Here is a 144,179-nt window from a genome sequence, read left to right as displayed (position 1 = left end):
TATCCAAAAACCCAAACATAGCCATCAATAGAGCTCTGGGACATAAAACCAATTAAGGAATACTAAATGAGGGCAGCCTGGATGGCTCAGAGGTTCAGTGCTGCCTTCAGCCCAGGGTGTGATCCTGAAGATCTGAGATCAAGTCCCATGTCAGGCTCCCTGCATGGAGCTTGCTTCTCCTTCTGCCTGTGTCTCTGCCTCTCTCTCATTCTCTCTCTCTCTCTCTCTCTCTTTCTCATGAATAAATAAATAAAAATATTTTTAAAAATTTTAAAAAGGAATACTAAATGACAACAGAAAGGTTTACTGAGACATTTCAGTCCAAATAAAGAGAAACAATTCCAATCCTGAAAACCCAATTCTGGCAAAGGATGAGCCTCAAAAGCTCGGTTGAATCTAATCTAAATCACAGAATGAGAAAGATTTTCTCTGGTTTCATGGAGAGAAATTATTATTTTACTTACTTCCTCCAAACTGTCGAATTTCATTCTTCAATTGCTCTTTGATTTCTATATTGATTTCCATTGGTATTGGCAGTTTATCTGTCACATCTGACACAGACATTGATCTCATCTTGGGGTCATCTGCAGAGAGAGAGAGCTGGTAATGAATCCTCTCACCAGTGCATTACTATCAGGTTTGTGAAGCAGCCCACCCTTGCTGACACCTTAAGTCATGAGACAAAGAATCCAACTGACTGTGTGGAATGCATAAGCTCTGGAGGAATAGATTTTGACAAGTAGCTATCAGGGGGGTTTGCCCACTTTCCCTCTCCTCCCTGTGGATACTGTGAAAGGTAGAAACCAGATTGAATGTGGTAGAGCTGCAATCTCATGCAATTCAACAATCCCACACAGATATCATCATGCTCCATGTCTCTAATATTTTCATTTCATAGCAGGAGGCTATACCAGATTGATGTATTGGACCTGAAAATTTAACCTCAGGAAATATAATACAACAAAGAAGCCTCTTACATTATTGGCACTACACATACACACAGAAATGTACTTGGAAAGTATAAGCAATTAAAGAATGTTTCGAGAGCCCTGGCACTCCTCATGACTTAGTGTCACATTGCTGCCGTCTACAATGTGAAAAGCTGAACGTGTCTCTTGATGTCAGGATGCTTCATATTGGTACTCCATCACCAAAAATCCCCACCAGTAAATGACTCTCCTCATCAGTCTTTTCTATCTCAGGAGATCAGTTTTTTTGTACTCCAAATGTGGCAGGTCTACATCATTTCCTCATCCTTCTATATGCAGAGCATCAAGCCAAAATTGGGGATGAACAGTGAACAGGACAGAAAAACCCTTCCCTTTTGGAAGGTATAACCGCATGTGGAAGTCAGGTGATAGATGTAAAAAGAGTAAAGGGGAAAACACAGTTTGACATTGTGTCAGGGAGTAAGTAAGCAGGGATGTGATAGAGAGCAGGAGGAGAAGCCTCCGTGAGCATGTGGTCAGGCAGGGCTCACTGATGAGGTGACCCCTGGGCAGGAGAAGCAGAGGACAGAGCCAGCCTGTGCACACACAGAGGAGGAGTCTAGCTGCTGTGAGGGCCATTCAGGGCCTCTAGGAGGGGATGAACCCAGGACGTGGAGCAAAGAACAGAGACAAAAACAACAAGAAGGACACAGAGAGGACATGTGATAGGAGGAGAGGATGGCAGGGACAAATTCTACAGGGCCTATAGACCAGGGTTGGGGGCTCATATTTGAATGACTGAATGACAGAATAATGAGACTGAATGATAGAATAATGTTACATGTGTCACAATCTGATATCTGTGTGGACATGGTCACCCTATGCAATAGGTAGGCACCTAAGGTCAAGTGCGAAAGCAGTATCGAAGCTCAGAAGCTACGGGAGCAGGTGGATGAGGCAGGAGGCAGTGTGGAATGAGGGACAATATAATGATGGGACTCAGGAATGATGACAGTATAAGAGCCTCTACAGAAAGAAGAGCAGAAGGAATAATTAGAATATTCAATAAGAAGAGGGAAACCAGTAGAGTGCGAAGTTTTGGAAGTCATGAATGCTTCCAGGAAGGGCAGAGTGAACACCTGGTCCAATGTGGCTGAGAAATTGAGGGCAGCATCAGCCAGAGCTGGTAACCTTGATGGGAAATGCTCCCATGGTGTGGAGGACCCAGAGACCAGGCTGCTGTGGGTTAGGTAGGGAAGGGGAGGAGAGGATCAGCATCCTCATCACCTTCCAAGCACATGGCTGGGCCCCCGGGGTGGGATACTCCCTCTTCTTCCTGTTTCACTGTCAGCAGCGTCATCCTCAGCATTCTCTTAAATGGAGGCGGAGTGATAGGTTTCCCGGGACGTTTCATTTGGCTTTGGGGACCGAGAGCAGGCTCCTCTGCTTTATCAGTCATCAGTTCCTGAGGAGCATCAAGAAATATGTTCCATTAATGACAAAAATGCAACCATGCCAAGGCAATATGGAGGGTCCCCATAAAGTCAAAAATAGAATGATGCTAAGATCCAGCAATTGCACTACTAGGTATTTACCCAAAGGACACAAAAATACTGATTTGAAGGAGCACCTGAGGGACGCCTGGATGACTCAGCAGTTGAGCGCCCCCTTCCGCCCAGGGCCTGATCCTGGAGTTCGGGATCGAGTCCCACATCGGACTCCCTGCATGGAGCCTGCTTCTCTCTCTTCCTAAGTCTCTGCCTCTGTGTGTGTGTGTGTGTGTGTGTGTGTGTGTGTGTGTGTGTGTCATGAATAAATAAATAAAATCTTTTAAAAAATAATGAAGGGGCACATGGTGTTTATAGCAGCATTATCTACAATAGCCAAGCTATGGTCAGAGCCCAAAAGTCCATGGACTGATAAATGGAAAAAGAAGAGGTGGTGCATATAAAATGGACTATTACTCAACCATCACAAACAATGAAATCTTACCTGTGCAACAACATGGGTGGAGCTAGACAGCATAAGTTTATACAAAGTAAGTCATGCAGAGAAATGGAAATACCAAAGGATTTCACTAATATGTGGAATGCAAGTAACAAAACAGAGGAATATGGGAGGAGAAAGGAAAGGAAAACCGGAAAACTTATTCCTAAGTACAGAGACCAAACTAAGGTTTACTGGAGGGGAGATGGGCATGGGGTCAAGTTTAATGTGTGACAGGGACTAAGGAGGACACTTGTGATGAGCACCAGGTATTGTATGAAAGTGTGTAATCACTGAATTCTACCCCAGAAACTAATATTACGCTGTCTCTTAACTAACTGGAGTTTAAATAAAAACTTAGCAAACAATGCATCCATTCCAAACCTGCATTCTATATGTGTATATACACATGCATCTATGTCATTAATATCATTTTCACAGGGACCAAGTTTTACAGTGGCCTCACAAACATTTTGTTCTCAGGAAACCCAGCCTAACTTCCATCCAGTCTATGTGGAAAATGGGGGAGGCTAATATAGAAGTGTCGTTCAAGGGCAAACACTGTACATGATGAATCAGATTGCTCCCAGAATGTGAACCCCTCAGCCAGAATTGAATATACATGACTTCCTATTTGAGGAAGTAATAAACTATTCTGTATCAACTCTTTCAGGGGAGATAATTCCATTTCCTTTCCCAATTTGACGTAAACGTGGGGATCCATGGGTGGCTCAGCGGTTTAGTGCCTGCCTTCAGCCCAGGGCGTGATCCTGGAGTCCCGAGGTTGAGTCCCGCATCGGGCTCCCTGCATGGAGCCTGCTTCTCCCTCTGCCTGTGTCTCTGCATTTCTCTCTCTCTCATGAATAAATAAATAAAATCTTTTAAAAAAACAATTTGACAAAAACACAAGATTATAATTATTTACTGAGTCTTCACAGAATGCCTCTTGTAGAGGGTGAGGGGAGAAATCTTTAATCCACCCGCTTCAAATGACAGGGTGTTCAAATATGTCAGTCTAGCAGCCATATGATGGGCACTTTTCAAACTGTTCATAGATCAGTTGGGACTTATTGGTATGACACACTAGCTGAAAGATCTCATCCAAGGATAAGATCCCCCACATTTGCCCCATCATGTTAGAATCAACTGCTGATATCAATACCTTTACTGAACCATGAACAGTTCGCATTCAGGAGGAGCACAAAAGAGGGAAATGATTTTCATGGAACTTTTCATAGCAGCCAGTTCATCTTCTAAATTCTTTCCATGTGCTGACTCACTTAAGCTTCCAGAAAGCTTGTTGGTTTGCAACACTGGACACTTCCCTGAGTGACACAGAAACTGGCCCCCTACTCAAAGAGCAGAGAGAGGATGAAGGAGGAAACCCCCCAATTCAATCCAAATCCCCCAGCTGCTATTACAGGTAGCAGCTGTAATAAGCAAGGCAATTTACATACGAGGCTTGTTCTTGCCTGGCAGGAGGAATAGATCATCCCTCCCACATGCCAGACCCTTCAAATTTATATGAAGCTCTCAACTAGGTTCAGTCACATAGGTGCACATCCAGGTGCAATCATGTCCCCTCCATGACCTCCTTGACTCTCCACACCTCAGGACTGCCTATGACAATATTCTCCATTTCCTCTGCCACAATGAGCCCTGAGTGGTCATCCAGGAGTTTCTTTAGCATGCAGGTGGCTCACCTGGTGGCCCTCTGGCTATATCAACAGCTGGATTGCTTCCTTTCCTTTGCTGGGTTTAGGAGTGGCCTCCCCTGTTCTTTGTATTATCAGGTGCCCAATCTGTAACCAGACACCACAGGAGCTGCAAAAGTCCAAGGTTGAAAAGACAAAGACATAGTTTGTATAGGAAGGTCCTCTCCGTGTGCAAGAATAGCACTTGTGGCCTGCTCCCTACATGTTCATGTGGCTGCAGCTTCAGGAACCTGACATGGTCGTGTTTCTTACACATGCTAGGCAGGGAAGGAGGCAGTGTCAGGTAAAAGGAGATGAACTGGGAGTGGGATTCACCAGAGCAGGATATTACCTGCTCCCGTCTACAACGGTGCAGGCTCCAGTCTGGGTATGGTGCATCTCAGCAGGACAGGGGGATCCTCGGGGGCATGGAACACTTTCCCCTCCCTCACAGCTGTGAGGAAACACACCCTTCCTACTGAGACATCCCTTTGCAAATTCCAGAGTATCCTGCCTCTTCCAGGACCCATGGGGCTTTGTGTCCTGAGCAGCAGAGCACAGTGATCCACTGTGAGTGTCGGACTATTCCTGTCTCCTGATTTCCATTGCTTTATGAGGCTGGGTGTCTCAGTAGGGACCTCCAGTCTGGGGTATAGGACAACAAACGGGCCCTACTGCTTGGTCATTGAAATGGATTAAAGCTCGGACGGTACTGTAGTCCACCAACCAGAACAAGGTGGATTTACTGTAGGCTATTTAACCTGCCGCTTTAATATCCCATTCTTCCCTTCCAACATCCTGCTGCCTCCATCCATGTCCCGTATGTGATCCTTAAAATATATCGTGATCTCTAAAACATGACCTGGATCACTGTCTCTTTGATAAGGATATGTGTACACAGAACTTGGTTTCTCCAATCCCCTAATGGTGAAAACCTCCTTTGCCTAATGGCGGAAAGCTTGCATTAGGCCACATGTGTTGTCAACACAAAGCATGGCATATTGAGAACCCTCACTGGGAGGGAGGGGCCCACGTAATCACTTGCTACCCCCTCTTCAGGTGAGAATTTGGGCAGATGGTCCCAGATTCCTCTGGAAGTTGCCTGGGGCACTGTTCAAAAGGCACAGGGCAGGCTGTTGCTGCATTGACCAAGTCCCTGTATTGTCCAGGCTCATTCTGCCTTGTGCTGTGGTGTGACCTCCCTGCCCACACATGCTATCTACTGGATCTATGGGAAGGGCAGGTGTTAGCACTCAACTAGGGCATCAGATTCCTCATGGCCAGGAGTCTCAGTGCCTTAGGAGTCAGAGTGTGCAAAACAGCAGTGACTCCCTGGTGGCAAACTCAAATATCTCTCCACATACCCTGACCTCACAAGGACTTATTCATGATCATCCACCGTCAGCTTCCCAGCGTCCATGACCTAGGATTCATCCCTGCATTTCAGGCCAACTGTTAGTATATTGGGCTCCAGGCCCCATGGTCAAGCAGCCATCAAACCTGATCCCCAGACCACATGGACCACACTGGGAGGTGTGCCCTGGCCTTTTTCCAGGATGGGCAGCTATGCCAGTGAACTCAGAGGGCATAGAAGCAATTCCCAAGAACTTTCCCCATCTGGGGGCTCCCAAGGCCTGGGGCTGTGCTGCTGAATTTCATTTATTGTATCAGGGGTCAGAGGGCATGGGGCATAGTGACCTATCCTCATCCATCACCAGTACCCCTCCACTTCGCTCAGGGGTCCTCCTTCTTAGTGGCTCTCAGGCTCCGTCCCAGCACTTGGACTAGAATCTGCAAGCATCTCGAGTCCCCTAACTTTGAAATCAGCACTTAAAATCTCCAACATCCCCTCCTCCTTCCCCCACCTTGTCTGCCACCCCCAAGCCCATGGAGGGGTGTACCTGTTTCACTTTTTCTACCCTCAGATTTTCTTCCACCCAGCATCCAAGCTGCAGCCTGTCTTCAGGCACCAGTGGCCATCCATCTGACACAGGAGAGGCCAGCTTGCCCCCCAGCCTGGAGCTTCCCATCTCTGTTGGGGTGACTCAGTGAAGCTCCTCCCACAAATGCTCCAGACTGCCTGGCACTGTAGGGGTATCTCTGCACAAACATGGCAGTCCTTAAGCATCTGAGGGACCTCCTCACCTCCCCACACAGACTACAGTGGCCAAGCCTGGAATTCCCCAAGGGTGCCTCCTTCTCCAGACCCATTTCTCTGGTCTCCTGACTGGCTGGACCCTGGGAGCTCCCTTGGAGCTCTAGAAATCAGACTGGCCTTGTACAGGGAGGACAAGGAGGGACCAGGGAAGGAGGCAGCCATTCCACGCGGGTCCTGGCAGGTTTAAGAAGCTAGCAATGTACATACCAGGCTCCTCTTGGGTGGCCCCAAGAGCAGATCTACAAACTGGGAGCCAGAACCATAAAAGTTTGTATAGGTGACTACACTGGGTACATCCCAGGCACCTTCCAGATAGGCCCAGCAACCCTCACTCTGAAGCTGTAATCTGGTCACAGTTCCTAGGGCAGAGTGGAACTTACATTCAGGGACAAAGGTCAGAGTGAGTGTCTTCCAATGACTTGGGGCCAGCTTGGGGTCAACAGAAGGTCACATTCTCTCAGGAACTTCTCCAACAAAGGCAGAATTCTGGTAAAAACTAGGAACAAGGTAAGGAAGGGGAGATGTGGTGGTCAGGATCAGTCAGTGAGCACAAAGATTCCCGTGATGGGTGGCTGGCCTGAGGAAAGGAGCCTTCTCCTGGATCACTAGCTGACAGCCTGCAGGATCATCCTCCTTTAGAATCCCTTTATTTGGTAGAGGACCATCTTATGAAAATGATGAGATGAGGAAGGGGCAGGTCACTTTAAGAGTGGGCAGAAGGGGGATCCCTGGGTGGCGCAGCGGTTTGGCGCCTGCCTTTGGCCCAGGGCGTGATCCTGGAGACCCGGGATTGAATCCCACGTCAGGCTCCCGGTGCATGGAGCCTGCTTCTCCCTCTGCCTGTGTCTCTGCCTCTCTCTCTCTCTCACTGTGTGCCTATCATGAATAAATAAAATAAAAAAAAATTAAAAAAAAAAGAGTGGGCAGAAGGAAGATTGGCAGACCCTGAAATCCGCAGCCTGAGGCCCCAAGTACTGTGTTCACCACATTCACAAGGAACCTGTGAAAAAGGAGTGACTAGCCGAACAGGGGGCTTGCTGCTACTTCCCTCATCCCACAATTGACATGCTTATTGACTCGGCCCTGTCTTTTGAAGTAGCAGAGTGTGAATCTATTTTTCTGAGAACTATCATCCTCTGCAAACTCCCTTAGTAATATTACTCAGTCATTAGAAACGACAATTACCCACCATTTGCTTCGATGTGGATGGAACTGGAGGGTGTTATGCTGAGAGAAATTAGCCAATCAGAAAAGGACAAACATTATATGGTCTCATTCATTTGGGGAATATAAAACTTAGTGAAAGGGAATAAAGGGAAAGGAGAGAGGATAAGTGAAAATATCAGTGAGGGTGACAAAACATGAGAGACACCTAACTCTGGGAAACGAACAAGGGGTAGTGGAAGGGGAGGTGGGTGGGGGGTTGGGGTGACTGGATGATGGGCACTGAGGGGGGCACTTGGCAGGATGAGCACTGGGTGTTATGCGAAATGTTGGCAAATTGAACTCCAATAAAAAATTTAAAAAATATTTTAACTTAAAATTTTGATTGTATTTCACCTTATAAGCAAAATTTTAATTGCATTTGAACCAGAATAGTTGAAGATCAGGGACTGTACTAAGAGATCATGTGAGGTGTGAGTAGCATAGATGGCTCATCAGTCCTCACAGCTGAGTCCAGTCGAGCCCAGGGACCACCCCTCCTTTAGTTTCTCAAGGCGCCTGCCTGGCACTCTCCATAGTAACTGCATGCAGTGGAGCAGAATGAGCCCTTTTCCCTCTCACAGGTGCTCTGCACTCTGTATTGTCACACCTGGAGTCTGGGCACCCTGGCAGAGCCTTGGTATACTGACATTCTTCACGCTAAGAATATAATAAGGACATTGCCTTTTTATGAATTGACTCCAGACTTTGGTTATGCTAAATGTGAAAAGCGGATATTTCCAAATGATACAATTCCAGCTGATTTCTAAATGGATCTTGTGTTTTCTCTTTCACTTGCCATGGTGAACACTGTTTTACATAGCTTGCTTTCAATCTCAGGAGCAGAAAACTCTCCTGTTTTGGCTAAAATGATACAAAAACCCAAGAGCTAAGTAGACATTTGCATCAAAAGAGGTTGAATCCTGTATCAATAGTATAACTAAGGGCCTGGTCCATTACCCAGATTCTCTTTGCTTTTTTGAAGACACTTGATCCCAGTTCAGGCTTCTCCTTATGATCGCTCTTCAGTTACATGCTACTTAAGTTCTTAATGCTGTCACATCATTCCCCAGCACTCCCAGTGGAAGTCCTAAGGTTTACTGTGAATGAATACTTCCCTGCCCAAGTTCATCAGCACCAATTATTTTGCTCTACATGACATCAATCAGAATGTGACAATTTCCTTAGCTCAGGCCCCAAATAGCAAATGCACATTTTGAAAGATACTATTGTCAATAGGCTTGACCATTGCCTCACAGAGTCCTGTATTCAATAATCAGAATTTAATTTCTTCTCAAGGATTCAAACATTGGCAATGGTGTCAACAAAATCAAATCCTTAATTGAATGTAGACTATGATCTCTAAACAAATTGAAATTAGCACTTCTAAGCAATACACCAAAAGGCCCTCCAAAATTTGATAACATGGTTTAAATCAATATTTATTATTGAAATCTAGGAAAACATCATGTGACATACTCTGTGGGACACACGTAATGAGGAACAGAGAGGAAAACTTATAGCTTTATATGTTTCTCTTAGAAAAGAAAAATGGCTGCAAATTATCAAGTTCTGTCCATGGAGGAAGGTGCAAAAAAGACTACAATAATTACAGAAAAGTAGAGTGAGAGCTATGTTGTGTCCTGAATGCTCATCTCTCCCCACAAGCATGTGTTGAAATCCAGACCCCGAAAGAAGTATTAGGAGGCATCAGGGAACTTGGGCAGGTCCTGAGGTCAGGACAAGGTCACGACCCTGAATGGGATTAGTGCTTCAGAAAGAAGGCTCCAAAGAGATCCCGAACCCTCCCAGCACTGAGAGGAGAGAGGGTGCCAGTTCCCCAACCAGGCAGTGGACCTTCCTAGATCACCCTGGTGCCAATACCTTGGTCCTAGCCTTCCCAGCCTCCACAGGCAGGGCCAACACGTGTCTGTCCTTGTCATTTTCTGAGTTTATGGCATGCTACTATGGCAGCCAGAACAGACTAAGACAGCTCCTCAAAGGAAAGCATAAGTTGATTATAACAAAAAGAAAAATGACCAAAAAGATGTTCAACAAAAGCAGAAGTTGTTTGCTGACACGACTAACAGCCCACACCATCCTTGGCACAATTATCAAGGACAATTTAGACATAGATAAACAACACTAGGAATCAAGAAGGAGCCCAAGCCCTGCATCCAGAAGACATTTTTGTGCAAGACAGCAAGAACACCCAGAATGATGTTATATCAAATTTGGAAACTGACATGAAACAGACGCTTTTCTAGAACAATGAAACCTACCAAATTCCACCAAGAAGAAACAGAAAATCTGTATGCTCCTGTATGTGGTGCAACTTTTAGCACCAAATGAAGAGCCTTCCTATCCCAAGGACTTCTCTGGGGAGCCCTTCAAACATTCAGGAGGGAAATAATACCAGTCTTACACAGACTCTTTCAAAAAAGAAAGTGTGTGAGTTCCCTTCTCATTTTATGAGGACAGTATAAACATGTTACCAACATCTAACAAAAACTGTGGAAGAATAGAAAACAGAGGATCCAAATCTCTCTCCTGAACATAGGCACATGACTTCTAAACAAACGATTATCAAATGAAATTAAACAGGACATTAAAAAAACAAGAATCAGTGGTTTCTGAGTCTTTTGCTGGAAGGTGACACTGGTTTCACCCTGGAGCATTCACCAGTGTAATGTGCTACATGAACAGCAGAAACCAGGAAAAAAGAGAATGACATGCTGGGCTCCTGGGTGGCTCAATTGGTTAAGTGTCTGTCTTACACTTAGGTCATGATCCCTAGGTTCTGATATGGGGAGCATTGGGCTCCCTACTCATCGGGGAGTCTGCTTGCCCATCTGCCCCACTCCCCTGCTCATGCTCCCTCTGTGTATGTGTGTGTGTTTCATTCTCCCACATGAGTGGGAGAGCAAATTCTCTCACAAATAAATAAAATCATAAAATAGAGAGAGAGAGACATGGGGCACATGGGTGGCTCAGTTTTTTAAGCATCTGACATTTGATTTCAGCTCAGTTTATGATCTCAATGTGCTAAGCTTGTGCCCCATACTGGGCTCACGCTGGATGTGAAGCCTACATGAGATTCTCTCTCTCCCTCCCCCTCTGCCACTCCACACCCTGCTTCTGTGCCCACAAGCTCTCTATCTCCCTAAAAAAGAGATAGTGACAATACAAAACAGATCAACTGAAGACGCACAAAATTATATATTTAAATATATGTAAATACAAACATATATGTTAAACCTAGATTATTTAAAAAATACAAATATCTAAATAAAATGTGATAAAAGCCCTGGAAAAATGCTTCATAAAAGATACACATGAATGGCCAATAAACTATATTAACCAGCACAAAATGCTCATTTAGAAGGTGGCTGAGATTAAATCGTGCCTGTATAGCAAGTGTTTGTGACTACATAATACAACCAGCTCTACATTGTCAGCCCCAAATTCCCACTTGATACCCAAGGTCACAGTTAAAAGGTTAGATGGAACCCCTGTAAGACTGAGATACATAAATCAAGGAAAAGTACTGCACCCCAGGCTGAGACAGAGCACCCAAGCAAGAAGAAGCCACCCCAAAATGCATTACAGCACCCTACTAAGACCTCACTGCAAAGGCTGGGAAAGACAACACCTGGGAAAATCCACCCCCTAAAGCAGAGACAGAGGCCCCTAAATGCTTCCCAGCCAGGATTGAGATGCAGTAGCCAAGGAAGAGTAGCCCTCCCCATACCTAAGGGAGATGAAGTGCCCAAGGAAACCTCCTCACCTAGGGCTGTGAGAGTGCACTCAAGGCACAGCCCCCCTTCTTGGCAAAAATGGACTTTCCAGGAAGATTCTCAGCTCCCCAGATGTCAGAGGCAGTGCCAAAAAAGAGCCCAAAGCCCCAGTGCTGACAAAGTACCCAAGGTGAATTTGTCTCCCTGCCAAGACTCAGAGGGAGCCCCCCATGGAAAGATCCCTCTAGTAGTAAAGCATCCAAGAAACAGCACCCCCACAGGAGGTGACAGAGAACTCAGGAATGTCTCCCCTGGACTCAGACACCCACTGGGGACCAGCCGAACACCAGAAAAGCCCAGGCTCATCTGGGCTGAGATAAAGCACCCAAGGAAAAGTGTCCCCTCATACTGAGCTAAGCACCAAGGAGAGTGTCTCACAGGCTGAGGTAGAAGCCCTCAGGGAGAGGAACCCAAGGGCTGAGGTAATGCACCTCTGGAAACATTCCCCTCACAGAGCTTGAATAGAGCAGCAGAGAAAGCACCCCTCACTCCCTACTTTGGACTGAGATAATCATGCAACGATGCATCCCCTCCCAGTGCTGAGAGAATTCCACAAGGAAAGGCCCTCACAGAACTCAGAGACAGCATCAAGGACAGCCTCCTCTCCAACATGGCTGAGATAACCTGCCCAAGACAGGCCATCTCCTGAGTTGAGACCAGAACCCAAGCATGGGTCTCCACAGGCTGAGGTAGATCACCCAGGAAGATACCACAACCAAGGAAGAAGCACCCCGAGGGCACAGAGAAAGCCCCCAAGAACAGAATCCACAATCCCAATGGGAAAATCCTCACCTTGTTCCAGGAGCCTGTTGAGCACCTCACACAATGGCAGCAATGCCTCTCAGGTGGAACTTTCTAGAATGTGCCCTCTGGGAGTTCCTGGAAATACGCCCCCTGGGGGGGTCTGGGAGTGCTGTGCATAAGGAGGTGTCTGTTCAGAAAGCGCTTATCTGTCATTACTGCCCCAGGGAGTGTAAGGGAACCTGTGAGCACCTCACATAATGGCAGTAAAGTGGTGGTGCCTCTCAGGTGGAACTTTCTAGAATGTGCCTTCTGGTATTTGCTGGAAATACACCCCCTAGGGGGTCTGGGAGTGTTGAGAACAGGGAGATGTCAGGGGAGAAGACTCTGATCTATTATTACTGACCCCCACGGGGGATAAGGGAAGCAGCAGTCCATGGGGCCTTGCTGGCCACACTGCTCTACAGCAGCCTGGCCCCAAGAAGCTGTGTGCAGTGGAAAGCCTGGTGCTGGAGAGACCTGGCGCCTCCCCAGGAGCCTACTGTGCCAGCTGCCCTGAACCTGGAAGCTATTCTTCCTGGTCACGTCTCAAGCGCCCCCTGCAGGCAGAACTCGGTCACACATGCCACAGGAAAAATCCTTTATATGAACCAGAACACTTTTCACATATCAGCTAAAGGGTTGATATTGTTGGGGATGTGGATGTCCAATTTTCTCAGTACTATTTATTGAAGAGACTGTATTTTTTTCCAGTTGAGAGTCTTTCCTGCTTTGTCAATATGAGTTGACCATAAAGTTGAGGGTCCACCTCTGGATTCTCTATTCTGTTCCATGGATCTATGTGTCTGTTTTTGTGCCAGTACCACACTGTTTTGATGACCACAGCTTTGCAGTACAACCTGAAACTGGCATTGTGATGCCCCCAGCTATGGTTTACTTTTCAATATTTCCCTGGCTATTCGAGGTCTTTTCTGATTCCACACAAATTTTAGGATGATTTGTTCCAACTCTCTGAAGAAAATCCATGGTATTTTGATAGGGATTACATTAAATGTGTAAATTGCCCTGGGTAACATTGACATTTTCACAATATTAATTCTGCCAATCCATGAGCATGGAATATTTTTCCATCTCTTTGTGTCTTCCTCAATTTCCTTCAGAAGTGTTCTGTAGTTTTTAGGGTATAGATCCTTTACCTTTTGGATAGGTTTATTCCTAGGTATCTTATGCTTTGGGGTGCAATTGTAAATGGGATTGACTCTTTAATTTCTCTTTCTTCAGTCTCATTATTAGTGTAGAGAAATGTCACTGACTTCTGGGCATTGATTTTCTATCCTGCCACACTGCTGAATTGCTGTATGAGTTCTAGCAATTTTTGGGGTGGAGTCTTTTGGGTTTTCTATGTATAGTAACATGTCATCTACAAAGAGGGAAAGTTTGACTTCTTTTCTGCAAATTTGAATGCCTTTTATTTCTTTTTGTTGCCTGATTGCTGAGGCTAGGACTTCTAGTACTATGTGAATAGCAGTGGTGAGAAGGGACATCCCTGTCATGTTCCTGACCTTAGGGGAAAGGCTCTCAGTGTTCCCCACTGAGAGTTTTTGTAGATGGCTTTTAAGATGCTGAGGAATGTTCCCTCTATCCCTACACTCTGAAGAGTTTTGATCAGGAATGAATGCTGTAATTTGTCAAATGCTTTCTCTGCATCTATTGAGAGCATTATATGGTTCTTGTTTTTTCTCTTGTTCATATGATCTATCACATTGATTGCTTTATGAGTGTTGAACCAGCCTTGCATCCCAGGGATAAATCCCACTTGGTCATGGTGAATAATCTTCTTAATGTACTGTTGGATCCTATTGGCTAGCATTATACCATACACAAATATGAACTCAAAATGGATGAAAGATCTAAATGCGAGACAAGAATCCATCAAAATCATAGAGGAGAACACAGGCAACACCCTCTTTGAACTTGGCCACAGTAACTTCTTGCAAGATACATCCATGAAGGCAAGAGAAACAAAAGCAAAAATGAACTATTGGGACTTTATCAAGATAAGAAGCTTTTGCACAGCAAAAGAAACAGTCAACAAAACTAAAAGACAACCTACAGAATGGGAGAAGGTATTTGCAAATGACGTATCAGATAAAGGACTAGTACCAAGATCTATAAAGAACTTATTAAACTCAACAGCAAAGAAACAAACAATCCAATCATGAAATGGGCAAAAGACATAAACAGAACTTTCACAGAGGAAGACATAGACATGGCCAACAAGCACATGAGAAAATGCTCTGCACCACTGGCCATCAGGGAAACACAAATCAACACTACAATGAGATACCACCTCACACGGGTGAGAATGGGGAAAATTCACAAGACAGGAAACAATGAATGTTGGAGAGGATGTGGAGAAAGGGGAACCCTCTTGCCCTGTTGATGGGAATGGGAACTGCTGCAGCCAGTCTGGAAAACTGTATGGAGGTTCCTCCAAGAGTTAAAAATAGATCTGCCCTACGACCCAGCAAGTGCACTGTTGGGGATTTACCCCAAAGATACAGATGCAGTGAAACCCCAGGACACTTGCACCCGATGCTTATAGCAGCAATGTCCACAATAGCCAAACTGTGGAAGGAGCCTCGGTGTCCATCGAAAGATGAAAGCATAAAGAAGATGTGGTCTAAGTATACAATGGAATATTACTCAGCCATTAGAAATGACAAATACCCACCATTTGCTTCGACGTGGATGGAACTGGAGGGTATTATGCTGAGTGAAATAAGTCAATCGGAGAAAGACAAACATTATATGGTCTCATTCATTTGGGAAATATAAAAAATAGTGAAAGAGAATAAAGTGGAGAGGAGAAAGAATGAGTGGGAAATATCAGAAAGGGAGACAGAACATGAGAGACTCCTAACTCTGGGAAATGAACAAGGCGTGATGGAAATGGAGGTGGGTGGGGGGTGGGGGTGACTTGTTGTCAGGCACTGAGAGGGACACTTGATGGATGAGCACTTGGTGTTATGCTATATGTTGGCAAATTGAACTCCAATAAAAAAAAAGAAAGAAAGAAAGAAATAACAGCTGGAAAGAAAAAAAAAAAAAAAAGGTGCCCCAGGGAACTGAGGAGAGTGCAGTGGAATGGTGCTCATCACAATAGCCCAAAGCTCACTGTTCCTCCTGGGATCTAGACATATTTATTGAGTGATCTCTCTTTCCATTCTTTCCAGCCTTGGGTTAATTTGCACAGTTCTGAAACCATTTATTCAGACAGGATTTTCCCCTGTTCTCATTACTTGTTTGCTGGAGTGGATTTTCACAGGCCCTTCCTCCACCAACCAGAAGTGATTCCTAGTATATGCTATTATGTAAATGAAGTATAAAATCCAACCATCTGGGAATTATTTATACTACTTTCTTTTTTCTTCTGGAAGGAAGCTTCTATAGGCAGTGCCTGCATATTGAGAAAACTACCTGTAACCAGGCCTCCCAGATTGCTTCTCTGGCCAGTTGATTCCATGAAATGGACATGAGGACATGGAGCAGATTTAGAGAATGTATTGGCTTTTAACTTTGAGTAACAAGTTACCTAAATTCAGTGACCAAAATGTTCCCACAAACCCAGTGAGTGAAACAATACCCTTTTCTTATTTCTTCTCTCAAGGTCCATAGCTCCAAATTTGGGATGGTCTCATCTGGAGTCTCTACCTCGGGGCTTAAAAAGCAGACATCAGAATTGTGGCCAAGAGAAGTCCTCCTTTGGAAGGCCTGAGGTGCAGTGGCCTCCAAACTCGTTCAGAATTGTTGGCACAATCCAATATCTTGCCACGTGAAAGTCTCATTCTTGGTTTCTCAACACATGTGAACTGCAAGCCACTCTCACCTCTTTGAGCCTGCCATCAAATCCCTCTCCTGGCATCTTCAAGGCAGTGAGGCCACAGAACACATTGTTCCCATGCAACAATAACCTTACCTACTTTTAAACCGCTGAGCCACCTGGGCTGGCCCTTATAAATGACGGTGGCAGAAGGGGATAAAAATAGAGAAAAAAGTGGTTGAATATTTTCCAATGAATTTGGTGGTTGATGTTTCTGCACAAAATAATTGTCCTCTCAAAAGATCCCAGGAAATGACTGAAAGTCCAAATGCTTTAGTATTTTAAAAAGTAATTGAACTCAGATAATTATAATGTTGAGGATCAGATTTCTATTGTATACTGTTGATATAGCTATGAGCTTAGCTCATTACAAAAAAAAGACTCTGTGTCATGTTTCTCTTATAAAATTAGAAATAAATGTTTCATGTTTCCAGGAAAATATGTTAAATGTGACATATTGTTGAGAACAAAGAAAGCCAAATGTGTTCTTGCCTCTTGATTGTGTACCAGATATGACTAATCCCAACCAAAATTTATAATTATTATGTATGTTCACACTAAGGATAATATCAGACATTTAATATTTTTATTGGCTTGGTTGAACTGAAAAGAAGTTGACTATAGCCTAGCAGATAAAAATTCTAATGCATTGTAAGAATCTGACATTGTCATTAAAATGCTCAGGCCAGGGACATGATCAGGGACCAACTAGAACAGGCACAGAGAAGTGTGCATGGACCCATTATGCCTGCAAAAATGATTGTGCCAAATTTGTGTCTTGATGGGCACATTTCTTGATGACAACTGACTGAGAAATATTCTTTCTGTCTGTTAGAAAACTATATTTAAATACAAATGAGACACAGTAAGGCATTAGACCAAATGCAATCAAGACACTATTGCACACAAATTACACACTACCACAAAATTTTTTTAAAGATTTATTTACTTTTTACAGAGTGTGTGTGTGCATATTATCAGGGACAAGGGGCAGAGGGAGAGAGAGAATCTCAAGCAGATTCCCTGCTGATTGCATAACCCATTGTGGGACTCCATTTCATGAACCTGAGATCATAATCTGAGCCAAACCCAAAGATCAGGTGTTCAACCAAATGAGGCACCCAGGCACCCAGAGACCTCCACAAGATTTTGAATGATATAAAATCAAATGACATAAATACATTGTACCAAATCAAATGCATATCATGAAATAGACTACAATTTCTTATCTAACTTATATAAGTGGGATGGTAATATGAACAAAGCAGAGGAAGGAAATAAGTTTCTAAGATCATAAACCATGACTGTGTATGAAGCCATTTGCTTAAAAGAAATTCTATTCCCTAGCTTACACAAATGAAAGAAAATAATTTTGAAAGTGTGTTTAAAAAAGTGTGTTTGATGACTGTGTGGCCATAACAAAGATGAGAATATATTTCTTCAGTATCCAGTGAAGGGAAGAAAAGTATAGAACTTAGAAATACACAAATCACCAGATGAGACTTTCAATTATTAAGGAGGACAATACATATCAAATAGAAATCAGGGAGTTACAAATGTACTAATTTCACATTTGAAATGGAGATATTTCAAATTATATGAAATGTCTTTAAGGCTTTGAATTTTTAATGCAAAAAAATGTTACTTTGTGTGACTATATCTGATTTACCAAAAGAAGCTTCTGATGTGATTCATAAATGTGCTGACAGTATAAGTTCTGTAGAAATTTCAATGATAATCTCAGATTAAGGCAGAGACAATATCTAGACTTTGTTACACATCAGAATCTTGTTTGGATCTCATAAAACTGACTCATGAATTTTTCCTTTGTTCACTCTTGTCCATGTGGAGCAGTAGCCTTCAGATTTATATTAAATAACACCAATCAAAGCAGCATCCTGCAAAGGAACTTTCAGTAAGCTGAAGTTAAATAAAAATCATTATATACCATCAGTTGGCAAGAAAAATTGACACACATGGCAATTTGTTCATCAAAAATGACATTGGCAAAGAAATATATTTTGAAAATATGATTAATGAGTCTGCTACCAAGAAAGCCAGAAAATAATTATAATAAATTCTATTTGGGAACAAAATATTCAAATGGAAAATAATATTGTGAGTGAAGGTGCACCTAATTTTCAATTTTATATCTTTTCAATGATGTTTTTAAAATATTTTTACTTACTTGTTTTAATTCCAATATAATTAACATGTGTAATATTAGCTTTGGGTGTACAATACAAGGATTCAACAATTCTGTACATTACTCTGTTCATCATGATGACTGGATTCTTAACCCCCGTCACCTATTTCACCCATCACTGCACCCCCTTCCCCTCTGATAACCACCACTTTGTTCTCTGTAGTCAAGAGGCTTTTGTTTGTCTTATTTTCTTTGTCGTTTGTTTTGTTACTTAAATTGTACATAGGAGTGAAATCATATGTTATTTGTCTTTCCCTGACAAATGTACAAAGAAGATGTTGTACATACTACTGAGGGTCTTACTTTAGATGGGGTGACACAGCAACACTCTGAGGAGGTGGCATTTCAGGAGAGAGGGGAAGGATGCGATGTGGGAAGCAGAGGTGAGGCAGTGGGAAGTATAGCTGCAAAGGCCCCAGAATGGGTGCAGGCTGCCAGGTACTGGAAACAGCACCTGGTGTGGCTGCACCTTAGGGATTGTGGGAAAAGAGGGGGCCCAAGAGTGCTTGGATAGATCCGTGGCTCTTCTCAACTCTCCCTTCTGTGATGTACTTGTCAGTCCTTCCTGGCTCAATGGTTCAAGATCATGGTTAAAACAGTTTAAACACAGGTCTGGACAGCCCACTGCTGCCCAGATAAAGGAATTTTGCTAGAAGGTGATCACTCTATTCCTCCTTTGATGTTCTCTGACCATTACTTTAAGAGATTATATGAACTGGGTAATGAACTCATGGAAAGTCAATTAGAAGCAGATCATCAGGTGTCAGTAGAAACCTGCTGAACACTCAAGGGCACAAGGCTGTGGAACCCTGATTCTTGTTCTTCTGAGATTATGTGCATGTTATGTAAAACTCTTTCCTTAACCATCAGGGTAAGTTGTCATGGAAGCAGGACAGGAAGATAGCACCTGGGTTAAGGTCACTCCCTCATCAAGGCTCCTCAAACCATCTCTGGGTCCTGAGACCCAATTGCTTGTCTGTCCTCCATCAGTAAGAGTTGATGCTACCACTTCCTGAGTGGGTCACCTTGCCTGTCCCCTCACAGCCTTGGCCTGAATATCCTCACAATAGAAGGACAAAATAATCTCTATTCCATAGAGCCTAAGAAGTGGAAGAGGTCTAACATTCCCAGTGTGTTCAGGGCCTGGACACAGTGGCACCCAGAAATTTGTGAGTTCATTCTGAGGGTAATGAAGAGTGATTGCTGGGCTCCTTAGTGCTGTGTGACCACTACATGGGGACGGATTCTGGGAAACCTGGTACACAAGGGAGACACTCAATGCACAGAAGAGCTCTGCCACAGGCCCACATGCTCTTGTGGGGCAGGAACATCGCCCCAAAGGAGATGTGGGCTTTAGCTTTCAGTAGACTCTCTACTGTTAATGTGAACTGGTTTTCTGAGTCAGTCCCCTTGAAAGGAGACTTTGTTGTTCTAGGTGCAGGCAATCAGAAGCCCATCCTTTCTTCTTTGATCCACCTCCTGTTGCAGAAATTGTTTGTCTAGGAGCACTCAGTTCTGTGCTGGTCTCTTCAACTGGGGACCCTCATGCTGTACTAAGATGAATGGAGTTCTTGCCATGCACTTTATGAAAATTAATAAAGGGAAACTTCACTAAGTTGGAGTCAAGAGGTCACAAGGGGGAGTTCTGAAACCCTACCATCTGTGGCCAACTGTGAATCCAAGAGGATGAGATGTACCTTGTAAGTGCATACTTCTTCAGCTACTACTTTACTATCCCAGAAGGAGGGAGAAAGATTTTCCTACTCTCCCCAGGAGCAGCCCAATGAGACACAGTAGCAGTGCAGCAGATGAGAGAAAGTCACAGCCCAGCCATGAGAAACAGTCACAGGCCAGCCATGAGAGACAATCACAGCCCAGCCAATGAGGGACAGTCACAATCCAGCCATTGAGGGACAGCACAGGTCAGCCAGTGAGAAGCTGTTCTACTTCCAATCCCAGTTTATTCCAGTGGACTTCTTGTTTACAACTGCCCCCTCTCTTATATAAAAGAGCCTTACTCTCCTTTGTTATCTGGACTTCCCTATGGTTTTGTTGTAGATTTCTGTCCTGGATTGCAGTTCTTTACCTTTCCTAAATAAACAAATTTTGCTGGCAAAATAACTGATAGTTTTATTTTAAGGTTAACGACTTTTCACTTGGCAAGGCAAAGTCCTCTCACTTTTTACTCTTTAGATCTCAATTTAGTAAGGAATCCAGTTTCCCTTTGTGAAGCTCAGGAATGGTGCTACCCCATTCTCTAGAGCACACGCCATGGAGTGAGAGACACCCGGATTTAACTCTGGCTTAAACTGCCAGCGAGCTGTTGGACCTGGAGCAAGGATATGCTCTCTGGGGTCTCAGTTTCCTCAGGGGTTGAGAGTAAATCTAACCCCTGACTCATAAGATGGCTATGAGGTTGAGATGAGCAGGATGGTAAGTATCCAAAGTCCACCTTGGCCCATTTTAGGCATTCTGTTAATGTTCTGCTCAGGCTTGGTGCTGCCTAGAGGGGACAGTCATGGCCCAGTACCTTGGAGAGGCTACAGGCTCTGCAGCAGGGAAATGTTCACAGTGGGTCATTCACTGGTTGTCCGTGATCTCTACTGGGGAACACACATACAGCAGACCCTCCTCTAGGCCAGGGATAAGTGGAGGGACAGATATGGGCCATGTGTGACAGAGTAGCTCTTCCTGGCAGTCCTCAGGGCTCAAGAACCGAGGCAGAGGCTGAGCACCCCCCCCCTCCCCGCCAATCCTGGGACCTCCTCTCAGGAAGGATGCTCCAGATCCAGGGTCAGGTGACAAATAAGGACCAATGACAGACTGTGGGCCAGGGGCATCCAGAGGCTATGTGGTCCCGAGGCAGCATTGGAGGAATATAAAGAACTTGTCTTCAAGCCAGACCTGGCTCTGAGTGTTTGGTCCAGGTCCACCCATATTTGCTCATGACCTGGGGCTATGTACCTAACCTCTCTGTGTTTCCACATCCCCTCCTGCAGACTGAGGCCCTTGACAGCATCAACCTCCCAGGCTGGGGGTGAGGATTAAAAATAATCCATTCAGTATTTGCTAGAAACCATCTAAGTGCCAGCTGCTTATTTAGGTTTGAAAGGAACTGGGCTCTCTTCCCATTGTTCTTCCATTCCAGTTAGTAAATAACAATGGTAGACAAGCAGAAGAACTGTGAGAAAATATCAGCACACTTAAAAAAAGTTGTAATTTAATAAGAGATGTGAAATGAGTGGTGTGGAGCATGTCAGATGGTGAACAACAATGTGTGACAGCAACCCTTTCCTACCATTATAAGGGACACAAAAAGCAGTGTCTTAGCTCTGGTAGTAATGTATTCCTCATTGTTCTGCTATTAGGAGAACTCTGTCAAGTAACCTTTAAATATCCTAGTTTTTAGGGGGGCCTAGGACATGAGAAAGTCCTCTGCTCCTGCACCTATGGACTCCAGGGGAGTTTCTTATGAACAGGTAGCTGGAGAACATAAGCAAATACCCTCAGCCCTGGATGACTGGTGTTCCTTCACAGTAGGTGGGCAAAACTGTATTTTTTATATTGCTACACAACAAATATTCACAAGTGGAGCAGCTTAAAACACCACACATTATTGCCTCACAGTTCTGCATATATAAAGACCCAGAAGGCTCATCTAGCATCTCTGCTGAATGACTCAAAAGCAAAAGTGAAGGCATCAGCTAGGTTCGTGTTTATCTAGAAGCTCTAGAATCATCCACTTCAATTCATTCAGGCTGTTAGCAGATCTAACTCCTGAAAGGTGAAGAAGGAGGTCCCCATTTCTTTGAGTTGGGAGGCGCTGTACAATCCTACAACTACCCCATGCCTTCTCAGGAGTGCTGCTCTATCCTCATAGTAGTCATTTCACGTTGCATGCTTCTTGTGCTTTGAGTTTCTTTGACATCTCTTCCATTCCTTGATAAGGGAAAGCTTTGAAAGGACCCCCTGAGTAGATCAGACCCACCTACATTCTCTCTGTATCTCAGTATCAACTGGCCTGGGATCTTAATTACATCAGCAAAATCCCACCAGAACAGTACTCGTACATGGTACTCATGTGTTTGATACAAGAGATGAGAATATAGAAGGACATGATTAGAACCTTGCTGTCTTAGTCTGTTCAGGCTGCTATAACAAAGTATCTTAGACTGGGTGGCTTCAACCACAAAAATCTATTTCTCACTCTTCTGGAGGCTTGGAAGTTCAAGATTAAGGTATTGTCAGGTTCAGTGTCAGGTGAGGGCTCATTTCCTGGCTTGCCACCATGATGGCTGCCACCATGGTCTGAACGTTTGTGTTCCCCACCCCCAAACTCATGTGTTGAAATCCTAATCCCCAGTGTGACAGGACTTTGAGGCAGGGGCCTGTCTTGCTGGGCTCAGTGGCTAGGAGGGACTGTCCTTGGTTGATTCTTGGAGCCAGGCAGAGATTCAAGGAGAGGGAAGGGATGGCTACTCCTCTCTACATCGATATCATGTACTTTGATATGGGGCCTTTGGCAGATCTACATGAATAAGATTTTTGCCCTTCTAAAAGAGGCTCCAGGGGTGTGTGTTCGCCTCAGTTGGGTTGAGCATCTAACTCTTGATTTCGACTCAGGTCATGATTTCTAGGTCATGGGATCAAGTCCTGCCTGGGGCTCCCTGCTCAGTGGGGAGTCTGCTTCTCTCCCTCTGCCCCTCACCCCACTTATAGTCTCTCTCTCTCTCTCTCTCATAAATAAATAAATAAATAAATAAATAAATAAATAAATAAATAAATAGATAAATCTTTAAAAAAAACCCAAAAGTTTCCAGAGAGTTCTCTCATCCCTTCAGCCATGTGAGGACACAGTGAGAAGACAGCTGTCTATGAACCAGGAAGCAAGTACTCACCACACACTGAATCTGCCATAGCTTCAGCCATGGACTTTCTGGCCTCTAGAATGGTGAGAAATACATCTCTGTCGTTTTCAAGTCACCCAGTCTACGGTGTTTTGCTACAGATGCCCTAATAGACTAAGACAGCTGCCTTCTCACTGTGTCCTCACATCATGGAGCCAGAGAGTAAGCTCTCTGGTTTCTTCTTTTAAGGACACTAACCCTATCATGAGGGCTCCACCCTCATAACCTCATCTAAACATAATTACCTCCCAAGAACCCCATTTCTAAATACCATCACATTGGGGATTAGGGCTTCAACATATGAACTGTTGTGGGGGGTGGACACAAACATTTAGTCCATAACACTTGCCTACCACACAGGCCAAATGTGGACAGCTGTTGCACTGCAGTCCCTCCTGGCACAGCCCTGAAGGACACTGGTGAAGGGTAAGCCTCCTAGAGGGAATATCTGAGCTGAGGTACAAATATATGATCTTTCACAGGCTGTGTTCATGTCATTGGCTGAATGGTCAGGCACTTTGAGGATATGTGATTGAAAATTTGTGATGAGGAGGCCTGGGAAGGAAGGTATATGGATATACCCATCTTGATAGCCCTATGATGTGAAGACAAGTGTGTCACATGGATGATCACTAAGAATATCCTTACCAATGCAAAAGTTAAATAATCTAATGAATAAAGTATCTATTATTTAGATATCAATCAACCTCATCCTATAGCATTTGTATTATCCCTAGTGAGATCAAGCACAGAGAGAGTCACCAAGGTGGCAGGGATGAAGATTATACTAGAAGGCAAAACTTCTAAGAAGCAGTATCTGCTGTATATCGGCATTCAACATAATTTGTTTTTTCTCCTACAGTCAGGATTTACAGGTCTTGAAATCAAGGAGTGGAAATGGAAGAGCTTTCTGTTAGTTTATCCCTAAATTCTTTCCACCTCTATTACTTTAGGCTTTGCTGAACCAGAGGTATTCATCCCAGAGGGGTACATCAATTCAGCTTTCACTGAAAAACACACCGGTGATACCAGTGAGATGGAATTGGAACTGTCAGCTAGCCATTTTGGCCCTTCAGCCCTCTCAATCCAGAGGTGAAGAAGGCAGTCCCATACTGGCTGGCAATCAAAGGGCATTTGGGTTCCTGCTACACAAGGAGCTAAGGGAGGATACACCCAGTACATCTGGAAAGCTTTTTACTACTCTCACATTTTGTGCTTTGAGTTTGTGGAAAATGGCAACAGTTCATTTAAGGCAGGATATCTAATGGCCCAGATGCTTCAGGAATGAAATCTTGAGTCACTCTACCAGGCAAAGCACCATGACTAGCTGAATTTCTGTCTCAGGACAAAGGAGTAAGAAGTGGACAATGCAAGGAAGCAGTTATAAATTCCAGCTACACCACATGACCTGCTACAGAAACCGGGACTGAAATATCATTCAGTTTGGTGAGTTAATAACATCCCCCTCTTCAGGTAAGACAACAAAAAAATAAAGAAACAACAAATTACTTTCATAGGAAACTCTTAGGGCTATATATAGCCCATCTTTTACTGACAAAGAACCATAAAACTAAAAGGCTCCACTGCCTTTTTGCTTATCCTTTTCTTGACTATAATTTTCTTGACTAAATTTTAGGAAGGCTTCAGAAGTATCTCATTGCAGCATACAGCACAGAAAATTCATCCTTGCTTCTCAGTGGTCTTTACAAGAACAATTATTTACTTTTCTGATCATTAACTTTCTTGAGATGGTGGCAGGATTCTATTTTTTCTAGGACCTTCTCAAGTTGCTGAATTAAGACTCCTCTTTTAAACTTGAAAGTAAAGACAAATATAAATAACTAGAAGGTATCTAATGCATCTATGATGTGTAAGAGATAGTAGTGAGTACAAGATAGAGCTTAAAATGGGAATAAAAAATGCATCCTCTTCGAAAAATACCAATAATGTCAATTGAGGGCCTGTGCCCACTCCAGAGTACGGTGAGCATGGACATTCATTAGGCTTAGAAGAATGGGTTAGGCTTAGAAGAATGGGTTATCCTATCCTATTGATAGGATAATATCAATCAAAATGCCTAGGGGAAATAGCATGAACTATGACTGTGGGCTGGGATTTGAGGAAAATAAGCCAGGAATTGTTTGTGACCCTCTTCCAGTATTGGGCATAACTGTTAGTTTAGAAAAAATTTTTTGGAGAGTTCTTTGAAAAAAAGGAAAGTGAAGAGTTCTTTTTTTACACCTACCTTTCAGCTTCCTTGATGGTATATTCAACAAACTGTTTCTTGACTGCAAGAGGTCATTGCACTTCTTCAAAGTGAAAACTCTTTCATATTCTGAAAATAGTTTTTAAAATTCAATATTTTTTTAAAACATGAAGATGGTATAAAACTCAATCTTAGTGCATCCACTCTGTCAGTAATTATTCCTCATGGGCTAGAGAGTTACATAGTATTTGTGTTTACTAAAGAAACTATTGTAAACACTAACCAAGCAAAAAGTACAATTTTAAGAGATGTATTAGGAATTTTGAGACCAATTCAAGAGAAATCACCCTAAATTCTGTAAAAACCCAACTTGGCCAAAGAATGAGTTCAAGAGGTGGGTTGAATCTATTCTAAATCATAGATTGAGAGAGACTTCCCATGGTTTTAGTAATAGCATTTCTTTCACTACTTACTTCGACCAAACTTCCGAACTTCCTTCATTAACTGATATTTTATATCATCATTAATTTTCTTTGCCATAGCAGGACTTATCTGCAATTTATTTGGCACAGAATCTGGTGAAGACCTTATTGGGCATTTGGGGTCACCTGCAGAGACACTGTGGCTTTTGGTTCCTCCTCCAAGTGAATTACTACCAGGTTTATGAATCAGGTCATCTTTAGTGAAGTCGTCACAGGGAGAACCCATTTGGTTGGGTGGAATACCAGCTCCTGACATATTCATCACCCCTGGTGCAGCAGATTTTGGCAAGAAGCCCTCAGGTGGGGTCGGATTATTTTCCATCTTCTTGTTATGGACATCGTGAGTGACAGTAGCACCTGGAAACCAAATTAAGAGATTGAGCTGTGAGGTAGGTGCATTTTGTCACCCCCACAGGGACCTCTCTGTGCTCTGAAGTTCTGAGAAAATTATTTATATCATAAATCAGGAGTAGGTATCAAGGGGAAAAGTCAGATCCCACAAATAGGGCTCTATATCGATCATACAATAAATCCTTTTTTCTCTCTTAACACCATGAATACATACAGAAATGTACTTGGATAGTACATCTAATAAACAAACATTCACAGAGCCCTGGCATTCATGATTTAATGTCTCCCCTGATACTCTCTACAAGGTGAAAAGCTGAACATCTCACTTCAAGTCAGGATGCCTGATATTGGCACTCCATCATCAAAAATCCCAGTCAGTATATGATCCTCCTCATTTGTCTTTTGTCTCAGAAACGTAATTTCCTTTCACTCCAAGTCTGATACCTGTGCTTCATATGCCCAGCCTCCTCTGGGTCAGACACTGAGCCAACCCCAGGGGATCAGCAGTGAAGGAGACAGACATAAACAATCCCTACCCTTATGGAACTTACATCCTCATGGGGAAGTCAGATGGTACGTGTAAAATGGACAAAGGAAATAACCAGTTTGACTTTGTGTCAGGGAGGAAGTAAGCAGGTATGTGACAGAGAGCAGGAAGGGAAGCCTCCATGAGTCCCTGGTCGGGCAGAGCCCTCCGAGGAGGTGACCCTTGGGCAAAGCCAGGAGCAGGAGACAGAGCCACCCTGGCACACACAGAGGAGTTCCAGCAGCATGAGGGCCATGCAGTGCCCCTAGGATGGGATGATCCAGGGCCAGGGATCAAAGGGCAGAAACAGAGACAGCAAGGAGGATATGAAGAAGACATGTGATGGCAGGAGAGGCTGGTAGGACCAGGTCTCTCAGGGTGTGTAGACCAGCGTCTGGAGCTCAGACTCTGTCCTGAGTGTGCAGAGGGGAGGGGGTGATGATGGGTTCTGGGATGGACTTGGCATGATCTGGTTTCTGTGTGAACATGGTCACTCTGGCTGAAGGGTGGTGAAGGGGTTAGACAGGGACAAGAAAGGGAGGCTGGGAAATCAGTTGAGAAGCTACTATAGTAGCTTGGGGAGAGATGATGGCAGTAGAGGGATGGGGACAAATGGGCACTACAGGAATTCTACTGGGTGTCAAGTTGCCTGGATTTGCTAAGGGATGGATGTGAGAGAAGAATAAAAGAATAACAAGAGGAATCATTAGTGAATTTAAATGTTTTGGCTTGAACTCCTGGGGAAATAATAGTACAGGAGTGTGCATGGTGTTAGGCCACTGCTCTCAATAGTCATAAGTGTGGTCTCCTGATTCTGGTTCAGTGACCTCAGGATGGTAGATTGATGTAGGCCATGGTTGGGACTTTTTACACTATGGATTTCTACAAATATAAATATTGGGGCTTCTAGACCCTTCACTGGCTCCCATACCTGTGGACAGCAGGTTGTTACACCTTTATGAAAGTTACACCAATGGAGGGCGCTATTAGCTGAGATAGAGAAGGCTGAAAGTAGAGCATTTTTGGAAAGGGGGAGAGTCAGAAGTTCATGTACAACCAGATACATTTTAGATATATAATAGAAACTGACTGGAGATGACATGTAAACAGTTGTATTTGAGATTGAAGTTCAGGAGCAAATTGTGTAAAGGTGCAAAGGTGAGAGTTCTTGTAGTGTGAGTAATACTTAAATTCTAAGGCTGCAGGAATCACCTAAGGGGGTAGTGGGTTGAAGAGAGAAGTGCCCAATATCCAGCTTTGAGCCCCTGAAATATAATATGTGGGAAAAAAAAGAGGGGAAAAATGAGAAAGGGAGAAGGAAAGGGGGTCACTGGTAAGGCGATAAGGAATCCAAGAGACTGTGGTATCTGGGAACCCAAAAAGTTTTCCATGGGCAGGAAGTGAACAAACATATCACATGCTTCTGAGAAATTAATACCAAAGTATAGCTAGCAGCTGCTAGTGACCTTGACGCTAACAGCTTCATTGGACTATCATAAGAAGCCAGACTACACTGGATTAGAGCATGAACACAATGTGAAGACAGGCAAAACATGAGCAGACCCATTCTGTTGTCAAGTTCATCATTTTCTGCCGCCTCAGGAACTGCTTATTCTAACTCTTAAAACCACTCCAAATGGTTGGAAATAACGTAGAGACTTGCCCCTCCACTTGCAAACATGCTCATATTTATCCATCCCTCAAGGGCTATAAACTTCCATTGACATGGTTGAGCCCTAGAGATGGGTCTTCCACTCTCCCTCCTGTTTGCTTAACCATAGTGATGTACTCTATCTTCTCTTAGTTGATGAGCAGCTGCTGGGCTTTCCAGGATGCTTCATTTGCTTTTGATGCCCCATTGCAAACTGAACTCCTTCAGCATTCTTTGTTTCCTGAAAAACATCAGTGAACATATTTCATTAAAGACAAAATCCAATCAATGGAAAATCACACTCTTCATATACACATACAGCCATGTGTTCGTATTATTAATATGTGTTTAAATCATTGGCCAAGGATTTATACTCACCCAACCCACACCGTGTTTTCAGAAAATGCAATCCAATTTTAATTTAACCTAAATGAAATAATAAGAAGGTAAAATGCAAGGTCTGTGTCCCAAACCAAACAGGGGACAATCATGACAACTACAAATGCTGGAGAAGGAGAGGCTGTCATCAATCAAAATTATAAACCTATGGTTATCTCTTTGGAGAAGTATGCACCATTTTGCTTCACGTTTGGTTAGGGGAGAAAAAAAAGCAAATATCTTTTTTGTCCTATTGTGCTTTAAATCTATGAACTAATACTGATTAACACTCCATTAAATGATACATGTAGATGGTAAGAGGTAGAACCAATTGAATATGTAAATCTCCCCATCCCAAACCCTATGGAGAATCAAATCTGTCATCCTTGAAGCTGGGTGGGTGTAGGGAATGCTTTTCAGAGGTAGTGGTGGATAAAACATGAAATCAAGGGTATAATTGTTTAGCTAAAAACTGTTTTCATTAAAGGATAACCCAAGAGATGCTTGGATGGCTCAGCAGTTGAGCGTCTATCTGCCTTTCGCTCAGGTCTTGATCTCGGGGTCCTGGCATCTAGTCCTACATCAGGCTTGCTACAGGAGGCTCGCTTCTCCCTCTGCCTATGTCTCTGCCTCTCTCTGTGTGCCTCTTATGAATAAATAAATAAAATATTAAAAAAATAAAGTATAAGCCAGGAATATGTCCCTGCACTCCCTGAATACAGTTGTGATAAAAATATTTTCCCAAACCATTTGCATTTCCCATAAAAGAGGAATCCAAAATGGGTGAAAACATTTTCATTGAGCATTTAGTCTCTACCAGATACTGTTCTAAATGCTTTATATTAACTCAGTCTCACACCAAGCTCTGAATTATGTGTGATTACTATTTCTGTTGTTAAAAATGAGGAAACTAAGGCACAGAAAATTAAGAAAAACTCCAACTAACTGAGGAGTTTGGGGTGCAGTGGGACACTCCAAGTCTCGTCTTGTTACAGGATATTGTAGCATGTTCTGTGCCTTTATATTGTGTTCTCTTCCATGAGGGCAGATATTATCCTCTTTCTCTTTGTGCTTCAACAGCCAAGTCATTATGTCTCTCTCACACACACTACACATAATCTCACACTAAGAGGTCCATAAGGACCATCCAATGATGGCAACATCACCTAGTAATTCAAGTTTCAAGAGGAACACTTAGGCATTTTCTCGGTAGAGCAATAATGACTTGAATAATGGAAGGAGAGGGAGTAGACTCAACACCAAAGAGCTTACTGGTGCATGGGGTAGGAAAGATTATAGACTTTGGGGCCAGAAATATGTGGATTCAAATCCTGACTCTATCTCTTATCAGCTGTGTCATTCAGGAAGAGGCATTTGACCACTGTCAGCCTTGATTTCTTCTTATTAAAGAGCAGATGGGAACACTGGTCTGCAGAACAGTTGTGAGCATTAAAATATAATCATTTAAAACACCAGCCCCTACTCAAATAAATGATAACTATGATTTCTGTCCCATTCGAATCAGGAGGCTCCCACTTTCTGTTCACATAAGAATCCTTGTATCATATTTCACCTTTTAAATAAATAGAAGTAGAGTACATGACTTACATTCATCCTTTGAAGACAAAAATAATTATACCAAAAATATTACAATTTGAGCAGAAATAGTCATAGTTATCTTACCTTCTTATCGTTTTTAAGCAGATAGCTAAAAGTATACTCTTTTAGGTTGTCCTGGATCAGTCCCCTGAAATGGAGAAGCTGTTGTCTTTAGATATTTCTCATAATTAACTATTTTTGAGAGCAGAACATTCTGATGGGAAACAGGGAAGTCAGCGGGAAAGAAATTGATGCTATACAGCTCAAATGTACAATCCTCTAGGGAGGACATGGCCAAACACTGTGTTAGCGATGTGCACCATGGCACCAAATAGAATTTAGAATCTCATTTCCAGGATATCTATCATGGTCTAGAGTCTAGAATAATCTCTCCATATCTAAGTCATTACTCAGTCCACCATCACTACTGTCTATAGGCTAAAACCACTAGGTCCAGAACAACTCCTTTATGTCTCAAGCCAGGTTAGAGAATCTCCCTTATACCACCATCCCAACTAAAAGACCACACTTGCCCTCATTTGGAAGAGCCGAGGTTCCATGGAATTCGTTTATAGTCCAGATAGCCTTTGAGGACCTTAACTTCTTTGAATAATTTGATTAAACCTACAGATTTTCTTCCTAGGATAGCCCCCTTACAAACAAAACTTGGTGTATCATTTCAAGGGTGCATCCAGCCTAAGATCTATTCAATTTAATGGACAGATAACCCCACTTAAAATCATCTAAATTGGGCAAAGAAGCATTATAAACTGACACAAATTATCCTGCATATTATCAGTTCAATTATTTTCATGTGAATAAGAAATTCCCTGCTGAACTCATAACTGTAGGCAGTGTGATATAATATCAGGGTGTGCAATCTCTGGAATCTTCTAGATCTAGATTCTGCCACTTTTCAACTAGCTAAACCTGGGGGAACTACTATAACCATAAAATGAGCATAAAATGCTGTCTACTTCATGGAAATATTTTAAGGATTACAAGAGATAAAGCATGAAGAGAGCACTGTAAGTGATAATCAACCCACGCCCTTCCCACATGCTTGAGAAAAATAAATGTGTGTACATCTGGTTAGATGAAGAGATTCAGTGAAAATGAATATTCTAAATATTAAAGTATTACAAAATAACCCATTCATGCAATAAACATGTGAGCTACACCTGATATTTTCATAAACAACAAATGTCCTAAACAAAATCTGTTTTTAGCAGATCAGTCTCCTTCTAGTTAACTGGTCTGACTACTACACACAATATAATAAACATTCCCAGATTTCAAAACTTACTACAAAGTTACAATAATCAAGACTGTTTGGTACTGGCATAAGGCTTGACATACAGGCCAAAGGAACAAACCAGAGAGTCCATAAATAAGCCCTTAATCAATGGTCAATTGGTTTGACAAGGGTGCCAAGACTATTCAATGGGAAAAGAAGAGTCTTTTCAACAAATGTTGCTAGGAGAAGTGGACATCTACATGCAAAAGAATGAAGTCAGACCCCTTCCTCACACCATATACAAAGATTACTCCAAGTTGGGAGCCTGGATAGATCAGTTGGTTGAGTATCTGCCTTTGGCTTAGATCAAGATCCCAGAACTCTGGAATCAGCCAGAGTCAGGCTCACTGCTCATCTGGGAGTCTGCTTCTCCCTCTCCCTCTGCCCCTCCCCGTCCCCCTCACCCTGCTTGTGCTCTCTCTCACACTATCTCTCTCAAATAAATAAATAAATAAATAAATAAATAAATAATAAATAAATAAATACTATCTTGAAAATAAATTACCCCAAGCGGATCATAAACCTAAATGAAAGCAAATAATAAGTGCCAACTACAAATAGGCTTTATGATCATAAAAGAAAACATCCACAACAGCATTCATTAATGTTTTAATTTATTGTCCAAGATCTAACTTGAAAAAATAAAAATAAAGGAGAAAATAAGCATAAAGAAATACAAAGAGAAAGCACAAAGTAACTTGCTAAATACAAGTCCAAATATTATCTGTAATGAAAATAAATATAAATAGGCTACACTTGCCAGTAAAGGTTGCCAGTAAGGATTTTTTTTTAATTTTTATTTATTTATGATAGTCGCACAGAGAGAGAGAGAAAGAGAGAGGCAGAGACATAGGCAGAGGGAGAAGCAGGCTCCATGCACCGGGAGCCCGATGTGGGACTCGATCCTGGGTCTCCAGGATCGCGCCCTGGGCCAAAGGCAGGCACTAAACCCCTGTGCCACCCAGGGATCCCAAGATTTTTTTAAATTCTAGTTATATGCTTTTTATTTTATTTTTTTAAAGTTTTTATTTATTTATTCATGAGAAATACAGAGAGAGAGAGAGAGAGAGGCAGAGATACAGGCAGAGGGAGAAGCACACTTCCCGCATGGAGCCCAATGAGGGACTCGATCCCAGAGCCCAGAGATCACGCCCTGAGCCGAAGACAGACAGTCAACTGCTGAGCCACCCAGGCATCTCTAGTTATATGTTCTTTAAAAGAAAAACATTTAAAATATGAGAACACAGAATGATTATTTAAAAATTTGTATTTTATACTGGGAAAATATTAACCAAAAGAAAGTTGAGGTAATTATATTAATATCAGATATAAGAGACTTTTATTTTAATTTTTATTAGATATAAGAGGCTTAAAATGCATCCTTACAGTTCAGAGGTCACTATAGAATAACCAGATTTAATTTCGCCAGAAATGTTTAACAATTGTCCATCCACTTGCATGAACCTAATAAAACAGCCTCAAAAATATATAAGCAGAACTACTGAAGGAAATTGAAAATGTCATCTTTATTGTGGAAGATTTGTAACACAATTCTCTACATTATTGTTAGTTCAAACAGACAAAAGATGAGTAAATGGGTAAATGTTAACAATGCAATTAACAAGCTTGATTTATGGCCATTTACAGAAACCTGTATCCAATAATCAGTATAAATTATTTTCAATAATATGTACAAAAATGAAAAAAAAGAATATGTACAAAAATGGACCACAGTCTCAACAATGATCAAATACATAGTTTCATGCAGTCCACACTCTCTAAGCAAAATGGAATTAAATGAGAAGTCAAAAGCAACAGGAAAATGTATTTAGAGGTTTTTAAACACTCTTTTAAACCAATACATAGAAATGGATAAGGAAAATATTACATAACAAAACTTTTTGGGTACAGTGAAGGTGGACCTCAAAGCTATAGCCTTCCTTATGTTGTTTTGTGAGAAAAAGGGGCATCTGGTGCCGCAGTCATTTAAGTGACTAACTTTGGCTCAGGTCATTATTTCAGGGCCCTAGGATCAAGCCCCGTGTCAGACTCCCTGCTGAGCTTGTCCCTCTGCTCTTTCCCATGCTCATACTCTCTCTCTCTCTCTGAAATAAATAAAATATTTTTTAAAAAGTAAAATAAAAAATTTTTAATTTTTTTAAAAAAAGCCTCACAATCAGTTATCTGTGTCCAACATTAGAAGTTGGAAGAAGGGTAGAATAAACCCAGAGAAAATAGAAAGAAGGAGCTAGTAAAGACAGAACAGAAATTAGTGAGATAGAAAAAAAAACCTGCAATAAAGAAAATCAACAAAGTCCAAAGTTTGTCCTTTGAAAACAACAAAAACAAACTTTTAATGAGATTGATGAAGAGAAAGATAATCCACCAATAAGTAATACTAGGAATGAAAAGGGTAACATAACTATGGATTCAGCAAAGATTTTTAAGGGGGGTTGGTAAATACTGTGAACTTTATATTAACTTTGACAACATAGGTGAAATAGACAAAATCACAGAAAAATATAACCACATACTATGTGAAAATAAAATCTTTTTTTTTTTTTTGAAGAGAGAAGAGAAAGTACATGCAGGAGGTGGGGAGGAGAGAGAGAGTCTTAAGCAGGCTCCACACTCAGCACAGAGCCTGACATGGAACTCTATCTCATGACCCTAAAATCACAACCTGAGTCAAAATCAAGAGCTGGGCACTTAACTGACTGTACCTCCCAGGCACTCCAAGAATCTTTTTATAAGTCCATTAGATAACCATTTGGGAAAATGAACCTTGATCTTTACATCATTCCATATGCAAAAATTTATTTCAGATGCATGAGAAATCTAGAAGAAAACTTGGGACATCATCTTCATGACTTTGGGGTAGGCATAGGTTTTAAACAGGGCACAAAAACAAATCTAAGATTGATAATTGGACTTCATTAAGAACGTCTTTTCATCAAAAGACACTATTAAGAGAGTGAAAAAGTAAACCAGAGACTCACAAAAGGCTCATATACATCCGATAAAGGAGTTGCAATCAGAACTCTTACAAATAGATAAGAAAAAGGCAACCCCCCAAAATACGGACAAAAGGCCTGAGAAGGTACTTCATAAGAATATCCCAGAGTGGCCATTAAACATATAAATAAGTATAAATCATTAATCAGCAGAGGAACATAAATTGAAGCCACAATGAGATGCCATTAAACACCCACAAGAATGGCTAAAATTTAAGACAAACTATGACCATATGTTTGCAAGAATTTGATGTAACAATTCTCATGCATTTCTGGAACCAGATACACTTGTTCTGCTGTGCCTCAGTTGGCACTTTATTACAATCATCCATTGTGACAGTTTGACAAACTGTGGTGTTATTGCATGCCATGGATTACTTTTATCCTGTTTACTACTGGCAACATGCAGAGCACTACTCTCAAGCCCAAAAGCACAACCCAGTCAAACCCAAAATCTCAGTCTAATGGTCTACCTCAGGGACCATCCTACCCACAACACCAGCTCTGTTTCTGAGTGCATCAAATCAGTAGAAAGAAACCACAGAGTAATTTGAACAGCAAAAGTTTCACATAAACTGCTTGTTATTAACTGTAACAGGCAGGAATAGAGTAACAAGAGATTGGCTGATAAGAAGTAAGGGGAATTCTTATTCTTATTCAGTCCCAGAATTGAAATAGAGCACCTGCAATGGGCTGAATGTTTGTACCTAGCTCCTAAATTCATATATGAAATCCAAATCCCAATGTGGTGGTATATGCAGGTAGGATCTTTGAGAGGTAATTGCATCATAAGGGCTCTGATTTCATGGGAGTGGGATTAGTGCTTTGATAAGAAGAGGCTTTCTTTATGCCTCTTTCTGCCATGTGAGGATACAAGTAGTCAGCTGTGTGCAAACCAGAATAGGGCCCTCACCAGAACCTGTCCATGCTGGCACCCTGATCTTGAACTTCCAGCTTCAGAACTGTTAAGAAATAAATTGCCATTGTTTCTTAAGCCACCCAGTCTGTCATCATTTGTTATAGCACCCAAGACAGTCTATCCCCCTACACTCTTCACCTGGCCATTATTGAAATATAACATTCAAGGAAAACCCCACCAACAACCCCCACCATTCCTTGGCTGAGTTAAAGTACACAAGGTGAAATTACCCAAGGACTTCGTAAGCTCCCTACAAGGAAGACTTTCCTGCCCAGAGCTGAGAAGTAGCACCAAGGAAGTATCCTGTCTGGGTTGAGATAGAGCGCATAAGGCAAAGTCCTTCCCACCAGAAGAGTCTGATCTATTATTACTGCCCCAGGGAGGTGTAAGGGAGGCTGCAGGCCATAGAGTGCTGCTGGTCACGCTGCCCTACAGCAGTTCTCCCCCACCACACCCCCAGAAGCTGAAGAACTTCAGTAACAGCTACAAGAAAAAAAAAAAAGAAGTAAAGGTAGCCATGGGTTTAGAGCCACTTCCTTAATGAAAAGCCCTTGGTTTCAAGACCTGCTTCCGTTGGTCTTGTACATGCCACTTCCATTTGAAAAGGGGCGCTTCTGTGCATACCCACTGCTGGGTGCGGGGCCTTGGTGCTGGAGAAAACTTGTGCCCCCAGGAGCCTGTTGTGCAAGGGACCCAGACCAGGAAAGGAAACTTTTCACTTGTCTCAGGCACCCTTTACAAACAAACTTCAGTAACAACTACAAGAAAAAATCTAAAGGATTCAGAATATTTCCACAGAGCAGGACAAGAGTGAATTTGGACCTTACATGCAATATAGACAGGCATTTTCTTAACACACTAAAAGAGGAATGTCACATGATCAAAGAAGGCAAAAAATGGGATAAAAAGCAACAACTATTCATGAAGAAAAAGTTAAAAGCATTTGTTTTTTTAATTTAATTTTTATTGGTGTTCAATTTGCCAACATATAGCATAACACCCATTGCTCATCCCATCAAGTGCCCCCCTCAGTGCCCATTACCCAGTCCCCACCCACCTGCCTTTCTACAACCCCTTGTTCGTTTCCCAGAGTTAGGAATCTCTCATGTTCTGTCTCCCTTTCTGATATTTCCCACTCATTTTTTCTCCTTTCCACTTTATTCCCTTTCACTATTTTTTTATATTCCCCAAATGAATGAGACCATATAATGTTTGTCCTTCTCCAATTGACTTATTTCACTCAGCATAATACCCTCCAGTTCCATCCACGTCGAAGCAAATGGTGGGTTTTTGTCGTTTCTAATGGCTGAGTAATATTCCATTGTATAGTTAAAAGCATTTGTTAAGAAGGGTATGTAAATCTATAGAAATCTTTAGCATACATTATTCATAGGTGAAAAATTAGAAGTGCTACTTGTAGGATCAGAAGTAAGGAGGATCCCTGGGTGGCTCAGCGGTTAAGCGCCTGCCTTTGGCCCGGGGCGCGATCCTGGAGTCCCAGGATCGAGTCCCACGTCAAGCTCCCTGCATGGAGCCTGCTTCTCCCTCTGCCTGTGTCTCTGCCTCTCTCTCTCTCTCTCTCTCTCTCTCTCTCTGTGTGTGTGTGTGTGTGTGTGTGTGTGTGTGTGTCTCATGCACAAATAATAAAATCTTTAAAAAAAGGATCAGAAATAAGGATGCCCATCATTATCTCTTCTATTCATACTCCCACAGGAATCCTACCTGGCACCTTAAGATGGTGAACAGGGCTATGCCCATGGAAGGAGCTCTCAGACTGCTCAGTGATAGACAAGCCCCAGGAGTGGTGCTTTTCAGGGAGTTATCAGGCATGTCAGGTAGTGACAATTGTCTGGGAATAGAGACTGCTGGGGGGTTCCAATAAGTTTGTCCCTTCAGTGGGTGACAGGTCGCTGGTGTTCAGAGCTACTGTGGATGTGACATCATTGATGTCAGGGCCACCACAGAACTCAGGAAACAACCGTGGGAATAGTGCTCATCACAACAGCCCAAAGGTCACTATCCCTCCTGGGATCTAGCCCTCTTTCTTGAGTGAACGCTCTTCCCATTCTTGTCAGCTTTGGGTTAATTTGCACAGTTCTGAAACCATTTAAATAATAACCATTATTTAGACAGGATTTACCTGTGTTCTCATTGCTTGTGTGCTGGAGTGGATTTTCACAAGCCCTTCCTCCAACAACCCAGAAGTGCCTCTTTATATATGTTATTTTTTTAATTTTTTAAAAATTTATTTAAGTAATCTCTACACCCAACACAGATCTTGAACTCACCACCTTCAGATCAAGAGTAGCATGCTCTTCTGACTGATTTATAATGCTACCTTTTTAAAAAGATTTTATTATTTATTTTTGACAGAGAGAGAGCGTGTGTGCACAAGCAGGGGGAGTTGCAAAGGGAGAGAGAGAAGCAGATTCCCTGCTGAGCCTGATGTGGGACTCCATCCCAGGACTGCAGGATCATGACCTGAGCCAAAGGCAGACACTTAACTGACTAAGCCACCCAGTCACCCCAATATATGCTGCATTTTAAATGAGGTCTAAAATCGAGTGTATAAGACTGTAAATTTTTTATTCTATTTCTCTTTTTGTTCTGGACGAAAACTAGTATAGGCAGTGCCTGCATATCAGGAAGAACCATCTATAAACCAGGTTTCATGTATTGCTTCTCTAGCCAACTGGTTTTAGTGAAATCCACATGAGCGTATGTGAATCCCCAGAGAGGGTATTTATTCATTTTTTAATTTTGTATGACAAATTACCCCTAATTTAGCAGCTTCAAAAATTATACCAGATTTAGTGGCTTGAAACAATATTTGTTCTTTCTTCTCTCATAGTCCTGTAGCTCAGAAGTCTGGATGGCTTTGACTTGGTTCTCTGCTTCAGGGATTAAAAAGCCAAAGTCAAGATTTTAGCCAAGCTGGGTTCTCATCTGGAAGGTCTGGGGTAAAATTCACCTCCAAATTCATTCGGATTATTGGCCAAATTCAAGTCCTTTGTGCTATAAGACAGATCCTGCATTCCTCATAGGCTGTTACCTAGGGCTCAGCGTCACCTCTAGAGGCCCTTTTCATGTGGCTCTGTCCATCTCCAAGTTAGCAAAGATACATCAAATTCTTCTCGTGCTTTCTAATGACCTCCGCCAGCTGCTGGTGCTACCAGCTGGAGGAAACACTGCTTAAAAGGCTCAGAGGGTAGCTTTGGTGCTCCCAGTAATCCCACTATAAAGGTCAGATGATTAGTAATTTTAGTTACAGCTGCACAGTCACTTTTGCCCTGTAATGTAACGATAGGAGAACACGAGAGGGCAACGGGCATAGGGAACATCTTAGAATTCTTCCAAGCAAGAGAAAGAAGTTAAGGTAGCCATGGGTGTAGAGCCACTTCCTTAATGATAAGCCCTTGGTTTCAAGACCTGCTTCGGTCGATCTTGTACATGCCACTTCCATTTGAAAAGGGGCACTTCTGTGCATACCCACTGCTGTGACTTGGTGGGTCAGAAAGCACCCAGGTTAGACAGACAGCTCAGGTGCCATGGGAACTCGGTGTACCCTGGTCAAGTATTCAATCCTACTAAGGCCCAGTAGTAAGCCCAGTGTTGTTCAAAAGGACCAGAATGATGTTTCATCTGTCTGGGAAATTAGTGCCAGTTCAGAGCTGGGGTCCTGTAATCACTGACAAATCTGATTATTTCTCATCCCCAATGTACAGTCACACTAGTAAAAGATTGCAGGCCCCTTTGGGTATGCATGGGAGAGAGGTAATAACAGAAACTATTAGAAAGGTCCTTCCTTAAGAAGCCTCTCCTTCATACATGAGTTTTTGGATCTTTAACCAAGTCAAGTGTGGGGTTTGATTGATTCAGGGCCCCTTGGTAAGAAGGGGAGTAAGGAGAAGTATGTCTGCATTGCAGGAGATCCTGCAGGGCACCTCTTAATATTCCCATGTCCACTTCCTATGGTCAATGGAAACTACGCCAAGCTAATTCATTCAGGACTGCTAATGATCATGAACTTTGGGAATAAAGATTTGGGTCACCCCAATAGGAACAGGACCATCACCAGGCAAGGTGCTTGGTGAGGGCAAAGGGAATGTGGAGTGGGTAATGAGAGAAGTGACCACACAGCCATCTGAAGAATCAAGAACTGCAATAATTATGAGTGTTATTTCCTTAGTTTGATATGAACAAGTTTACATACATAGTAACCAAATATTTTTAAAATTTTATTTATTTGAGAGAGAAAGAGTATGAACAGGGGAAGGGGCAGAGGGAGAAGCAGACTCCCCACTGAGCAGGGAGCCTGACGTGAGGCTCGATCCCAGGACCCCAGGATCATGACCTGAGTCAAAGGCAGATGCTTACACTACCCATGCCTCAATCAATATTTTTGGGTTTCCTCCCCCTCATCCCCTTAGCTGCTAACATAAAATGCATCAATGTGAGCTAACTTTATTTCTCAGTATTTAAGATGCAGGAAATTAAAGGCAGAGGAGGGGTGCCTGGATGGCTCAGTCCATTAAGCATCAGACTCTTGATTTCAGCTCAAGTCATGATCTCAGGGTCAGGAGATCAAACCTTGAGTCGGGCTCTGTGCTGGGCATGGAGCCTGATTGAGATTCTCTCCCTTATGCCCCCCCACCCCTCTCCCCCCACCCCACTCAAGCTCACTCTCTGTCTCTCTCTCAAAAAAAAAAAATAAAGGCAGTAGTGATTTAGGCAGCAAAAGAATAACAAAGACTTAACGGCAAAAATTGAACTTTGTACCCTCTTTAGGAAAAGGGTTAATTAACATGTTCTCAATTATAAGCAGGGACTCTTGTATAATGTTAACCAGGAATAGGGAGCATGGTTTAAAGAGATGTTGAAGGGTGCCAAGCTGAGAAGAGGGCACCCACTCTAATGTGTTCACTTGGTTAGATGGCACAAATTACAGACACTTCCACTGGCTATTTCCAATTAGAGTGTGTCACAGGGAGGTTACTAGAGATTGAAGAGCATGGCGGAAGAGAAACCACTGCCATTTTGTAGCTCACACATGGTGTTGCTCTGCTAATTCACCTGTTGGCCTAAGTCAACAGCTGGGCCTGCAATTTCTCTACCTTCTCCTAGATTCTCCCTCAGTTTTTCTATCATATGGACCAGGTGTTTGTGGTTAGCCCCATGAAGCCGGGCCCTGGATTCTGCAGATAACCTTGTCACCAAGATTAGAGGCAACAAGAAAGGCAATGTATTTGTTTGTTCTTATGGGTTTCCAGATCAAATGTGTGGGATTTAGCTCATGAATTTCCCTCCCTACCCCAGCTGAGGTGACAGCATCCTTATAGAGACTTCTTAACCGCATTCCACAATTACATAAATAAGGCCAATTTTCTGTCCCAGCATCACCAGCAGCAGCAGCAACAGCATATATATCTCCTACTTTCTCTGTGTCTCTAGTTGACCAGAGGATACCTAACTTTTATTAGGCCTCATCATACCACTGGCTTCTTGGATCTGGTAGTTTTCCCTGTGCTGGTATATTGTATATAAGAATACCTTTGAATTTCATTTTTTATAATTTCCTTGTTGTTTGGCTCAATGTTTCCAAATCCAGCATAAACAGATACCATTATTGATTGGAAGTGTCTTACTTCAGATGGCTGAAACAGAATACCATAGACACAGTGGCTTAAAAACAACAGAAATGGGGGTGCTTGGGTGGCTCAGTGGATGAGTGTCTGCCTTTGGCTCAGGACATGATCCTGGGGTCCTGGGATCAAGTCCTGCATCCCAATCCCTGAGGGGAACCTGTTTCTCCCTCTGCCTCTCTCTGTGTCTCTCATGAATAATAAATAAAATATCTTAAAAAAAAAAACCCAGAAATGTATGTCTTGCAGTTCTGGAAAGTTGAAAGTCCAAGATCTAGGGGCCAGCATGCTTAGGTTCTAGTGAGGGCCCTACACCAGGTTGCAAATTGCTCACTTCTCATATGGCAGGAAGAACAAAAGAGAGATCTCTGGGGTCTCTTCTATAAGGAAACTAATCCCATTCATGAAGGTCCCACTCCCATGACTTAAACACCCCCCAAAGGCCCCACCTTTTAATACAATCGCATTGCGGGTTAGGATTTCAACCTGAATTTGGGGGACACACAAATAAATATTCAGTCCATTGCAGTAAGTGATTTTTTTAAACTTTGTGTTTTTAAGAGCAGTTCTAGGCTCACAGCAAAACTGAGAAGATACAGAGATTTCTCATGTCTCCCTTGCCCCACACAAGCATAGCTTCCCCACTATCAAAATCCCCCTCCACAGTGGGACATGTGTTACAATTGATGGACCTACAATGGTGCATCATCATCACCTCAAGTCTATAGTTTACATAGGGGTTCGTTCTTGGTGTGGCATACTTTATGGGTTTTGGTAAATGTATAATGACATGTATCCACCATTACAGTATCAAAGTATTTTCATTGCCTTAAAAATCCTGTGTCCTGAACATGAGAGACTCCTAACTCTGGGAAACGAACAAGGAGTGGTGGAAAGGGAAGTGGGTGGGGGGTGGGGGTGACTGGGTGACGGGCACCGAGGGGGGCACTTGGCGGGATGAGCACTGGGTGTTATGCTATATGTTGGCAAATTGAACTCCAATTAAATAAATAAATAAATAAATAAATAAATAAATAAATAAATAAATAAAATAATCATTTTCTTTTTTTAAAATTTATTTTTTATTGGTGTGCTCTCTCTATATATATAAAATAAATAAATAGATCTTTATAAAAATGCTCTGTGCTTGGTCTATTCATTTCTTCTCAATCTGTCCAACCCCTCACAACCATTATCTTTTTATGGTCTCCAGCGTTTTGCCTTTTCTAGGATGACAGATAGTTGGAATCATGCAGTAAATGGCCTTTTCATATTGGCTGCTTTCACTTATTAATATGCATTTAAGATTTCTCTATGTCTTTTTCATGGCTTGATAATTCATTTTTTAAAGATTTTATTTATTTTTTCATGAGAGACACAGAGAGAGGAGCAGAGACATAGGCAGAGGGAGAAGCAGGCTTCCTGCAGGGACCCTGATGTGGGACTCAATCCCAGAACCCCGGGATCACAACCCAAGCCAAAGGCAGATGCTCAATCACTGAGCCACCCAGTTGCCCCTTGATATTTCATTTCTTTTTAGCAGTGAGTGATATTCCATTGTCTGGATGTACCCATTTATTTATCCAATCACCTACTGAAGGACAATGGTTGCTTCCAAGTTTTGGCAATTAAGAATAAAACTGCAATAAACACTTACGTGCAGGCTTTTGTGTAGCCATAAGTTTTAAAGTATTTGGGGTAAATACCAAGGAGAGTGATTGCAAGATGGTATGGCAAGAGTGTGTTTAGTTTTGTAAGAAACTGCCAAACTGTCTCCCAAGTGACTGTGTCCACCAGCAATGAGTGAGAGTTCCTGTTGCTCCACATCCTTGTCAATTTTTGGTGCTGTCAGTGTTCTGGATTTGGGCCATTCTAATAGGAGTGTAGTAGTATCTCATTGCTGTTTTAATTTGCAATTCTCTAATGACATAGGATGCGGATCATCTTTTCCTATACTAACTTACTATCTGTATATAATTTTTGGTGAGATGTCTGTCACCTCTGGCCCTTTTTTTTAGTTGGATTGTTTTGTTTTTCTGATTATTTTAAGAGACCTTTGAATATTTTCAGGAAAAATCCTTTATTACATATGTGTTTTGCAAATCTTTTCTCCAGTTTGTTGCTTGACTTCCCATTCTCAAGACATTGTCCTTCACAGGGAAGAAGCTTTTAATTTTAATGAGGTCTAACTTGTCAATTTTTCTTTCATTAATTGTGCCTTTGGTACTGTATCTAGAAAGTCTTCATCATATCCAAAGTCCTCTAGGTTTTCTCCTATGTGATCTTCTGGAAGTTTAATAGTTTTCTATTTTACATTTGGTCTATGATCCATTTTGTGTTAATTTTTGTGAAGAATCTGTGTTTAAATTCATTTTTTTGTATGTGGATGTCTACCTGTTGCAGTACCATTTGTTAAAGAGACTATTTTGGCGGGACACCTGGGTGGCTCAGTGGTTGAGTGTCTGCCTTCAGCTCAGGGCATGATTCTGGAGTCCCAGGATTGCGTCCCACATCAGGTTCCCAGCAGGAAGCCTGCTTCTCCCTCTCCCTCTGCCTATGTCTCTGCCTCTCTGTATGTGTCTCTCATGAATAAATAAAATCTTTTAAAAAAAAGAAAGGGACTATCTTGGCTCCATTGTATTGCCTTTACTCCTTTGTTGAGGATCAGTTGACTATGTTATATGGGCCTATTTCCAAGTTCTCTATTATGTTCCTTGATCTATTTATCTATCCCTTTGCCAATACCACACTGTCTTGATTATTACAGCTATGTAGTAAGTCTTGAAGTCAGGTAGGGTCAGTCCTCCAACTTTCTTCTTTTCCTTCAATATGGTGTTGCCTCTTCTGGATCTTTTGCTTCTCCATTAACATCTTAGAAGCAGTTTATCAGTATCCAGAAGAGAACTTGCTGGGATTTTGATTGGGATTGCATTGAATCTATAAGTCAAGTTGGGAAGAATTGACAACCAAAGACTGGAGTTTTAACTCTCAGGCTTGTCCACACTAAGCTACCAGCGATTTGTTGATTATAGTTCAGGTTTTTCTACCATGGCCCTCATTCTCATGGTGGCTTCCTATCATTAATCCCTGCTCCAATAAGCTATGACTCCCTGCTATTTGTCTCTCCAATGTTGGGGGCAGTTGTCAGCCCTGTGTCCGCCCCTCACTTATAGATCCAAGAAGAGTTGTTTGTTTTTCAGTCTGTTCAGCCTTTCACTTGTTGGGATGGAATGATGACTTCCAAGCTTTTTACATGCAGGACCAAAAAATTAGAAGTGAATTTTTTTTTTAATGTTATTACATCTCTCTAAAAATTAAAAATAGAATTACCATGTGATCCAGTAATTCTACTACTATTAACCCAAAGAAAACAAAAACACTAATTTAAAAAGATATATGCACTCCCATGTTTACACAGCATTATTAAAATAACCAAGATATGGAAGCAACCAAAATGTTCATCAACGGATAAAGAAAATGAAGATGTGGGTTTGTGTACATGTGTGTATGTATATATTGTATGTATATTTGTATATACATACATGCAATGGAATATTATTCAGCCATAAAAAGAATTAAATCTTGCCATTTGCAATGACATGGATGGATCTAGAGTGCATTATGCTAAGCAAAATAAGCCAGTCAGAGAAAGACAAATACCATATGATTTCACTCATATGTGGAATTTAAGAAAGAAAACAAATGAGCAAAGACAGAAAAGAAACAAACAAAACAACAGACTCTTAAATTTAGAGAAGAAACTGGTGGTTGTCAGAAGGAAGGTGGGAAGAAGGATGGGGGAAATACGTGAAGGGAAGGAGTACACTTCTCCTGATGAGCACTGAGTAATGTATGGAAGTGCTGAATCACTATATTGTACATCAGAAACTAATGTATCACTGTATGTTAATTATACTAGAATTTAAAAAATTATTACATCTCATAATTTTGTATGTCAGGAATTTGAACAGGGCTGAGATGGCACTCATTCTGCTCCATACAGCATCAAGTGGCATCAGATGGCTGCTGGACTGCCCTAGAGCATTTTGTTGTTGTTGTTGTTGTTGTTGTAAACTACACATAAAATCTACTATTTTAAAAGGGTACAATTCGATGGCATAAGGTGCATTCACAATGTTGTGCAACCATCACAGAACTGATTCTAGAAGGATCAGTTTGTACTATCCCCAAAGGAGACTATACAAGCTGTCATCCACCATTTCCTCCTCTCTTCAGCCCTTCAGAGCCAGTTTTCTACTTTCTGTCTCTATGTATTGGCCAGTTCTTGATATTTCATATAAACAGAATCATACATATATGCCTTATTTTGTTTTATCTGGCTTCTTTCACTTAGCATAATGCTTTCAGTGTCCATCCATGTTGTAGTATGTGTCAGTACTTTATCCCAAGCAATGTACAAAGGCTCCCATTTCTCTACATCCTCAATTCTTGTTCTATTTCTTTTTGATTATAACCGTCCTGGTAGATGTGAAGTGTTATATTATGGCTTTGATTTGCATGTCCCTAATGACTAATGATGTTGAGCATCTTTCCATGTGCTTGTTGGCCTTTTGTGTATGTTCTTTTTATTTTATTTTTTTCCTTTTGTGTATGTTCTTTGGAGAGAGAGAGAGAGAGAGAGAGAGAGAGAGAGAGAGAGAGAGATTGATTAAATATATATATTAATATTAAATATTTTACTTATTCATTCATGAGAGACACAGAGAGAGATGCAGAGACATAGGAAGAGGGAGAAGCAGACTCCCTGCAGGGAACCTGATGTGGGACTTGATCCCAGGACCTTGGGATCATGACCTGAGCCAAAGGCAGACGCTCAGGCACTAAGCCACCCAGGTGTCCGAGTTGTTTCTTCAAAGTTTTTTTGGTCTGTTTTTCCTTAGATTGCCTCTTTGATGTTAAGCTGAAAGAATTCTTTTTATATTATGGATACTGGACCCTTATTGGATGTATGCTTTGCTAATATTTTAAAATACTCCCATCCTACGGGTTGTCTTTTCACTCTCTTGATAGTCGTTGATACCCAAAATGCTTTTAATTTTGATGAAGTCTTTTTTAAAAGATTTTATTCATTTATTTGAGAGAGAGAGAGAGAGAGAGAGAGAGAGAGAGAGAGCACAAGTGGGAGGTGGGGAGAGGGAGAAGCAGGCTCCCCATTGAACAGGGAGCCTGATGCAGAGTTGAATCCCAGGATCCTGGGATCATGACCTGAGCCGAAGGCAGATGCTCAACCAACTGAGCCACCCAGGTGCTCCAAGTAAATGAAAACAAATTTTTTTTAAGATACTTTAATATCAATCTTTTAAAATTCATCAAGGCTTGTTTTGTGGCTTAATATATGGACAACCATGAAGCATACTTTGTGAGCACCTGAGAATATGTACTCTGCTGTTGTTGGGTAGGTGTTCTATAGGTGTCTGTTAGATCTAATTGATGTAGTGTTGTTCAAGTGCTCTATTTCCTTACTGATCCTGACTAGTCATTCTAGCCATTACTGTGCTAAGCCTAAAACCCAACCAGAGGTGAATACTTATGGTCTTCCCAGGTCTTTTCCGACTCTGAGCCCTGCCATGGACATGCACATGGTTTTCTAGATACTCAGGTCCACACTGGAGCATGTCAAAGCCCGTATTACGCAAGGTTTCTCATCCCCCAGTGTCTCCTCCCAGGAGTTGGGCCAAACAGAAGCAATTGCTCCCCTGTGTCTATCCTCTGGGAGGCCCCCAGACAGGTTCAAACAGACAAACAATTCCTTGGGACTAAGATCCACTCTCCTGCCTCCAGAACTAGGAACCCATACTTAGAATGCGAACTGACATCCTCAAGACTGGGGAGGGAGGTGGACAAGAATCTATTCAAATGCCACATCCTCAAGACTGGGGAGGGAGGTGGACAAGAATCTATTCAAATGCCACAGAACTCTCTTATCAGGTTTCAATGGCTTTTCTCCTGATTCAGTGTTCGCTTGGTTGCTGTAAATCTCTATCTTGAGGGGTCCTTCATTCTGACAGGTTTTTTTCCAGTGTTTTCAGTGTTTCTGGGGAAACACTGGGGTACACCCCCCTCCAAAGTACCCTGCTCTGCCATTTTCCCCAACATTACTGGGTTCTGTGAGTGACATTTTGAAGTTTAAATCCTTGTGTTAACATCTTTACTGACAATGTGCACTCTGTTTTCAGAAAGGAACAACAGATCACAAGAAAGGTAAAACCAGAAATTTCTCTAGTGTTAACAAGCTTGTGAAAATCAATAAAATGATTTATTTTATATATGCAAACTCAAAATCTCTTTGTACACTTAAATTTTCGCAAATTAGTACAGACATAACAATACTGCTCCATATAAACCTTTGTATAAACATTAAAGGAAATATATACATTATTTTTTTTCTTTTTGTGCTTTCAAAGCACAGAATGTACAAGTCCACCTGAAGACTTTCTGTCGTCACATGCAAGAACAAATGTCAGGGTTGGGGTTGCCTCAGGTGCACTTTGTAATGTCTCTAGACAAAATAGAAGAGAGTTGGAGGTAGATCGTTCATGACTCTCCCTGCCCCCTCCCACAGAGAAATAAGTTACCCACATAGCAGCTTTCTTACTCTTTGATTCAAACTGTCCTGAATATTGCATGGTTTAAAAGGCACAACTAGGAACTGTTGAAAACTCTGTTCGGCACAGAAGGTTACCAGCTGTATTCTGAACACTTATTCTTTCTAAACGACGTAGTGAGAGCACCAAGCAGTGCTCCACTTACAGGTGACCCCTAGTCACTCTGGAAATGCGCAGAACAAAGCTCATGTGAGGAAACCCTTATCATATCTAGTAGGGGGTAACAGTGTTTACTGAATTGAACCTGCTGAATTAAGAACATCACCTTTCCCAAATGGGAAAAGAAACAACAAAACAACAAATTAATACTTTCAAGGGAAACTCTTAGGGCAAAAGCCAGCTTTGACTTCCGGAGACTCATAAAATAAAAAAAAATAAAAATAAAAAGCTCCATGGCTTTTCCTTAGCTTCAGGAAGGCAATTCCCTTGGCTACACAGTCTAGGAAGATTTAACAACATCCCCGTCCATACGTCCCCATTCTACAGTACAGAAAACTTGCCCTTTTTCATCCTCCTTGGTCTTTGCATTAACATGATGATCTGCTGTTGATGTGATTAACGTTGTTGAGGTGGTGGTGGTGGGAGTCTATTTTTTCTAGGACCTTCTCAAGATACTGAATTAAGACTCGTCTTTTAAACCTAAAAATAAAGAGAAAGTGTATTAACCAAATATGCTTAAAGCCCACCTCACACTGTGGTGGGCCTAGAAGATTCTGTAGACTTGGAATGAAGGAGGTGGACTCAGATTATATCAATCTAAATGCCTCTGGAGACAGCCTTAACTATGAGTGAGGGCTGGGGTTGGAGAAAAGCAAGGTAGGACTTATTCCTACCCCTGTCCTGCCTCAAAAAAAAAAGAGGTCTCTTTTTTACACCCACCTTGCAGCTTCTTTGATGGTAAATTCAACAAATTGTTTCTTGACTGAAAGAGGCCCTTGCACTTCTTCAAGCAAAATGAAAATCCTTTCATACTCTAAAGATATATAAAAACAACAACTTCAGTATTAAAAAAATAAATGAAAAATAAAATTCAATCCTTATGTACCCTTAGAAATCATTCTTCATGGGTGGCAAGTCAGATATAGTTTGTATTTTAAACCCTCAAATCAAAACATCCACCCATTAGCTACTAAGGAAACTCTTATAAACACTGCACAGATGTAGTAGGCTGAGAACAGCCCCTAAAACCGTCCCCATCTTATTTTCCAGAACCTTCGAATATGTTACCATTTTTGGCAAAAGGGATTTGACTCTGCAGATGTGATTAAGTGATGGATCTTGAGATAGGGGATTATCCATGTTGATGCATCAGTGTAATCACAAATATCTGAATAAAAGGGAGGCAGTAGAGTTGGCATCAGAGAGAAAAGATATAAGGATGGGAGAAGAGGCTAAATAGGAGAGAAGGTGCTAACGCTACTGGCTCGAAGATGGAGGAAGGGGCCAGGAGCTAAGGAGTGCAGGCAGCCTGAGAAACAGGAAAGGGCAAGAAGACAACTTCTCCCTAGAGTCTCCAGAAGAAACGCTGGCCTGCCAGTGCCTTCCTTTTAGTCCACTGAAAATAATTTTAGGATTCTGACTTCCACAACTGCAAGGGGAATAGAGTCTTGAGCCCTGTAGTTTGTGGAAACTTGTTACAGCAGCAAAAGGAAACTAGTATGACACCTAAGGGGAGGCAAGAGAGAAAAGTGTATTGGGTCCTTTTAGTTAAAGCAAGAGGAATCACTTTAAATTATGCAAAAACCCAATACCTCCCAAAAATGTACCTCAAGAGATAGCATCAATCTATCCTGAATCATAGAATGCGGACCTTCCATGACATTATTGATGCATGTTCTTTCACTACTTACTTCTTCCAAACTTTCGAACTTCCTTCATTAACTGATGTTTTATATCAGCATTGATTCCTTGCGCCATGGCAGGAGTGATTTGCAATGTGTTTGGTACAGTTCCCAGAGGAGATGTCACTGAGACTTTTTGATCCTCAACAGAGACACTGCACTTTTTGCTTCCTCCTAGAAGTGTGTTAGTACCAGGTTTGGGAATCAGGCCATCTTTCCTTAGGCTAGTGAAGTCATCTGACAGAGAATCCATTTGGTTGTGGGGAATGCCATCTCCCGCCATATTCATAAGCTCTGGTGGAGCAGATTTTGACAAGAAGCCATCAGGGGAGATCTGACCATTTTCCATCTTCTCCTCATGGACCTCAGGAATGACAGTAACATCTGGAAACCAAATTAAGAAGTTGAGCTGTGAGGTAGATGCGTTATATCAACCCTACACATAGATCCTGGTGCTCCTCAGTTTGGAGGAAATTATTTGTTTCCAAGAGCAAGAAGATGTACAGGTGGAGTCTGAGACCCCCTCCAATTGAGCTCATGAAGATAATACCACAAAACCATTTCTTCTCTCCATGGCATTTGAAATACATATGGAAACCAAGTCAGACAGTACAACTAATAAGCATTCTCAGATACCTGGCATCCATGGTTCAGTGGCTGCCTGTTACAAGTTGAATAGCAGCAAGTCTCACTTGATGTCATAGTGTATGTAATTGGCATATAAAATGGGATTCTTCACTGAGCTTGGCACTAGACTCCGTGGGCCCCCTTCAACCTGCCTCCTCTCTACCTCAAAATCTCTGAGGAAACAGGTGGCCATTAGGTCCCAAGGCTCTATATGTACTCCATTACCAGAAATCTCTGTCTGCATACGATTCTCATCATTCCTTTCTGTGACAGAGAAGTGTGTGTCCTTTCACCTCAAGTCTGATACCTGTACTTCATATGCTCAGCCTCCTCGGGGCCAGGCACTGAGCCAACACCAGGGGATCAGCAGTGAAGGAGACAGACAGAAACGATCCCTAAGCTTATGGAACTTACATCCTCATGGGGAAGTCAGATGGTATGTGTAAAATGGGCAAAGGGACTAACCCATTTTGACTTTGTGTCAGGAAAGAAGTAAGCAGGGATGTGGCAGAGAGCAAGAGGGGAAGCCTCTACCAGAGTGTGGTCAGAGCCAGGAGCAGGAGACAGAGCCAGCCTGTGCACATGCAGAGAAGTTCTAGTGGCCATGAGGGCCATGCAGGACCCCTAGGATGGGACAAGCTAGGGCCAAGAGGCAAAGGACAGAGAGAGAGGCATCAAGAATGACAAGGAGAGGACAGGTGATGGCAGGAGAGGATGGCAGGGCCAGGTCCCGCAGGGCATGTAGACCAGCGTCGGGAGCTCAGACTCTCTCCTGAGTGCACAGAGGGCAGGGGGTGATTATGGGTTCCAGGATGGACGTGGCATGATCTGGTTTCTGTGTGGACATGGTCACTCTGGCTGCAGGGCAGTGAAGCGGCTAGACAGGGTCAAGAAAGGGAAGCTGGGAAATCAGATGAGAAGCTACTATATAGTAGCTTCCAGCCACATGGTGGCAGCAGAGACTAGAGGGATGGGGACAAATGGGCACTACAGGAATTCTGGGTGTCAAATTGCCTGGAATTGCTAAAGGATGGAAGTGAGAGAAGAATTAAGAGAAATCATGTTGACTCCAAAGGTTTTCATCTGAACCCCTGGGGAAACAGCAGTGCCAGGGCTAGGCAGGGATCGGTGCCCAACTGCTCATGAGGGTGGACCGTGCCCTACTCTTCCCAATCTGCCTCAGTGACCTCATGTTGATGGCCTGACATCAATAATGCTGGCATTATTTACACTGTGGAAATCTGCAAACATGATAATCCAGAGCTTCACCCTGCCAACCCCCCACACCCTCAGATAGCCAGCTGTCACAGCTTTACCAACACACTGCCCGATGGCATTACTTAAGATTGAATGACCTCCACTGTGCTATAAGCACAGCCATGGAGAGGGTAGAGGTGAGGTGTTCCAATGACCCATATGAAACCAGCTGAGTTTTGTCTATCTACCAGACACTTCAGTGGAGAGACCATGCCCATTGTTAAATTTAAGTCTGGAGTTTGGAGCAAGTTGTAATGTAGAGGTGTAAATATCCGAGTTGTTGACACATAAATCTCCTGGAAAGCCCAAGACTGGATGGAATGACCCAGGGAGGGGAAAGGGTCCAGAACAGAGCTTTGAGTTCCTACACTATTTACAGGTGGGGGAGAAAGGGAGAGAGGACAAGAAGAGGATGAAGATGGGTCGCCATTAAAGGGCAAATAAAACCAGGTAGTCTTTGGGAACCCGAGGAAGTTTCCAAGGAGGAGGGAGGAAATGGCTGTGTCAAAAGACACAGAGGGGCAATGGCAACATGCAGCAGATACTGGAGACCCTGATAATGCCCGCGTCAGTGGAAGGTAGAGGCTGAGCCCAACCACACTGAGTGAGAGAAGGAAGAGGAACAGAGGACACAGAGTCAGCACAGCCGCATTGATGCTCCTCTTGAGCCCATTCACCCCTGCAACTTCAGGAACCTGCTTCCTCGTTGTGACTCATGGGGCAATAAGGTCCTTTACCCATTTCTCCATCTCATGCTGATGACAATGTCAGTCTGGCTCCTCCCCCCTCAACTAGGGCCTCTGTTCTCCACCTGGTCCTCCATACCTACCACATCGATGGTATAATGGTTTACTCAACAACCAAGGAGCAAAAACAAAAGAAATGAGTACAAAGGAAACTAAAGTTGCTTAAGAGTCTTAGTCCTCTAGGAGCCATAAGGAAATCACAACCACTACTCTATACCTGTATGGACAAGGGTGGGTTTTATGAGGTTTGGATAAGATGGCAGCCACGAGGCTGAGGGTGGTCCCTTTCCGCCCACATGGTTAGTTACAGTAGGTGGTGTTTGTGGTTTCGCCAACAGCAGGGACATACTCCGCCTTCTTTTAGATGACAGAGGACTGCTGGCTTCTCCTGGACGCTTCACTTTGTTTTGTGGCCCTGCTACGAACTCATCTGCTTCATCAATCATCATTCCCTAGAAAACACCAGTGAACAAGGTCCATTAGAGAGAATGTTGTGTGCATGCCCCATGCATACATGCACATACACACAATCATGCATCACATCACCAACACAGGTCTTTATCACAGGCCAGAGATTTGTCATGCCCCACATAGGCTCTGTCCTTAGAGCCCCACATAGGCTCTGTCTGCTACTTTGGTCCAATAGAATGGGCTGTCAAGGTCAAACACAGTACAATCATGATTACTCAGAAAACTTGAGGAATGAGCAACTTGCATCAACCAAAATGGGAATAAACCCACAGTGACCTTTTTGAGGAAGGACAAACCATTCTGAGCCAACCCAGTTGGGTAAGGGAAATAATTCCTTCTGCTGTGCTTTTGTGCTTTAAACGCATCATTAGGAAATACTGATTATCACTGTACAGAATGCTGCATGTAAATGGTGGAAATGTCATTCCCCCAACAGCAACCTCACAGAGATTCAAATATGTCTACTGCAGGGGCTTTTCATTCTCAGGAGTAAAGGATGAGAGCCAATAGTGTAGACAGTAAGCTAAAAGCTGTTCTCATTCAAGGATAACCCAAGACTATGGAAATATTTTCATAAAATCATGATAAACGACATTTCCAAGGCATTTTCCAAAGCAAAACAGTAGGCAAGGGGAAACCACGTTCACTGAGCATTACTACATGTCTGATCATGTTCGAAATGGTATACATGCATCCACTCACTATTCCACAGGGCTCTGTTAGTTAAACATAACAAATATCCCCATAGCTACAAATGAGGAGACCAAGGCACGAAAGATTAAGAAAAGCTCCAGTTAATTGAAGATGGGGGTGAAGTAGGATACCTCCCAGTCTAGTTTTGTTACAAAAGAGATTACTGTATGGTCTGCACTTTAATACCAATGGTCTTCTCCATGTGTGCAGATATAATCCCCATGTGTCCTCATTCTTACATGATCAAGTCAGCATATCTCTCTCTCTCTCTCTCTCTCTCTCCTGGTCTCACACAAACACACACACACACACACACACACACACACACACACACACATGCATATCACATTTAGATCTCTAGTAGGACAATCCAAATATAGCAACATCACCTAGTACTCCCTATTTCATGAGGAACGCTTCATCATAGTCTAGAGGAAGTACTAGAAATCTGAGTCACAGAAACAGGAAATAAATGGTGATCTCAATAGTAAATGAATCAGTGTGTAAAGGTGGGAATGAATACAGACTCTGGAGCTGGAAAGATGTAGATTCAAATCCTGGCTCTTGTCAGCCATGTTACTCAGGGCATGTCACTTGACCACTGTGAGCCCTGGTTTCTTCTTATTAAAGGGCAGATGTGAACATTAAATGTGATAATTTAAAACACCAGCTCCTACTTGGTACTCAAGAAAGGCCAGTTATTATTTTCTTCAAGCAACACACCTTCGTATTAGGAGGCTCCCACTTTCCATTCACAAAGACCCCCAGAGTCCTATTTTATCTTTTAAACAAACAGAAGGAGAAGCTCTGATTTATATTCATCTTGCCCAGAAGAAAGGAATTATGGCAAGAATATCACAATTTAGGTAGACCCAGAAATATACATCTTACCTTCTTATCTTGTTTGAACGGATTGCCAAAAGTATGCAGTCTTTTTGGTTGATCTGGATCAATCTCCCGAAGAGGAGAAGCCAATGTCTTCAGATATTCCTGATAGTTACCCATTTGTGCGACTGGAACGCTATGAAGGGAATCTATAAAATCATAGGGAAAGAAACAGATGCTACACAGCTGCAGTGTCTGTCTTTTTAAGAGGACATGATCATACTTGGCTTTAACAATGTGGACCTTGGCATCCAATAGTCTAAAATCTCAAATTCTAAAATCTAAAAGCATCTCTCATCATCCCACTCATTACTCAGTGCACCATCAGTAATGCCTACAAGCTCAAATCACTAGGACAACCGCAACTCCCTTCCACTTCAAATGAGGTTTGAAAATGGGCTGACATCCCCTAGGGTACCACCCAATTGAAGCACCATGTTTGTTCTGCATTTCAAAGAGCCTAGGCTCCATGGTTCTGTCTTATCATCCAGAGGACCTTGGTTAGTAGTAGGCTTTATGTTCTTAGAGAATGTGATTAAATCTGCAGGCTCTCTTCCTAGAGAAGCTTCCTCCTTGCCATAAACTTGGTGTATAATTTCAGGAGGTTGGCCAGGCTAAGATTTGCTCATTTCAATAGACAAATGACTCCTTTTAAAATGAACAAAAGGGAGTAAAGGGGTATTGTACAACATCACCAATTATCCTAGATGTTATCAGGTTAATTCTTTTCATGTAAATGAGGAATTCTGGATTGAATTCATCATGGCAGACTGTGTTGTACAATTTCCACCTAGGTCCTGCCACTTTCCAACTCATGACTAGCCATTAAGATGAGAGAGAGAGAGAGAGAGAGAGAATGAGAGAGAGAGAGATCAAGAAACAGGCGCCTGGGTGGCTCAGTCGGTTAAGTGTCTGCCTTCTGCTCAGGTCATGATCTCAGGATCCTGGGATCAAGCTCCATGTTAGACTCCTAGCTCAGCAAGAAGTCTGCATCGCCCTCTCCCTTTGCCTCTTCCCCCTGCTTGTGTTCTCTCTTTCTCTCTGAAATAAAATCTTTAAAAATGTTTTTAAAAATTTAAGTAAATTAAAAAAGAAACAGATTCTTAACCACAGAGAACAAACTGAGGGTTCCCAGAGGGGAGGGGGGAGGGGGGATGGGTGCAACAGGTGATGAGAATTAAGGAGGGCACTTGTTGGGATGAGCACTGCATGATGTATGGAAGTGTGGAATCACTAAATTGCACACTTGAAACTAATATTACACTGGTCATTAACTAGACTGTAATTAAAATAAAAACTAAGAAAAAAATGCTCACTCTCCATTCCCAGGTCCATAACATGGGCATAAAAACAGTATCTCTCTCATGGGACTGTTCTGAGGCTTACAGGAGCTGAAGCATGGGTGGTGTCTTACGCTTGCAGATTAATGCACACCTCCCCTAAAACCCAAGAACAACCAACTTGTGCCTGAGGAGTGTAAGGGTTCAATGAAAATGGCCATCCTAAGCCTTAAAATATGACTGAATAGCCTACCCATTAGGCAGTAACACCTCCATGTAAATCAGGGCTTGACATTTTCCTAATCAACAAAAACTACTTCTTTGTTCATTTACCTTCATCTTGTCCCACAATAAACTTGTGTGTCTTCAGCAGATTGGATCTCATTCTGGTCAACTGGTCTAAGAGACCTCTACGCGGAATGTCATAAGCATTTCTGTACGTCTGGGGTTTCAAATCCTATTTGAAAGGGAACAAATAATTTCAGTTCTTCCTGAGGCTTTTCAGATAGAAGCGTAATTCTTAACTCTCTGAAAATCATAGTGAAGAGAGGGATATTCAATGCTTAACTAGAGTAGAACTCTTCCAGTGGCAAATTTGTTCTGAATTCTCATACGCCCCCCACAAAGTATTCAAACCACTGAGAAAACCCTTTTCCAAGTATGTCAACTGGCCTGGCCAGTTCTGCCCCAAGTGGACCTCCTCTACGGGAAATTGTGGGGCCAGAGGTCCCCACGGGCCTGGCCAAGACTGTCTCACAGCTGCACTGCTGCCCGAGACTCTTCATACGCAATCCTCTGCCTTGTTCTGTCCTCTCACAGGTGCTAGATCAGCAGTATGGCCTGAAGGCTCTCCCTGCCTACTCCTGTCCTCTCTCCCCTTTATCCTTTACAGACATTACCCCCCACCCTACTCCCCACCAAATGTATCTTGTACATTTAATTCCACAGTGGCAGCTACTTGCAGGACAATTCCTAGACTGGTCCACATCAATAACCACAAAGTCCAAAACAGGATCGTGATTATTTCAAAACTGAAGTAATATGACATAAATACATCAGACAAGTTCAAACAAATAAGAACTATTTCTGGCAGTTTACCTTGTTTAAGAGCCCTACTTGGAAGCCAGCAAATTCTTTGGTATTCAATTCTGCCAGTCTTGGTGCAGTTTCCCCTATGATTTCTTTCAAGAGTTTTCTAAAATTTTTACTGTGAGTCAAGGACACGCCACCTCCAGAATGGTTTTTCACTCTGATTCCAATTTCCTGGGGAGGTTTCTTCCCCACAGATGCTAGTATCCGTTCTGACTCTAGTTTGGTCTAAAATGAAAGTACATAGTATGTTAAGAAAAGGCCTATAGCATCACTGTTGTTTTCACTAATTAAGAAAGGTAATACTTTAAGAACCCCACAGAATAATTTTTTCAATTGTAAATTACAGAAAAACTGATAATTAAACATTGCCCTGTGCTTCTCTGAGCTATCACAGCAAACAGGGAGGGGGTGGCTAGAAAGGTCAATAACTTGGTACATTTTTTTTCTCATCTAGTGTCAAAATTATGATCAAATCATGGAGAGAATGGAAATAGTGGATAAGAATTCCATTCATAGACATTTAAAAGCATATTTTATTGCTTTAAAATCTAGTCTAAGTCAACATATTTATTTCAGACCCAGACAGAAAGGTTTAGGACTCTGGATTTCTAAATGTAAACGAGTGCTAAATTTCAGATTACATAGATTTGGCATTCCATCTGTAAAAACTTAAACAGTTGTTTTCTTATATAGGACCACCCCCAAAAAAGTAATGCTCAATTTAACAAACATTACCACGTAAATAATGTGTAATATGTACTCAGTAAGTTTCTAGCTAAGTTACAAAAAATTTTTCTTAACAGACACTATTAAACCACATTGATAAAGATTGCTTGACAGGGTATTGTAGGAATATATTGGGCATATTTTATGATTGACACACATCTGAGATGGATCAAGGAACACTGGCAACATAGTTATTAAATTAGTAATTAAATTAGTAATTGGAGCGATTATAAATTAGTAATAATCTTTTCTTTTGCTCTAAAAGAAGGAATTCCACCAATGCCCAGTAAGCCCAAAAGAATTCTGAGTTTCTTATGGTTAGGTCAGAAATATGCACTAAACTCTCACTATGATTGGAATTAAACACGTTTATTATCTTTCTCAAAAAAAAAAAAGTCCTGAAATAAGGGATAAGAGCAAATGAAGGGTCTGTTTCCAGAAGTGGTCTCAAAATTTCATTTGGAAAACCACATAAGCAACGTGTCCCAGAAGGTCCCAGAACTTGCATGAATTTCCACTCTGCTCACTATTCTTCCTTGTGGCCATACCCTGCTGACACAGCCTTAAAGGCCTACAGTAGACATCAAATAAAAAAATAGATATAAATCAACAGGTCAATCAATCAATCAATAACCAGAACAAAACATTAACAACAACAAAAATCTATCAGCAGAGAGGAAAGGGGGATCATGGGGACACTTGGTAGACCAGAAGTCTAAGGTTTGCATTTATGAGCAATTTCTTTGGCATTTATGAGCATGCTGGCCAGTCAGGAGCTGGTAAGCCCCAGACCATCCTTCTGCGTGTGCCAGCTCCTAGCAAGGTGTGTCAGCGTTCCCAGTTGTGGAGTCACTTTGGTTCTTTAGTGGAATCTGACACCCTTTTGCTTACTACTATCTGTCTTCTACAGGCCAACTTCCAAACATAGCTAACTTGAAGCCTGATAGTCACTGCAAATGCTAGTACTGCTCCCTACCTGGAACTACCCTTGTGCAGAAGAAGAAAGTTAAAAGGCTGCATTAATTGGTCCTATCACATGAACACATTCGTGTGGCAGTAAATCTCTACCTCGGTAGTTCTCAAACATTTCCATCCTGCGAGAATGGGCTAGGTAGAGGTGAGAAGTATGATAAGTAGGGGTGAGTGGAGGATGAGGTACTCATAGAGGGGCAGGGACAAGGTGAATAATGGTAAATGAGGTGGGGGTATAAAGGAACAGATGGAGGGCAAGAAGAGAGGAGGTTGAGCTCCACTCTTCAGGTCCCCTTAGGGCCTATCCCCCTCCAGCGTGAGAACACTGGTCTCATCTCCCCGTCTCCAAGCAAAAGCATCTGGATATGTATTGCCTAAAAACAAATTTCAGGCAAGACGTTGAATCACACCATGCCTCAGTGTGCTGACCTAGGAAAGGGGGGATGCTCTAGCCCAATGTGACCTGTGGAGGCACAAGGTTGAGAAGAGACAAAATGTGACCCGCTAAATAATTTTACTAAGCCTCTGCCCCTCTCAGGCCACAAGATATCAACCAGCTTGTGCATAACACAGACTGGCAAATGAAAGGAAAGATGGCACAGCATCCAATGACACTGACAGACCCTTAACTGCGGTTTAATGGTGAAGCTAGAAGTCAGAGAGTATCACATTATTACTAATCCATAAAGTGGAGAAATAATACACATTTAATTGGAAAAAATTACAATTACACTAAAGAAGAAGGAAATGCACTTCTGAGGGCAAAGGATTTTTGTTTGTTTGTTTTTACCAATACTACCTGTTGGCTGAGTTTTTTAAGGTAAGAGATAACACTGTAACTAAGTCCACAATCTAAATTATCTGATATCAGATTTGGAGCTCCCATCATCCTTAGTGCTTTCTTTAATGGCTATAAGGAAACAAAATACACAACAGTAAGAATAGAATAAATCTTAAAATACTCAACGTTCAGTTATAAGGGGCAAAGGGACATGATTCATTTCTTAGAAGTCAAGGTGCTGCACATAAAACCAAACATGGAACATTAAAAAGTGGCAATGAATATAGCAGAGGAGTAAGGAGCAGAAAGTAACAAAATCAGAAGAGAGTGGGATAAGAAGAGCAAGAAACAGCAAATTCAAACAGGTCAATTGCATCAGTCTTAATTCCCAAGTCATAAAATCATTTCATACTGCATTTTAGCGTGCACCCCACTCCTGCCATGGTGAATCCTAACGCACCCCAATTTCTCCTCCCAGTGACACCAATAGTACCATTTAAGATTCCGCCTTTTCACCTCTAGAAACTTGGCTTAAAAGTTTGCTACATCCACCTCCAAAATTATTTTGATCGTCGTGACGATTGATTATGCGACCAGTTCAAAATCATCATGACGATCTTTCTCAAATTGTAAAAACCCACATGAGGCCAGGTAGCTTTTCCTCCATTTTAGATTCCCCTCCCCAGCCAGCACCCCTGCTTGAGGCTGTGTCTAGGACACATTTGACAGACAGTATGTCAATATACTGCCTTCAGAGGGTGTTTCAGAGGGTAACTCCATATTGAAAATTTCTAGAGTTAAAAAGGGAAGTTGATATCACACATGAATCCAGACCTGTTTTTCTTAAATCCCCAAATTCCAATTTCATAAGGTTACTTTTAAGAAGAAAAACATAGATAGATGTGTTTCTTATAAAAATAACCATGGCAGTTATAGGAAATAAAATAAAGAAAAATTCTTTTTTGTGCTGCCATGACATCACCAAGCTCTTACACATAACTTACACATAATTCGAGAAGACAATGGCAATACAAATATTTAGCAATAAAAATATCAAGCTTATTTCAGGGGTCAAGTTTTTGGTTCACTGACATTTCTGGTGACAAGACTCATCACTGATACAGTTAATGCATATATACACTTAAATACATACTAATAAGTAGTATGGAGGCAGAGTTTTTAAGTAGCTGTCAAAAGCCTGTCGCCACTTCAGATTTGGCTTAAGCTTGTGAACTTTAAACAAGTCATCTGTAAGAGAAAACGAAACAAAGTATTACATTATTCCAGTCCTAAATTCCAAGATCTATATCAGGCAATGCACATCTGTTGTATAATTTCCTAGAAAGCTCAAGTTTTAATCACATCAGATGAACCTTTCATTGATTCAATTGTCGTTTTTGGTACCACTTACCAAAATTACATATAGTATTTTTCTAGAAAACACCAAATTCTCATGTTACATATTCCTCTTCCATCTGTGAAGCTACATCAAATATAATATTAAAGCGCTTACTCTGAGCCACGTGAAATATCTTTCTGACCTGTTACGTACTGGTAACACTACTATACTAATTTTCACCTGAGGGGGAATCCGTGGTCATTGGTTGGTGAAATATTTCTTTCATTCAAATAGAGGGTGTTAAAGCAACACCAACAACAAAAACCCAAACTCACAGAGATGGTGAACGGATTGGAGGCTGCCAGAGGTAGGGTGGAGGCATAAGGGGTAGGTGAAATGGCTGATAAGTGGTCAAATGGTACAAACTTCCAATTACAAAATGAATAAGTCCTGAGGATGTACTGCACAGCATGGTGACTCTAGTTAATAATGCTGTGTTGAATATTTGCAAGCTGTTAAGACAGCAGATCTTAAAAGTTCTCATCACAAGAAACTTGTGATTTTGCATGATGATGGATGTTAGCTGGTGTTCTCAGTGTTCTTTTCACAATATATACAAATATTGAATCAGTATGTTGTGCACAGGAAACTAATATGTTATATATCAATTATATCTCAATAATTAATAAATAAATAAATGGAGGGTGTTGTAAAGAGACTACACAAAGTATATGAGAACAAAAGCGAAGCCTCTAATTTCCAGGCAATGACAGCGAGCTGTAAATTATGCTTTAGATTCGCCTTCATCTACCTATACTTTGATTAGTCTATTCCCGTACACTCACTTCATTTCTTCCATTTCTGTGGTCAGGCAGTTCGAGGCAAATTTTGGCTCTGTCAAATATTAGTTAACAATTAGGTCATGGCACTAGAAAAGGCTAGTGGAGATGTTCAGTTGAAGTTTGAAACTCTGTACAATTATGTTTCTTGAATACCATGTGTGTTAATACCACTGAAGATATTGTCCTTCAATAAGCAGACATCCTCTCCCTTTTTCACACTTAAATTTAATTGTTTTAATAATCTAAATACATTATATACACTACAGGAAAATTTACAAAACACGTTATTATTTCCTTCTGAGGGTACAAAAATATTTCTTATCTAAGAATTCAAAATTGATATCACCAGACATCAACAGGAACCTGCCACACTATAAATGCCAAAGACATTTGAAATTCATCTTCTATCTTATTTCTTCAGGTTTCATTGGCTCTTATCCAAAACACATCCAAATGCTTTATTCCAAGGACAAAAGCCATCCCTATGCCATATGCATAATTTCTCTACAAATAGGCCTATTCTTTGAAATGCTGAATTACTTTACTTAAGAAAGGCAACTACACATTTTCTTCCTTTTATTGCTATAATAAATTATTCACCCCTGCCGAAACTAATTTAAATGAATTTACAAAGTCATAAAATGTGGCTCTTTGTTCTTTTGGTACAAGATAGAAAGAACAAAGGAAAACAGATCTGAAGAGATTTCTGGCTCATTGTAACACGCAGGTCCTTTAAAGACCATTCATATCTTGACAGAAAGGAATGAGAGTCAGTGGAAATATGCTGTTATACTTGGGTCTTTACGTGAAGTCTGTTGGGAATTAAGCAGATTTTTGGAAACTGACAAATGGAAATACCACAAGACTTGGGAGACATTTAGATATAAATAGATTTGATAATGAGAGTTAAGAATAGTCCTACAATTTCAAACAATTGCTGATTGCACTGACTCCACCAATTAGTCTCATTTAGTCTAATTATTTCTTGTTGGGGGTTTCTGAAATGGGGAGGAAGAAAAAGAATGTTTCACAGTCTAGATTAAGGGTAGAGAGCCACCGGGGTAAAGCCGCTTGAGTCACATTCTCCATAGGGCAGGAAATTATTTCCATGGTGTTAGGCTACATTAGGAGGATGGGACAGTGAAGATATCATAAACACTCAGCTAGTCAACATTTGAAAGGCAAGGATATCAGAGCGTAGGAGAGTAAAGTGATACTGCCCACGCCTCAAAAACTATTGATATTTTCCCTTTCATTCCTTTCTCCTCCTTTCCTGCTGCAAAAAAAGTGAGGGGAGACGTGGGTTTGAGTTCCAGGCTCAGCCACACACTCAGCAGAGTGAGCTTTGAGAAATTGTTTTGCCCATGTCCTTTTTGTTCTTCTGATCGAAACTGATCTTAATATGGAGCTGAATTTTATTTCTTACACAAATCTCCAGTTCTTATTTTTTTTTCCAGTTCTTAATTAAACAAACAAACAAGGGCACCTGGGTGGTACAGTCAGTTGGGTACCCGACTCTTAGTTTCAGCTCGGGTCATGATCTCAGGGTCATGAGATCAAGCCCCACATAGAGCTCTCCATGCTCCCAGCTGAGCTCAGTGGGAATTTCTGCTTGGATTTCTCTCGCCCTCTCCCTCTCCCTCTGCCCCTCCCTCCACACTCTCTCTGTCTCTTTAAAATAAATAAATAATCTTTAAAAAATTGGTGAACTGAATATGGTATAGTCAAGGGGAAAAAATTGCCATAAATGCCTTAATTTCTGTAATTACTGGTTCTTTAAGATTTTATTTATTTATTCATAGACACACACACAGAGAGAGAGAGAGAGAGAGAGAGAGAGGCAGAGACACAGGCAGAGGGAGAAGTAGGCTCCATGCAGGGAGCCCAACGTGGGACTCGATCCCGGATCTCCAGGATCATGCCCTGGACCGAAGGCAGCGCTAAACCGCTAAGCCACCTGTGTTGCCCTATTGGTTCTTGATAGAAAAGAGAATTTCCTTATTGAGAGATAATCTTTTTGCCAATTGTGATATTCTGGTCACCATCCTACTGACATGATTCTTATGATGGCTTATTGATCCAATCAAGCTTCACTTATTCCTTCCAGGTAAGGTTTAGTGCTTGAATAATTAAACCTCTGTTCACTACGTTTGATGGAAATCTTGAATTAATAAGGGGAAAGAAACAAGGATGACCTTTTTGGACATTTATATTATGCAGTAATATAGTGATGTTTCCAGGCATTAGGAAGTGCGTGTGACTTAACTTGTCTTTTTACTAAATGCCCTGCCCACCAAACTGCAAAATTGTTCTACATCTTTAATAATGTCCTTCATATGGAATAGCAGTGCCTTCAAGAGCTACAGAAATAGCATAGATATTAATGACAATAGTAGTAATAATGCTGATAGTGTTACTGAGCATTTACTATTTGCAATTTTACTCCATTAATTCATTTAATCCCTACTAAATGCCTTTGGATATATACTATCATTACTCCCGTTTTACAGATAAAATAACGAGGGCACAGAGAGGGTATGTATCTTATCCAAGGTCAAAAAGCTAGCAAACAGCAGAGCCAGGATCCATACTAAGCCATCTATGCTCTACAGTCCATAGTCTTTTTTTAAGACTTACTTACTTATTTACTTATTTATTTATTTATTTATTTATTTATTTATTTATTTATTTATTTATTTGAGATGGGGGTGGGCAGAGGGAAAGGAAGTGAGAGAATCCCAAGCAGACTCCACAGAGTGAGGAGCCCGACTCAGGGCTCAATCCCATGATCCCAAGATCATGACCTGAGCTGAAATTAAGAGTTGGATGCTTAACCAACTGAGCCACACAGGTGCCCTTCTATAGTCCATACTCTTAATGCTGTGGGGCTACACAACCCAGAAAGCAAAGTAATGATGGAAATATTGAGAGTGTCTATTTCAGAACTCAACACAAAACTGAAGTTTGGGATTCAGGGGCACAAGGACCTCCAGCCTTAGAGGGTATGAAAAACCCTATGTTCCTGGAAAGACACAGGTTACAGAAAAGCCTGGAAATGGATATTTAAAGCCAAAGGGCAGAATGGGAACTGAGTCAAGGATGGATTGACCCTCAGATAGACGTGTGGTGCTGGGGACGAGGGAGGAATCAAATATGTGTCTGGGGTTTCTGGTTTGAGATGTTTGCGGAGGTATAGTGATGCTCTAGGTAGGGTTGGATCCTCAGTGTCCTAGGTTAAGGAGGACCAGAGATAGATGTGGCACATGTACCTCTTGTGACAGAAAACATCTCAGAGAGAAGGGGAACTTGGCATTTGGGGAAGAAATACAGACTACCAGGTCACCAAGCAGACAGTGCCAGGAGTTGACCTTACCTAGTAGTGGGGAGTGTGAGTGGACAACATGTAGCTATTAGGCACAGCAGGTTTAGACAAAGGGAGGACTGAATGCTTCCTCTTAACCACTACACCGTGTCCACATCTGACCTCTATTACCCACAAGGCCAGCAAAGGCCAGGCTTAGAGGGCTGGTCTTGCTTTGGGAAGAACTGTACATCTCAATTTCTAATGGGAGACCAGCTACTCTAGTTAGGGGCACTTTCATATCATAATTTGGAAGGCAGGCTGAGTTTAGACCAAAGAAGAGATCCTGGAATTCAGCCCATAATAGTTCTATAGAACTTTTCCACTGCCTTGGTAAATAAGGGCACCTCCACCCCAGAGGTGTTAGTGGAGACCACATGGGGAGGAGTTATGAGGAACTCCTACTTCTCCCAGCCAGGGAGGTATCCTTTTTAACTTCTGGAGGAATCTCCATACTGTCTTCCCCCATACTGGTGGCTACACCAGTGTTCTTATTACTTCTTACAATTGCATGTGAATCTACAATTATTTGAAAATAAAAGGTAGTCTTTAAAGATAGAAAAATAATGTCATTAATAGTTTAAGTGGAAATTATCTAGTCTAATCCTTCACTTTATAGTTGGGAAAACTGAAGTCATAAAGGATGGGATTGTATCATTTGTAACATGGATGCTAATATGCTGAGTGAAATAAGTCAGAGTGAGAAAGAGAAAAACAATATGATTTCACTCACACGTGAAATCTAAAAACACAAACAAATGAATAAACAAAGACAAAGCAGAATTAGACCTATAAGTACAGAGAACTGATGGCTGCCAGACAGGAGGGGTTGGGGAGATGGGTGAACTGGGTGAAGGGGCATGGAAGATACTGGCTTCCAGTTAGAGAAGGAATACGTCCTGGGAATAAAAGGCACAGCATAGGGAATGTCATCAGTAGTATTGTTATAGTGATACAGATGGTGGCTACACTTGTGGTGAGCACAGCACAACATATAGACTTGTCCAATCACTATGGTGTACATCTGAAACTAATGTAACATGGTGTGTTGGAGATCCCTGGGTGGCTCAGCGGTTTAGCGCCTGCCTCCAGCCCAGGGTGTGATCCTGGAGTCCCGGGATCAAGTCCCACATCAGGCTCCCTGCATGGAGCCTGCTTCTCCCTCTGCCTGAGTCTCTGCCTCTCTCTCTCTGTGTCTCTCATGAATAAATAAATAAAATCTTTAAAAAAATATGGTGTGTCAACTACACCCATTAAAAAATAAATTTAAGAAAATAATTAACAAATAATAAATTTATTTGAACGTATAAACAAATCCACAAAGTATAGATACTTTTTATTGGTATCGTTATTAATCTCAAACACATAACCTATATTTTGTATCAGTGACAATCACCTTTTAGACATTTATTTATTTATTTATTTAAAAGGTTTTATTTACTTAATTTGACACACACAGAGAGAGAACACAAGCACGGGGAGCAGCAGAAGGAGAGGGAGAAGCAGGCTGCCCACTGAGCAGAAAGCCCTAATTGGGCTCCATCCCAGGACCCCAGGATCATGACCCTAGAAGGCTAACGCTTAACCGACTGAGCCACCCAGGCGCCCTCTAGAGGACATTTTTATATTGGACTAAGAAAGAAAGTCCGTAGACTACATGTGAAATAATCATGCTAACATTTATGATGACCAGTTCTTAACCTGCTTAACTTGCAAAATTTGAAATGCTTTTTCAGCATATTTAGTACAAATAGTATTTATAGCACTAAAAAGCTTATGCTTTTAATGACTAGATTACAACTTCAAGTAAGGTTGAAACTTTTTGCAAGAATTAAGAAACCCCAACAAAAAAAAAAAAAAAAAGAAAGAAAGAAGAAAGAAAGAAAGAAAGAAAGAAAGAAAGAAAGAAAGAAAGAAGAAAGAAACCCCATCAAATAAAAGTGAGTCCAACTGCACAACTGGAAGCATACTATGTGGTTTACTACTAAATTGCTCCAAACAGACGCAGCTCATTCAATGGGAAAAAAAAAAAAATCTCTACACACATTTTCAGTCATATCTCAGTAGCAGCTTCTAGAGCTGTTTCTTGTAGAATTTTACCATAGAAACCACAGCTTTTATGACTAGAGTGACTGCAGAATTTACTCTCATACCAAGCTCCTTAACTTGCCTAACACAAATGCCTCCAGAGCATTTGAGATTCTTTTAGGGGGGAAATAGTGTGAGCCAATACCATCCCCCACCACACACACAGAGAAGCCCTATTTTCTGGAGAAAACCATCAGATTCTTGGAGCATTAACCTCAATAAATGGAATTTTTGGTCCAAATTTAGTCTACAGAAAATCAAAGTCAAAAAAAAAAAAAAAAGAAAATCAAAGTCGCTTGAAACCCAGGGCGAGGGTGGGGGGTGCCAGGAATGGCAGCAGTGGTGCTCACAGTCTAAAGAGCAGTACGAGTCACAAGCCACACCAGAGGTTAAGTGTCTCTTCTGTGTGATGCAAAAAAGAACAACAGCAACAAAACGAACAGAACAGAAAACTGTGTGTGAATTCCATCCTTCCAAACCCATGTATAGACTTTTCTATATCCTGATAACAATTACTCTTTGGCTACATTTAAAATGCTTAGCCCGTTATCCTATTTTTCATTTCTGTTGTATTTTAAAGATGATTAAGAGGCATATACTTTACTTACCTAAAAGAGGGAGTAAAACCGGGTAGTTGTACGGCATCACAAAGAGGTTCACACAAGTTAAAGTTGTACTGGCTTTTAAATAACCAAATGGATAACCAAGTTCATTGTATTTTCCACTGCTAGTAACAAATACCTGAGAACATGAAGTCATACACAGTTACAACAATAAGGATTTTATCTGAAACTAAACATCCAGCAACATTCCAAAATGATATCTAAGGCAGTAGTGCTTTTAGTCTAAGGTTATGTCCAAATATGCCATACTAAAAAAGGATGTTCAAATTGCAATTCTTTATAGGTTATACAAAAAACTGAGACTGGACTGTGCAGTAACCATTTGGAGACCATGGGCTCACATCAACAATACCCAAATACTGACTTAGTTAGTACGATGACAATCAAGGCTGAAATTCCACCAAGTGATACCAGCCATTAAAACAGACTGACTTCTCAAAAGAACACTTGGTGACCAGAGTGGAGACTTGAGAAAAATGAACATGGCCCCATGCCTAAGGCACACAATTACGAAATTAAAGCCCATTTAAAGCATCCTACGACTACTCTTGACATACTATTAGTCTTGCCCTGCTTCCTTTTGATGCCCCCATTCTCCTACCCATTTTTATTCATTTTTCATCCAGTAAATATTTATCAAGTAGGCTATTATGAGCCAGGAATGGGTATTAATTATTTGGAGGCAGCAAGGATTGAGCTTTGGCTAAATCTGGAAGGCACTTTCTCTTCTAAATGATACCGATAGAGCAAACATTCAGTAAAGATCAAAACATTGATCTTTATTCCATGTGACTATCATCTTATTCCTCACTGATGATTCCTGATTTGATATATATCATATGGTCAAGTCCTGTACACTCAATATGCTGGGCTGAAGTCCTCTGACTACCATGCTTTCTCTCTGTTCCCTGTTTACTCTTTGGCCAAAAATTAGGGCACCAGTATATACTTTTAGGAACCTAGACCTTTGCTGGTTCCCAGGTCCTTCAGTAGCATCATTGAAAACAAAAATCAAATCCTGATGAAGAACAGAATCCATTCACCTTGCTAATTCCTGGTACCAGCCATATCACCTACCAGTTGATTAAATTCTTGCTATATTTAGTCATAGCTAAGAATAAATCTTTCCTGTGTCATTTACAACCCTACAAAACAATGAGTTGTGCTGGTGCTATAAAACAGGACTCATCTATGAGATTTCATGTCATAATTTGAACCTTAATAGACTGTAATAACACATGGTAAATTTCCCCCTACATCCTAAGTGTGTAGAACAGAAGAAGGGGAAAATCATCAGAAAGGATTAAAAACATTACACACAGCCATTGGCGGTCAAACATATAAGGCTCATGAGAGGAGAAACATTGTTTTCTGTTCCTCTTTTTCTCTTTCTCCTCTCCCTCCCTTCCTTCTTCTCTTCCTTCCTTCTCATAAGCCCTCTGAGTTTTTCCAAACTCCTTTTCACCTGCAAATTCATAGAATCAGGGGGTTCAAAGGGATCATTAGAGACCATCTAGTCTAGAGAAAGGAACTGTCTGCCCAGGACCATATAATTGGTGGCAGACCTAAGGTTAGAATCCAGGCTCCATTACGACTCAGCTAAATTTCCTGGCTCCCCCGATTCTTTTTCTTTTAAAGATTTTATTTATTTATTCATGATAGACAACAGAGAGAGAGAGAGAGAGAGAGAGAGAGAGGCAGAGACAGAGGCTGAGAGAGAAGCAGACTCCATGCAGGGAGCCCAATGTGGGACTCGATCCTGGGACTCCAGGATCATGCCCTGGGCCAAAGGCAGGTGCTTAACTGCTGAGCCACCCAGGCATCCCTCCCCTGTTTCATCTTATTCTTTCTTACTCCCATTAATTCATTGCATTAAAACTCAACCAAAGTCACATAAGGTACAGGAGGAAACAAGCATATGGCACATTTGAGGGGTGGTGCAACAAGCAAGGGCATAATTTCTGATGTTCCTTTGGAGAAGATTTACAAGAAATGTGCTATACAGAAAGGAGGCCTTTAGGAAAAAGCTATGATTTGTAATTGTATTTGCCTTTATTGCAAAATTTTTGTCAATCCATGGTGTCAAACTTCCTATTGTGATTTTAAGTTAACATTCTATTATCTATATCTCTACATTCCTAGCACATTTCCAGTGCATTTTATTGTAATATAAACATCCATTCAGAAAAGTGCAAGAGTCGTAAGTATATAGCTCAATGAATGCTCACAAAGTGAAAGCACATGTGTAATCAGCACCCGGATCAAGAAATAGAACATGACCAGAAACCCCTTCATGCCCTTTACTGGTCACTGCTCTGCAACCCCAAGAGAAACCACCAGCCCGACTTTTGACAGAGTAAGCCCGCTTTACATCTTTTTGAGTGTCAATAAAATAGAATCACAGGATCTGGGATCTTTGAGGTCTGGCTTCTTTCACTCAATATTATATTTATGAGATTGTTCTGTTTCTTACACTTTTACATTCTTGCTTTAAGTTTGTTCCTTTTTTTCTACCCAGTTTTAGCATCTTTAGAGAATTAAAGTAGTTTAAAGACAACTGGTAGCAATAATCTCACATTTTAGGATGAAACAGATGGCAGTCTAAAAGCGTTTCTTGCGTAAATAGAACCTAACAATTACTGATTGCTATATGGTGCTGTAGTTTAGAAACAGAACAAACATTCTTCCAGCGTAGGACTTCTTTATTATATCCAAATAAAAGGGCTATGACTGCCATGTCTGGATTTTTACAGACTAATATCCAAAGGTAAGTCTATTAATAAATCAGCATGCCTTTCTGGCTGAAGTCTAACACTTGCAAGAGCCAGTATGTGCATTTGTCTCATCCACGTAAAATCCATGTTACACATGGATTTGTGCTTTGTACAGGAAGAAAAGTTTGGTTACTTTACACTAATGTAAAAAGTAGTTTCAGGGCCTATGGGTTTTTTTTGTGTGTGTGTCAAAAATATCTTGTACACCTGAAACCAATATTACACTGTACTGTTAACTAATGGAATTTTTTTTAAAAACTTTTAAAAATTGATCTTGTGCTTCCAATCTGTCAAATTCACACTAAGCTTCAGCTGCAGAAGCCATAACTAAATAGAATTATATCATTTAGGTTAGAGATTCTTAACTTGGTGTCCCTGAGTAAGCAAGGGTTGGGGGGAAGGTTCCTCCAAATCCTCCAAATACACAAATGTCACCAGATTCCACCACCTCAAATGGCAATATACAGTGGACTAATGATTCCTATCACTCTGAAATTATTTGCCTGGCTCTGCGGCTTATTTGATAGCATTTGTTAGAAAAATTATTAACAAATTCAGTCTAATTATTCCCAGAATAACCTTTGAAACTTCTTAAAACAGTCCCTAGATCCCAGAGCAGTTAGACATTTGGCCACCAGGTAAGAGTAAGTACCTGCCAGCAGGTATGGGGAGACTTTCGTTCCAGGATGTACTGAGTTAAGGGGGAAGGTTCAAGTTCATATTTGTCAAAAGGAAGTTTATCTATTACCATTGGCTCACAATCTACGCAGGAGAACCTCACAACAGGATGAGATGTTCGTGGAGGCTAAAAGACAAAAAGGGAAGATACAGTCTGTTATCAAAACGAGGTTACATTTCTGACAAAAATCTGCAATCCCTTTCATGTTTTGTTAAACCATCGCTGAACTATAAACCGGCCCTTTGTAAAAGAGGGCATCGACAACAGTGTCCATTCGGGGAGGACACACAGATTCTTTAGCTCTACCATCTACTTGGCATTGGAGGAGGAAAGGTAAATTAGAACACCCATAACTACAATTTCCATGAAGTAAAGATGATAAGTGCTTTGAATATGGTTAGGAAGTCACTAATGATCCGTAAGATGAACCCTGATTTTCAGACCCATTTTGCACGTCCAAGCACCACCTGCCCTTCATTCCTTTGTACCAAGAGGCTACAGGTAGTCCAGACCCTACTGGTGAAGAAGAAATCCATCAAGCTATCTAATGAGTTAATGATAGGGCTAGAGCCACTAACAAGCAAGCAGAAAAATGGCAAGGCACGGAAAGGGCAAGACAGGTAACAAAAATGAGCTAGTCACAACACCCAGGACCAGTGGAAATTTATTTTAAAGTGGAATTTGTATAGCACTTCTCACAGTCAAGTGGGGGGAAGCAGAGGGAGAGGGACAGGCAGACTCCACACTGAGCATAGAGCCTGACTTGGGGCCCGATCCCAGGACCCTGAGATCATGACCTGAGCCGAAACCAGAGCCAATCACTTACCTGACAGAGCCTCCCAGGTGACCCCCTGATTTTCATTTTAATTAAACTTGAGAAATATTTCTGGCCTGTTCTATTTAAACCGATTTTCAAAAAGCCATAAAGCCATGCAGCCCTGTCACTAGCAATAATGACATAAATTTGTAACCAAAATATTCACTCTGGGATTTGGAGCTAAGAGCAACTGGGCACTGAGTTCTGACTGGTGTGTGATCTTGGAGCCCTGAGGGAAGGTGGAGGAGATGTGCCCTCACCCACAGCAGTGGTGGAAGTGGCTGTTTGGCCCTATATTCTCATGGCGTCTCCTGAGAAAAAGGAGCCTAGAAGGAGTAATCCAGGAAAAAAATGCAGCTCATGTCAGAAAGTTCTACAACTAAGATGTGGTTTATGTATACAATGGAATATTACTCAACCATTAGAAATGACAAATACCCACCATTTGCTTCAACGTGGATGGAACTGGAGGGTATTATGCTGAGTGAAATAACTCAATCGGAGAAGGACAAACATTATATGTTCTCATTCATTTGGGGAATATAAATAATAGTGAAAGGGAATATAAGGGAAGGGAGAAGAAATGTGTGGGAAATATCAGAAAGGGAGACAGAACATAAAGACTCCTAACTCTGGGAAATGAACTAGGGGTGGTGGAAGGGGAGGAGGGCAGGGGGTGGGGGTGAAGGGATGATGGGCACTGAAGGGGCACTTGACGGGATGAGCACTGGGTGTTATTCTGTATGTTGGCAAATTGAACACCAATAAAAAATAAATTTATTATAAAAAAAAGAAAGTTCTACAACTTACACAGAATGTAGTTTGGCCGAACCAGGAAGGTGCTAACTGAAGGCGTAGTGAGCGTCATGTACCCCTCCCCCGCAACACACCCAAGAAGGCTCACTCGGGCCTTTTTACAAAAGCTGGGCGGGGGGGGGGGGGGGGGGGGGCAGGGAGGAAGACCGAGGGAGAGTGGGTTTCATATGCTTTCCCTCATTAGCAGGCACCCCCTCCCCCAAAAAGCCAATTCATCTGGTACTAGGAGCAACTACAATATCAAAACCTCTTCTCCCAATGCAGTGAACAAAAAGAAAAGTCTTCACTTAAAGATCATTTTTAAAATATTGCTTAATTACCCATCATTGAAAGGTGCACTGCCAAGGAATGCCAAGTCCCACTGATTAAAAAAAAAAACAAAAGATGAAAAGCAGGTCCACAAAGTTGTGCTATGTGTCTAATGACTCCCTAGGAGGAAGTAGAAGAGCTTCTGTTCTGAGTAGGTTACTAGAACCTATGCAAAGTGTAAGCTAAGTTTTCGTTTCCTGAGGATGTACACAAAAAACAATGCTAGCAGCCTTTAGACATTGCATTTCCCATGTCAATCAAATCAGCCACTCAGAAATAAAAACCAAGCCACCGATTACAACACTATCAAAAATAACAATGCTTTAAACATCCAAAGTGGGCAGTTCAAGTGGCAAAAGGCAATTAAAAGAAAGAGAATACCAGAATAGCAAGGAAGTCCTCTCTTGCTTTTAGGTACAAGCTTAGACTTCCAGCAAGAGATAGAAGGTATGGCTGAAGAGCCTCAAAGCTATTTTACAAGGGTCAATGTAATCAGCAAACTGAAAACCCAGAATGAGGTTTACCTTTTTGTTTTATGACACTTACTAGTGAAGGTAAATTCTGATCTGGCCAGAAAGATTCTGGAATTGGCCAATGTCCAACAGGAACACCAGTCTTAGAATTAGGTCGTACATAAATGAGCTTATGACAACTATGCCATGGTTGAACAGCAAATGAATTGCTTGGCCTGGATGAATCCATAAGTCCATCTAAAAGGTAAACAAAGAGAGACACTAAGGCAAGACTTTCTTTTAACAGCTGCTGATCTTCTTGCAGAAAATTTTCAGCGAAAAGCAAAGTACAAAACAAACCAAAACAGTGATTCATGAAAAATTAAAGAAATAAGACTGTATCAAGATTTCTGAATGTTCTCTCTAGCAATTTTCCTCTAATCCACCCCTCTAATCTAACACCCCACGCCATCCTTATCTATGCCCCAAACACGTAGTTTATGGGAAACTATTATAAAATTAGTTTCCAATTTTCTGAATTTGTTTTTTTTTTAATTTTCTGAATTTAGACACATAAATTAAACACACTAAACCACTAGAGTTATTTTTCTAAATTAGGCAAATGAAATTGCTCACCTCCTGGTATAGTTTTTACATTTTTGGGATCTGACAAAATAGGTCATTAAATTACATTTAGTTTTTCTTTCTATTCCCAATTAGGTGGGAAAAAAAGTATTCTTTACTAAACAGACTCAGTGACCACAAAGGCAAAATAAACACGATCCAGATTTACTCAAAGATAGAAGGAATGTTGCCAGTACAATCTATATATATAGTTGGGGGAGGGAACATAATGCAAATGCATTGAGTTTGTTATGAACTAATTCATGATAGTTTCCCCATCCACCATTAAAATTCCAGGAAACTGGGCATTGTATAATGCTGAAGGATGTATCCTGAATGTATTTTAATTATTTAAACTAGCATATTTCATTTGCCCCCACAAAGAAGGCAAGACAGTTATATATATCCTTTAATGCAATGATTCAATAGTCTAAATTATATTTGTAAAGGACATGTTTTAATGATTTGAGTCTCATATTTCTTATATTACAAGTCATATGATTTACTTATTTACACATTACTTTAAACAAGTAATTACTTTATACCCAGAGATTTATTAGAGTCCATGGAGCTCTAAGGAATACATGTAATGGCTTCAGGGGACCAAAAGGACCCCCACCCCTTGAAGTTGAGCTCACAATTCTGGGGATGTGCATTCTTCTCAGGAGAGAGTTCTTAGCTTTCATCAGAATCTCAAAGGCTAAGAACTCTGGACAAAGGAGAATTGGATCTAGAAAGAAAATCTGAGCTATTCACAGGACACCAAATCTAATCGGCTTTCAGTGGGACAGTTCCCAGTTCACATTTAGATAACGAACACGAAAGTATGGATGGAGCAGTCAATCATTAGCAAAAGAACATGTCTTTCCTCAATTAATTTAATGAATTTAAAATAGATTGTGAGGCTTCAGTCTTCTGTGGTGAGTGTTCTTAAATTGGAGTCCAAGAAACCCTAAAATTAAATACAAAATTGTATTTGTGTGGCCTATGTCCATTATTCTAGGGAGAGAGGTCTCTCCTGTTTCCAACTGCTTCTTAAAGGGTTCTAGGAATTAAACATTCAAAAGGCCAGAGATCACAGGATCCAACGGCTTCAGACAGAAACATGTGTCTTTCTGAGCAGTCACCACTAATTACGGCCATTAATGAAAATGTATGGATCCGATCAGACAAGCACCATGGTAATGATATGTGTGAGCACTCAGGAATGAGAAGCAGCAGCCTTATGCTCCCAGGAAGCCTTGCGGTGCTAAGATGATATAAGAGAGAAGACCCTTCCCTTACACAAAGGTACTCTCTGTGATCATCTATTTTGAGACGCTGAACTTTCTGTAAAATGTCATTTGAAGAGAAAAGTTTCTGCAGCTAAAAAGTGGCCAGGAAAATCCTGGTGTAGGATCTTATAGGATATCAGCAGTTTCTAGACAAACGTTCACAATCTCTCGCTGACATGTGGTGACAAACACAGATTTCATAAAGATCACTTGGCACATTTGGCACTCACAAGACCTAAACCAGGTTACTGCTTAAGTGGCACTCCAAAGTGATTCTCTAGATACTTAATGAATCAAGAGAATAATGTGGTGTATCCCAGAACTGGGACAAGGGGATATGAATTGGATGGGGAAAAGGAAGAATTTTTGTAAGATCTGATGTCAAATTAAAGTTGTTAGAATCTGACCACCTGACACATACAAAGGCAGTGAATGAATGGCAGTTGCTTGGATGGATGTTCACAACCACATGACTGTGTATAGACAGTAAAGACTGTCTATTATCAGCTGAATGTCTTCCCAATCTCAGATCATTCTCCAGGGTAAAAAAAAAAAAAAGTCATCTACTGTACCTTCTCCAACAGGAAGTGGATCTGGTCCCGTTTTTTCAAAGTTAATAACTACACCACTCTGAATTTTCTGAACTAGAGATTCTAAACACTGATTCAACATCCTTTGTGTTCTAACACAGTAGGAGCGACCTATACCAAAAGGAAAAACAAATTGTGTAAGTTTGATCAAATAAAATACTACTTAACAATATAAGCATCTGAAATCCTAAAATATACCTTGAACTACCTTTGAACTACCTAAAATATACCTTGAACTACCTTTGAACTATACTATGATTCACTACGTTGAATCATAACTACGTTGGCAGCAAACCTCATGCTCATGATGAGCGTAAGCAGCAGAGCTAAAGGATTCTGAAGGAAAGCAAGGCCAGACAGAATATGGCATTTAAGAAGAACCACCCCCTGTTGCTCTGAATTCTTCCTTTAGAAATACAAGTTTTGCCCATACCTCCTGTGACTTCACACATCTGTGTGATGGCAGACTCATCAGTTGGTACACTCCCTAGTTGCTCTGGTTCTGTAGAAGCCAATCCAGGCAAACGTAGCACCAGGGCAAATAACCTTTGATCCCAACGAAAAGGTTCTTTGGTTAGTTCACTTCCGGGCAGAGGAGAATTCAAAGGAAGATGAAGCTGATAAGGCAAAAGTTGAAAAGTTTCATCATAACAACCTGGGCAACAATGAAGAAAGAGTTAAAAGGGTCATTTTTCTTTCATGTACTCGATAATCTTTCAGGGCTCATGAAGATGGAAGGTTTGATCCAACTTATTCTTAACTGGCAACGTACACCTCCCACAGAAATAGCGGCATGTTCTCTGCCATTTAAACGAAACTTTAAAAAAATGAAATCTCACCTCTTCTTGAACACCAGCAGTACTTGTTAACTTGTTTCCATCTGTGATGGTAATTAAAATAGATGGTTCTAAAAAAAATGGATTTCTCCCCTAAAATACATTTAACAAGTATTAGAGCCATGTAAAGTAATAGAATTGTATTTAAACTTTTTTACATTTGTCTTGCCAGTGATCTCTCAAGTGTGTGACAAAATTTGCCTGGATAAATAAGAAGGGAAAGATTAGGGGCTAAAGCGGGTGAGAATCAAAATAACAATCCCCGCCGAGGTAACATTCAGAATAAACTGAGGAATTCATATAATTCAGGAACTCCCCAAACTATAACAACCAAATACTCCTCTCCTTCTGCTTTCCAAGTAATCATAAGAGAAAGATATTAGAGAGATTATAATGGCAGCAGCATCCACATCTGTGAATTCATTCCCCTGAGTCAAAACCTTGGCACAGATTGGGGGGACAATAGTGACTTATGCTCTGGAGCTCAGGCAGTGAGTCTGGTTATTGTGATCAGAGATTCTAGAGTAAGGACAAAAGGAGCGCCAGATGCTATCTTGCCTTCCTCTTATTCTAGAGCTTTTTCATTGAATTGGGAGAGACAAGGGAGTTCATGACACTGAAACACTCTTTAATGGCCTCATTCCAATATTTCTCAGCAATTTATTCATCTCATTCTCAGATCTCTGATGATATGATGGGGAGTCACTTTTCACTACATATTTTATGATCAAGCCACATACAAAACCCCCCTCCCCAAAAGAGGGATCTTTTTTTCAAAGCAGATATTTAAAAGATACAGATTTCCTTTTGGCAGTTGTGACAAATAGCAAAAAAAACTTGGTAACCACGCCCAATTTTAAACTCTTAACCCAAGTCACCAAAATAAATTAGCTGTACTCACTTAAAGTTTTTTTTACCTGTCCATAATTGTCTATTCCAGATATTAATCTATTGAGATTTAACAAATCAAATGAGGATCTTAGAGCCTGACCAAGAGTAGTCAGTCCAGAAGCCTGAAGATTTTTTAGTTCACTCATGAATGTTGCGTGATTTTCCTTCCAACCAGCCTGAAAACCAAACATTTACAAAGAAATTCCCGATTATACAATGAACAATAATAAAAAGTGCAAGAAACCACTAAACAGCAAGTATCAAACATCTAACGAATGAATAGATCCTTGATCTAATTATATTCTATGTCTTGGCCAACCAAATGGAACTAAAGCAAGCCATCAGTTTCAGAAAGATCCATCCACATTAATGCCCAACAGCAAATATGCAAACAATGCTTTCATCCATTATGGCTGGAAGGCTCTGGCTCAAGGAGTCCAGTCTTCTGTTCAAGTCCAATCGAAACTACCCAAACATCTCAGTATTTACCTTAGTTTGACATGGATGATGAGCATGAAGTACAGAGGAGAGGAAGCACAATTTTTAAATGCACTGTCCTTCATAGAGACGATCTTTCCTGAATGTTTGATTTACCTGAACATTTCTAACCAAGATTCTTCCTCCCAAACAATATTTTCACTTTAAATAAGAATCAAGGGGGAATTCTAGGAATAGAGCCACAACTATTTGGAGACAACCCTTCTGGTATCTTCAAACATTTAGAAAGCCCCAAATCTAGAAAAAGGGGAGAAAGAAATTTAAAACGTTTTGGCAAAGCAGCAGCATCCCTGAGGCACCCCCAGCAGCTCTGGACAGCAGCCAGGAACCGAAGAACCGAGGTCAGCAGCCAGCATGCTATGATTTAATGGTTTGCTGAAGAGGAGGAAAAGATCACAGTGATGGGGCAGTCATGGCCAGAAAAACAAAGCAGCTTCAAATGTAAAGAAGAGAGGCCAAAAGACGAATTGGCGGCTAAGAGCGGGTCACAGAGGAGAAGTCCAGCAAGGGAGAGAACACACAGCACAGCTGGGCAACTTGATGGGACCAGTGGCCACCTGAGTCTTGGGAGCCCTAAGGGCAGCAGTGTGAGATGCTGAAGCCATGCCAACCAGGCCAGGACAGCTGGAGGTGGAAGCAAAAGCAAATAAGAAGAGATAAAGTAAAGCATTCAAATATCACATTTGGCTGAAGGCATACTGTCCATTATCTACGCAACTCCCGCCAAAGCTATTTTGCTGGTTTCCCAGTCTTCAGAAGCAGTTTGGGTCAGGATGAGTGGGAGACAGAAAGGGGGCAGTGTCTGCGTGATCTTGAGCAAACCTGTTGGCTCTGAGGACCTAAATCGTACTCTCTGAAAATGAAGAAGGTTAAGGCAAACAGGGAAACCTTGTGAGGCTGTGCAAAATACAACCCGAGGGAGGAGTCATTCCCACTGGAATCCATGAGAATGGCACTCCCTGCAGCTGAACAATTCAGAACCTGCATAACCATGTAAGGTGAAGGGGGGCCTGGTTAAGATCCATTCCAGTCCAATAGTCTGGGATTCTGTAAAATTAAAGACACGCTTTGTTTGTTTTTAAAAAGACTCCTAACATATCCTATAGATCAAAGGATCGAAAGGTAAAACCTTTGCACGTGTTCCTTTGGCACATTGTAAATATGACTTCTAGTGCCTAGGGAAAGTAGCACACGAGACTAAATCTTTGGAGCCCCAGGTCCTCATCAAATTACCTAGAAATATCAGCAGGTTACAGATTGAGCTGAATTCCACATCACTGGCCATCAGGGAAATACAAATCAAAACCACAATGAGATACCACCTCACACCAGTGAGAATGGGGAAAATTCACAAGACAGGAAACAACAAATGTTGGAGAGGCTGTGGAGAAAGGGGAACCCTCTTGCACTGTTGGTGGGAATGTGAACTGGTGCAGCCACTCTGGAAAACTGTGTGGAGGTTCCTCAAAGAGGTAAAAATAGATCTGCCCTACGACCCAGCAATTGCACTGCTGGGGATTTACCCCAAAGATACAGATGCAGTGAAACGCCGGGACACCTGCACCCCGATGTTTCTAGCAGCAATGTCCACAAAAGCCAAACTGTGGACGGAGTCTCAGTGTCCATGGAAAGATGAATGGATAAAGAAGCTGTGGTCTATGTATACAATGGAATATTCCCCAGCCATTAGAAACAACAAATACCCACCATTTGCTTCGATGTGGAGGGACCTGGAGGGTATTGTGCTGAGTGAAATAAGTCAATCGAAAAAGGACAAACATGATATGGTCTCATTCATTTGGGGAATAGAAAAATTAGTGTAAGGGAATAAAGGGAAATGAGAGAAAATGAGTGAAAATATCAGTGAGGGTGACAAAACATGAGAGACACCTAACTCTGGGAAATTAACAAGGGGTAGTGGAAGGAGAAGTGGGCAGGGGGGTTGGGGTGACTGGGTGATGGGCACTGAGGGGGGCACTTGGCGGGATGAGCACTGGGTGTTATGCGAAATGTTGGCAAATTGAACTCCAATAAAAAATATATTAAATAAATAAATAAATAAATAAATAAATAAATAAATAAATGTATAAATAAAAAGAACAAATTGAGCTGAATTCAAAAATAAGCTTTCTGCTTTGTGGCGGAAAGGAAAGGTACGAAGTTGGGAGGGACAGCAGGAATTCTTTCCTTTAGTCAACAAATTGGCATGGATCAACCCCACCATACTGGGCAGAACTCCATACACTGAGGATATGGAAGGGGTTAGGCCCTTGAGGAGCTCTTGTCACAGAGGAATGAGAAATGCAGTTTTTGGCGGGAGGGCTGAAAGGGCAAGTGGCTAGGAAGTCAGGGAGGGCTTCTCCCTGAGCATGGGGCATCTGTGGAAGAGCATGGGACGTCCCAAATTGATGGTAGGAGTGGAGGAGTGTGCCAAGGAAGAGAACAAGAATCCATAAGAGGCTAGGGCTTTGTGGAGAACCACAAGTAATTTGATTATCATTGTTCTGGGTACATGGCGGGAGGCAAGGCTGATAAGTGGGGCTCTGACCATACAGTGATTTGTACATTGTGCTCAGGAATTTGGATTTTATCTGTTGGCTCTGGGAATGACTTGAGGTTTTTAATTATGGGAGTGTCATGATCAGATATACCTTTTAGCAAGATTGTTCCGCTAGGGACCTGGAGAATAAATTGGGGGGGGGTATAGGGGGGGTTTCTGAAGCTCAAGGCAGGGAAACTGGTTTGGAAACTGCTGCAATAGCTTATGGGAAGAGTGATGAAAGCCTGTGCAAAAGCAGTGGGGAGGGGAGGAGGCTGCCACCAATGAATGAAGTATTTCAGAGGCAGTCACAAGGTTTTTAGGAGCTAATTAGAAGAGCCGGGTGAGGAAAAGAGGTAGTCCATTAGGTTGAGCTCTGTGGCCTGGGCAAACCTGAGAATGGTGGGTCATTCATCCACAAGCCACTTTATTAAGTTGACTTCTTTTTCAAAGTGACTTCACATAGCAATCTTGTTTCCACACCGTACATTCAACATTCTATCTATAGTGAGCATTGAACTCCTGGGAGCCAGAGTAGTTCAAGGCGTGGCCAAAGAAGAATTAACAGACTTACTTGATTCAAGAAAGGGTTGGGATTAGACATGGGTACCACTTAAACAACCACCCTGTAACTTGTCCATCTTTAAAATAATGTGTTCTGGGGATCCCTGGGTGGCGCAGCGGTTTGGCGCCTGCCTTTGGCCCAGGGCGCGATCCTGGAGACCCGGGATCGAATCCCACATCAGGCTCCCGGTGCATGGAGCCTGCTTCTCCCTCCGCCTGTGCCTCTGCCTCTCTCTCTCTCTCTGTGACTATCATAAATAAATAAAAATTAAAAAAAATAAAAAATAATGTGTTCTGATTGTTCATCATCTTACTAATCAATCTGTTGGAATAACTGCCCTTTAAATTTCCCTTTATAATATGGATTGAAAGCATTTTACAAATCGTTTCTGCAACTGAATTGGTGGCATTCTGTTTTCAGGCCAATTCCAATTCTTTGCAGTGAATGGAACAATACAAGAAATGTGGATGCTACTCCTACCTCAGTATCACAAAGTGGAGCCACATTTACTGCCCAAAGCAATGAACTTCTTGGGAGCAGTTTAGCTTCTTCAAGAGAAGAATTAAATGTCCCTAAATGCATTCCTCACAATGCTGAAGAGGAAAAAGCCTACAGATTAATCTCAATATTTAGAGAACTTTATTCATGTGACAAATTTCTTCGCAAAAGATAATTATAAAGAGCTAGTGGTAGAAAGTAGATGTTTATATTCTTCATTCTCATTCTCATTATATTCTTCATTGCTTAGAGTTGACTTTTTTTTAATAAGTGAATTCAGAACAGCCCATTTACTTTTTTTTTTAAGATTTTATTCCTAAGTCATTTCTACACTCAATATGGGGCTCAAACAACCCGAAATCAAGAGCTGCATGCTCCACTAAGACTGAGCCAGCCAGGTGCCCCTCCCCCCATCCACACTTACCTTCTTAATACAGTCCTTTCTTTAAACTCACTCCAAAGGTACCCTATTTTCATATTGAGTCAGTAAAATCTTGACTCATGATGATGAGTTCTATACATTTTTATGGAGCTTTACAACTTACAAAGCCATATCCCATTTCACATTTGTTGAGGACAACCCTATAAATAGAGATGGTATTACCAATCCAATTTTGTTTTTCTAAACCAGGAAGAAGTAAGACTTAAGTAGGTCTTGTTTGGGGGGGTTGATAGTGGCAGTGAGTCACACTCCGGAATTGCACTTGCTCTGGTATCCCTGAGCCCCTTGTGGCTACTGAGCACTTAAAAAATGGCTAGTCTGACTTAAGATGTGATATAAGTGTAAAAGACATGGCATTTTGAGGACTTGGAAGAAAAAAAAAGAATGACAATACTTGAATATTGATTTTTATATTGATGACATGTTGCAATGATAATGTTTTGAATATTTGCAGTTAAATAAAATGTATCACAAAAAGTTTCACTGGTTTCTTTGTACTTCTTAATGTGGCCTACTAGAAAATGTTACATTTTGTGTATGGCTGGCATTATATGTCTATTGGATAGAGATGTTCTAGAAGGACTTGGAGGTCAGGCAAGAGAGCCTGGCCTGTCTTCAGCAGACAATAGACACACTACAGACCCCGAGGCAGGGGTCAAACAGTATCTCAAGTAGGTCAGTCTGGCAGTGACATAGGGGACTGATTGCGGAAGGAGAACCTGTGGTCAGGAAAAAGAAAACTAGAAGTTTTGAATTAGTAATCCAGACCTGAGAGAATCAGGGCCTGGATTAGGATAGGGATGAAGAGCAAGGGGTTAACTAAGGAACATTTCAAACCAACAAGATAGGATCTGATGACAGATAGACCATGGGTCTACAAGTAGAGAGTGGAAGATGCTGACAAACTTCTAGCCCAGGACACATGAAGGAACAGAGGTTTGGGACAAAAGAGTAACCTGGGATCAGTGAAATCCTAAATTAAGAGTTTACTGTCTCTACAGATCAAGTTTTAAAAGTCTCCCGGAAGTCAAATGAAGATGGTGGTGATAATGATGGTGGTGCTGAATAATAATAATAGGTAATGTGTTTCTGGGCCAATGTGTCAGGACCTCATGCTAAGCACAGTATCCTCCTCGTCTGGTTGCCACCACCACCCAATAAAGTAGGTGCTGCTCTTATTTCCACTTTGTAGATAAGCCCACTGAGGCTCAGAGAGGATGAGCAACTCATCCAAGTCAAACAACTAGTAAATGACACACCCAGGATTTGAACCCACGTAGCCAATTTAAACCATTAATTACTTGAGGATCTTCTACCTATTCTGCATGTTCACTTCATAGACAAGTCTTGTTATAGTAGCTTAAAAGTTCATACATTTCACGAAATTTCCAAATTTCCTTTCACCAAAGCCTACCTTCCCTGATGTCTAAATGCAGACCAGTGGGGTATGGGGAGCAGCGAGTGATCTAGGACTTGGAAGACCCTGGTCTATCCTGGCTGTAACTATAAAAAAAACTGGTCCAGAGGAAGTCAGTTACACTCTGCTGGGCCTGGTGCCTCATCTAAGCAATGAAAAGGCTAAAGAACCAACTCGAAGGTCCCTTCAAGCTTTCATACCTCATAATTATATACCATTATATGAATCTGACTTATAGAAACAAAACACCTCACATATTAATATATATGCTCATTCAGGCCCGGTTGAAATATGTACAGTTAATTGAAAATGTCTTTGAATACCAACAGAGAAAGTATGATGAGCCTTTCAGCCTATCAGTGCCTTGGGTTCTGTTCCAGCTCTACTGACTAACCACTGGCCATTTACTGACCCCTCGTATCACCACAGAAAAGAGAGAATCTTCACTCCTTTCCCTGGAAGGGCAAAGCCTAAAAGAAAATATTTTTCTACTATCCTCTATGACCTTATTTCCATCTTCTTATCTGACTGCTAGGTTTGGCAGGAAATTGGCATGCTCCCATGGAGAAGGAAGCATGTCTTTCTAATCTCCTGGTATGTTCTGACATTGGTTGCTTAAGGTATAGGCTATGTCCCTACATCAGACCTATAGGGGAGGTCTATCAATGTGTGAACAGTTTAGAAGCTTTTTGGGAACACACACCTCCAGTCTAGCCTTTGTCAGGAAGACAGCTATTATTCAGAACTCTGGCTGGCTCCTTGGGTCTTATTTCGTCATTAGTTTCAATGGAGGAGGGAGAGGTGGAGGTGTTATTTAGTGGCTCCCCCAAACCTCACCATCCTAATACTTTTCCGTCCCAAGCTTCATCCCACCTTGGCCAGACCATTTCTCTAATTCATCAATTTTAATTTTTTTTTATTTTTGAAAAGAGGAGAACCCTTTCCTCCATCAAAATCATGACAGGAAGTATAAACAAGTAAGAAAGATAAAAGCAGATCAACTGTCCTTGAAGGCGATGTGGGAGTGGTGCTAGAGCCCTTTTGGAAAATCCCTCCACGTCTAAATGGCACTTGTAATCCTTTTCCAAAATATAAACAACCTTGTTAGGTTTAGGATTACATGCAAATTTAACTAATGTGCTGTGAATCTCCCCTTCTAAGGTAAGCAAAAAACATATTTAGGGCAGCAACATCTAATTTTCCACAAGAGAAGCATCCCTCTAACTATGTAAATGGGATGCTTGTAAATCAAGAAATAAATGGATAATTACAATCCAATAGGGTGATAGCTATTGAAAGGGAATCAACCGTAGTGAATCTTTTTAAAGAGCAGAAATAGAGCTTGTCACAACCCAGGCTCTCTCACTAGAAGGGCACCACTCACTGGGTCCCTCTGACTTAGTGCTGAGCCACTGCACCGACCCATTCTCGGCGCACATGCCTGAAAGCCTATTCGGACACTCCTCTGAAAAGTAACAGTTCAACCCAGCCCAAGTAAGTCTTCATAGCTTGTTAGAAGGCCTTCCTGATGAATAAAAGGCTTCCCTGGGATTCAGGGAAAGATAATACATGTTGCTTCCCTTTCTTTAACAAGACTTTTTAAAATATTTTATTAAAGGAAATGAAATCAGCCTGGTAATATTTGCCCTTCACAATCCCATAGAGCTATCCTGGACCTTGGGCTCTTCTTCGAGGTGGTTACAAACCAGACGATGAACGGATTTGAGTATTTTTCCAGATGTTGCAAGTTAAAGCCAAGGAGTTTAAATTTAGCAGGGCCACCATTTCTCCTGCTGAAAGATAAACTATTTCCCTTTTCCATTTGCTCTCTGAAAGTTGAGGGCAACTCATACAATCGGACTAAATCAATTTCCACCACATTTTCTGACCAACTTAATTTCTTCTCCAATCTGACGCTCTGTCAACTTTGTCAGTGCGGACCATTCTTGTGTTGGTGAACTGACCGGTAAGACAGAATGATGTGAAGAGTAAGCAGGAAGCCTTGCTTTTCCAATCAACTCTATCTCTGGAGGAGACAGATGCCTTTTCCCCTGGTCTTTGCCCTTAGCCTTATACGGACTATCTGTGCACGTTAAAACTTTAAAACTCTTGGGGTTTTCTTCTCACAACTAAAACAGACTTTAATTCTGAGAGATATAAGACAAGGTTTTCTTGTCCTCTTACATAAACAGACAACTGTGATAGCCAGATCACCTTAAAACATTCAAACTTCTTTTTAAATTGTGTTTCCAGGCAGCACCCTTACAAAGGAGCTTGTTCAAATGGTGAACTACACATTAGGAAGACATCATATCATTAAAATATTGGAATTGTCTTGCTTCTTGTATCTCCCTTAAACTTCTCTTCTGGTATTATGCTTTCTCACCCTGACACATTTCTTCCCCCATAAAACTCTAGAAGGACTCGCGATTTGGACTGGTTTCACTTTTTGGTGACTCGAGGTTCTGATACACTTTCAGGTGTAATGAGGTGGCCTATCATTTGGGATTACTAATATCACTTTTTCTTACAAAAATTACTGGTTTTAAGAATATCTAGTTCTCATGAATTTCTTGTTGTCCGAGTTACTGTCCTCATGGGCACCTAGTGTCCTGAAATTGCTAAGATGCTCAAAGTCCATTTTATTTGATTCAATCAGTCCTCTCCCTGAGAACTCTGGATGCTGCCATTCTCTGTTTTGGTCCATCAACTAATTTCTATCCACATACTTCAGGAAATACTACGAGTCAAGATCACACCAAATAATTCCAGCTTACTTGAGTCTTCTACTTGTTAAAAAAAATGCCTAAGAAATTGACCCCCTAGTACATTGCTGAAATGTATTTGACAGTCTGTGGACCACAGGATTATTTTTCCAGCAGATGGCTAAAGGCCCTCATGAGCGTCTATTTTTTTAAGATTTTATTTATTTATTTGAGAGAGACAGAGGCAGAGAGAGCATGAGCACAGTGAAGGGCAGAGGAAGAAGGAGAAGTAGACTCCCTGCTGAGCACAGAGCCCAACACAGGGCTTGATCCCAGGACCCTGAGATCATGACCTGAGCCGAAGTCAAACACTTAACCACCTGAGCCACCCAGGTGCCACCATGAGTGCCTATTTTTAAGTAAACTGGGCAAGGAAATGATTCACACTTTGATTCTACTGACACAAAGTTCGTGATTTTGTATCACCGTCTCTTTAGAATTCCTAGAATGGGGGGGGGGGGTTAGTGGATAAATAATCCTAAAGATTAGTCTAAAATATCTGCAAAATGCATGTATGAGTTTTCAATTCTTACCACAGGGAATCAGGATGAAATTATGAAGTAGCACACCTCTCACTTGAAAGCATGATAAGATCAAAAGAAATTTTATCTTCACCAGAGGATGCTAACGTGTAGAACCAGAACTTTAGAAACTTTTCTGAGAGTCAATTGTACTGTTACTAAAGGAAAAATACCCTAGAGAAGCAAAGAATTGGCCAAACTCAGTCAGATATAGTGTAAAACGTTACCTCTCTCACTTTCAGACCATTTCAACTGTAGCTATTGACCTACTGTCAGGGGGATCCCTGGGTGGCGCAGCGGTATGGCGCCTGCCTTTGGCCCAGGGCACGATCCTGGAGACCCGGGATCGAATCCCACGTTGGGCTCCGGGTGCATGGAGCCTGCTTCTCCCTCTGCCTGTGTCTCTGCCTCTCTCTCTCTTTCTGTGTGACTATCATAAATAAATAAAAAATTAAAAAAAAAAGAAATGACCTACTGTCAGGAAAAAAAAAAAAGCCGCTGGGCAGATCACATGTTCAACTGTTGAGACTTTGGGTTCTGATAGGAGAAATTTTTATGAACACATACAGAGAATAAAAATTAACAAAGCTGACCTTGGAAAGACACAAGGACAGAAGTAAGGCTAAGCCACCCAAACACTGCAGAAAAAATTGAACAGAAGATACCCTAGAATGGCCACTCGTGACTTTCCTAAGATTGAATAGCATCTCTTTCCCCCAGACTGATTTGTTTAAAGATAATCTATTTATTTGAGAGAGAGAGGTAGAGAGAGAGAGAGAGAGAGAGAGAGAGAGAGAGAGAGAATGGTGAGGGTGGTGGCAGAGGGAGAGAGAGAGAAGCAGGTTCCCCACTGAGCAGGGAGCCTGAAGCAAGGCTGGATCCCAGGACCCCGGGATCATGACACGAGCTGAAATCAAGAGTCAGATGCTCAACCAAGTGAACCATCTAGATGCCCTCAGACTTTTTAAAAAGTTTTTTCTCAATTTTATGAGCAGTTTTTTTTTACATTATACAAATAAACATTCATTGTTGAAAATCCCAACAGAAATACAAGGTCAGTCAATATCTCCCCAAAACTCCCAGTTCCCCACTCTTCAGAGGTCACCATTGCCAGGAATCATTGAGCTGTTAGCAGACAAAAATGACATCAGTAAGATTGAGTGACATTTACCACTAAAATGGAGTGACATTCACTGAGTAAGTGTGCAGAAGAGCACAGTAGGCATGGACAGGAACCATGTTTTCTATGTTTTATAAAATTTCAAACAATTTTGAAATCACCTTGAATTCCATGCCTCAACTACTCCCCTTTCCTATATTTCGGTTATACAGTTCTCTCCTGTCCTTTTTTGGAAAGAACAGTGGGAATAATCTAGTCTAATCCCTCCATTTTTACAGATAAGAAAATTAACCTCATAAAAGGAAAGTGACTTGCTCAGGGTCATGTATCTATCTAGTCAGTGGCAGATTGTGGCTGCTAAAGTGACACCCCTTGCCACAGGTACATGACAGTGGGCGGGTGACCTACCAGACAGGATGTATCATGACCACTTTTTAGAAACTGATTTTTGTAACAGGACCTAGATTTCACCAGACTTCTAACGTGCAGCTCAGAGCCATCCCTATGAGGTGGAGGTTATAGAGTCAAAGCACATGTGAGCTTTTAAGAAAAGGGGAGAGCTTTGCCCCACCCATCTTCAGCTTTCTCCTACAAGAAATAAACCAGGAGGGACCTCCCCACTCCCCCCACACACACTTTCCAATGCCATGGCTGTATTAAAGCCTAGATATTCTCCCCGGAATTCTGTTGTCTCCTGTCTAGTTATGCAGGCCCCCTTGGGCACAGACAAATGCAAAAAGATAGAACTCTTGATTACACTGCCGCGCCTCCAGGCAACTGCAGGCTGATTTAAATCACAACATGTTGGTCTAGTTCACGCTAATAAGCCTCCAAAGGTCACACTCCACCTTTCTCCCCCTTCCTTCTGCATCTTCTCATCATTATAATAAAGCACCTTCTGTCACATCCTCCCCCTCAAGTCACACCCTTACTGAAATGCTGCCAGTTCACTTTCTATTCTCCCCATCTGCCCCCCAGCCCCCAGTTCTCTGGGCTCTGGATCTCCCTCTTACTTTAGTTAACTGATGCTCTAAGGGCTGGCATCAGGAATGGGGAGACCAAATCAGGTGGTGTAAGAGACAGGTCTGGCTGAAGCATGGGGCTCCTGTGGGGAGATGATGAGGGTCAAGTTTTCTACTCATGCATGGAGCAGATCCTAGAGGGCTCGGGATGGCATCCACAGGCCTGAAGAGTCTTTGGAGGCTTGGGCGGGGGAAGGGGGTCGATATGATGAAACCAGCTTTTTTAGAGAGTTAGCAGTCTGTGTGAGCAGAGTAGGAATTTGGGAAGCACTTAGGGAGACCAAGTCGAAGGTTGTTACAGTGGTCAAAGCACAAAAGTTCAGGACCCAACCTCAAGTGATGGCAGCCGAAATTGAGACAAAGGAACATACGTGAGAGACATTTCAAAGAAATGATGAATAGGTATTAGAAGAAATAGAAGGACCAGGTCAAACTTGAATAATGCCTGGCTTTCAGCGCTGGGTGACTTAAAGCTGGATAACATGGAAGAGCGGATAGGTTTAGGGCCACAGGGTCTTCTTGACATGCCTACTGTGAGCTGATGGCAGGATAGACAGTCAAGTGGAGATGTCCTGGAGTCAGCTACAGGTGTCTGGGTAAGATGCTGAAGATGTAGAAGCCTCAGTGTGGAAAGACTATAGGAAACCATGAATGAGGTCGGATGCATTCACCAAGGGAGCAGATTGGGAAGACAGAGAAAGAATACAGAGGAGGTGATCAGTTTCTGGAAGGAAGGAGTAGTAACAGTTCCAAATATAGTCAATGGCAAGGAGAGTAAACATTAGTACATTGGCTCAAGTAGCTACAGAGTGAATCCTGAGACCTTGAGAAATCATATTTACTTTTCTCCCTAGTACCATTCCTTAGTTGCACAAACATAAATGCTTTCAAAGTCTTCTGTTCGTTAGCATTCAAGTCCAGAGTTTGGCTCTCGGTACTAAGTTTACTGAACTATTCAACCTACAGGGCACAATATAGATAATGAAAGAGCACCTGCCATTAACGACTAGTATAATCAGGTGAACATGGTTTCAGAAACAGCACTCCACTTTTCCTCCCAACCTCTGGCACATCAGCACAAAAGTGTTCATACACCTTTTCTCTAGTTAAGACCCCAGTGGCTGACTGGGGGAGCACCTCCATTCCTTTTCTGAAATCCATCTTTCCCAACCTAACTAAGCAGCCACAAGCCATCTGGCTATGGCAGGGGTCGGGGGCCCGGGGAAAGAGAGGGTGATGGGGAGGGAAAGAAGAAGGTACCATGAGGTAAAGCACAGGCTGATGCCTAAAATACTGCAAAGGTGGTTCTGGCACCTTCAAGCCTTTTACAAAACCACTCTGCATCCCCACAGGTGATGGATGGGAAGAGACGAAATGGTTACCGTGGCGTATCTTGAATGTCTTCTTTTCCCTTATAAGAAAAACATGTATCAGGAGATTCATAAAGGGAAAGTGGCAAATCAGATTGTGGAAGCCACTAGATGGCCAAAGACTACCCTGTTGCTTTTACATGCCTACCACTCCTCCTATAGGGTGGACTCAGCCCAGAGGACAGGCCCTCAGGCTCCGCCCCCGACATATACATACTATCTCCATCTCTACCACCTGCACACACATGGGTACTAGGGTAAGGGCCGAACTGCAGAACATCAAAAGCCAAACCATTTCACAAATTAATGCACCGTGCTATTCACATAGAATGAGTTTAAAAAATAAAGCTAGTAACGTGGCAGTAATAATTTTCATTCACTGAGTGCTTGCTCTAATACCAGGCACTATTATATCAAGAACAACTATAAATAAGAGCATGATAATTCTGTTTAAAAACCATGGCTCCATGGGATCCCTGGGTGGCGCAGCGGTTTGGCGCCTGCCTTTGGCCCAGGGCGCGATCCTGGAGACCCGGGATCGAATCCCACGTCGGGCTCCCGGTGCATGGAGCCTGCTTCTCCCTCTGCCTGTGTCTCTGCCTCTCTCTCTCTCTATCTCTCTGTGACTATCATAAATAAATAAAAATTAAAAAAAAAAAAAAAAAACCATGGCTCCAGGACGTATATCATAATGAGAGAATACCAGTGAGAGACAGACCTGCGTTACTATTTGGCTGTGTTATAAGTAACCTGCCTGGGCCCCGGTTTCCCTGAATTAGGGTGGTTGAGAAGATAAATGAAAGAAGTGCTTTATATTCATTGTCACGTTGCCCTATACATAGGCATTACTCAATAAACATCAGCCACTATTATTAGAAAGCTACTGTATTATTATTGTTCACTATTACAAGAAAGTAGTTATAAGGTCAATCGTATCTGTAAAAGCCAGATAACACCTTCAGTAACGAGGTGGGTTTCAGGAGGACCCAAAACTAGGGCTATAAAATACATGCCATTCAGCAGCACATCTGCACTTTTGTCCAGACTCAGGATTAAACGTTGCTGTTTCTTCCTTAAATGGGAGTCATTACAGTAAAAAAATAAATAAAATAACGTGGTCACTTCCGTAACCCCCATTAGGAGGACCGAGGTTAGAGAGAGAAATAATCATGGGAGCTCTCCCCCCTCCTTTTAATGCTATTGATGACACCCCACAATATAAGACAAGGGCTCCTCTACGGAACATTGAGAACGCCTTCAATAAAAGCAGAGATACAAAACCCCCTTTGTTTATTGGGTTTTATACTATGCCAAGCTAGAGAATTTATCCTTTATCCTACTTTTCTTGATGAATGCTGTTCCTAAGGATTTTTGGGCCAAGAAGTTCTATAAATTGAATCAGGGCTATGTCACATATTTCTAGTAACACTAAAAGCATGCAACATTCAGTGCCACTGTTGAGCACATATTACAAACAGAATTCTGATTCCTGTAGTTGCATTAGGAGTTCACACATATATTCTATTGTATTTAGCCTAGGAAAATACTTCTAACCCAACCAGTTGGATCACCAACTGCATCCAAAAGCCACTGGCTTTCAATACAAACAAGAATGGGATGCTTTCATATTTTGCCCCAGGGCCGAAGGTTATCAACCCATCAATTCTGAACTGTATGAAAACCTTTCATGCACAAATGAGTCCATTATGGTGTTAATTTTAAACAGAACTTCAAGAGGAAAGAACCTCCTTAGCAAATAATTTCTAGGATAGGAACATCATAAATATCTTAAGAAAAAATATAAACTTCCATCAAAATCCTAGAGGAGAACAGAGGCAACACCCTTTTTGAACTTGGCCACAGCAACTTCTTGCAAGATGCATCTATGAAGGCAAGGGAAACAAAAGCAAAAATGAACTATTGAGACCTAATCAAGATCAAAAGCTTCTGCACAGCAAAAGAAACAGTCAACTAAACTAAAAGACAACCTACAGAATGGGAGAAGATATTTGCAAATGACATATCAGATAAAGGGCTAGTATCCAAGATCTATAAAGAACTTATTCAACTCAACAGCAAAGAAACAAACAATCCAATCATGAAATGGGCAAAAGACATCAACAGAAATTTCATCAAAGAAGACATACACATGGCCAACAAGTATATGAGAAAATGCTCCGCATCACTTGCCATCAAGGAAATACAAATCAAAACCACAATGAGATACCACCTCACACCAGTGAGAATGGGGAAAATTAGCAAGACAGGAAACAACAAATGTTGGAGAGGATGTGGATAAAGGGGAACCCTCTTGCACTGTTGGTGGGAATGTGAACTGGGCATAGCCACTCTGGAAAACTGTGTGGAGGTTTCTCAAAGAGTTAAAAATAGAGCTACCCTACGACCCAGCAATTGCACTGCTGAGGATTTCTCCCCAAAGATACCGATGCAGTGAAACGGCAGGACACCTGGACCCCAATGTTTATAGCAGCAATGTCCACAATAGCCAAACTGTGGAAGGAGCCTCAGTGTCCATAGAAAGATGAATGGATAAAGAAGATGTGGTTTATGTATATAATGGAATATTACTCAGCCATCAGAAACGACGAATACCCACCATTTGCTTCAACATGGATGGAACTGGAGGGTATTATGCTGAGTGAAATAAGTCAATCGGAGAAGGACAATCATCACATGGTTTCACTCATATGGGGAATATAAAAAATAGTGAAAGAGATCATAGGGGAAAGAAGAGAAAATGAGTGGGAAAAATCAGAGAGGGTGACAGAACTTGAGAGACTCCTAACTCTGGGAAATGAACAAGGGGTAGTGGAAGGGGAGGTAAGCAGGGGGATGGGGTGACTGGGTGACGGGCACTGAGTGGGCACTTGATGGGATGAGCACTGGGTGTTATACTATATGTTGGCAAATCAAACACCAATAAAAAATATCCAAAAAGAAAGACTAACACTGCTGTCTAACAGAAATCTAGTGCAAGCCACATAGGTCTTTTTATATTAAGTAGACATATTTTAAAAAATAGACCTAGGTGAAACTGATAGTATATTTTGTTTAACTCAGTATATAAGAAATACAATTGCTTAAACTTGTAATCATTCCAAAAACTGTTAATGAGATATTTTATGTATTTTTGTACTGAGTCTTCAAAATCAAGTGTTTAATGTATACTTATCATCTTAATTCAGACCAGCCACCTTTCATGGGCTCAATCACCACATGTGCCCAGTGGGTACTGTACTGAACGGTGTAAATGTAGCCAATCTAAAACATGAATGGTAGAGTACCCTGGTGGCTCAGTCAGTTAAGCATCCAACTCTTGATTTCCACTCAGGTCCTGATCTCAGGGTCTTGAGATGAATCTCCATGTCAGCTACGTGCTGTACAATGAGCCTGCTTAAGATTCTCTCTCTCTCTCTCTCTCTCTCTGTCTCTCTGTCTCTCTCTCTCTCTCTTTTTCCCTACCTCCCTCTGCCCCTCCCTCCTCTCTCTCCAATTAATTAATTAATTAATTTAAATACACAAGAATGGTATATTTGAAGATCTCTGCCTACCTCACTGCCATCTCAGCCTTTCATCTATCTTACTGGAGCCCTTAGAGGGTCTCCACCCCCCCCCCCATCACTAGCCACCAGGAGTTGTGAGGAAGAAGAGGGGAAGGATGTGTTTTGACCAAATCACCTGGAAACCCAAATCCGTTTCCCCCGTAGAAACAATGACAAACACAATAGTTCTCTGGCTAAGTGGCATTAAGGGTTAAAAAGCCTTTCCTGGGAAGGAAGGTCTGGGAACCTCATCATGATTTAGAACATTGTATCCAGGAGATAGTGTGTTCCAAGCTTCTAATATTCACACAAAGGGACTGCCTGGATCTCTCATTTATGCCCTTGGCAAAAGGGACCCAGAGGCCATGTTTACAAAGAGTTTTTCATTGAAAGACTTAAAAGCCAAGGTCTGTCTTCAGACCTGTCCTACAGAGGGTCCCCCACTTGGAGGGTCCTGCCCTTCTCTGGAAGGCACATCTCTGCTTGAAATGTGCAACTGCTTCCATGTTTGAGCTCCTTGTGAACCTACGAGCCCCGTCTTGGAAGCAGTTCTAATGACCTTCCTGAAACACAGGCAACCTGAGGAGGACATATCTGCCCTCTCCTCCTGTGGGCCCCACCCCTCTGCCAGGTGCCCCACCCCAATCCCAACCCCAAAACCAGGAGCTCTCAGGAGGTCAGCACTCATGCAAGGCAAGGCCATTTCCAACCACATCTCTCGGGTCCCCTCCCATCTTTCCCTTCATCCCTCTGCCCCGACCTTCCTCATCCTACGCTCCTGGGAATAACAACTGAACAAGTGCACAGACCACAAGCCTAGCCCCATTCCTCTTCAAATCTGCCTTGCAACTCTTCATCCCAGAGAAAATGTCCACACTCTAGCGTGGAGGTCTCAAAGCCCTTTTGTGATCCAATCGCAGCTAGTTACAACCCTGACTGGATAAACTGAATTTTCACTGTAACTTGCCCACCCCACCCCACCCTCTGCCTCACCTCCAATCTGTCAGTTAAGAGTCCACTCACTGTCTTTGGTGTATCCCACGCCTTAATCCATATGCTCCAGTCACCTTTTTTTTCCAAGTGACCATTCTCCAGACCCCCAATGACGAGGACCGTGACTTTTACCCTTCTGGTGTCCCCCTGGGCCAGGTCTCTCAGGCCTAGATTGTAGACCCCTACTATGAGTGCTATGAGTAGCCACCCACCGTTGGATTTCTATTCTGGAAACACCATCATGATTGTATCATCGTGGAGCTGATAAAAGTTAAACCAGCGGTTACCCGCAGGGGAGGAACAGATTGCGGGAAGAAGCAAGAAGCATTTTCTGGGGTGATGGAAATAGTCTGCAGCTTGGCCTGGGGCGGTGCTTACGTGAATGTAGAAACATGTTAAAAACTGCATCGGGTCATTAAGATTGATGTACCTGGGTATGTAACTCACACTGCAACAAACAAAAGAAAGGGGAGGCACATACATTGGCCTTATAAAAGATACAGCCCTGCCGGATCATAAACCTGACCCTAGGTGAAAATACTAGCTATAATCAACATTAAACACATTCGTTAATACTGATCACCCTTTGAAGTAAGAGTAGCAGAAATGGGAGCTGGGACTGGGTAACTTTCACACTTACCTACTGCTTGAAATCTACCCCTTCCATTGACTGAGTACCTGCTAAAATCTAGGCACTCTCTCGGGTGCTCAGGGTACAAATATAAGTTTAAATAGGAGCCTGTAAAGACCTCATGTTAGGAAGGCCAATATGAGCACTGAGAACCACCATACAGCTTGCTAACTTTTATAGTTAAGGTCCAGGCAGTGCTGGCGGATCACAGTAGGAGGGGTTATACCATTTGGAGTAGAGCTTGGGCAGAAGGGCAGGATGACTTTGGAGACTATAGAAGAGAGCTGAGGCGTGTCAGGTCAGCCAAGTGTGTGTCCCAGGCAGAGGAAACAAGAGGCATAGTGAGTCCAGAGAAGACAGCAGACTTTCTCATCACCCTGACTGGAGCCCAGGGTCCAGAAGAAGAGTGGAAGAGTGGAAAGGCACAACTGGGAAGGTGAGCTAGATCATGGAGGCCTTGGAGGTCTCTGGATTCTAGATTCTACTCTGAAATGTACCAGGGAGCCACTGAAGGATTTTAGTAGGGGAATTACTTTACTTTGTTTTATTTTGAGGATGAACAACTAGTGGCAATAAGGGGGAGGCATCAGTGGGGAGTAAGACAAGAAGTAGGGAGACCAGCTGAGTGGCTGCTACAACACAGGTCGGGGTGAAGAATGATGAAGGTTGGAAAAAGGAGGGGTGCAGGTAAGAATGAATGGAGAAAGGAGAGGTTGGCAATAGGGAACTGATGGGACTCTGCCATCATCTGCCAGCTCGTAGCTAGTCCGCAGAGGGCAATTACTCCCCAACCCAGGGATCTAGGCTTCTACCAAAAATTTTACTGGCTTTTTATTTTTAACAAGAAATATTTTATTCAGGGATCCCTGGGTGGCACAGTGGTTTGGCGCCTGCCTTTGGCCCAGGGCGCGATCCTGGAGACCCGGGATCGAATCCCACATCGGGCTCCCGGTGCATGGAGCCTGCTTCTCCCTCTGCCTGTGTGTGTCTCTGCTCTCTCTCTCTCTCTCTCTCTCTCTGTGACTATCATAAATAAATAAAAATTAAAAAAAAAATAAATATTTTATTCACTGCAAAACAAAACCACCAACAAAAGTACAGATAGAGCGGCATAGACTCGAGTGATGAGTTTTCTGGATAAGGTTTCACTGAAGTTCTAATTCCTTGTATAAAGGAAAAGTGCTACCACTCAGAGTACCTCACTCAGGACATGCTTTCCAGAAGTGCCTGGGTGGCTCAGTCAGTTAAGTGTCTGCTTTTGGCTCAGGTCATGATCTCAAGGTCCTGGGATCAAGCCCCTCCTAGAGCTCCCTGCTCAGTGGGGAGTCTGCTTCTCCCTCTCCCTCTGCCTGCCAACTACCTCGTGCTTGTTCTTTCTCTTTTGCTCAAATAAATAAAATCTTTTTTAAAAAAGGAACATAAAATTCTTTCCAATAAACTATATTTAATTCATAGGTTGGACAAAAGTCTGTATTTATGTATGCATAACTGATGAATCCTTATATTAGTTTCAGGTATACAACACGTTGATTTCATATTTGTATATACTGCAAAATGATCACCACAATAATTCTGCTTAAACTCATCAGCATACACAGTACAAAATTATTTTTTTTTCTTATGATGAGAACTTTTAAGATTACTCTCTTAGCAACTTTTAGATATGCAATACAGTATTATGAACTATAATTGCCATACCACACATAACATTCCCATGACTTATTTATTTTATAACTGGAAGTCTGTACCTTTTGACCCCTTCACCCATTTTGCCCATCTCCCAACCCCTGCCTCTGCCAACCACTGATCTATTTTCTGTATCTATGAGCTTGTTTTTTGTTTTGCCTCCACATACAAATGAGATCATATAGGGGCACCTGGGTGTTTCAGTGGTTGAGCGTCTGCCTTTGGCTCAGGTTGTGATCCTGGGGTCTTGGGATCGAGTTCCACACCGGGCTTCCTGCAGGGAGCCTGCTTCTCCCTCTGCCTATGTCTCTGCCTCTCTCTCTATGTCTCTCATGAATGAATGAATGAATGAATGAATGAATAAATAAATAAATAAATAAATAAATAAATATTCTTAGAAAACCAAGGTGATATTTAAAAAAGATCTAAAAAATAAATGAGATCATATGGTATTTGTCTTTCTCTGCCTGACTTATTTTACGTAGCATAATCTATGTTTTGCAAATGGCAAGATTTCCTTCTTTTGCATGGCGGAATAATATATGTATCACCATCTCTTTATCCATCCATCCATCAATGAACACTTACATGGTTTCCATATGTTAGCTATTGTAAATAATGCTGCAATAAATCTAGGAGCCTAGGGGTGCAGGTATCTTTTTGAGTCAGTGTTTTTACTGTATTCAGATAAATACTCAGAAGCAGATTGTAGGGTACTTCTATTTTTAATTTTTTGAGGCACCTACCTCCATACTGTTTTCCATAGTGGCTGCACCAATTTCCATTCCCACCAACAGTGCACAGGGTTCCCTTTTCTCCACATCCCTGCCAATACTTGCTATCCCTTGCCTTTTTGATAATAATCATTAACACACATGAGGTGATACCTCATTGTGGTTTGGATTTGCATTTCCCTGATGTTGAAAGATGTTGAGCATCTTTTTGTGAACCTGTTGGCCATCTGGATGTCTTCTTTGGAGAAATGTCAATTCAGATCCTCTCCCCATTTTCAAGTCAGATTATTTTTTTCATCTTGAGTTGGATGAGTTCTTTATAGATGTTGGATATCTAACGTTGGATATATGATTTGCAAATATGTTCTCTCCGTTCAGTAGGTTGCCTTTACCTTTTGTGCATGGGTCCTCTCCCCTTTTCTTATTTCAAAATAAGTATGATCGCATGCTTCCAATAGCCAGTGAAAGGTGAAAAGTAAGCAAGGATGGGAGAGGCACAGTTCATCATAGAAGTCAATGCACCCCCTTTGTGGCATTTTGATATGCAAGTGCACCTTCTTGTGTCAGGCTGCTCTCACAGGCCTTGCTACTGGTTCACCCTAAAGCACTTCCTTAGCTTCCAACCACAGTGAAAGGCTCCCCTATAAGTAAGTCATTCTTTTGTACAAATAAAGCCCATACCATATACTGAAGGGGGGCAATATGAAAAAGTGATGCCTTAGTTAAAATACCAATGCATGTTCGGAACACAGATCATTTAAAAAGCATTAGTTTACTTCCTAAATCTGTCAGCCAAAATGCTGCCTTTGCTGACACATGTCGACAAGGGCATGCAGACACCAGTAAACAAAACTAGCTACAGGATGTGAAAAAGTAACACTCAAGGGAAATTTTCACTTTTTCAAATGCTCTATGTTTTTAAATTACAGACTTGGGATATGTCTTTGAAACCTCTCTTCCTATTTATGCAAAAAGAAAAAAAACCACTTCTGCCCACTATTTATACATGTGTTTCAGCTATTTCTAGAAAAGTGACTCAGTTTTCTGTTAAAAAAGCATTTCCTTCAATAAGAAAGAAAGAAATTTTAAGATAGTAGCTTCAAACATCAAACTATTTTGAATATTTATTCTAGACCCCAATCTCACAGTTCCCTTTCTTCTTGGAGCCCTCAATGTGCTCAGAACTAGTAGTAGCAACAAGCTTACTTCAGCTATTCACTGAATAAAAGGAAATTATGATTCATAGCAAAACAAAACAGAAAGACAGCAGAACCTCAGCCAAAACTATTGAGAACTAGTGTGCAAACCAAGCCCCACTTTGTAAAAATCCTGTATCACTCTTATGTGGTTACACTAGAAATCCTCAAATATTAAACATGGTTTCATCCTCCTTCTGTACACTAAAGATACCATTTTATAAAAGTAGTGTTAACACTTGTGACACTGTGTATAAAACTTGTCTACCAAGCAACGCTTGAAACAGATGTAACACAAAATGCTTGCATTCCATAGGCTTTTTATATGGTCCCCAAATCAAACCTCATTCCTTCTCTGCCAAGCAGACTGCAAGTAACAGGTATGACTAATTTTAAAAGAGCACATAGCCATTCCTAGGGGATGCGCAGTAAGTTACTAAGTCCTAGGTGAAACACTATATTCATGTACTCAACAGTATACATTAGAGAGAAATTTCAGTCACTAACTTTTCACAAGATTTACTGTCAGAGCCTGTAAGTGGATATACTGGGAATAGTTTCACGCCTATTAGGAAAAAAACCTTCCAACCAAATGCACAACTCCTGCCTGTTAAACCACCAATAGAACTGAATCTTTTAGTAGGAATCTTCTAGAAAGAAAAAAACTGAATCTTGTAGTAGGGGGAAAAAGTGTGTTCTGCAGTGTCTGGAGCTGGATATAACCAAGACCTGAGAAATAAGCAGTTATCTTGAGAAGAGATAAACAATGGCCCTCCAACTGTAGAACGAATGAGAAATAACAGTACACAGTATTCTGCAGAAAAATAAGCTACGGGGATGCCTCAGTCGCTCAGTGGTTGAGCATCTGCCTTTGGTTCCAGGCGTGATCCTGGGGCCTAGGATCGAGTCCCACATACGGCTCGCCACAGGGAGCCTGCCTGTCCCTCTGCCTAGGTCTCTGCATCTCTCTGTGCCTCTCATCAATCAATAAATACAATCTTTTTAAAAAAATAAGCTACGGATAAAGCCCTATATGTAACATCACTTGGCTGAAGGGAACCGGGCTCTTAATGAAGAGTGAAGTTTTAAGTGGGAACTAGATGCCAGCTGACAATCAAAGAAAGAATTTCTTGATAATCCGTGTGACAGAAAACAGACCTTTGTGGCTCCTAGTTATTAGCTAATGAAAGACTCAACTAAATTTTAAGAAAAATTCACCAGATGTTCTAAAATTTCAGGCCTTCCCAAATGCCCAGATCCTAAAAGCCAAAGAAGAAATAGTTACCACATGCTGAGGGGGGAGGGAAGGCAGGAGGGAGTGGCTGAGGAGACTCAGAAAAAAAACTGTTACCAAAGATGCCTATCATTAGTGATTCGGGTACCCACAGCAACATGACAGGAACATCATTAAGATCATTAACCATGAACCATTTTCTAGCACACGGAGTTAATCACGTGGCATGAAAACGAAAAACCTGAGCGAACCTTAGAAAAGCATCAAGACTAAACAAGGAGACAACTAATGATTGGTAATTAAAACCATTACACAAAGTGCCTTCCCATACCTGACCTACAGAAGAAAACAAGGATCAAATTCAACATGGAAGGACGCTTTTTTTCTTAAGGGGAAAAATGTGATCTATAACACGGCAGGATAAAAAGAGCTAACAGATGAAATTTCCACTGAGAACAGGATCCAACTTTCTCCCTCTGTTCCCAGAACTATCTGGAGCCTCCAAAATACCATGGATAAGTTACACAGCCACTAAAAATTTTAAGTATGAAGACTATGTGGCAACCCAGAATAATTCATGGGACAAAATAGGTGGGGAAGTCAGAACACAAAGTAAAATGTATACTAACTATGGTTAGGCTGCTAGGTAAAAAGATGGCATGATGGTTTTAGGGGCGTGGGGGGGGGGAGACTTTGTTTTTCCTTTCCAAAGATTCTGTAAACATTGCCATGAAATGTTTCCAGTGTAAAAAAAAATTTTAAATGACAAGTCTTGGCAGTTCAGAAAAATGTTAAATAAGTTATAAAGAAAAACAAAAGTCACACTGCTTTGTGGCTTATCCTTTTTACTACTTCAAATTAAGGAGAATTTCCAATGGCCACAGTACAAATGGTGGGTTCTTATCTGTATTAGTAACTCAAAGGGTGTAGACTTTCAGACTTTGAATGTACAAACATCTGCTTTTCTATGTGGAAAAAAATGGTCACACCCTTTTGGGAAACTGACATTTTTTAAAAGCTTATGGCATTTTTGAAAGCTGTCTGCTCACTGTAGTTTTTAAAATAGATAAATCGAAAACTGAAAATAAAGCCTCCAAAGCAGAACAGTCTGAAGGGGAACCCACTCGTCGAACTGTTAACCCAAGGTTTTATTTCCGAAGGCACATACTCTCTGGCCAACTATTTGGTTTGATAGGTTCCATTCTTTTAAACACCTCCCTCGGCTGAAACGGATTACAACACATCCACACTGCGGATCCCCAGCACTATTATGATAATTCTGAGAAAAAGAAGGCGTCAAGCAAAATCCGTCAAGGATTATGGTAATATAATTTTGAAATTTCAACATGGAAGCAGGAGGACTGTTATGCAGGTTGATTTAATAGTCCACGTTCTCGTTTATCGGGCCACTGCAGGCAAGGCAGTTCTTTATCTCCTCACCATTAGGAACATAGATTAACTACCCTACGGAGGTTAAATCCTCCCTACTTTTCGCCTATAGGTCAGAATGCCGTGGATCAAATCATCGAATTTGGCTACTGCAGCCGCGCACAGTCGGATCTTCCCCCTTCCTTCCTTTCTTCTCCTGGGACAAATCCCTACGTGGCTAACAGCAACCTAATTTAGGATGTAAATAGGTAGGCCAGGTCCCTAAAAAGCTCGGCCCCATGTGAGTTTCGATCCGCAGGTCCCCGCCCCGCCCGTCGCGGTTCGGTGGAGTACGCAATGAAACATTAACAGTAGCGGAGGTGCCTGGAGCAGGCTCAAGCGGACCGTTCCCGGGGGAGAAATGAGAAGTTTCTCCGGGTCTGGGGGCGGGGAGGCTCGCTCCGCGGACAGATCTGCCATCGGGCGGGGTAGGGTAGAGACCACAGACGTGCACAGGCTCGGTCCCCTCTCCGAGGGCCGGCAGCTGGCTCTGCCACGCTCTCAGCAGGAAGGGGAGGGCAGTGGGAGGAAGAGAGGGAGGCGAGGGGGGAGGGGAGAAGAGGAGGGGGGGAGGCAGGGCCGGAGGAGGAGCCTGCGCCTGGAGAGCCCGCGCGCCCAGCCCTCAGCACCGCGGGGCGGAGTCGCTCGGCCTGCCCGGCCCCGCCGCCGCCACCGCCGCCACCGCCGCCACCACCGCCACCGCCACCACCACCGCCGCCGCCACTGCCACTGCGCCCGGTGCGCCCCGAAGGGGCGGGCCCGGGTGGGCCCACCCCGCGGCCTCCCTCCGGGTCTCGGACCCTCCTTCCCCTCCCCTCCCTTCCCTCCCTCCTTTCCATCTCAGCAGCGCCCTCAGTCTCCCTCTCTGGCTCATACAAAAGCAAAATGTCCGCCATGTTCCGAGGCCGCTGCGGTCGGCCCTGCCACCGGCTCGGTTCCCCCCCGCCCGCCGTTTGCCCCGCGGCCACCCCTCCCGCATCCCCTGGTCCCGGCCCCTGGCGCCGCCGCCGCTCCGCCAGCCCCCCGCGCGCCCCCGCCTGGCCCGCGCGCCCCGCCAGGCGCCGCAGCACCGCCTCAGGCGGGGGCAGGGGGCGGCAGCCCCTGGTGCCTGGCTCCCACTTCCCGCCCGCCCACGCCCTCGATGGCCCCTTTACCTTGATGCAGTACGGGGGTTCGTCGTAGGTGACCAGCATGTACCTGTCTCCGCGGCTGGCCGGGTCCCGGGCACGCAGCTGCGAGACGAGGGATGACGGAGGGGGCCGCGAAGGGAAGGAGGGAGGAGGGGGCGATACGGACGTTACAGAAGCACCTAGATCCATCACCACCCCCATCCCTCGGGAGCTCTCCCCAGATCTCCCCTCCCCTCCCTTTACCTTCAAGAATAACTCCACAGCGCCTTTGGCAATGTCCAGATAGGAGGTGCCCAAGTCAGTGCGCTGGTTCATAGAGGCGGACGTGTCTATGAGGAACAGCAGGATGGGCATCTTCCCCTGCACCCCTGGCTCCGCTCCCCACTCTCCTGACCCTCTTGCCCTCACTGCCGAGGACTGCCACCTGAACCCTCAACTCTCGCAGAGCCAAGGTGCAGGGAGCAAGGGGGAGACGGGACGGGACGGATGGAACTGCTCCTGGCCTCCTCTTTCTGCAGCCCCACCTCCTCTCCCTCCAAGGGAACTTGAAAGTGTGAGCGTGTGTAGCCCTCGGGGCCCTCCCTCTTCCCCTCCCCTGCCACCACTACTGCCGCTGCCGCCGCCGCTGCCGCCGCCGCCGCCAGTACTACTGCCCAAGCATCCGTCCACGCTCACTCAAGCGCTCGCCCCAGACTGAGAGCTGTCTCTGTTCAGCGACACACAACTTCGGTCCGCTCACCTACCAGGGGCACCATGTGACCAGAATCCACGCCATTGGCTGCCAATTATATGGTATTTGCATATTCATTAGATGACAGAGCAAGGGGAGGGACTTGGGCGAACCCTGGGAGTTGAAGTTTGAACCCAGGCAGGGGGTAAGGGGAAATGTTAAGGACCCTATTTTAAAGGACTTAAAAGCTGTTAGGGTACTTACGGTTGTTTGAAGGGATTTTTGCTTGCTCTTCAGAGATGATTCAAAAGGGAGAGTGAATATGAGCAACAGTTGCGCAGCACTACAGAAGCAGATGCTTGGACAGGCTGCACAGAAAACGCTCTAACTGCAATCGATCAATCCTGCCAGTGGCTAAGACCAAAACATTTCAGAGGCAGCAAACTTCTTTCCTGGCAAGACTTACTCGCATTCCTTTCAATGCCTCCCCACTCTTGATCAGTATTTGTAAGGCGGTTGCTGGCCTTGCATTCCACATATATCCACTTAGAAAACTAAGGCTTAAATAAACACAGTACCTAAACTGGCCTTTTGAATACACAAGCTTCTTCAGTTTCATTGAGCTTTTTAAAGTATTGGCCTGCCTCTGATAATTCCACTATGGTTGCATCTGCATAGCCTTTACACGTGGGAGGTTTGCCAACGTAGATTCTGATTCAGCTCAAGTTTATTTGGACACCTATGAAGTGCCAGGAACCCATGTTCTCTTTATTTAGTCTTTGAAATAATTATGGTAGATGATACTATATTCAATTTTCAGTAAGGGAAAGTGCAGCATGCCGAAATGAGGGCAAAAAATGAGGGATATTCTCAGGTCTGGTTCTATAGAGAGGCTCGGGAGGGGGCCAACCAGGCTTGGCTGACTACTTCATATAACACAACTTTTAAATATGGAGGTGTGGGGATACCTGGGTGGCTCAGTGGTTGAGCGTTTGCCTTTGGTTTGGAGTGTGATCCCGGATTCCCTGGGATCAAGTCCCGCATCGGGCTCCTTGTATGGAGTCTGCTTCTCCTCCCTCTGCCTGTGTCTCTGCCTCTGTGTGTGTGTCTTTCATGAATAAATAAATAAAATCTTTTAAAAATTTTGGAGGTGTGATTCCCAGCAGTCTGCTATAAACAACATGGAATCTTTGAGCCTCTTTGAGCTTACAATTTCATATGTCTCTGTAATATATGTGTATATACATATAAACGCACATGTATACATATACATACATACACATTCAGTAACATTTTCAGAAAAATAAGATTTCAAAGGAGGCCACATGGCAGCATTTGAACCAGGGACAAACAAGTGATGCAAGTAAAAAGTATATGAAAAACAATGGTCTAGTGGTCTAGAAGTTCAGGTTTCATGAGTAGGACACAGAGACAGAAGGGAGGAATTCTTGGTTGGGAGGAATAATGTGCACAAAAGTTCAGTCGATGATAATAATATGCTTAGGCAGGATCACCTGGGTGGCCCAGTAAGTTAATTATCTGCCTTTGGCTCAAGTCATGGTCCCCGGGTCCTAGGATCAAGTCAGGGTCCTGGGATCAAGTCCTACATCAGGCTCCCTGCTTAGTGGAGAGTCTGCTTACCCCTCTCCCTGTTCATGTGCTCATACACTCGCACTCATAAATAATTAATTAGTTAATAAAATCTTAAAAAAAAAAGAAATATACATGGCACTTCAGGCCAGTCTGGTGGGTTACATCCCGTGGGAATTAATGGGGAGATCAAGACGAAAAAGGCACTAGAAGCTTCCATTTCCATTCTGATGCAAATATGGTTGCAGAAGAGCATGGGACAGGGAGCTAAAAGTGCAGGACTGGTTGGGGCGTGTCCATTTTCTATTACTGTGTAACAAATTACCACAGAGTCAGCAGGTCAAAATACATGTGTATTTCTTACCTCACAGTTGCCTCTAGTTAGGGATCTGGACATGGAACAGCTGGATTCTCTCTGCTCAGTCTCAAAGGCTGCAGTGAAGTTATTGGCTAGATTGGGTTTTCATCTGGAGACTCGACCGGGGAAAAAATCTGCTTCCAAGTTCAGTCAGGATGACTGGCAGAATTCATTTCCTTGTGGCTATCTTTGACTGAGGGCCACCATCATGACTACCTGCAGTTGCGGTTCCCTGCCACATGGACCTCTCCATAGGCTGTGTTCACAGCATGACTGTCTGCTTCTTCAGGGCCACCAGGGAAACCGCTTGCTCCCATCTACTAAGATGGAGCCTTATATAAAGTAACTTAACTGTGAGGGACATCCATCACACCTTTGCATATTCATTTGACTAGAGGCAAGTCAAAGGTCTTATCCACAGACTCAAGGAGAGAAGATTATATATGAGGTAACACCAGGGGGTGGGGGTCACTTATGATTCTGCCTCACATCAGATGGGGGTGGGACTTTGTCTAGCTCACCATTTCTGTTAGAGTCAACTCCAAGTAATAATGTGACATTTCTAGTCCACAAGATCAATACATGGGGTTGATTGGTTGAAGAACAAGATTTCCTATTAAGGGGGCGCCTGAGTATCCACCTCTTGATTTTGGCTCAGGTCATGATCTCCGAGTGGTGAGATGGAGCCCCATGTCAGGCTGCTCACTCAGAAGAGAGTCTGCTTGAGATTCTCTCTCTCTCTCTCCTTCTGCCCCTCCCCCCACTCACACATGTACACTCTCTCTCTAAAATAAATAAACCTTTTTAAAAAAGATTTTGTTTATTTATTCATGAGAGAGAGAGAGAGAGAGAGAGGCAGAGACACAAGCAAAGGGAGAAGCAGGCTCCATGCAGGGAGCCCTATGCAGGACTCGATCCCGGGACCCCACAATCACGCCCTGAGCCAAAAGCAAATCTCAACTGCTGAGCCTCCCAGACATCCCATAAATAAATCTTTTAAAAAATACTTCCTGGGGCACTTGGGTTTATATCAAATATATATTTCATATTATATATATTAATATACATTATATATATTATATTTTATATAATCAACATAATATGTAGATATCATTTGTGAACTGAGGCATATCACACTCATTCTTTATGCATTTATATCTATGTAAAAACATTTATAGTAAAAAAACATAGTAATAAATATAATAAATATATTAATAATAATATGCATTTATATTTTTATATTATATTAAATATGCTGGGTAGGTAGATAGATAGATGGCTAAAGCTATGCCACAGTTCACAAATGGCATTTTGAGATGACATTCAAAAAAATCTTCTTTATACTTTCCCTCAACTTTTCTACAATGAGCGTGCCCTAGTTTTACAATCAGGCAAGATATTATGTTACAAAACGACATACAAAGTATTCAAAACAATCCCCCCAAGGTGAATACTATTGAAACAGTTTTCAGAAATGCTTTATCCATATTAGGGAAGGACACATAGTTTCAGTCAGGCAGTGCTTCCGAGGTTGAGGTCAGGGGCACACAGGTCCCCCAAGACCATTCTTAGAATGGGCTCCTCATGCAGGTAAATACCTTTTCATAGTTTTTCTTCCCCTACCAGGGCACGTTATTGATCTTTCTCAGCATAAGGGCAAATGGAATTGAAATGATGTAAATATAGAATCTGAAAATTATCTGTGTATTGTCATAAAATGGCAAATGTGACAATATATTTCTTTAAAATAGCCATCCAGTGGACTTAGGGGCTTATTCAGATCAAACCAAATCCCTAGTCCTCAGCATGCAACCTCTCTTCTTCATCTCTTGGAGGAAAGTAAACCTCATGTCATGCTGGAGTGTGCATAGACTCCTTAATTGCATGTCTTTGGCACACATCAACATTAACCCCCAACCCCAGAGCCCTTTCTCCATCTTTTTCAGCCCCAGACCATCAGCCCCTTCGTGTTATAAGTTTGATTGGTGCCTTGGTTTTATCTCCTTCTGGAATGTAAAGTCCTGGTGATCAGGCAGAGCCTATAAGCAATGGTACAAAGCACATGCTCAGCCAAGTGTTGTTGAAAGAAATTGTTTGCTGAACTGTCACAATGTTGTCTGTCCCTTCTTGTCATCGTCTCCTTGGGCGCTGCTTTCCTCGGCTTTCTTGGGCTGCCTTGTTGGCCCCTGCCTGCCACCCCCACCCAAGCAGGACAGCTCCCCTTCCCTTTGGGGTTTGGGCACCAGTGGCCCCAAAATGCCAGTTGTGAACTGGGACAGCCCCTTGAAATGATCCTCACCCCACCCTGCAACCCACCCACCAACCAACCCACCCACCCAACCAAACACAGTGATACCTCCCTGCACTTCTACTCATGCTTCCTTCTGTGGTGATTCTTGCTGGGGCCTGCTCACTGTGTGCCCTGCCTCAGCGAAACCCTCTCCCGACCTGCTTCCATTTGCACTGCCAGGCCCCTGGCCAGGTAACAGGATGCTTTGTTCACCTCAGCCCTGTGACCTGCACTAACCATCCTGTCTTCTTTCTGGTTTTCTCCTGCTTTTTGAACTCGCTAGCTCTTGAAAATCGTTTCCTCTTTCCTCTTCATGTCTCTGCCCTTTATCTGCTTTTCTTTCACCTGTAGTCTCTAAATCAATTTACTTTAATGTCTCACCATACCCAGCACCATCCCCCTCCATTACAGACCTTTCTACCTCATGTCTGGGGTTACCAGACAGCTCTGGGGGAGGGTAGGGGGGGAAAGTTCCTCCCAAGCACTGCTCTCCTAGCCTTCACTCCCTTCACACCAAATGTTAGCATACTTTGCCCCATGTTTACACCCTAATCCCACCATTGGCCAAGATGCGGTGCAGTCTGCCTCCACCGCCTCAGGGAGAGCTGGTCTGACTTCTCACTCTCCAAAGATTTGTTACCTCTTGCCTTTAAGCAGGCCCTAATCACCTTGGCATCTCGAGAAAAGACCTGACTTAACTTGATGACTTCCCCTTCCTGAGTCCTGCCACTGCTGCCCAGGACTCAGAGGCGAGTAAGATCTGTATAGGGCTGCTCCAGCTCCGGCTCCCTCCTCCATGCCTACCCCCACCCTAACCCTGAAGTCTGTTTTCTCTCCCCAGCACTTTTTGGAAACTACCCCCACCCCAACCCCACCCCGAGGTCCCTAGGGGCCCGCTCCTAGCCAGATCCACGGGCCTACTCTATATTTTCCTTTGTCAACTGTGGAACTGTCACCTGTCTTTGTGAGCTCCCCTTCTCAGGCCAGTGTTTCTTTCATCACCTGCCACTCCTATTGGCATTTTCCTTACCTTTTGCATGATTCCTTTCAACTCCTTGGACTCCTAAACTTACTCTCTATCTCAGTCTGGGTTACCTCTCTCCACACCCTGCCACTGCCCCCACAGAAGCCTTGGCTACCCCCCCCTCCATCGGTGTTCATGCATTCTTTCTTTTTCCCAAATATTTCTTGGCTACACCTGCTATATGGCAGACAACGAGAATCCCTTGGTGAAGAAGGGGAATGGTATATTGCAGGGGTTCAGAGCTTGAATTTGGGGGTTCAAATCTCAACTCTGCCATTGGCTAGCTCTCTGATCCTGGGCAAGCTACTCGACCTCTCTCTGCCTCAGCTTTGTCGTCTGGAGAATGGTAATAAGACTAATGCCTCATATGACTGTTATGAGGAGCAAATGCATTAATATCTGTAAGCAGTTTATAGAGGGGCTCAGCACAGAGTAAGTTCTATGTAAGTTTTAAACCAAAGCAAGAACAGATAGAGTCCATGTCCATGGAGATGACATTCTGTTGGGGAAAATGATCAAAAGAGTAGACGCAGTGTCTATGACGTGCTGGGAAACAGGCAAAGGATGGTGTCATGGGCATGTTGGGAAGGAGCACACACTCTAGAGGGCTCTAGAGGGCGTGAAGAGCTCAGAGGGATGCCCAGACGTTTCCTGAGGAGATGACTTTGAAGCTGACACACAAGAAACAAAGTAGCCCTGGGAAGGAGGGCCAGTGGAGGTGAGCTAGGGTAAAGGGGACCAGGGACAGCATTCTAGTCAGGAAATGGTGAGGGGGCAAGATGGTGAGTGACATTAAAAGAGACCTGGTAGGGGCACCGGGGTGGCTCAGTGGTTGAGCATCAGCCTTTGGCTCATGTCATGATCTGGGGGTCTTGGGAGGGAGTCCCACATCAGGCTCTCCGCAGGGAACCTGCTTCTCCCTCTGCCTATGTCTCTGCCTCTCTTTCTGTGTCTCTCATCAATAAATGAATAAGATCAGAAAGAAAGAAAGAAAGAAAGAAAGAAAGAAAGAAAGAAAGAAAGAAAGAAAGAAAAGAAAAGCAAAGCTGGTAAAAAAAAAAAAAAAAAGAAAGTTCTATATTAAAGGGGAGGGAGGGTAGGGGAATAGGAAGGGGGCAGAGGTGACTAGTGATGAGCTTGCAGAGGCTGTCAGGAGCCAGGCCATGTGGGGCCTGATAGGGACTTGGACTTTTATTCCGGGAGCGGTGAAGCACCACTGAAGGATTGTGTTTGGGTCTTGTTCTGTCTGCAGCTCTGAGAATGGGTTAGATGCGGGCAAGCATTGACTCTAGGAGACAAATTAGGCATCTCTTTTTCCTAGGTGAGTCAGCTTGTCACGCTAACAAGGGAATGAAGGGAAGCGTGTGGTGCCAGGGACTCTTAGGTGTCAGGGTATATCCATTGACTGAGTCTGGGTGTGAGGAAAAGAAAGGAGCCGAGGAGGACCAGTATTCTGGCTTGAGCAACAGGGCAACTTTGAGGCCACAGACTTAAACTTGGGATGAAAGAAGAGATGCATATTGGAGGGGTGGCTCTGTCAACACATGTTTATGAAACATCTACTGTGCACCAGGCCTTGTTGCAGGAGCTAGACATACATCAATGAACAAGAAAGGCCAAAATCCCTGCCCTTGGGGATGGAGAATCAATAAACAAGTAAGTATCTAGTATGTGAGACAAACACTATGGAGAAAATGAAGTAGGGACACCCAAGTATAAATATGTAGGAGGCAAGCTGGCTGGGAGAAAGTATAAAAATAAGCCTCCGAAGGAGGAAAAGCTGCCCCACTCTTGCAGATTTGGGGGGCATACATCAGAGTTGTGGGTGCCTCATTACTGAAGCACTAACAACGCACCAGGCCAGGTGCTTGGTGCTTTGCACCCCTAACCTCAGGGCAGGTATGTCCTATGAGGTAAGGCCTATTGGTCCCATTATGGGAAGAAACTGAAGTCCCTCAGCTGGTCAGCTGCTGGACGCCTGAGCCCCAGTTCTCCTTCCCCACTCTGCAGAAATAATAGCGGGATGAGGGAATGTGTGCAGAGTGCCAAGAGCCCAGATGCCTATTAGAAGCAGCCCAGCAGGAGTGAACTCACCAGCAGGATGCAGAGGGGCTAGAGAGAGGAGGGCAGGAGTGGTCCACCAGCCCTGAGCAGCACCACAGGCCTGGAGATGCCCTCTCATCCCCCTAAACCTGGCCTTTGATAACCTATCCTATGAGGTTGTGTGGGACCTGGCTTTGCCGTGATCTGCCTACTGACACCTGTTGATTGACCCAAGCCCAGGGAACCTTCTTTGTGAAACCTGATGGGAGGAGGGCTGGTGAGGCAACCCTGGGACATTTGAGATCCAGGCCTCTGCCAATGGAGGGCAGCAAATTGCCTAGCACAGGGGCCCAGCCCAATCCTTTTCAGCTGCTCCCTTCTGCCCTGGGCTCAGACATAGCAAGTCATCTGGACATTTATAGACCAGGGTACTCTGAGAGATGGCAGAAGCTAAACATAAAAATAGCTGGGGATAAAAAAAAAATAGCTGGGGATGAAATTTGGCCCAGGGCAGCCCCCAGAGAGCCTTCCCAGAGGGTTTTGCCACTTGGGTAACTTCCTGTCACCCATCAGGGCGTAGGATCCCTGGGATCTTCTGCAGTGTTCCGCTCCTTCCACTTCACTGCCCTGAGACCACCACCTCATTCATCACCCCTCACCCCACTCCATCTTATGGAACCTCAGTCAGAAACTCCCAAGGCAAGAGCATCCTCACTGTCTGCGGTGCTCCAAGGCTGTGCACCCCACCACAGAGATTCCAAGCACAGCAGCAGGGGAGCCAGCCCTGGCCTCTCCTGCCTCTAGTGACCCGGGCCCTCCGCCTTTGCCATTGAGTAGCAGGGAGCTTTTTACCTTGTAGACATTACTCAAATTCATCTCCCTCCTTATCCCTCAATTCAGGCCCTTTGCAGCTGAGAGCCAATAGTACTGACATATCTTCAGTTTCCCTTTTTGATCTCTGGGGAGGATTGGTGCTGGGACAAATCCTCCAATAGCTTACACCAAACCATAACCACTTAAAAAAATCACTTCTTGGGTCATCTGGGTGGCTCAGATGGTTACGCATCTACCTTCAGCTTGGGTCATGATCCCAGGGTCCGGGGATTGAGTCCCCCCAACCCTCAGCTCCCTGCTCAGTGGGGAGCCTGCTTCTCCCTCTCCCCAACCCCTCCCCGCTCGTGTTCTCTCTCTCTCAAATAAATAAATAAAATCTTTAAAATGATTTCTTTTCCTGCTAGCGCATAGATTTCATCATTTTCCCTCCTCATCTTAACACTATTTTTTTTTAAAAAATTGACAACATTTAAACCATGTTAGAACATATTCTTTAAAATGTACCAGTAGTAGGACAGTATTTGTACTTAGGTGTAGGGAGAAGCCCTACAGCTGGTTTGTCATAAATCACTTAATGTGTCACAAATAACTGGATTTTCCATTTTCCCTCCTACTATCTGGGGATGGAAGAGCTCTTAACAGCAGAGCTGGCTGCTCTTGCACTACCACCGTAAGAAGTCACTTACCTGTTGTGCAATTCACCAGATATTTATTCAGGCCTGCTCCACCTGGCATTCTGCTAACTGCCTGGGGCAAAAAGATGAACAGACAAGGTTCCTGCCTTGGTAAGTGTCTACTCCACGGGGGAAGGCTGGTTATATAAGCAGGTACTCTGAGTGCAACGTGATAAATGCTGAGCTACAGGGAGACTTGCACAGGCTTCTATATGAGCATGGAAGGGTAGTGTGTAGCCAGCTAGTTATCAGGGAAAGCCTACTAGAGGAGGTGATTATCACTGATGAAAGAAAGAGTTATATCTCAGTTATATCCTAGGATAAAGGACTCGTACAAGGCAGAGTCTGAGGTCTTGAAACAGACTGAGGTACATGATAGCTGTTGCTGGGACCCTGCCCAGGTTCCATTGACATGGCCACTGGCCCCATCCGACAGCTGTGTAAATAGGGGCTGCTAAGGGCTCCCAACTTCTCTCCCTTCTCTGGAAAATTGCCTTGAGAGGTAAGAGCCACTTTGGCCTAGAGGTTAGGCAGCCTGCCCGCCTGCCCTCTTCCTCCCTTCAATGACTGACTGACACAGTCCCCTTGCCTCAGAATGGGATCACCTTGTGATGTCATTCACATTTTCATAGTGACCTGGGATCTGGCCAAAGCCAGACTCCAAATGAGACCACAGCCATTCTTAGACCTGCCTCATAGTGCTTCCCTCATTCCCTTCTTCCTGAAAGCTCTCCCTCAGTCAATTACAAGCACCCAGATCCTTGTCTCGCTCTGGCTCAGCTAATTGGGAACCCAGCCCAAGATAGTGTATTTTATGAACTTCTAGAAATTTAGCATACCTTGTATTTAACGTGTGAGTCTAGAAACAGTCTTGGGAAGATTATACCTAAGAATATGGCAAGGCCTTTGAGTCTCTTTTATTTTTACATTAAGCCTTTTATATTAGGCTAAAGCACTCTTCCTCAAATCATGGCTCCCACCTTTAATGAAGTAGCCTCCCCACAGTTAATGACTTGTTCATTTAGGTCAAGTCATGGACCTAGTTAAGGGCCCCTAGTTAAGTACAGATCTCTCTGAAAGTGATAATCCATTGAGACATTAATACTCCAATTCACTTAAAGGTATGATGTAGATATGAGAGATGGTATTTTCCAAAGATACCCACACCTATGGATCTCACCCACTGCTTTTACAACGTGGCTCATTCTTCCCACTGCAAAATGAGGTCTATGCTTCTTACCCTTGAATCTGGGGATGTGGGCTTGTGACTGCATTGACCAATGTACTGCAGTGGAAGCAGGGCTGGGAGACCTCCAAGGCAATATAGCTCCCACCTGGACCCCTCTCACATGCTTTCTCTCTCTCTCTCATTCTGTCAGGATGCTCAATCTTGGAACTCAGTCACCATGTTGTGATGGACCCAGGCCACACAAAGAGTGGTATGTGTTATCTACACATATAAATTAGATATGTTGAAGAAACACTTTTTTATAAAACTAGAATCATGGTACACACAATGTTTTGTAATTTTGCTTTTTTACCTAACATTACTGTCTGGCATTCCAGCAGACAGTCCCAGCTAGGCCTCAGCCAACACCAGCATTGATCTTCAGACACGTGAGTAAGAAAGCCATTAGATGATTCCAGCTCCTGGCCTCTGCATCTTCCAGCTGAGGGCGCAGATATCATGGAGCAGAGGCAAGTTTCCCTTACTGTGCCTAGTCTGAATTCCTGATCTGCAGAACTGACACATCTGTCTAGATTCTGAAGTTACAATTTCCCCTTCAAAATTACTCCTCCAGTGGGGCACCCAGCTGTCTCAGTTAGTAAAGCAGGCAACTCTTATCTCTGGATTGTGAGTTTAAACCCCACGACGGGTGTGGAGCTTGCTTAAAATAAAATAAAAATAAAAATTTAAATTTCCTCCTCTGGCTTCCCTACACAGGCAATTGGCATCCCCAGGTTCTTTCAGTGACTCTGTATTTGCATATAATTAGTCATGAGGTACTGGAGATTTTTCTTTCTAGGGTGTCTTGGCCATCTATCCTTTACCTATGTGCTTGTGTCTCCAGATTAAACTAAATCCCATCCCGAATCATGTGCAGACTTCTCAAAAACTGTGAACTCTCACAAAAATACAGCTTCCAGATGGAATTATACAATTCCAGCTATAATTCGTATATTCCAAATAGACATATATTCTGAATATATATGTGTACTTACAGATACACACACACATATATATACAGAAATTCACTTTGCTTGTTCATTGCAATAAATTTAGATATGTTACAATACAAAAAAAGTAAACGTCTCACTCACCAAAGGAAATTACTGTGAACATTTGCTGTTACATTCCACACATTTTTCTAGGGATGCATCTCTGTATTCTAGGTATGTGTGTATTCTAGGTATCCTAGGTATATAAAAATACACACACACACACACACACACACACAGAGGTATGTGTTATCTACACATATAAATTAGATATGTTGAAGAAACACTTTTTTATAAAACTAGAATCATGGTACACACAATGTTTTGTAATTTTGCTTTTTTACCTAACATTACTTCCTGTTATCTTTCCATGACAGCACATGCAGATATACTTCATTCATTTTTTGAGGGTTACACAGTATATTACACCATCATTTATTCAACCATTTCCCTATTGAAAAACATTTGGTTGTTTCTACATTTTGACACCAACTAGTGCTGCAATGAGTATTGTTGTGCAAATGTCTTGATGCACTTGTGCCATTTCTAAAGAAGTGGTTAGAGTCCTGGAAATGTGATCGGTGGATCATAGGGTGTGGACAATTTAAATATTAATAGGGAATGAAAGATTGTCCTCTAATGGGGTCAGACCAATTTTCACCCACATAATACTCTAGCCAAAACAGGGTACTAGTAATCTTGTCTAATGTTTGCACCAGATAGCCATTAGTATGGACAAAGTAGCTCTCGACAAGGTACCTTCTCGAAAGCACTGTCGTGAAGAGATGTTCACCAAAGTGAAAAAGACAGAAGGCGTAGTATAATTCCATTTTTGTATATATGCATAAAGTGTCTGGAAGTATATATAACATGGCATTAACAGAAGTTCTTTCTGAGAAGTAGGCAAGTCTGGAGAACTTTATTTTTTTCCCTTATAGTTAAAAAAATTGTGTTTAATACTGTCAGGAAAGATATTTTCCATTTTGAGAAACACTGCATAAATGATGTAAATGTTAGAAATGTGCTACCCATGGATAAAAGAAAAAAGGAACAAGATGGGAAAACAATGAGCAAGCAGTTAGAAATCTACAGTTGAGGGCAGCCTGGGTGGCTCAGCGGTTTAGCGCTGCCTTCAGCCCAGGGCGTGATCCTGGAGACCTGGGATTGAGTCCCACATTGGGCTGCCTGCGGGGGCCTGCTTATCCCTCTGCCTGTATCTCTGCCTTTTTCTCTCTGTGTCTCTCATGAATAAATAAATAACATTTTAAAAAAAGAAATCTACATTTGACATCAATTCACATCTGCTAACTGTGGGAACCGACTACAGAGACATAATTAGACTCAGCATCAAATGGGCTTTACAAATACACAGCCCATTTCCCATTGTTTAACATAGATCACGTATAAGGGCACTGAATGGCTCTATGGCAAACATGTGGTAAATCAAAATTCTGATTAAATTAACTCTATTCTAACAAGCTACAGAAACAATAAGACATTTCAGAAAATAACAATTCTCAATTAAAAGAGAATAAACCTTCACTGGTTTCCCTTCACTTAAGATGTTTTTTTGTTCACTGTGGTGAGCACAGCATAATGTATAGACTTGTTGAATCACTGTGTTGTACACCTGGGACTAATGTAACATTCTGTGTCAACAGTACTTCAAATTTTAAAAGATGTTAATAAAAAAGGAAACTTTATTTGAAAAAAAAAAGATAATGTTTCCCAACCTTGCTGAACATCAAAATCACTCCAGGTATTATTAAAATATTAAATATCTCCCAGATATTCAGGTACCACCCCAGACCTTAATCTGATTACCAACCAGAAATCTCCACCAAAGGATATATATATATATTTTAAGATTTTTAATAGATTTTTAAAAGTAATCTCTACATGCAATATGGGGCACGAACGCATACCCTGAGATCAAGAGTCATACGTTCCACCCACTGAGCCAGCCAGGTGCCCCTAGAATTCTTTATTTTTAACATGATCTCAAGTGAGTCTTCTGATCAGACAAATTTAGAACACTACATTTGTGACCTACAGAAACAAATACAAATTCTGTGCCTGGAGGTTTACAAATCTCTGTGATTCCTGTTCACATCTGTAACTTTGCAGGAGGAATAATGGCACATTGTTCCAGGTGCTGGAACATACTGGGTATCACATAGGAAGAATCCGTTTTACTTGAGACAGAATTCACATACCATAAAATGCATCTTTTTAAAGAGTGCAATTCAGTGGCGTTTAGCACATACACAAAATCCTGCAACCATTACCACTGTCTAATTCTAGAACATTTTATCAGTCCCAAAAGAAAACCCTGTGGCCATTAGCAGTCACTCCCCCATTTCTTCCCCATCCCACCTGTCCTAACAACCACTAATGTAATTCTGGCTCTATAGATTTGCCTATTTCAGGGCAGCCTGGGTGGCTCAGTGGTTTAGTGCCACCTTCAGCCCAGGGCGTGATCCTGGAGACCCAGGATGAAGTCCCATATCAGGCTCCCTGCACGGAGCCTGCTTCTCCCTCTGCCTGTGTCTCTGCCTCTCTCTCTCTCTCTCTCTCTCTCTCTGTGTGTCTCTCATAAATAAATAAATAAATAAATAAATAAATAAATCTTTAAAAAAAGATTTGCCTATTTCAGATATTACATATAAATGGAATTATAATATGTGGGTGGCCCTTTGTATCTGAATTCTTTCACTTTACAGAAGGTTTTCAAAGTTACAATGTTTCACCTATGTCTTAGCACAGACCAGTACTTCATTCCTTTCCATAACTGAATGTTGTTCCATTGTATGGGTGTAATGATTTTGATGATCCATTCTTCAGGTGATGCATATATGGGTTATTCCCACTTTTGGCCTATCATGAATAAGGTCTGCGGAGCTTTCAAAACTCCCAAATTTCCAGGTCTCACCTCAGATCAATGGTAGGAAAGTATCTGAGGGCTGAGGGATACGTGGTGGCTGGACTCTTTTTTAAATTGAGCTTACCAGGCGAGCTTAATGAAAAGCCAGAATTGAGAGTCACTAGATAGATATCTCTAAGGGAGTGGTCTTAAATGCAATACCTGAAGCAGCAGTATTGGTGAGGACTTGTCAGAAGGGCTCATTTCCCAGCCCTGCCCCACATTTAACCAATATGAGTATCTGGGGACACTTCTAGTACACCGTGTTTTAACAAGCCCTCTAGGCAATTCCAGTGCACCCTCAAGTGTAAGAACCACCGTGCCTCACACTGCCATCTTTAAATCCCCCAAAATTCCAAATTTCAGAACATATCTACAGACTTCCATTCCCAGAAAGATCAAGTAGATGTGCTTTTCCCCTCTTGCTCCCACGAGGTACAGCTAAAAGGTTGGGACATTAACTTATAAAACAAGCTCTAAAAGACACTGAAAGGTGGGAAGAAAAAGACAGGTGGGGGAGATAACTTGGGACACAAGGAACTAAACGGTGAATTCTGTCCTTGCTGGCTGCTGGAGAAACTGGCACCCCCAAATGCCAAAAGGCACAGACAGAAAAGCCCCAAGCTCTCCCCAGCCAAAGGCCAAGGAGAGTGGCAACCTAGCAAGATAGAAGCCTTTTAGACAGTAACTACTCTATTCCAGCCAAACTGCATGGAATGTACTGTGGCCTCAACCCAGCCATGCCACTGAGACCACTGTGGCCTCAACCCAGCCATGCCACCCATCTTGGTGTAGACCCTATACTCCAACCTCCAGAGGCTGTAACAGAGCAGCCTCATCCCCCTCCTGAGGTGGAGTGGAGAAGGCCTAGTGAAGAATCAGGACTTCACCACTGTGCAGTGGCATATGGGTCACCCCACACCACCCACACTTGCCAAACATCAGCGAAGGCCATTCACGGAGCAGGAACGAAGCATTCCAACCTCTCCCCAGCCAAGAAGATACCAATGGAGACCATATGAGAAGCCAGAACTACCATCCCTACATAGCACTAATGAGGAGCCACCTCAGCCAGAGATATTGCTTCTCTGTACCTTCCCACTTTTTTTTTAATTTTTTGTTAACTTTTATTTATTTATGATAGTCACAGAGAGAGAGAGAGAGGCAGAGACATAGGCAGAGGGAGAAGCAGGCTCCATGCACTGGGAGCCCGACGTGGGATTCGATCCTGGGTCTCCAGGATCGCGCCCTGGGCCAAAGGCAGGCGCTAAACTGCTGTGCCACCCAGGGATCCCTGTACCTTCCCACTTTTTTTTTTTCCTTCCCACTTTTATAATATAATTGTCTTAAGTAATTGAAAACCAGGTCAAGGTGATGTTTTCGTTTTTTGCTTCAACTATCAAACACAGTTTAGAAAACTTGTCATCTTTTGAGTTTTCTAAATTGTGTTTGCTACACTCACCCGAACTGGTAAAATGATGATGCCAGAGCAGCCACACCACAAAGCTGTACCAAAATATATACTAAAAAACACTATACATACTCAAAATGTGATTCTGAAAAAATGTTCAAATGACCTACAGGAAGGCAGGAGCTGCAAAACAGAGAAAGTAGTAGAGGCAGAGGAGCATTACATAATGATAAAAGAGCCAATCTGCGACGAATCCTGAATGTGTATGCACCAAATGACAAAGCTGAGAAGTTTTGAAGCAAAAACTGATAGAACTGAAAGGAAAAATAAATGCACAATTTTAGTTGAAACTTCAACCCTTCTCTTTCAACAATTGATAGCACAACCAGGCAGAAAGTCAGCAAAGATATAGAAGAACCAAACCATCTACCAAAAGGATCTAATAAAAATTTATAGCATATTCCATCCAACGACAGAAGGATGTACATTCTTTTCAGGCTTCTGTGACACGTAATACCAAGACGTAATACCAGACTCTGGGCCATACAGCAAACCTCAACAATTTTTAAAAGAATTGAAAGCACACAATTTGTTCTCTGAACACAATGGGAACAAACTAGAAATTAGGAAGAGAAAACTAACAGGAACACTTTTAAACACTTCAAAACTACAGAACACACTTCCAAATAATCCATAGATCAAAGAAGAGGTTTCAAGGGAAGTTTTAAAATGCCTTGAATTGAATGAAAATGAAAATCCAACATATAATTTCTGAGTCCCAGCTACAGCAGGGTTAAAGGGAAATTTATGGCATTAAATGTTTACACTAGAAAAGAAAATAATCAAATCAATAATCTAAGCACCAACTTTAAGAACTCGGAAAAAGAAGGATTGCCTGAGTGGCTCAGTCAGGTAAGGATTGACTCTTGATTTCAGCTCAGGGCTCATGTCATGGTCTCAGGGTCATGAGATTGAGCAGGCCCTGGGGGGAGTCGCTTGAGGATTCTCTCTTTATCCCTCTGCCCTTCCCCCCAGTCATGTGCACTCTCTCTCTAAACTAAATAAATTCGAAATAAAAAAGAACTCAGAAAAAGAAAAGCAAAATAAACCAAAAGCAAGGAAAAGGATGAAAATCATAAAAAGCAGAAGTCAATAAAATTGAAAGTAGGAAGAAATTACATAAACTCAATGAATCAAGAAGCTGGTTCTCTAGAAAAGGATATAAAATTAACAAACCTCTAACAAGACTGAAAAAGAAAGGAGAGAGGGAAGACACAAGCTAACATTAGGGGTGAAACGGAGGACATCATTACAGACTCTGCTGCCACTGAAAGGGTAACAAGAAAACACTACAAACAACTCTACACTCAGAAATCTGAGAACCTAGATAAAACAGACCAATTCCTTAAAAAGCACAAACTACCAAAAATCACCCAGTTATGAAATAAATAATTTGAATAGTACTACAACAATGAAGGAAATTGAATTTGTTACTTTAAATCTCCCTAAAAAGACATCTTCTGGCCCAGATAGTTCCATTAAAGAATCTTACCACACATTTAACAAACAATTAACATGAAGAATCTGCCATATCTTCTAGAAGAGAGGAACACTTTTTCAACTCATTTTATGAGGTCAGTTTTACTCCAATATCAAAACCAAGCAAAGATGTTTACGATTCAAAAACAAAAACTAAAACTATAGACCAATATCCCTCATGAACTGAGATGGAAAAATATTCAAGAAAATATTAGCAACTAGAATTCAGCAACTAGGATCCATTCTATCCCATAACCAAATGAGTTTTACTCCAGAGATGCAAGGCTGGTTTAATAGTTTTCAAAAAATGAATCAGTATAATCCACAAGAAGAATTTGCTCAAGAAGAAAAATCACATGATTATATTACTTGATGAAGAAAAAAGACATTTGACAAAATCCAACACTTACTTATGATTTTTAAAAGTCTATCAGGGGTGCCTGGGTGGCTCAGTGGGTTAAACATCTGACTCTTGATTTGAGCTCAGGTCATGATCTCAGGGTCATGAGATCTAGCCCCACATCGAGCTCTCCACTAGGTGTGGAGCCTACTTGGATTTCTCTCTCTCTCTCTCTCTCTCTCTGCCCCTCCCCACCTTCTCTCTCTCAAAAAAAAACGAACGAAAGAAAGAGAAAAAATTTTTAAATATTAAAAAATAATAGAGGGTAACTTCCTCAACTTGATAAAGAACATCTGCAAAAAACCTTCAGCTAACATCATGCTTCATGGGGAAAGAATGAATGTTTCCCCTCCAAGATCGGGAACAAAGCAAGGATGTCTGCCCTTACCATTGCCATTCAACATAGTGCTGGAAGATCTTTACAGTGCAGTAACACAGGTTCATGGGCCTCATCTCAAACTCTGGGTGTAAAATCTAGGAGTGCACATAAAACAAGCTCCCCAGCAGATTCAGGCACTGAGAGGACGGCACATGAGAACCTCTAGTTAGGGTTGACGTGTTTGGCCAAGGAAAAGGGATTGTTAAAAATAAGCAGATATCGGAATGTTACTCAGCCATTAGAAAAGACGAATACCCACCATTTGCTTCGACATGGATGAAGCTAGAGGGTATTAAGCTGAGTGAAATAAGTCAATCAGAGAAGGACAATCATCATATGGTTCCATTCATACGTGGAACATAAAAGATAGTAAAAGGGATTATAAGGGAAAGGAGAGGAACCAAATGGGGAAAAATTAGAGAGGGAGACAAACCACGAGAGACTCCTAACTCTGGAAAACAAACAAGGGGTAGTGGAAGGGGAAGTGGGTGGGGGGATGGGGTGACTGGGTGACGGGCACTAAGGAGGGCACTTGATGGGATGAGCACTGAGTGTTTTACTATATGTTGGCAAATTGAATTTAAATTTAAAAAATTTTAAAGAGGGGCAGCCCCAGTGGCTTAGCGGTTTAGCGCCGCCTTCAGCCCAGGGCATGATCCTGGAGACCCAGGATCGATTCCCACATCGGGCTCCCTGCATGGAGCCTGCTTCTCCCTCTGCCTGTGTCTCTGCCTCTCTCTCTCTCTCTCTCTGTCTCTAATAAATAAATAAAAAATCTAAAAAAAAAAAATTTTAAAGAAACATTTTGATAAAAGAGGAAGTAAAAAAAAAGAGTTAGGAAGTAAGTATCATGAAATAAAGTTATTTCACACTGAAAAAAAGTCACAGATGTTGGGACACCTGGGTGGTTCAGTCGGTCAAGTGCGTGACTTTGGCTCAGGTCATGATCTCAGGGTCCTCAGATCTAGCCCTGTCTGGGGCTCCCCGCTTAGTAGGGAGTCTGCTTATCCCTTTCCCTCTGCTCCATCCCACCTCTCTCTCTCTCAAATAAATACTATCTTTAAAAAAAATCACTGATGTCCACCCTTGTTGTGTCTTGCAGTATTCTTTCTAATTCAGTATCTCAACCTTGGCTACGCATTAGAATCACCTTGGGAACTTAAAATATCTGCCTCTCCTGACCACACACCAGAACAATTAAAACTTAGTATCTGGGGAGGGGAGCCCAGCATATCAGTATTTTTAAAGGCTCCCTAAACAATCCCACTGTGCAGCCATGGCTGGGAAACAGTGAAAACAGGAAACACAGTGAACTGGTCAGGATGGAGTGTAACATAGGGAGACAGCAGAGAGAAGCAACGTGATCAGGCTGGGGTGGGACTTCTCAGCCCTTGCTAAGTTTCTAATTGCAGGGGGTTGGAAGCTGAGTCCCAAGAGCCAATGTTAGCTGGAACCCGGAACTACCACCAGAGCCCTGACCTTGTATTATGCGTATCATTCAGTCATTTGCTCCACTAGAACATGAACGCCATGGGGGCAGGGGCTATCTATCCTGTCCTTGGCAGTCTCCCCAGCACCCAGTGCTAGTTCAGTATTCATAGCATCAACTAAAGCATGAGTCTCATTTTAGAACTATCTGCCTCTGAATCACCCTTCACTGTTACACTCCTGCTCTTTCTATTTTGCGTAGAGTACTTCTACTGATGCTCCCTTGTCTTTTTCATTAGGCCCAGTCTTCATAGCAGCCTCCAAAGTACTCCAGCAGAAGACCCTTTCAAGGTGGTTATTAGCAGGATGGGAACATTCATTCACCAAATATTTCTTGGTGAATAAGCAATGGACTCTGAGAAACAACATCCTAGTAGGGAATATATGCAATAAGCATATGGATATGCTAGTAAATCCATAACTATAAATGACGAGAAGTTCCATGAATAAAAGAAGGTGATGTGCTCTAAGAATGAGTAACAGGAGAAGAAAACAACCTGGGGAATCAGAAAAGGCCTCTCTGAGGAAGCTGCATTCTAGCAGATTTGCAGAATGTGTGAGTCAGTTGGGAGAGGCACCGGGAAGAGCTTTCTAGGCAGAAGAAATGGCTTTGGGTGATTGTCCAGGGTCAGAAAAGAACTTGGTGTTTTTGAACTGAAAGCAAGCCAGAACACAATGGTAAGTGACACAGGGGCACCTGAGTAGGTCGGTTAAGCATCTGCCTTCAGCTTGGGTCATATTTCCAGGGTCCTGGGATCAAGCCCCGCATCATCTGGCCCCCTGCTCAGCAGGGAGTCTGTTTTGCCCTTTCCCTCTGCTCCTCTCCCCCCACACTCCCCACTTGTGCTCTCTCTCTAAAATAAATAAGTAAAATCTTAAAAAAAAAAAAAACCAATAGTAAGTGGCAGAGTGGCTGATAGGGAAGGCAGGAAGAGTTCATGTGGGACTTTGTAGGAGAGAGGGAGGGGTTCAGATATCTTCTGGAATATGGTGAGAAGCCACTGGAAGGTTCCAGCAGGGGAACGAGATGATCTGGTTGACACAGCTGCTGTGTAGGCAAAGGACTATAGCAGGGCAGGATTGGAAGCAAGGAATTCACCTAGGAGGCTCCCAGGGTGCTCTGGGTAGAGAAATGGAGCTGGGGAAAAGTAGATTGTTGGGATGCTTTTGCTGGAGAAACTAGTCTTTTCCCCCATTCTGGCCCTCTCTGTACTCTGCAAGTGAGACAATGCATGAAGTTCTGTGACAGGACACAGGGGCACATCCATGTAAGGCTAGACATACTCTGGGAAGGGGAATTGTCTCAGATGCACAAGAACAGAGCACAGGTGATGACAGCCATGCGCCAACCATTGCAGTTGGAAAGAAAAGTGTCTTAGAGAAGAGCAACAAACAGATTCCTTCGAAACACAATTGAGCCGTTGGTTGATGAATTTATTTTTTTCAGTGAGGTACAATTTAATTTGGGTAAAGGCACAGATCTTGCATGCCCGGTTTTATGACCTTTGGAAAAAGTACACAGGCACGTTACTATTACCCACGTAATCTCAGACAGTCCCCCTGTGCCTTTTTCCAGTCAAACCCTACACTCTCATAGGTACCCGCTGTTCTGAATTATATCACCACTACCTGTTTTGCCTGTTCTTTAGCCTTCTATAAATGGAATCATACTGTATATATTCTTTGGTGCCTGGCTTTTTTCACTCATCATAATGCTGTTGAGATTGTGTTGTGTGCATCAGCAGATCATTCCTTTCCACAGCTGAGTAGCATTCCATGGCAAGAATACATTCCGAGTTGTTTCTCCCTCTTCTTGTTAATGGACATTTGAATTGTTTCCTGGTAGCTAACTGCTGCTCTGAGCTCCATTATAGTTTCGTTACAGAGAATGGTGCAGCTTCGATTCACTTTTCTCTTGTTTATCTCACCACTTTCTACCTCAAATTTCCATCCATTCGTATGTATTTACCCTTTGATTCATCCATTCCCTTCCCTACAATCTTCCAAACTTGTCTCTGGGAATGAGCTTCTGTTTTTATTTCAATTTCAGTGACACATTTTCCAGGAATCCACGTATTCTCACTCGGGTTGTGTCTATCCCTAGAAAACAGATGACAAAAAGTCAGCTAGATTCTTATTTAGAATCTCTTTCATCTCAGAAAGAAGACTCACAGATGTGATAGCTATTCAGATAGGTGGTGAGGGCTGTGTCCCATTTGCTATTTTAATTTCATATCGAGGATAAGTATTTCTCAGAACTGGCAAGATGAATTTTTTTAAACCTTATGCTTTCCAAAACAAAAAGAATTCATGAGAAAAGTGGCATTGTTTTGCATTTTGAAACTCTCTTTAGTGTCTGGGATAATAAAAGATGGCTGGATTCTCATATTGGCTTCTGTGTTCAATCAGTTGCCATATGCTGTTTTAGTTACAGGACAAGGGAATCAAAATTCATACAGACATGTAATTGGAAAAAAGACAAGTATTTTAATAACTTTTTCAGATAAGTATGGATATTTTTCTTTGACTCTGCACCATGTGCCACATGTTCTGATAGCTCTAGGAATTTTGGAAGTTAAGAAGTTAGAGGAATCCAATTTTGCAGGTGACAGGGAGATGTACAGTTTCCCATAGATGCTATTGATGGTCCAGACTTCAACCAGGGCGGGATTTCTCAACCCTGGCTCTACTGATATTTTGCATTGGATCATGCTTTGTCATGTTGGGGTGGGAGAACGGACTGTACATGGTGGGATGTTTACCAGCATCCCTGGCCTCTACCCACTAGATGTCATTAACACGTCCCTGGCAGTTGTGACAACCAAAGATGTCTCCAGACATTGTCAAATATTGCCCAGGGAGGTAAATAACCCCCCCCCCCACTGGGAACCACAGAACCGCTACCCCAGAAAGGCCCTTTGGGCTGGACTGAACAATCCAAGATGAAAGTTCTGTAAGAAACTTCAAAAACTGGGCAGCCCCGGTGGCTCGGCAGTTTAGCGCCGCCTTCAGCCCAGGGCATGATCCTGGAGACCCAGGATCAAGTCCCGCGTCGGGCTCCCTGCATGGAGCCTGCTTCTCCCTCTGCCTGTATCTCTGCTTCTCTCTCTCTCTCTCTGTCTCTAATGAATAAATAAATAAAATCTTAAAAAAAAGAAACTTCAAAAACTTTACTTAGATTTCTCTGTTGGAAATACAATTGACAACAGCTATCATTTACTAAGTGCTATTAGGCACTTCACACACATTAACTAATTTGCTCCTCACATTAACACTATGAGGTAAGTGTTAACATTCCCATGTTACAGACGAGGTCATCAAAACTTAGAAAGATCCTCACATGCCCAAGAGAGGGGCAAAACTGGGATTAGTACCTGTGTCTAACTAACTCCTATGCTTATGCTTGGAACCACCACAGTGTTAGTTTTGTTTGAAATGTAGTTTCCTCGGCAGGATGTCAATATCTGGCATACATTGTATAACCCTGTCTAATGACCTTATTGAGATAACAGTCTTGCATGATTTTATTTTTTAAAGATTTTATTTATTTATTCATGAGAGACCCCGAGAGAGAGAGAGAGAGAGAGAGAGAGAGAGAGAGAGAGAGAGAGGCAGAGACACAGGCAGAGGGAGAAGCAGGCTCCATGCAGGAAGCCCCATGTGGGACTCGATCCCAGGACTCCAGGATCATGCCCTGGGCCGAAGGCAGGCACTAAACCACTGAGCCACCCAGGAGTCCCTATTCATGCATGATTTTAGATGGGAAATAAAATTGGGAGTGACTTCTTGACCTAGTACCTGGAATAGCTTTGATGGATTGCAGAGACTCCTAGGTAAGATCAAAGACGCATAAGCATAAGGCCTTGAGGGACCAAATTATCCATCTCATTGGTTCTAGAAGCCATGGAAATAATTAATCAAGCAGTCTTGTGAAGGTGATGGCAGGACTTTCATGATACCTCTGGTTATCTCCCCTAAGGGGGGGGACAATACTACCTTTGGTTGACTACAGACCTGGCTGTTAAGCCCTTTGCTTTTGCTTAGGAGAAAAATGTTTGGGGGAATGGTAACCATGCATTCTAACCTCTAGAGCAGTGTTCTTCCAACTGCCCATCACAACGCTTTGGGGTCATGAAATCAATTTAGTAGATCATGAGGAGCATTTAAGAACAAATAAAGAAGACCAGAGTAGAAAGCATCCCAGGACCTCCCCTCCCCCATATTATAGGCACGAGTGACTACAGAATATGGAAAATGTGGGGCTCCTTCCTCAAAAAGCAGGAAAAAGTATTATTAAAGGTACTCAAATATAAAGCTTTTTCCTTTATTCTGCAATCTCTGGCTTGACTTGTCACAGTATTTTTTAATTTGCTATTTGTCTGTTATCCTAAGGAAAAAAATAAAATTTAAAATTATTAAAACGAATTTCACTAGACCTTTTTATGTTTTGCAATGCTGGTTCAAAATGCAAATGTACCCACCATTTGGTTTGACGTGGGTGGAACTGGAGGGTATTATGCTGAGTGAAATAAGTCAACCAGAGAGGAACAATCATATAGTTTCACTCACACGTGGAATATAAGAAATAGTGAAAGGGATTACAAGGGAATGGAGGAGAACTGAGTGAGAAAAATTAGAGAGGGAGACAAACCATGAGAGACTCCTAACTCTGGGAAACAAACAAAGGGCTGTGGAAGGGGAGGTGGGTGCAGACATGGGGTAACTGGACGATGGGCAATGAGGAGGGCACTTGATGGGGTGAGCACTGGATGTTATATTATATGTTGACAAATTAAATTTAAATTAAAATATGTAAAAAATAAAATGCAAATGTAAGAACATTTAACCAACATGCAGAATGACTAGAATCACACAATTCATATTTTGTAGCTCATACATGCTTATATACCAAGTATGTAGTTCTAACCAGATAGTGAGCACAGTGCACAAAACTAATTCAACTGTTTTGATTTCATTTCATATTCTAAATTTTTATTTATTGCTCTTTTGTTATTGAGGTTTAATTGACATAGAACATGATATTAGTTTCAGATGTACAACATCATGATTTGCTATTCTCATCACAAGGAAAAAATGTTATTTCCTTTCTTGATACACGTGCATCCTAACAACTGTCTCTACCTTCGGCTCACTGGTGAGGGATTATCTTTGCCTTCTGTGTCATTATTCTCAGTGTAAGCGGTTAGCTAATACAGGAAAGTAACCTACTAAGATGTGCTAGGGTTCCTTGGTCTTGATGTTCTCAGTATTCTACTGCATTATTTCTGGGAGCAGGGGTTGGAGGGAGTCCTTCGAAAGGAAGGTGTGGCCACTGGTTTTTCACCATCAGCACACCCCCACCTTACTTAGTTGTAGATGCAACCCACTGACCTTGCCTTGGCCCCCAGTCTTGTTGACCTCCCTACCTCATGGTGGGCCCACCAGAGTTCTGTGCTCATGAGGTGTCAGCAAGACTTGTATGCAAATGGGCAGCAAGAAATGGCAGCAGAGGAGCATACTGCTCAAAGCTCATGTGCTCGTGGGCATGCTCCACTGTTCCACCCGACTTCACTTGCAAAACACAAGTTCAAAAATAAAATTATTAAGAACATCAAGACAGCAACAGCAGAACATTAAACCAAGTGTGGGGGCCCTCCTGAGCTCAGAGCCCTATGCTACTGTAAAAATCACATGCCTAGGAAGCCTGCCCTGATTATAAGGTATTGTTGGTGAATGCTTGGTTTCAGGTGTATGTGTGAGTGTGATGTGCTACGTGTGTCCTGGGATTGTCACCAAAGTGTGTCACACCAAACTGTAACAGCCCCTGATTCTGCCCTTCCCTTCCCCTACTAGGGGTTGGAGCTTTTTCTGGAAACAGTAAGTGATTTCAGTTAGAACAGGACTAAGGCCAGCTCTTCAGGGTGATGCAAGCTCTCTCTGCATTCTCCCTTAAGCCCTTCATCTCATGTGGCTGTTACAAGATGGACCAGAGTCACCTCCTGTTATGAGCAGGCACTCTTGACCTCACCCAGAGAGGAAACCAGAGTGGGCCTACCTCTAGCCTAAATTCCTTTAAGATCAAGGGGCAAGAGTCATCTCTTCACCTCACTCGTAGTACAGGCCAGTTTACCAGGATATTTAACTACTCAGAGACTCAGCACTAAGTAGGCTCTTTTCTGGGGCATCTTTGGGTTTATCTCCTACCCTCAGGAATCTGTGTGGGTTGGTCAGAAAGATGGGCTTCAAGGATCCAGAGAACTTTAGCCAGACCTTCTTTTTCACTGTTAACATAACAGGCCTTGACATTCATTTCATGTTTTTACATTGAAAAAGTTTTATAAGTTCCACAGAGAAGTTAGAAGATACAGAAAATCATAAAGCAAATGAAAATTTCTTACTGCCTAGAATTCCATTATAACCACTATGATCATATTTTGTGTATTTCCTGTCATTTGTTTTTCTTTTTTTAGTTCAAATTTATTCATTTAAGTAACCTCTACACCTAATGTGGGGCTCAAACTCACGACCCTGAGATCAAGAGCCACATGTTCTTCCAACTGAGCCAGCCAGGCACCCCTGCTGTTCATTTGTCTATGTGTATGCATTACAATTAAAGACAATGGTACACTGAAACTAATATAATGTTTTGTCAATTATACCGTAAAAAAGAAAATAGATCATATTGTGTATACATGTTGAACTCTGGTTTATTCCACTTAATGTTATATAAAATTCAGTTTGGGCAGCCCAGGTGGCTCAGCGGTTTAGCGCCGCCTTCAGCCCAGGGCGTGATCCTGGAAATCCAGTATCCAGTCCCACATGGGGCTCCCTGCATGGAGCCTGCTCCTCCCTCTGCCTGTGTCTCTGCTTCTGTGTGTGTGTGTGTGTGTGTGTGTGTGTGTGTGTGTCATGAATAAATAGATAAAATCTTTTTTAAAAATTCAGTTTGTCTCTCCTTTAGACTATGCCGCACGTGCACAGACAGAATCTCTCTCTCTCATGCTTTCTTTTATATATTATTTCTTTAGATGCATTAATATCATCGGTTCAGCTAAAGTTAAAGTAGTTGTTTCTTGTAACTAGGAAGCATTTTTTCCATGTGTTAGTTTCCCTCTCCAAATTTCATCTTTGATCTTGTAATTTGCACCCTCTGCCACTAATAGGGAAAGGATTTTTCCCTTGAAGCTAGAACCAGACTTCTATAACAAGTTCAACTACCATCACAAAAAAAAATTATTATGGGATGCCAGGGTGGCTCAGTCTGTTAAGGTCTGCCTTTGGCTCAGGTCATGCTCCTGAGGTCCTGGGATCAAGCCCCACATCGAGGTCCCGGCTCAGTGAAGTGTCTGCTTCTCCCTCTCCCTCTCCCTTTGCCCCTCCTACCTCCCCTTGCTCATGCTTGCTCTTGCTTTCTCTTTTGCAAATAAATAAATAAATAAATAAATAAATAAATAAATAAAATCTTGTAAAAAAATAATTACAGCTTTATAAATACTCAAACTTTGAATGCAATACCCATTGAATCTGTTCATCAAAAATAAAACACTAGAGGTGCCTAGGTGGTACATTTGGTTAGGTAACAACGCTTGGTTTTGGCTCAGGTCTGATCTCAGGGTCCTGAGATCAAGTCCTGCCTTGGGTTCTGAGCTCAGGGGGAGTCTACTGAAGACTGGCTTTCTTTCTGCCCCTCTCCCAGAGCTCTCTCACTCTCTCTTTAATATAAATAAATAAATCTTTAAAAAACTTAAAAATAAAACACTAATTAGGTACATCTTTTTTTCTTCTAAGTAACTTGGCAGCTCTTTGTCTTTTCTTGCCTTTTTTTTTATAGAGGAAAGGAGGAAGGGGAGAGGGAGAGAGAAAACATTTAGCAAACTCCACACCCAGTGCAGAAACAGATTCAGGGCTCCATGTCACAACCCTGAGATCATAACCTGAGCCGAAATCAAGAGTTGGACATTTAGCTGACTGAGCCACTCAGGCGCCCCTGTCCTTTCTTGTTTTCAAAACCTGACTTAGGTGATAAGAATTTCTCTTGTCCTTATGCCTACCTACAATTGCCTCATCACCTAAACTTTGGAATTTTGGCTGCACCATTTTGTTCTCTGGTTTCAGTCTGGTTTCAGCTGTCTACTCCCCACCTGGGAAGGCAGAGACTGTTTTATTGATAAATATAGAGCTTTGGTTTAAAAAAATTTTAAAGGATTTATTTATTCATTTGAGAGAAGGGGGAGGGGCAGAGGGAGAGAGAGAATCCTGAAACACACACTTCATTGAGTGCACAGCCTGACTCAGGACTCCATCCAGAGGACCCTGAGATCATGAACTGAGCTGAAATCAAGAGCCATCAGCTTAACCCACTGAGCCACACAGGTAACCCAGTTTTAAATTTTCAAAACTGTTTAGTTATAATAGTAATTATAAAAAGTAACTGTGCATTTCCCTCAGAACAGAACTTTTTAAACACGTTTAAACAGAAGTAAAACAGAAATTTGAAAATAAACACACCAGAGCTCCTTCCCATTCTTAGAGGCTTTCCCTGATCTTACAATTCTTAAACCGAATTTCCTCCTCTCATCCTCCTCTTCCTCCTACTTTCTAAGGAACACTGCCCAGTTTCTTCATTCAAATCAATACTAGTCAGAAAGAGTTGGGATGGTGGGGCCCTGGTGTATCCCATTATGTCCAAACAAGGAAAGAGCACTTGGAGAGAATTTCTAAGGAAATGCTTCTGTCCCTATTGTGATCGTAAGTGTATTCTAGAATACATGAGAAATGATGGTGGCCACTCTCCAAGGATCTCATAGCAATAGTTATCTTGAGTTTGCAGACTATGAAAATCATACAATGTCCAATTTTGGAAATCATCTCATCCTGTTCATTTTGAAGACACGGAAACAGATCCAGAAAGTCAAGGAAATTGAAAGTCACATATCTAGTTAGTGGCAGATCTGGGGCTACAAAGCCAGGTTACCTGGCTCTCAGTTCAGCACTTTCAATTCTGCCACATTATCCTAAACTGAATTTGCTCCCCTTGCAGAAGGATTTTATTTTATTTTATTTTATTTTATTTTACTTTATTTTATGATTTTAGGCTTTGATGAGCAGCAGTGTGCTGAATGGCAGAGAAGCTGGCAACATGAGTAAATTGGTGGGGTGCTGATTAAAAGGGAAATTGTATTTATTTGTTCATTCATTCAATTCCACAAATATTCAAACATTTACTGTCAGGCTGGCAGGTGTAGGCAATGTGTGGCACACTCTGGGGGTTTGGACTTTCATGCAGCTCATCTCTTATTAAGGAGGTCATTAAAAAGACTACTTTGTAAGAGAGTGTTGGTGCCATGAAGGCAGTATAGACATAACCATGCAGGAGTTTTAGGGAAAAGACAGTTTGATGCTTTCTAATAGGGATCTAGAAGCAGGGGGGCATGGAGAAAGGACAGATGAACTTGGCTTTGAAAGGCAAATAGTTTTAGGGTTTCTTGAAATGGAGATGAAGCAGAAAATTCAATCCTAGATCTGGCTAAAGATCTAAAGCCTGACCTCTTAAACATTTGCCGTATAAATCCTTCAACTAGGTTGGTATCAAGGCTTGGGAAATAGCACAGGGCTTTTAATACTATGCTAAATGATTTGGATTTATTCTGTAGGCAACTAGTAGCCATGGAAAGTTTTAAAGCGTGTGGTCTGAGGGCACAGTGCTCTCATCCAAAAGCACTAAGCACTTAGAATAGTAGGTCCTGAGAGCAGATCAAAGACAACAGTGCAAAGGCCAGGGTTCCATTAGAAGCTCTGGTGGCTCGGAATTATTCTAAAGCTTTAATTGCTCAGAGCCTTTTTGCTAAGCTCCACTCTGTTACACTTGGCTGGTTAAGAGCTGTCAAATCTATTCCCTGAGCTATAGAGTGAACCAGGATTTTCTCAGACGTTGGGGTTTATTAAAAAAATTTTATTATAAGCTTTCTTGGAGAAAAGTTTTATATCGTTTTTAAATTAAACAAGAAATTAATGTCATTTCCTGATTCCAAAAGTTTCTAACGTTATGGAACTATGTGAGTGTTAGGGAAAGTCAAAGTGTCCCATAGTCCCAGCCCTCGAGAGCTAACTACTGTGAAGTTGGTACCTATTCCTCCAGACATTTTTTTTCTTGCATGTGTAATGACATTTATTAAGAAAAAACAAATTTTAGACAAACTGTTCATTTTATTTTTTAACTTTCCCTCTTCACTGATTTATATAGCATGGACATTTTCCCATACCATGGGAAAACATATATATATATACCATCTATACAAATACCATATATCTAATTTTTAAAAAATAGTTCACCATTGAGTGCCTGGGTGGCTCAGTTGGTTAAGTGTCAGGCTCTTGATTTCAGCTCAGGTCATGGTCTCAGGGTCATGAGATGGAGCCCAGATTTGGGCTCCGCATTGCACTTGGATCTACTTGAGATTCTCTCTCTCCCTCTCCCTTTGCCACTCTCCCACTCTCTCTGTCTCAAATAAATAAATAAATAAATATTTTAAAAATAAAAATAATGCACCATTGTATATTTTCTCAGTTTTTTTGTGTGAATAGATATTTGGGTTGTTTTCATGTTTCCTGTTATAAACAACATGGCAATAAATATCCTTGCACGTAAATCTTTGTAAATTTGTGGCAAATTTCTTATCACATTTGCTCTAAATTTTTAGCACTGAAAACATTGGATCATTGGATCTGAAAAGTTATCTTTTAATACATGCTAACCAATTGCCTTTTGAAAATGTTATGTCAACTTTCACTTTCAGCCAGAGGGTGCTGGTTTGTCCACATCCTTTTCAATACTATCAAAGTTTTAAACCTTTCCCACTATGGTGGACAAAAAAGATATCTTATTGTTCTAATACTCAATATATGCCAAACATCCCGATTTAGGAAGGTGAATTAGGAAATACAACTATTTAGGGCAATTTAGGCCTCTATCATTCTTGTGTATAACCTGCAAATATCTTCATAAAGTTCTTAAAGGCCTTTCTCAAGGCCTGGCATGCCAGATGCCCGCTCTGGGAACATGCATATGTCCCATATGCATATGAGGCATATATCTGGTATATTTTACTTTATAGAGTTTGTAGATAAGAAATACAGATCTTAATAGATAATAGGCACGATTCAGGGTGCACACTAACCCAGTCCGAGGAAATAGCTAAATCAGCCATCAAAAGACACAGATGAAGAAACTTTTTATCAGATAACAATGACCTACAGAGCGTAGCCAGTCTACCGTGAGTCTGACACTTAGCCACTTGTTTCCTTTACACCACGTACAAATTACATTTTCGAAACGGTGACAACAGCACCGCTAATACTGTGCCTCAAGCAGTGTAATCACTTTGCCAGATGATTTAGCATTGTTGGCTCAAACCCAGGAACAGATGATGGCATAATTTCCAGTCAGGAAAAGCAACAACTGTAACAAAACCATTAAAGCCCAAACATTTGGGTACTTGGTTCTCCAGACACAATAACCAACAAACCCACTTAGAACACAATACTCAAGTAGTATCTGCTTAGGAGAAGTCGAGCGCTCACCCAGCTCGTGTTCCTCTAACTGACCCTCTTCTCCTTTGAGCACATCAGAAGAGTTCACTTCCCCATACCCCTTGGCTGCTGGGAAGGGCCAGGTGACTCATTCTGGCCACTGAATTGTGAGATGAAGTGACAGATTTTGTGACTAGGGCACAGAATTGCTTGTGTAAGACCCTGAACTTCCTCTCTGCCCTCCCATAGTGATTGCGGAAGCACACGTGGAGGTGTGGGTGCCACCAAGTCAAAGTGGCAGCAATTCCTGAGTCACCACATGGAGGAAATCCGCCCCAACATGTCACCTGGACCTGCAGCAGACTTTGTGAGAGCAAGAAATTAAGTTCTACTGTAGTCAGCCACTGAGATTTTCTCATTGTTACTGTAGCATGACTGATATTTATCCCCGGTCCAAAATGAATCCATAAATGGCCTCACAGGTGGAGAGGCAAAAGGGTCCAGTAAGAACCACTCACGAGCACTTCTTACATGCCCAGGACAGTGCTTGGTGCATGTGCAATGCAAAATGCCTGAAACGTATTCACACTCCAGGGATCTCTGTTGTCTTTGATTCCCTGCTTCCCTGATGCATTCCTATAACACTTTCACCTCCCCGTTCTCAGTCCTTCAGCAGGACTGAATTTCAGGCAGTTCTGTGCACAGGTTAGGATCCCTCTCCAGGACCTTTTCAATGCTGCTCTTTGGACTGGAGATATCACTTGTCTTCTCCAGCTTGTGGCCTGGCTAGCTCTTACTCATCCTCCATGCCTCGGGATTATGACACCACTTCTTGAGTCCTTTCCTGCTGCCCTGAATCTGGATTAGGTGCCTCTCCTTTGGGCTCTGGAGGCTCCTTGGGCCTTCTTCACCATATTACTTAGCATGCTTGCCTTTTCATCTGTCTGTCACTTCCACCAGGTGGCGAGGGACTGTCTTGCTTACTTTTGGGATCTAGGATCTCATCGAGATCCTGGCACAGAGTAGGTCTGAAATACATTTTTTAATGAAACAAATACAGTTTGTCATCGTAGTATGACAATGTGTGAATGAATGAGCTTGCTAGGTTCATGGGGCATCAAGGAAACAGGCCTGACCATAGTAGACATATGTTAGGAGTTGCAGGAAATAAGGATGTGGAGGCGGCTTCGGTAAGGTCAATGGGGGAGGGTCTTGATAGCCTAACAGATAAGTTAGACATTCTGCTATTGGAAATCTGGGGAGCCACTGAAAAGTTAAGCCCAGGGGAGTGAGTGTCATGTGTGATGTTGAAGGACCATTACTCTGGTATCCGATAGGAGTCACTGTGATTATCCAGGTGAGCCAGTGATCATTCATTCAGGCAGGAAAATATGACAACCTGAGATAAGTTGGCAGTGGTGAGACCGGACAAGAATAGATAGTGGTAGATCATTTTAAGTCATCATTCACAGAAGCCTGGTAAAATCACATCATAATGCCTTCTCTGATCATTACAGTCTCAAATCCAGAGTAAATCAAGGTAAAACTCACATCAGAGTAGCTTTAATGAAATAAGGAGTCACAGAGCAGGGTGATTGAGTGGCCACCAGGGAAGCTAGTACCTCATTACATTCCAGTCTCAGTTTATGAGCCTCATGGAACTTTTATTTTTCTTTATTTTATTTTATTTTGTTTTATTTTATTTATTCATGAGAGATAGATAGATAGATAGATAGACAGATAGATAGATGATAGATAGATGATAGATAGATAGATATGGATAGAGACATAGGCAGAGGGAGAAGCAGACTCCATACAGGGAGCCTGATGTGGGACTCGATCCCGGGACTCCAGGATCACGCCCTGGGCCAAAGGCAGCCGCTCAACCGCTGAGCCACCCAGAAGTCTCTGGAACTTTTATTTCTCTATGTCAGGGACTGATTCTCTCTCTCAGCATGCGCCTTACAGGAGTTCCAGCATATGGGGCTCCCAGAGCCACCTCCACAATTGGCCTTAAGGTAAGGATGATTTTGCTGACTTGACCCAACCCAAGGTGTGTGTGTGTGTGTGTGTGTGTGTGTGTGTGTGTGTAATAGCTCTCTCACAGCAAAAGCATCTACAAATGCAAGGCTGTTATAGCTAGAGTCCTTCATTTAATAGCTCTCCTGAGCTGAATTATTGCTTAATGCACATATGTGTGCATGCATGCAAGATACTTACATGCATGCACATACATATGTGTATCCCTAAATAGGAAGGGTGGATAAATTTAATGAGTTGGTTTAAATTAGAGGAATTTGTCATACAATATAGAAATTGAGAAATTCTGATTTCTCTGCATACATTAGTGACAAGGAGTCCTAGTACAATGACATTCAAAATAAGCTGAGAAGAGGTATCCAGAATGGACACATAAACATTAATAGGAATATAAAACAACATAGTCAATTGACATGCAGATGTAATTTTTTCATTCGATATTGCATGGAGCTCATTGGGCACAGAGTTTAAGAGAACAGACCACAGGGGCACCTGTGTGGCTCAACCCATTAAGCATCAGACTCTTTATTTTGGCTCAAGTCATGGTCTCAGGGTCCTGAGATGGAGCCCCACTTCAGACTCCATGCTGGGCATGGAACTTGCTTGAGATTCTCTCTCCCTCTCTCCTCTGCCCTTCCCCCTGCTTACTCTCTCTGTCTCTCTCAGAAAAAAAAAACTTAAAAAAAGATAACACTGTAGTTGGTCAGACATGGTCCCCACCACCAATCACTAGCTGTGTGCCCTTTAACCAATGTGCATGTTAGTTTTGGGTGTCTGGGTGGCTCAGTAGGTTAAGCATCTGACTCTTGATTTTAGCTCAGGTCATGATCTCAGGGTCATGAGATTGAGCCACCCAATCCCCCTGCCAGGATCAGGCTTTGCACTCAGGAGGGAGTCTGCTGGAGATTCTCTCTCCCTCTGCCCCTCCCCAGCTCACTTTCTCTCTCTAATCTCTCTTTCTCTCTGAAGTAAATAAATAAACCTTTTTTTTAAATATGCACCTCAGTTTCCTCAGCTACCAAGTGGGGTAATAATAATACTAATTCCATAGGCTTTTCAGGAGTTAAGATAGTGGAGGAGTAGGGAGACCATTAGGTTTTTAATGAAGATTAATATCATAGATATAAACAGGCTGATACACAATAATGCTAACAATGTAAGAGCTATTATTCTTTGCAAATGTGAGGTCCTATGCCCTTTATTAGTCATTATATTTTCTCAATTGGCCAGATGGCAGACTATCAGAGAGGAGTCAAAGGAAATGATAAAAGCAAGAAGCCAGAGAGGAGAAGAGCCTCCACTGAGGCATGGATGACCAAGAGCCTTCCTCACATTCATCTGTGTCTGGGGGATTTTGATAATAATTGATTGCTACTGGGTGACTGTGATAACCAGTGTACTTTGAAAAACCTATCCATGTTATTAACTAGGGACTGGAATGTGGAATTATATTCAATAGGCTTTTCTCTATTGATTGTTCTAGCTCAAGACTTGGAATACCTGGGCTGCCATTCAAAGAGCCATTCATTCATTTATTTTAATATATATATTTTTATTGAAGTTCAATTTGCCCACATATAGGACCCACTGCTCATCCCATCAAGTGCCCCCCTCAGTGCCTGTCACCCAGTCACCCCATCACCCCGCCCACCTCCCCTTCAACCACTTCCCCTTGTTTGTTTCCTAGAGTTAGGAGTCTCTCATGTTTTGTCACCCTTTATGATTTTTCTCACTCATTTTCTCTCTTTTCCTCTATAATCCTTTTCACTATTTTTAATATTTCCCGATAGAGTGAAACCATATAACAATTGTCCTTTCCGATTGACTTACTTAATTCGGCAGAATAACCTCCAGTTCCATCCATGTCGAAACAAATGGTGGATATTCATCGTTTCTGATGGCTGAGTAATATTCCATTGTATATATAGACCACATCTTCTTTAATCATTCATCTTTCAATGGACACCAAGGATCCTTCCACAGTTTGCTATTCTGGACATTGCTGCTATAAACATTGGGGTGCAAGTGTCTCGGTTTTTCATGCATCTGTATCTTTGGGTAAATACCCAGTAGTGCAATCACTGGGTCATAGGGTAGTTTTATTTTTAACTCTTTGAGGAACCTCCACATAGTTTTCCAGAATGGCTGTACAGGTTCACACTCCCACCAACAGTGCAAAAGGGTTCCCTTTTCTCCACATCCTCTCCAACATTTGTTGTTTCCTATCTTCTTAATTTTCACCATTCTCACTGGTGTGAGGTGGTGTCTCATTGTGGTTTTGATTTGTATTTCCCTGATGGCAAATGATCGCGAGCATTTTCTCATGTACTTGTTGGCCATGTATATGTCCTTCTTTGGTGAAATGTCTGTTCATGACTTTTGCCCATTTCATGATTGGATTCTTTGTTTCTTTGCTGTTGATCTTTAATGAGTTCTTTATAGATCTTGGACACTAGACCTTTATCTGATACGTTATTTCCAAATATCTTTTCCCATTCTATAAGTTGTCCTTTAGTTGTGTTGACTGTTTCTTTTGTTGCTGTTGTTTTGGGTTTTTTTTTTGTTGTTGTTGTTTTTTCTTTGTTTTTGTTTTTTGTTTTTTTGTTTTTTTGTTTTTGTTTTTTTTTTTTTTTTGCTGTGCAGGAGCTTTTTATCTTGATTAAGTCCGAATAGTTCATTTTTGCTTTTGTTTCCCTTGCCTTCATAGATGTATCATGCAAGAAGTTGAAGATACACCCATTCAAAATCTTTGGGATACAGCAAAAGCAGTCCTAAGAGGGAAATACATAACAATACAAGCCTCACTAAAAAATAAATTTGAAAAAACTCAAATACACAAGCTAACCTCATACCTAAAGGAGCTGGAGAAAGAACAGCAAGCAAAACCTACACCAAGCAGGAGAGAGAGTAAAGATTCCAGCAGAATTCAATGAAATAGAGACTAGAAGAACTGTAGAACAGATCAATAAAACCAGGATTTGGTTCTTTGAAAGAATTAATAAGATAGATAAACCATTAGCCAGCCTTATTCAAAAGAAAAGAAGACTCAAATTAATAAAATCATGAATGAAAGAGGAGAGATCACAACCAATACCAAGGAAATATGAATGATTTTAAAAACATATTATGAGCAGCTATATGTCAATAAATTAAGCAATCTAGAAGAAATGGATGCATTTCTGGAAAACCACAAATTACCAAAACTTGAACAGGAATAAATAGTAAACATGAACAGGTCAATAACCAGCGAGGACATTGAAGCAGTCATCAAAAACCTCCCAAAACACAGAAGTCCAGGGCCAGATGGCTTTCCAGGGGGATTCTATCAAAAGTTTACAGAAGAAACAATACCTATTCTACTAAAGCTGTTCCCAAAGATAGAATGGGATGGAATACTTCCAAACTCGTTCTATGAGGCCAGCATCACCTTAATTCCAAAACCAGACAAAGACCCCACCAAAAAGGATAAGTATAGACCAATATCCCTGATGAACACAGATGCAAAATTCTCAAAAAGATACTAGCCAATCAAATCCAACAATACATTAAGAAGATTATTCACCATGACCAAGTAGGATTTATCCCTTGGATGCAAGGCTGGTTCAACACTCGTAAAACAATCGTGATAGGTCACATCAGCAAGAAAAAAACAAGAAGCATATGATCCTCTCAATACATGCAGAGAAAGCATTTGACAAAATACAGCATCCATTCCTGATCAAAACTCTTCAGAGTGTAGGGATAGAGGGAACATTCCTCAGCATCTTAAAAGCTATCTATGAAAATCCCACAGTAAATAACATTCTCAATGGGGAAACACTGAGAGCATTTTCCCTAAGATCAGGAACAAGAAAGGGATGTCCCCTCTCACTGCTATTCAACATAGTACTAGAAGTCCTAGCCTCAGCAATCAGGCAACAAAAAGAAATAAAAGGCATTCAAATTGGCAAAGAAGAAGTCAAACTCTCTCTCTTCGCAGATGATATGATACTGTACTTAGAAAACCCAAAAGAGTCCACCCCAAGATTGCTAGAACTCATACAGCAATTCAGCAATGTGGCAGGATACCCAATGCCCAGAAATCAGTAGCATTTCTATACACTAACAATGAAACTGAAGAAAGAGAAATTAAGGAGTCAATCCCATTTACAATTGCACCCAAAAGCATAAGATACCTAGGAATAAACCTAACCAAAGAGGTAAAGGATCCATACCCTAAAAACTACAGAACACTTCTGAAAGAAATTGAGGAAGACACAAAGAGATGGAAAAACAGTCCATGCTCATGAATTGGAAGAAATTTTGAAAATATCTATGCTACCCAGGGCAATTTACACATTCAATGCAATCCCTATCAAAGTACCATGGACTTTCTTCAAAGAGTTGTAACAAATCATCCTAAGATTTGTGTGGAATCAGAAAAGACCCCAAATAGCCAGGGGAATATTGAAAAAGAAAACCAAAGCTGGGGGGATCAAAATGCCAGATTTCGAGTTGTACTACAAAGTTGTGATCATTATCAAGACAGTGTGGTACTGCCACAAAAAACAGACACCTAGGTCAATGGAACAGAATATAGAACCCATAAATGAGCCCTTAAGTCTATGGTCAACTAATATTCAACAAAGGAGGAAAGACTATCCACTGGAAAAAGGACAGTCTCTTCAATAAATGGTGCTGGAAAAATTAGACAGCCACGTGCAAAAGAATGAAACTAGACTATTCTCTTATAGCACACACAAAGATAAACTCAAAATGGATGAAAGATCTAAATGTGAGATAAGAATCAAAATCCTAGAGGAAAAAATTCTAGAGGAGAACACAGGCAACACCCTTTTTGAAGAGTCATTCTTTTTTATTCGATTGTTGTCTTAAGGGTATGGACTCTGAAACCAACCTGAACTCAAATACTGGGGGTACTATTTGATAGCTATGTTGTCTTAGATGGTTTATTTAACCTATCTGTGCCTTGATTTCCTCATCTGTAAAATGGCTACAATAATAGTACCTCCCTCATAGGATTGTTCTTAGGATTAAGTGAGATATTCCCCCATGCTACCCTGTATCATTATCTATTTGCCAGTACAGTCTCTCCAACTAATTTATATCATGTATCACTGAGGCCAGGACCTATGTCTTAGTCATCTTTGGAGCCAATGTCCAAAAGGTATTTCTTGTTAATTATGAGGAAATCTAAAATACAGTTTTTCCTTAATACATCAATATTGAAAGGCAGATCCCTGCAACTGACATGAAGTGGGTTTGAGTTGACACTTTCTATTTAAACTGAAAGTAGGTCAATGAAATGGGTCACCTGCTACCTTAGCTTTATAAAACAAAACCAGACACTTCTCTTTCGGTAATGACTGTCTTCACTGCAACTTAGAACCCAGTGTACGGCATGAAGTTTTGGCTTCATTTTGAAGCAATTCCAAAAGGTCAAAGTGTTTTTAGCAAAGTAAAGGATTTCTGCTGTGGTTTTGGTAATCTAGGAGTTTTATGTTTGCTTCCTAAAGAAAGTGTGTTGTTCTGGAGAGCATGTAATTGGCTACAGATGGATCTATCCTGATTTGTTGCCTAGTGACAGCCAAAGGAAGTCACCCTATGGTGAACCGCAAGTCTGTTTGCCATTACAGCTTCACACAAAATGGCCTCGTAGCAATGTTTCGTGAAAGCAGTGCTTTTTCATTCGATCTCAAAATGGTTACCTTGGGGAGGTCCTACATTCTGAACCCCTGGTTTGCTCTGGGGTACCCTGGGACCACCAGTGAGACTTGGGATGACATAGGAGAGAGTCCAGGGAAGCTTCCTAGTTACTCAGCATCAGCCCCTACAGATCTTAGTCTTTCAGAAATTCCAGGGGAACTGAGCATTCTGTACCTCCCCTCAAGATTACCTAACTGCCTCAGGGGTCTGGACCCAATTAGAATCTACTCTTTAATCAACTCCTATCTTTCAAGCTCTTTGACTCCCTTACTCTCCACATCCGTAGTATTAGTTTCCCAGGGCTTCTGTAACAAGCACCACAAACTGGGTGGCTTAAAATAACAGGAATTTATTGCCTCACAGTTCTGGAAGCTAGAAGTCTGAAATTAAAGTGTTAGCAAGGTCATGCTCCCCCTGAAATCTCTAAGAAATTCCTTCCTTGCCTCTTAGTAGCTTCCAAAGGGTTGCCAGCAGTCTTTGGTGTTCCTTGGATTATAGATGCATCACTACAATTCTCTGTCTTTACATGGTGTTCTTCCTGGGTTGCTATGTTGTTTTGCCTCTATACATGTCTGTCTCTGTCAAATTACCCCCATTTTATAAGGACATATATAAAGTCATCTTGGATTAGTGTCCACACTAATGACCTCATTTTAACTGAATTACCTCTGTAAAGATCCTGTTTCCAAATTCTCACATTCTGAATCCCCAGAGATTAGGACTTTATCATCTCTTTTTTTAGAGGGGACACAATTCAGCCCATAACACAGTGTTGGTTGTTGTTTGGGTTTGTTTGTGTCAGTTTTGGATTTTGCTTTTGTTTTTTTGTTTGTTTGTTTTTACTTTCACCAGATTTTAGTCTCTTAATTCTTCCATGATCTCCTACTCAATTAACCCCTTTCTGTCTTCAATGCTTTCCAACCCACACTAGACACATAGTGCATTGTTTGATAACTATCCTATCCTCCTTATATTTCCATTCCATTTCTCTAGAACTCTGAACATTGGATCAATACAACTACCTCAGCCATCTTTCTGCCTCCTTATCTAGGGCTGCTGAGCACTGCAAGAGAAAATCCTGTAACCACATGGATGAGTGGACTACAAATTCATGGTCTCCAACCCGTCAGTCCTTGATGCCATCCAGCAATTCTTGTCTGTATCTCAAGTAAGCAGACTCAGTCTCTCTGGGTAGGTTCTGTTAGAGTTCTCCAGAGAAACATAACCAATAGGATATATCTCTATCTATCTATCCATCCATTGAGAAAGAGTTATTGTAAGGAATTGACTCACATGACTGTGGGGGCTGACAAGCTGGAATTTGACAAGGTCAGCTAGCAGGCTGGAGACCCAGGGAAAATTTGATTTGCAACTTGAGTTCAAAAGCAGTCTCTTGGCAGAAGTCCTTCTTCTTCAGGGGACTCATTCTTTCACTCTTAGGGCCTTTGAATTATGGGGCTCACCCCTATTATGGAGGGTAATCTCCTTTACTCAAAATCTACTAATTTAAATGTTAATTTCATCCGAAAAAAAAAATCTTCACAGCAACATCTAGATTAGCATTTGACCAAATGGTATAGTGGCCCAGCCAAGTTGAAACATAAAATTAACCCTTACACTTTTCCATGCCCCACAAGAACTATTTGAAGCCTTCTCCACTTTTAACCCTCAGTTGTAGCAAAAGGACTTCGCTTCCCACTCTTCAGGGAAAATGGATGTCATTGGGCAAGAAGCCCCTCAGCTCTCTACTTTCCTGCCACTAACAGCTCACTCACTTCAGCAGCCATCCTTGTCGCCTCCCTTCTTGTAACAGTGGAAGACAATTTGC

At 42.1% G+C, this 144,179-nt stretch overlaps 1 protein-coding gene across 12 annotated transcripts; it reads right to left on the bottom strand.

The window, feature by feature from the left end:
* Positions 1-47,827: 47,827 nt before the first annotated feature.
* LOC112912440 (integrator complex subunit 6-like) lies at positions 47,828-104,382 on the bottom strand. Of its 12 annotated transcripts, none has more exons than XM_072744244.1 (19): positions 103,977-104,007; positions 103,477-103,562; positions 103,258-103,335; positions 77,908-78,057; positions 76,994-77,083; positions 76,588-76,771; positions 76,137-76,265; positions 73,761-73,924; positions 71,246-71,398; positions 67,805-67,937; positions 60,720-60,814; positions 59,585-59,695; positions 57,094-57,312; positions 56,329-56,452; positions 54,722-54,864; positions 53,016-53,118; positions 50,046-50,420; positions 49,075-49,168; positions 47,828-48,834 (listed from the first exon to the last, which is right to left on the bottom strand). In XM_072744244.1, the coding sequence occupies exons 2-19, from the start codon at positions 103,546-103,548 to the stop codon at positions 48,723-48,725; spliced, it is 2,529 nt and encodes an 842-aa protein (XP_072600345.1). In that variant the 5' UTR covers positions 103,549-103,562; positions 103,977-104,007; the 3' UTR covers positions 47,828-48,722. The 12 variants fall into 12 exon arrangements, with proteins under 12 accessions (XP_072600345.1, XP_072600342.1, XP_072600344.1 ...); XM_072744241.1 differs by having other exon boundaries at positions 52,884-53,118; positions 103,909-103,988; XM_072744243.1 differs by lacking the exon at positions 103,977-104,007 and adding an exon at positions 103,909-103,971.
* Between the last annotated feature and the right edge of the window lie 39,797 nt (positions 104,383-144,179).

This window comes from Vulpes vulpes, chromosome X (assembly GCF_048418805.1).
Source record: "Vulpes vulpes isolate BD-2025 chromosome X, VulVul3, whole genome shotgun sequence".
Classification (NCBI taxonomy): Eukaryota; Metazoa; Chordata; class Mammalia; order Carnivora; family Canidae; genus Vulpes; species Vulpes vulpes.
Note: the sequence above shows the minus strand (reverse complement) of the source record. Positions and strands in the feature narration are given on the sequence as shown.

Bases quoted from the DNA above. Each gene is read 5' to 3' on its own strand.
- LOC112912440 (XM_025989139.2), bottom strand. From the start codon at position 103,587: ATGCCCATCCTGCTGTTCCTCATAGACACGTCCGCCTCTATGAACCAG. The intron at 78,058-103,257 runs GTAAAGGGGCCA...TTTGGTTTTCAG, and splicing joins AACCCCCGTACTGCATCAAG to GCTGGTTGGAAGGAAAATCA. The intron at 76,266-76,587 runs GTATGGGCAAAA...CTTTTGGTATAG, and splicing joins GATGTGTGAAGTCACAGGAG to GTCGCTCCTACTGTGTTAGA.